The sequence below is a fragment of the Physella acuta genome, unplaced genomic scaffold, assembly GCF_028476545.2.
Source record: "Physella acuta isolate Inbredline_101_S28 unplaced genomic scaffold, ASM2847654v3 ptg000832l, whole genome shotgun sequence".
In the NCBI taxonomy this organism is placed as follows: domain Eukaryota; kingdom Metazoa; phylum Mollusca; class Gastropoda; family Physidae; genus Physella; species Physella acuta.
The window spans coordinates 158,152-286,301 of record NW_026732350.1 but is presented as its reverse complement, the minus strand read 5'-3'; the positions used below and the strand labels follow the sequence as shown (position 1 = coordinate 286,301).

The 128,150-nt window shown below is 36.5% G+C and overlaps 2 protein-coding genes across 2 annotated transcripts; both read right to left on the bottom strand.

The window, feature by feature from the left end:
- Positions 1–11,250: 11,250 nt before the first annotated feature.
- Positions 11,251–36,299, bottom strand: LOC131951848 (sortilin-related receptor-like). The gene is made up of 20 exons (XM_059314250.1): positions 36,221–36,299; positions 35,321–35,452; positions 34,685–34,771; positions 33,917–33,970; positions 32,889–32,906; positions 32,179–32,307; positions 30,561–30,654; positions 29,771–29,952; positions 28,680–28,801; positions 26,909–27,058; positions 25,823–26,084; positions 23,982–24,083; positions 23,782–23,873; positions 22,499–22,673; positions 21,767–21,876; positions 21,079–21,256; positions 19,524–19,624; positions 18,780–18,945; positions 17,495–17,713; positions 11,251–15,481 (listed from the first exon to the last, which is right to left on the bottom strand). The coding sequence occupies exons 1-20, from the start codon at positions 36,294–36,296 to the stop codon at positions 15,423–15,425; spliced, it is 2,508 nt and encodes an 835-aa protein (XP_059170233.1). The 5' UTR covers positions 36,297–36,299; the 3' UTR covers positions 11,251–15,422.
- Positions 36,300–36,563: 264 nt separating this feature from the next.
- LOC131951850 (sortilin-related receptor) lies at positions 36,564–68,031 on the bottom strand. The gene is made up of 28 exons (XM_059314252.1): positions 67,638–68,031; positions 64,012–64,131; positions 63,564–63,668; positions 62,506–62,670; positions 61,775–61,842; positions 59,984–60,164; positions 59,152–59,253; positions 57,992–58,158; positions 56,727–56,925; positions 56,018–56,111; positions 55,151–55,331; positions 53,504–53,688; positions 52,564–52,756; positions 51,037–51,183; positions 49,885–49,967; positions 48,656–48,828; positions 48,209–48,444; positions 47,003–47,276; positions 44,449–44,587; positions 43,687–43,893; positions 43,046–43,159; positions 41,981–42,103; positions 40,291–40,413; positions 39,790–39,918; positions 38,995–39,093; positions 37,686–37,829; positions 36,826–37,011; positions 36,564–36,718 (listed from the first exon to the last, which is right to left on the bottom strand). Exons 1-28 carry the CDS (start codon positions 67,896–67,898, stop codon positions 36,564–36,566), a joined length of 4,353 nt encoding a protein of 1,450 aa, XP_059170235.1. The 5' UTR covers positions 67,899–68,031.
- Between the last annotated feature and the right edge of the window lie 60,119 nt (positions 68,032–128,150).

Genomic DNA, 128,150 nt, shown 5'->3' with positions numbered 1-128,150 from the left:
AATTGTCTTGGGATTAGGGTAAGATTTAGCAAGAGTTAGGAATTGTGGTCTTATGAGTGTGATAGGATTACATAAGGATTGTGTAAGAATTAAGGTAGGATTATCTAAAAACGCTTTACAAGGATTAAGTTAGGATTGGGTTAGAAATATTTTTTTTCAGAAAAGCTAAACTATGTGGTTCGTTTGTTACCCTATAACGTTCGCTCCTTCCCCCATCCACCCCACTCCCCTCTTTAGTGTTACGTCATAGCGAAAAAACTTCCAGTCCCGAACAGCAACAATGTGTACCACCTCCCCCCCCCCCCCCCCCACTCCCACTCTAAACCCCAGAGCTGGAAACACTGCATTCAATAACATAAATCTCTCTCTCTCTTGCTCTCTTTCTTTCTCTCTCTCTCTCTCTCTCTATATATATATATTTATATATATATATATATATATATATATATATATATATATATATATATATATATATATATATATATATATATATATATATATATATACAGAGGTGTCGCGAGGCAGGGGCGAACCGCATCGGGTGACACCTTTTAGGGGGGTGACACAAAGACAAAAAGATTGCAGGATATATAGTATACATATGTTTTTGCCGGTTCAATGAATAGTTAATTAGAGTTAAAAAGTATTTAAAATACATAATGACCATCCGACACGAAGGGGGGGGGGGGGAAATACCAGGACTTAAACACGCAAACTATAGAGAAAGCAATGCTACATCCTGCTTTATTAACAACCGACTATAGATAAACATCACTAGTTATAAATGTGAACACTTTAAAGATTTTACCGGAGTGGGGGGAGGTGATACCAACTGCAAAGCTTACAGATAAAAAAGTGGGGGGGGGGGTGACACTATGAGGGTACCACACCGAGGGACACCCGACTAGCGACGCCAATTTATATATATATATATATATATATATATATATATATATATATATATATATATATATATATCACCTTTACACCATATACCTATTTCTACTCAATGCACTTCGCGATAAGATTGCCGCCCCCCCCCCCCCCCATCCCAGTACTTTCCGGGTCGTACTTAAATGACGTCCGGTTCTCTGATCTACTAAGATCCGCCCCTAGCATCAACACGACAATACATTTTACATCCCTAAACATGGCCACAACCCTACCCTCCTCCCCCCCTCATTCCCATCCTCATTATACTTAAATAACCACACAACCATATAATGTATATGCATTTATATATGTATATATATGCTTACATATATGTATACACACACATAAATATATTATATATATATATATATATATATATATATATATATATATATATATATATATATATATATATATATATATATATATATATATATTAACGTCTGCAAAATTTACGTCTAGATCAATTCAGAATTTATATCCCGCCCATACCCAAACCTCTCTTGATTTTCCTTCGATGGACGGGCCATTATTTAACCAACAAAAAAAAAACTTTGCTAAGATCTGTATCTTTATGATTATTTTATGTATTTTTTATTTATACTTGATACTAATTAAAAAACTACTAGTCCCATTCATAAAAAAAATAATAATAAAATAAATATTTCTAAAACAGTTTTTAAACGCGAACTGATATTATTATTTTTTTCTCAGAATTGTGTAGCATCCAAATTAAAGATCAATAATAATAATAATACAATATTTTATCATAACTTACGTGTGTAGGTAGATAACTGTGTCCTTGAGTTTGATTCCTAATTCCCGTTCAGATCCTGCTTGAAACTATACACATACACTTTTGTTTTACATCAATTTCATGTTTAAAAATAGTTTCTAAACCGTTCACTAATAAATCTCCGGTGAGACTTTTTTTGAAAGTAGCTCCAAGTTTTTAAACAACAAATAAACTATTCAAAAACCGAATAACAAATACTTGCCACTAACATAAAAAGAAAAATTGGAAGAACTCCGGACCCGTTTCATAGCGACGCTTAAAACCTACGTGGGTTTGAGGCTAAAGCAGTGTTGACGCGAGCTAGCTAACAGTCGGCTTGTTACACATGGATGGTGATAGCGGCGGGATAGGGGCACCGTAGGGGGTAAGGGAGGGGGGAGGGGGGGTGATTAACCTTCATTGTAAATTAGTTGCACTGCCATCGATGCGTTGGATATGGGCTACACGGAAATGTAATAACAAAGACAATTCAAAATAGGTTCAGTGTGTTGAGTTTTGCTTTATTAGGGTTGATATGTAGCCTATATGTTTTATAATGAGTTGTATGTAATTAAAAATCCTAATCATTATCCTTGATTAGTTGATTTGTCATACCGGTAAATTAGGTCATTTTATCCTAACCTTTGCCCGATTGTAATATCCGTAATCTTAATTCAAAAGTCCATAGTCTAATTTAAGCTATAATTAAAAGCATTTCAACTAGCTGAATTATAGTCGTAAAACTACTCCATTATTTTTTTTTTTACCTGACATAGCAGATGAAATGATTTTACAAAGTGTAAAGTAGTAAAGTTTCCCTTTTAAACATGACGGTCTATGGGGTAAGTGAAGTAGAGTTCACTTGTTTCTGTGACCTCGGAATATGAAGAGATAGTGTGGTCAGCACTATGCCCAGCCGCCTTTACTTTCCCTAACGTGAGTTAGGTACCCATCAGAGTTGGGTGGACTCAGGGACGGTCTACTGGCTTGTACCCGGATTCGAACTCGAGACTTACGGGTTAGAAGTCCAGCTCTCTACCGCTAGACCACTCCGTACAAAGTGTACATATACATTATTTAGTTCTACTAAAATATGAAAATGTTGTGGTCAAATATCCAAACCAACTTGATCAGTCCCTAATTGAAAACGGTATGTTTAGTATTGGGTAATGATTAAATGTTGGGTTGGGGTTGTAAGAACGAGAAATAAAACTGCTTTCTGTTATACGTTTTCTTGTTGTTGTATTCAAATGCACTAACCCGATCCTAATTAAAATTGCCATGTTTAATTAATAAATTATCCTTGAGTAATGATTAACTTTGGTGTTATGGTGAAGGGTTAGGTTGGGGTTGGGGTTGGGATTGTAAGAACCAGAGGCGTAGCGACCCTTCCCGGCGCCCGGGGACAAACTTTCGATTTGCACCCCCCTCAAACTTTCGATTTGCACCCCCCCCCCCCTTCAAACTTTCAATTTGTTTTTCCAACCCATTTTGGCGCCCCCTACGGTCGGCGCCCTAGTACATATTTCGTCCTCCCCCCCCCCCCTCGCTACGCCTCTGGTAAGAACAAGAAATAATACTGTTTTCTGTTTTACGTTATCTTGTTGTTGTATGTATATATTCAAATGCACTGGCCCGATCGTAATTAAAAATGCCATATTTAATTAATAAATTATTCTTATGTATTGATTAAATTTTTAGGGTAGAATAGGGCTAGAAGAATTAGCAATAGAATTGTTCTCATTGTTAAATTGTATCTTAGTGTTGTATTCAAATGTTCAAATCCACTAACCTGATCCTGAATAAAAATGGTATATTTCTTGTTGGGTAAAGTAATTCGTATGGTTATGGTTAGGCTGGATTTGAGGGTGGGGAAGGAGGACATGAAATAGAATTATTTTTGGCTACAAGTTAGCTTATTCTTGCTACTACGCCCATGCTACATGGTAAGGGTTTAGACGCTAAGCCTTCATAGAAATATGTAACCTGTATGGCATAGGGAATGAATTCACTGTAGGTTAGGTTAAAGGTTAAGATTGTTAGGTGTTTAGTGGCTATTGGTCGGCTTAGCTGATACACGTTGGATAAATTGGTCATGGTATGTTAATTACTTCACGCTTTAATTAATACTAATTGAGGTGAATTTATAGATAAGAGATAAAGCATGAGAGTTGTATGGTAATGGGTGGGGGAAAGGGGGAGGGGGGGACTGAAGGAAGAGTGAGGTTTGAGAAGGTTTTTATGGAGTTTTGGGAGAAAGCTTTCAAGGAGGACGGAAGTAGAATTAGGAGATAAAAGATGACAGGGAGAGAAAGGTTTAGGGAAGTCGACCCCCCCCCCCCCCAACTCAAAAGAAATGTCGTCATCGATACTCTATAATAAAATTACAGCCTAATTCATGCGTCTAATTTAAAAAGTTGTTTTTTTTGGGAGGGAGGTTGGGAGGGAGGGAGTTTTGTAGGGAGTTTGGGAGGGAGGTGGGCAGGGAGGTGGGGAGGGAGGTTTGTAGGGAGGTGGGGAGGGAGATTGGGAGAGAGGTTGGGAGGGAGGTTGGGAGGTTTTAGGGAGGTTTGGAGGGATGTTTGTAGGGAGGTGGGAGGGAGGTGGGTAGGGAGGTTTGGTATGCATGTAGAAGTGAGGGGGATATAAGAGAGAGGACAGAGAAAAAGTTGGAAGGGAGTTTTGGTTGGGAGGTTTTGGAGGGAGGCTTGGAGGGAGGTTGAGAAGGAGGTTGACGCAGAACTGAAGTAGATGAGGTGGTTGGGTAACATGGAGAACCAGGGGAGAAAAAAAATGGAGAGAGGCTGGGAAGTCTTGGAGGAAGGCGTCTGATGGGATATGGGAGAAATAAGAATGACAAAGACCATCGCATGGCCTCAGCAGGTCGTGTGGCAGTTTCTCGTGACGATCAGATCTAAACGTGAGCTATCAATAATTGATCTGTCTAGCAGGTCATGCGAGACGTACCTGTGTGCCGCCGAGGGTTGGGGGTGGGGGGGGGGGGGGCTGTGGGGATAATTACAACAGGCAGCGCGGTGTTGTGTACTTCTGACAAACTAGACTATACATTCAAAAGAAGCTAAGTCCTTAATGGTATAAGTGGATATTTCAAAAGAAATGTCTTTGAGTTTGACAAGATTATTTTGTATCAAAGAATTAATGGGGATTACTCCCTACTGTGTTCGTGTGAATGTAAACGATAAATGACTGAGTTTAAGAAATATTTCCGAAATTTTCACGACATATTTTTAAAACAAAAACATTATTTCATTATAGGCATACATGAATAAAGAACATATATCTAAAAACAATATTTAAGTTTATTTTATTTTATTTTTTTACTGATTTTTAAAATCTAACAAAACATTGATCGGTTTAATTAATAAAAACCATTTACTGGGTCGTTAAACACATGTGTTTGGACCCCTGATGCGGCGTACAGTGTTTCTTTGTTACGACAGCATAATTATATTAACCACTGGTTTAAATAAGTTAAACCTCATGTAGGCCCAGGGGCGTAGCGAGGGGGGGGTTCGGACCGCACCGGGTGACACCATTTAGGGGGGTGACACCAAGGCAAAAAATAGCAAAATATATAGAGAAAAACTTGAGGGGGGGGTGCAAATCGAAAACGTGAGGGGGGGGTGCAAATCGAAAGTTTGAGGGGGGGGGGGTGCAAATCGAAAATTTGAAAGTTTGTCCCCGGGAAGGGTCGCTACGCCTCTGGGGGGTGGGGGCGGGTGACACCATTAAGTGCCGCACCGGGTGACACCCGACCTCGCTACGTCACTGTGTAGGCCTATGCTGTTCGTGTGTTAGTAAAGGCAACTTTAGATGAATAGTATTCCGCTAGTGGGGGAGGGGACGTTTTTGGGCCTCGGGAGTTTGGTGAGGGGGGGGGGAGAATCAATTAAAATCTTTTTCTTAAAATAATTGTATACTGTAGGGTAAATTTACGATGCTTGTAGGCTATACATAGACAACATTTATTTTCGACACTCTACCACGTAAAGTGGTAATTTAATTAAAATCTTATGGTTAAAATAGTTTTACTCTGTAGGATAATTTTTAGTTGTCAGTAGGCTATACATAGAGTTAACTGCAGTTATTTTCCGTGGCTAAATTTCAAGTCAATATATTTCCCTTAACCGTTATTGCAGGCAACAAAGTTGGATGCCATATTTTGTTGACGTCACAAACTAAACCAACGTGAACTGAGCCAGCAAAGATTCTAAACTGCAGATTTATTCAGTATTCGAAAAAATGTTAATTAAATGTTCCCTTTTCAAATCTGAAAGTCCATGGAGCAAGTGAAGTAGAGTTCACCTGTTACTCTGACTTCTGTATATGAAGAGATAGTGTGATCAGCGCTAAGCCTTAACTTCCCCCAACGTGAGTAAGGTACCCACCCAAAACTGGGTGGACTCACGGTATTATAGTGACTTGAACTCGGAATCGAACTCGAGACTTTCGGGATAACATCTTAGCGTTCTACCACTAGGCCACGCCGTCGTATACTCAGTATTTGTGCAACAGATAAAACCGTCTGAAACTCAGTTCATAAACTACCTACAAAACCGGGTACAACTGCGCTGATTATTCTATTGCGCTATTGAAATCTTTGGCTTATCAAAGCCAGCGGACCGTGTGGGAGGTGTTGTTCAGGTGGGGGGGGGGGAGGGTTATGAAACAGCTGCGTTTTATGAACCAAACTCAAGGGGGCTCTTTTATTAAATATTAATTGATTACGGCGACGCTTTGGAATTTTTAAAGGGATTAAGTTTTTGGTTAATTAATAATTCAACTTTAATAATGAATCAGGATCGATAAAATACGTGTTAATTTATTGAAATATTGCCTGAATATGCACTTAACTGTGTTAATATGAAGACTTCACTATAATGATGTTTATATTTACATGTGTTGGTGTGTATATTTACCTACACTGGTGTGTACATCTCTACCGGTTGATGTGACGATTATGCAACATTAGGCCAGGAGCCGTCAACTATATCCTTTAATCTGGTTTTTGATACACCATCGATCTGTATCGCAAATCTTTGTGTAAGCAAAAGGTCATTTTAAAGTCACCCAGCTGTCGTCATAGTTCGGATCTCGACTGTTGACGTTTTCAGTGCATGACATTAAAGGATTACATTGCATGTCAAATTTTGGTTATGGATATAGGTATATATATATATATATATATATATATATATATATATATTTATATATATGTGTGTGTGTGTCTGTGTGTGTGTGCGTGCGTGTGTGTGTGTGTTTGTGTGTGTCTGAGTGTGTGTGTGTGTCTGAGTGTCTGTGTGTCTGCGTGTATGTGCGTGCGTGTGTGTGTGTCTATGTGTGTGTGTGTAAACAGTTATATCTTGACATACGAGCGCTTCGATATAATCGAGATTTTCGAGATACGAGAAGTCGGGAGAGGGATTTTTGTTTTCTTTTAGAAGCGAGCAAAATTTGAGAACTGAATCCGCGGGTTCTACAATGCATGGAAAAAGAATCACCCTGAAAAAGTTGCAACTGATCTTCATCGCAGCTACTTAATGCCATATGTCTAGCTATTTTCCATATCTATATATATAATTCTCTTCTTGGAGACCCTAGAAAACACCAAGCTGTAAGCGCGCCTAGCAGTCCCATCTCTTCCTCTCTAAAAGGTAGGAAGAAATATAGGTATTTCACGGTTTTTTTTAGTAGCCTTCCAAATTAAAGTAAGAAACGCAAGGCTAAGACGAGTGAAATGCAGAGAAGAGAAATTAAGAGAAAGTAAAAATAAATCGTTGAGTGGCATTTCAGCTGAAGTATTTTCATAGAATTTTATTGAATTTCCTTTAAGACAAGCGATTAAGTGTGGCAGTTTAGAGTGTAAAGAGCGGGAGAACATAAGTGACATAAAGATTAAGCATTAGCAATATAGTGAGTATGTGAACGAAAAAATTCACGTTTTTTTTTCACCAAGATATTATTTATGTAGATCTACCTTTATGTAGATTAATTATAATGAAACTTTCCAGTAGCTACTTCAGCATTGCTGTAATTTTGACCTTAATCTACTGATTTTTTATGAGCTTTATTTTTACTAATACTATGCATTGAATATTTTTGAAGCTGTGATGAAAAAAAAAAAAAAAAAAAAAAAAAAAAAAAAAAAAAAAAAGCGAGTGTGTACAGAGTTACTCTCGGGGAGGGGTAGTGTCTCAAAGAGCAAGTCCATTCCCACACCCTGACGAGTTTTAAAAAATAAATATATCATTTATATATATAAATTTATATATTTACCATTGTCCGTTCCTATCCGAAGTTTCAGGTGCCCCCGGAAGTAGAAAAAAAGTCCAATAGAACCCAAGGTGTTCAGCGAATGTGGGTATGCTGTGTTCAGTTCAAGCCCATACCTCACAAGTAGAGACCCATCTTGGATTTTCTGAAGCGTGACTTGCATTTAAAAAAAAACTCCTTGTGTCGACTCCAACGTCAATTATTAATAGTTGGCGTATCAAAGGAATCGCTAACAACGAGCCATCGATTTTAAAGTTTTGAGAAAAAGAATAGATAATTCTCTTCATTCAGTACGCAAACTAAAGAAACAAAAGCCGGTTTAAATAAAAAAAAACCTCAAGTCGAAATCTTTTAGAACAGCACATGATAGCGGTAAAAAAATATTATATTTTGTTACAATAGGCAAACGTTGTGTGACAAAATTGTTATAATAAGCACAGGCATATCCCATATAAAGTAACAACAGGCGCACCTCTATGATTTTTAAGTAACCATGCCCCCTTCTACAGCTTTAAAGTACTCACAGGTTACCTCTATAATATTAAAGTAACTACAAGCGCACGTCTATAGCTTAAAGTAACCTTAGGCACCCCTCTATAATTTTTAAGTAGCCAGGCGCCCCCTATAAATTTTAATTAAACACAGGCGCCCCTCTATAATTTTAAATAAAAAAACAGGCGTCTCTCTATAATTTTAAATAAAAAACAGGCGCCCCTCTATAATTTTAAATAAAAAACAGACGCCCCTCTATAATTTTAAATAAAAAACAGGCGCCCCTATATAATTTTAAATAAAAAACAGACGCCCCTCTATAATTTTTAATTAAACACAGGAACCCCTCTATACCCAGGCACCATTCTATAATTGTAAAGTAACCACTGGCGCCCATTTCTATAGTTACAATAACCACATGCGCGGTACATTGTACAAAGACGGTCCCTCTAAGGGTCAATGGGTGCCAAATATAATATTATAATAAAGTCTACCATTAAGTTCCCTCCCTCTCTCCCTCCCTCTTCTACCCTTACTTAACTACCAATGTTGTGGGGGTTAAATGGAAAATATAGGTCAAACTAAAGTCAAGAAAAAATATTTTGTTATCATGCGTCTTTTGGGTGTGTGTGTTGGGAGAAGGGGTGGGGGGGGGGGAGGGCAAAGCACGTCCATACCCCTTCCTTTAGACGAAAAGAAAAAAATGTATAATTTATATAGAGAATATTTACTTCTTTATAGGCCTATTTAAACATGTAACGGCACCACCGAAATTTATTTCAAATCTCGGTCCACGTTCTCCCCCCTCCCCCCCCCCCCACTTTGCCGAACGTTTCAAGATACCCCCACCCCGAGAAAAAGGTCCTATAGCCGGTGTCACAACGGGTTGAGCTAGTGGTTGACATACACAGGAGGGGGGGGGGGGGGGCGGCTTTCTGTGCATGTTTGGATTGGTGGTTTGGGAGGCATGGCTGTTTGTAGAGGGGTGGGTTGGTGTCTAAAGAGGCGTGGTTTGGTGAAGATTTGTGTAGGGGTGGATTGGTGATATTGTAAGAACATATCTTTGTGGAGGGGTGGGTTATACGGGAGTACACATCTTAGTAGAGGGGTGGGTGAGTAATATAGGAGGTGTAAGACAGGTGTGTTGGTGATATGGGAGATGCTCATTTTTGTAAAAGGGTTGGTTGGTGCCCTAACAAAAAATGCTTGACCGTATTGTGGTAGTATAGCTTTTTTGTGTGGACTTTTTGGTGCAACCTTTGATAAGTAAATAACCTAGCAATCCATTGGACAGATGAAGTAGAGTTCATGTGTTTCTTGACCTCGGCATATGAAGGGAAGGTGTGGCCAGCATTTTACACAGCTGCATTTACTTTCCCTAACATAAGTTAGGTACTCATCAGAGCTGTGTTGATTCAGCGACATTATACTGAGTTGGATCCGGATTTGAACTCAAGACTTTCGGGTTAGCAGCCTAGCACTCTACCACTTTGGTCAAACTGTCCCATGAAAACTTTGATGATGTACCTTTAATTATTGGCACCTTTTTTCTTTTGTTAAATATCCTACTGAGAGTGTCAGGGTGTGAAATAACTAATTAATAATCTACTGCAATTAAAATAATTACAAACAGAAACAAAAAGCAGAATAAAATATAAAAATCTTTAATCATATCAAGCAAAATGTATTAAATAAACTCAACATAATATAAACTTGTTAGTGTTAGTAAAGTCTAACATTTTTTACCTAGCCCTGATGCAAAAGATTTAATCTGGATAGTACAATTGTTGGTTGTCATAATTGTTATCTAATTTTATTCTTTTATAAGACATTACCCCTGCTATTAAATTAAAGACTTCTAACATTTTGATCCTACACTTAACAAATAATATTTTCTAGTATATAATAACCAAAAACATACCTTAAAACAAAAGTATGTATTAATTTAGAACATAAATTGTGGATACAATTAAAAAAGTACAATGTTAGTATCCTAATTTTGATTTATCCTGTTTAGAAAAAAATAACAGAAAACATTTTGGCAATGATTAAAAATAGTTTTAAAAATGGACAAATAAAGATACATAAAATTATATTAAACATGACAGAAGTATGTAGAGGCATCCAGTGACAGTAGTTTAAATTTGGAAGAAGGAAAGAAGATGTTACAAAGACATTTCTTCAAGACAAGTTGCCAAAAACATTTTTTCAAAAAAAAAAAAAGCAAATTTTTAAAAATGTGCTAGTTTATAAATTAAAAGTAAAATATTTTCTGCATTATGATTCAAGAATCATTTATTTCTAAATTTTATAAGTTAATAATTTGTAATTTAATGCCAAATTTTTCTAAACTACTCTTAGTAGGTAATTTTTATATTTTCTTTTTGGATAAATTTAGAACAAAATTTTAAAAAATCAGATTTTTGTGTTCTATTCTCTGTTTGATGGATTGCAATGGAAGACAAATAGAATAAAAGAAGAAAAAAAAACTAGAAACAGATTTAAAAAAAAACAACAACAAAGAATAAAAGAATCATAAAATAAACTGATATTTTTGATACCTCATTTAATCAAAACTAAGGGCAATAATCCAAACAAACTTGATGCAGGGGCTATCAATTTTTTTCCTTTAAAATATGTTCTGTATTTCTTATTGCAATTTACAATATATATATATATATATATATATATATATATATATATATATATATATATATATATATATATATATATATATATATATATATTTTTTTTTTTTTTTTTAATCTGACAATCCATAAATAACCCTGTATGAATTCTTTCCTTCAAAAAAAAATCTTTTTTGCAACTTACAACTAATAATTTACAACTGGTAAAATACCAACATACCTACAAGGCAGGTGAAAAGACTGTAAAGCCCATAGTCAACAGACAACTAAAGCCACAGAGACAGGACTGGATAAGAAAACATTAGAGCCTAGCCTAGGTCCCAAGCTACACAGGAAAATTATGCTAAATGTACACTAAATTTATAACATGTTTGATTAAGTGATTGGTAAGGATTATTTGATTACTTGCAAGAAATCCATGAATGGCTTCAATAGGACAGATAGACAAGTCCTAGGCCTACACATTTTGAGCTACTATGAAGATGGGCTAACATGGTGTAAATTGCTGCATTTAGAAAAGGGTAAATTGTGTTAAGGACTAAGCCCTTGTTCACGGCTAACTTGTACAAAGTGAAGATTATGTATTTTGTCAGGCCTAAAATGGTTCAAAAGTAATGCAACAGAACATAAACTTGTAAAATTGAATTTTAGAAAATAAAAAACCATGTGTCAATTCATACGGAAGTTTTACTTATGTTTAAAAAAACTGATAAGTGATCATATTAATGATTTTTTTTTAAATATTTATTTTACTAACCTGTCTCTATATTGTTTGCCAGTTCATGTAATTAATTAGGACTGATGATTACAATTTTGTATTTTAATTAGATTTCAAATCCCAATTTTATAGAGAAAAAGTGAAAATAAATGAGATTCAATATGTAGATCTGTAAAATAAAAAGTCAAAGTTATTGAGGGAAAAAGATCTAAAAATACCCATATAGAGTGTTGAAACAGAAATTGAGAAAAGGAAAAAAAAGTACATAATTCAGATTTTTCAAAGTTTATCTATTTGAAAACTAATAGCTAAAATGTTTTTTAAAAATTAATTTTTAATTTAACAATACACTGTCTTCACCGTTAAAAAATATCTTGAACATAATGTTACTGTTTAAGATGAAAATTAACTTTCTATTGATTGAAAATTAAAAAAGATACTTCTAAACAATATTTATTGCAAATATTAAAAAAATAAAATAATATCTTGATATTATTTGAAAATCATAGAAAATAACAAATATTATAATTTTTGTACATTTTAAAAAAATAATTATCATTGTGATGATTATAATCATTCCAATAAAATTTCAATATGAGATTTCACAAACGGCAGAAGGCATCGATACTACAACAATATTTTCCTTAAATATTTTTTTTTTTTTTACAAACAATAGATTCAAACTAGAGAATGTTTTTTTAACAAACCATATTTTTGTATAACAAAAAAATGTGTACAAATATTGAAAATGGTAAACCATTAAATTACAGTGTTCATAAGTTTGAACTATTTTTTTTAAATACACTAATGAACACTAAAGCTACTTCAGAAAAAAAAAAACAAGAAAAGAGAAACAGATCTTGAAAATGACTAAGAAAACTTTTTACTAAAAAGGATAAGAAATATAAATCAGGTTGGAGGCTATGAGCAAGCTTTGAGTGAGACAAACAGCTATGGAATGTTGCAGCAGGAATGATCTCACATCTATTAAATATAATCAAAGGGAGAAAAAACCCTGCAGCATCAATTACACTTCTAAATAAACACCTAAGGGAAGCAACTGTCAATTATATTTTAAAATAAATACTAAAGGGAAAGAACTGTCAACTGTATTTAAAAAAAAATACTTAAGGGGAAAAACTGTGTATATTATTTTTTAAAACAAAAAACTAAGAGCAATGATGAATTCTCAATTTCTACATTAATATAAGGACAATTCAATAGGGTCTAAACTGAGCATAAAAGTATAAGCAGGTAATTTGAAAATGAATATTTATGGTATCACAAAATTGTTTTTGAAATTTGTTTAAATGTATGAAATTCACAAATCATATCTGAATAGCCTACAAGCATAAAAAAGAAACCAAAAAAGAAACTACTAGTAAGATTTTTTAACATCAAATTAGCAATTTATATTTTTAAAAAATCACAATAAATTCAAAGTGAACTTAATGTACAAACTGCAGGCTTTATAAAATAATAACTGTGCTGAGATTCAAACTTGAAGTCATAGTTTTATAAATTATTGGTTAATCATGACCAAAATGGAGAAAAACAAAGATGAGAAAAACAAAGATATTGAAACCTTAAACTGTTATCAGAACAATACAAGAACTGTTTCACTAATTATAGCAAATTAGGGTTAAGTTTTAATACCTGATCCAAAAAAATGTGTTCACAATATATAAATGAAATTCCTGCACATAAATTTGTTATGTTACAAAAGTCACCCCAGCTAGAATTAGCAAGAAAAAAAAATAATTATACAGTACATCAATCATCATTGTCAAGTTATTAAGTATATCATTTCCAATTTTTCTTGATATGTTTAATGAGATAATATAAGAAATTCAATAACATCTATAATACAATTATATTACATAAGCCAACAGAGATATATATGTATGTATCAACAAAAAGCAACCTAAAGAAAAAAATTTGAAAATCCTGTTAACATACAAATAAAAAATATAGCTTACCTGCTATGGTGTATATAATTATATGTATGATATACAGTCAAGAGAGTAAAGGAATCGGTAACAGAAGGATCTTCAGCATGCTTAAACACATTTAAAAACTATCTTTAGCTATTTGATAGTATAGATGATATCAAGTGAAAAAAAAAATCCTTTCTTAGAAAATATAAATACAAAAAGCGTGTAAAAAGGCTGTAATTTTGACTTGTAGATAGCTTAATGCAGAAAATTTTATTTTTTTCTGCCTATTTTTCATCCGGTTCGGATAATAATTCATAAACTAGTATTCTACAGGGGTGGGGGTGGGTGGGGGGTGTAATAGTATAAAGTATAATTTATATTGCAATTAATTAGTTAATTAGTTAACACATTTTTAAAAAATCTTTTGATTGAATGTTAATTTTTTTGTTTTAATTTATCAACACATTCTCTACCCTGTTAAATTAAATTAATTGATTAATCTGCCAGGTTTTAAATAAAATAAAAACTCACAGCTTAGTGATGAAGACCCTACTGTTACCGTTACTTTCAAGCGTGGACATAAAGACAAAAAGCTAAGAGATAAATAAACCCCACAACCCATACAAGAAGATTACAGTCAAGATATTAATAGTAAAAAATAAAAAAAAGTAAAGCACAATTAACTTTGGAACAGTATGATTTTAAAGAAAAAAAAAAAAAAAAAACAACCTTATTAGTATTTTGGTAAGTTAAAATTATGGATTAACAACAGAGAGTAATACTTGCACAGAATGAAATGAAACAAACCTTGCTATATAAAAATTTATCACAAACCAGAGAACAGACTAGAGCTCTGCATATGTTCTCAATAACATCAGAACACATTTCATCTCCATTTTTGTAGTGTCAGTAGTTTTATAAGCCACTTTAAGATTACAATTTACACAATTTTCATTTACAAAATTCTCAGTGTCATCTATTATTTTATTGAAACTGCTGCATAAAATTATGCATTCAGAAAATATGCATGACAAGAAATATTTTTAAGTATTATTTTTAATCAATTTAAAATTAAATTTAAAGCTGATAAAAATAGTTACTAAATTTAAAAAATGTGAATAAAAGATGTCTAACTTATGTGGCAAGAGTGTTTGGTTAACAAAACAAGTTAAAGTACCCAGGGTTATTTTCTTTGTACAAATATATTTTTGTCAAGTACATGATCCATTAATTTACAGTAATTTTAAATCCATTATAAAAAATATGGATCTGTTTTTATATTAAAATAATTATTTTCTTCGGTATACTTTTTATTTATTTATCAAATTATTTCCCTTTTATTTTACTTTTAATCCCCCTTCAAATTTTAAACTTATACCCTCATTTTAATTACTTCCCCTGATTTTCAATTGGGTGAAAATATTGTGTAACTCTTGCAATATAAGTGTAGACTGGTCAAGATTTCACAAAATATTTAAAAATAATCAAATAAATATTTTTTTAAAAATAGAAATAAAAGATTACTTTTTTACCAACTGTAGCTTAACATTTAACAACATTTTTTTTTTTTTAAATGATGGATTAAAATAAATAAAAAATGTTTTTGATCAACTTGAAACAAGAATTTAAGCAATAACCAGAGGCTCATCATCAGAGAAACCTTGAATCATTGGCTCATCACCATCTGAAAGATCCAAGAATATGCCATTAATGACAGGTGTGTAAGAAATAAAGTAGTTAAAATGTAGTTTTATTTTAAATCATTTTATATCAATATGGAAACAAAACAAAAGTATTCTGTAATAAACTTTTTAAAAATTTTGTACATCATTGATCTCCACAGTATACATTTTAATTTCAAAGTTGAAATTGTAGACTGTAAAAATTCAAGAACATCAAAAAAACTTGATAGAACATAAAACTACGCTAAAAGCACAGCTGCTCATTAAGAAAATTTACAGGTCTGGTACATTTATTCCTTAATGTAAGAAATTCAACAAAGGAAGCAACCTGTTTTCAACACTTAGAATAAATCTCAAAATGACAACTCCCTTATTTTATAGAATGCTAAATAATGTTGCAGAGTGAGTAAACATTTCCAATGAGTATTTAAAAATTATTCTAGCTATTAACATCCAGTCCTTTTAGATTAATCAGAATTCATAGAACAAGGAACTATCACCAAAATAATCTGAACAGAATTCCTTGTGTGAGTAACTATCTGAATAGAATTCTTTGTGTAAGGAACTATCACTTACCAAGATCATTAGACAGAATTATAACAGGAACTATAACTTGTCAAGATCATCTGATCAAAATTCCTTGTGGGAGGAACAATTATCACTTAAAGATCAACTGATCAGAATTCCTTGTGTGAGGTAAAACTATCAATTACCAAGATCATCTGATTAGAATTATGTTAGGAACTATCACTAACCAAGATCATATGATCACATTTGTGTTAGGAACTATCACTTATCAAGACCATCTGATCAGAATTATGTTCGCGAACTATCACTTACCAAGATCAGAACTGTGTTAGGAACTATCACTTACCAAAAATAAAAAGAAAGTAAAGTTCCCTTTTCAAACCTGAAGGTCTATAGGGCAAGTGAAGTAGAGTTCACTTGTTTCTGTGACCTCGGCATATGTATGAAGAGATAGTGTGGTCAGCACTATGCCCAACTGCCTTTACTTTCCCTAATGTGAGTTAGGTACCCATCAGAGTTGGGTGGACTCAGGGATGGTCTACTGACTTGACCCGGATTTGAACTCGAGCCTTATTGGTTAGTAGTCAAGCTCTTTACCCCTAGACCACTCCATCCCATATTAAAGGATATAGTTGACGGCTCCTCGCCTAATGTTGCATAACCGTCACATCAGTGTAGACATCAGTGTAGGTAAATATACACACCAACACACGTAATTACACACAAAATTATAGTGAAGTATTCATTACCACTTAAGTAGCATTACCAAGATCATCAGATCAGAATTGTGCTAGGAACTATCACTTACCAAGATCATCTGATTAGAATTGTGTAAGGAACTATCACTTACCCAGATCATCAGATCAGAATTGTGCTAGGAAATATCACTTACCAAGATCATCTGATCAGAATTATGTTAAGAACTATCACTTACCCAGATCATCTGATCAGAATTGTGCTAGGAACTACCACTTACCATGATTATCTGATCAGAACTGTGTAAGGAACTACCACTTACCAAGATCATCTGATCAGAATTGTGCTAGGAAATATCACTTACCAAGATCATCTGATCAGAATTATGTTAAGAACTATCACTTACCCAGATCATCTGATCAGAATTGTGCTAGGAACTACCACTTACCATGATCATCTGATCAGAACTGTGTAAGGAACTACCACTTACCAAGATCATCTGATCAGAACTGTGTAAGGAACTACCACTTACCCAGATCATCTGACCAGAACTGTGTAAGGAACTATCACTTACCCAGATCATCTGACCAGAACTGTGTAAGGAACTATCACTTACCCAGATCATCTGACCAGAACTGTGTAAGGAACTACCACTTACCCAGATCATCTGATCAGAATTGTGCTAGGAACTACCACTTACCAAGATCATCTGATCAGAATTGTGCTAGGAACTACCACTTACCAAGATCATCTGATCAGAATACCTTGTGTGAGGTACAACTATCACTTACCCAGATCATCTGAAAATGTCGTGGTGCCAGACTGGATGTTGTAGTGACTGTTGGCAAAAGCCAGAAAGCTGCGCTGGAGCCGCCTGTGCCTGACGATGAAGAAGACCAGCCCAGCACTCAGGCCCACCACTACAACAGCCACGGGGACCAGGATGGCCACAAAGTTGGTTTGGCTAAGGGAGATCACCTTGTCATTTGTTGGGGCATCCACATTTTCAACTGAAAGGGGAGATAATCTACAGGTTAATTTTTCTAGCTACAAAATATGTTTTCATTTGACATCATTCTATTCAAGAAAAATATATGCTTAGTTGGTGGCAGATATATTTTTTTTTTTTATTAATGCAAATTTTATTTGACAATTTTTAAATGAGTTTCACTGAAACAAAAATACAATAGGTTAAAACAAGCAGTTTTAATCAAATTAATTTTGAATGGAAATATTGCTAAACACAAAAGACAATAATTTTAAAATCTTTTTAAAATCTGTTCTTATTTACAATGAAAATTCTTTAAATCGCTCATGCCTAAACTATTTCCCTAGAAATTCTAAAATAAGTGGGACAGCATGGTCAAGTGATAGAGCACTTTTGTTAGCCTGAAGGTCTGGAGTTCGGTTCTCAGTCCGGACTCGAGACTGAAGCATGTCCCTTAGCCCACCCAGCTCTGATGGGTATCTGACTGATGTTAGAGAAAGTTAAGGCAGCTGGATGTAGAGCTGGCCACACTGTCCCTCCATATGCTGAGGCCAAGAAACATATGAACACTACTCCACCTGCCCAAAAAATCATTAGGTCTTAACACAGTTTCAGTCAAGGAGGATGGATTGAAATGGGAAAAAGGTGTTTAAAAAATTTTTTAAATATTTTTTCTTGTCTAAATTATATTTTAGCCATAGAGGATTTTTTTCGTGTGAAGTTTTATTCAAACTGGGAAAAAGGTGTTTAAATAATTTTTAAAATAGTTTTTCTTGTCTAAATTATATTTTAGCCATAGAGGATTTTTTGTGTGAAGTTCTATTTAAACACTCCTAACATCTGCATCCAACATAGTAGGACAGTGGTGATATTCGTGGGTTCCAATCCAAGACAGACATCTGGATAATCAGTGAATTATAGACACAGTTTATTTTTTTTTAATTTTGGGTTCAGAAAAGGCTGGAACAGGCAGAGACTGTAAGTTTAGAAAATGTGTGCTTGACTGTTACATCAAAAAACACTATATCCTTATACCATTATAATAGGTTCCTAATGATTAATGAGAATAAAGGTTAACCATTACTTACATGAGAACTGCAGCTCTTGTGACATAGCAATGGTTTCTCCTTCTTTAGACATGGCATGAACTTTAAAAAAATATGTGCCGTCAGTAGGAAGGGACAGAAGTATTTCTTGTTTAGATGTATGATTTTTCATTGTTGTCTCCCCTTGTGAGCTGAACACCAAAAACTCCTAGAATATACAATAAAAAAAAAATTAAATTTACAATCACATTTAGAAAATTTATTCCCCTATGCAAAGATGCACATAAATAGCATTATATCTTTTAGAGAATCATTTCCCCAAAGCAAATCCTCAAACAAATAAAATTTGCAAAGATGCACATAAGTAAAACTATATCTTTGTTATAAATCTGATTCAGTCTTAAGCTATGAACCTAGAAATAGAACTTAATATGAGTATTCTGGATATTGTAATGGCAACAATTTTTTAAAATTCAAAAACAAAACAATACTGGTTAAAAAACAAGCACTATCAAGTATAGTTCCCATTTGCACCTGACAACCCAGATGAAGTAGAGTTCACCTGTTTCTGTGACCACTGCATATGTAGGTATAGTGTGGTCAGCACTATGCCCAGCCACCTTTACTTTCCCTAACCAATTCCAATACCTATCAGAGTTAGGTGGACTCATTTGTACCATGACTAGCCAGGGACCTACCTCGAGACTTTGGGTCAGAAGATGAATGCGCTACCATTCGACCCTATCATTATCAAAAAGGCTATATAAAAGTGTAATGAAGACCTACCCTGAAGTCTGGATCTGAAATAAAATCCCATGTCCACCTCAGGACCACTTGAAGTCCTCCGACATGCTCGGCCACAAAGTTCACAGGCCCAGCTAGGGAAGCTGGAAACATATGGGTACATATATAAGGTCATTTAGGTTTTTAATTCATAAATGTAGCATGATAGAAACATATACGGGTACATATATAAGGTCATTAGGTTTTTACTTTATAAATGTAGCATGATAGAAACATATGGGTACATATATAAGGTCATTTAGGTTTTTACTTCATAAATGTAGCATGATAGAAACATATACGGGTACATATATAAGGTCATTAGGTTTTTACTTTATAAATGTAGCATGATAGAAACATATATGGGTACATATATAAGGTCATTTAGGTCTTTAATTCATAAATGTAGCATAATAGAAACATATATATGGGTACATATATAAGGTCATTTAGGTTTTTAATTCATACATGTAGCATGATAGAAACATATATGGGTACATATCTAAGGTCATTAAGGTTTTTAATTCATACATGTAGCATGATAGAAACATATACGGGTACATATATAAGGTCATTTAGGTTTTTACTTCATAAATGTAGCATGACAGAAACATATATGGGTACATATATAAGGTCATTTAGGTTTTTACTTCATAAATGTAGCATGACAGAAACATATACGGGTACATATATAAGGTCATTTAGGTTTTTACTTCATAAATGTAGCATGATAGAAACATATACGGGTACATATATAAGGTCATTAGGTTTTTACTTTATAAATGTAGCATGATAGAAACATATATGGGTACATATATAAGGTCATTTAGGTCTTTAATTCATAAATGTAGCATAATAGAAACATATATATGGGTACATATATAAGGTCATTTAGGTTTTTAATTCATACATGTAGCATGATAGAAACATATATGGGTACATATCTAAGGTCATTAAGGTTTTTAATTCATACATGTAGCATGATAGAAACATATGGGTACATATATAAGGTCATTTAGGTTTTTACTTCATAAATGTAGCATGACAGAAACATATATGGGTATAAGTTATCATTCTGTTTAGGTTTTTACTTCATGTTTTTACTCTCAACTATATTTAATAATAAAAATTAGTTATTTGATAAATTTATTCAAAATTATGCTGAATCTGAGTCGTATTGCCACTATTGCTCAGGTAGAGACCCTAAATATAATCTGATACAAAAAATATTTTATAACTATATATATATATATATATATATTCATATTTTATAAAAATATAAAAAATCAAAATTTTAAAAATAACGACCACCTTCACATATATATATATATATATATATATATATATATATATATATATATATATATAATTATATAATTATATAGATATATATATCTGAAACTTTTGTTACTCAAATTTTGTGAAACCAGAAAGTGAATCAAAAAGATTACAAGGGGAATGTAGATGTTCATAGTTTAACACTGAGGTTACTTAACTGAACTGGGACACACCATAAACGGAAATACCCAAACCGTACGGGCACAAATCAGAAACTCACGTATTTTGACTTTCAACACCGGGCTGTTCTGTGAGCCAGGAACTAAAGTGCGGACACTGAAGGTGTATATCTGGTTGTCCTTCACAGATAGGGTGTGCTTGATTTTGGTGAGAGAAGTCTGCTGGACAGCTATTTCTGTGCTAGGGTTATCCCCATTTTGCACAGTAATGATGTAGCCCTATGTACAAAATAGTTAAAAGTTTTGATAATTTATATACAATTGAACAATATCATATTATAATGATGAAAGAAATTTATCTGAATCACATAGGGACCATATATTAGTATCACACATTATATGGAACAAACAATTTATGAATTATACATTTTATAGACCACAAATTTTGTTGACTAAATTTGTACTGGTCCACACTTTTGAAGGGTCACATTTTTTGTGGACTCACATTTAAGGGCAACAAATTATCACAGGTTTTTTGGGCAAACCTAGCTGTGGCCTTAACCACATATTTTATAAACTAGTAACATATTTAACATTCATTTAACCAACCACTTAAAAAAAACACCATAATGTGTAGGAAACAAAATAAACAGAAATGTTAGTGAATACATTACAAGGACAGTTAATCATACAGACCACATTATAAAAAGACCACAAGCTCTATGAACTAAATATTTCTAGGTTTATAAGGATAAAATGAAGAGAATCTATAAACAATCTGAAACTCACAATTTCCCTGGACTGTTTGTAGCAGGAGGCTGTCCATTTGAGAGTGACATTAAACTGGTAGGACTCATGAGTAAGTTCATATTCTAGGTCTTTTGGTGGTGCCTTATCATCTAGGGAATTAAATGTAATAGAAATTTGTCACAGATATTATAGGGTTAATTCAAACTAGATGTTTTCCCCTTTCTCTATTCATGGTGCCTTATCAGCTGGGAGAAACAGTGAAAGGGTTAGTTTGACTAGATTATTTCCCTTTAATTATCAATATAGCTCACTACCTATACCAATTCTAAAACATGTTTTCATAGTTTATATTTCAGAATTTTTTTAACTTCACTGCTTTCATAACCACTAAGACAACTAACGGAGCATAATGGAGCATAACGGAGCATAATGCATTAAATTTTCTGTATATATGGAAAAGTTCAAGTGGTGTATGTAAATATGAGCAGCTGTGTTTTACAGTGAAATGCTAAGTCCTCATATTCAAGAGAAGTGTTTCTTCCAGACTTTTTTATATTTTCGAGTGGGGCGGACAACATTTTCTGGAGGGAGGGGGGGGGGGGGGGGGGGCACTGGTAAAAGTATATGTTATATGTTTTCTAAATAAATTCTATTTCGTTTGGGGGGGGGGGGGGGGCAGGGGCAGAGCCGAAGAGATGCCTGGAAGAAACTCTGTTCAGTGTCTAAGCCACCATTGCATGTTAGGTAAATAAATAAAATCCCACTACTGACCTTCCTCTGTTATGAAGCTGGAGACACCAGAGGACGGACAGAAAGGTGACACAGGCCGGACCCAGACAAAGTAGTTCTCACAGGCGTACAGGCCTTTGATCTCGTAACTTGATTCCAGAGATGTCAGGTTCAAAGGTGAGGCGTGGTTGTCATGGGTGTAGTAGATGTGGAATTTCTGTGGGGATATAATTATTGCGTGATTTTTAAATTATTTCCCTATATGAATTTCTGTGGGAGTATTACCATTGTGACTTTTAAAAACTATTTCCCTCTAAGAAATTCTGTGGGAAGTTTTTAAAACTTTTTTTGCTCTATGAAATTCTGTATAAGAAAAGGTTTTGTGTTTTATTTCGGTAAGAATATAATCATTTTTTTTTGTTTCAGTGTTTATCTTATTTTACAGACCGAACAGCTAGAAAATTCTTATCAAATCACTGGTAACAGATTACCTCAGGTAAAATCTTTCATTGTCTCAGACATGTCCTACACTTGAATCATTATTTCAACTATTTAAGTCAATTCATAATTCACATTATTTAGACCAGGGGTCTCCAAACTACGGCCCACGGGCCGGATGCGGCCCGCGAAGTCCTCTCATCCGGCCTGCGGAGATCTTATTGTCCACGGAAAAAAAACATTTGTTAGTGATGACTAAGGAACTTTGCCCAGAAAAATCAAAGACATGCCTGGAAGAAACTGGCCCCCGAACTGAAATTTGATAGTTAATGCGGCCCTCGGACTGAAAAGTTTGGAGATCCCTGATTTAGACCAAAAGCTTGTCCTAATGCACCTAACTAAGATTTTACCTTTATGGATAGTTTCCCATAAATTTATAAACTTTAACACATGATGCAATAATAACTTTAAAAAATAAAAATAAAAATGTTATACAAGCATACACACTTAATTAACAAAACATTAAAATAGTTAAAAGTAGAGTTCCCCTTCCAAACTTGACGGTCTATGGGGCAAGTGAAGTACAGTTCACCTGTTTATGTGACCTTTGCATATAAAGGGATAGTGTGGTCAGCACTATCCTCAGCCACCTAATGTGAGTTAGAGCTGGGTGGACTCAGGGACGGTCAACTGACTTGAACCTGGATTCTAAATCGAGTCTTATGTGTTAGCTCTCTACCGCTAGGCCACTCCGTCCCAATTAAAATAGTTTACCAAAATAAAACTTAACCCGAAATTTACTTAGGTCCATTTAGACAAATATCATATTATTTGCTTAAAGAAGAACAACTAACACCAGGTAAGGGATGCTAGTGGAGAAAGCCTACCTTAGCTGAACCCTGGGTAACATTGAAGGACACCATGGCACTTGTGGGTCCAGTTTTCTCAACCTTAGCTATGCTGACCAGAGGCTGTGTGCCTGCAACATTCACAAATCTCATAAAAAGGCCAGGGTGTGTGATTTATTGAAAATAAATTTTAAACAAAGACTGATGCAGAAAAAAAAAAATCAACAGCCTGACATTACCTGTGGTAGTACTGAATGCCTTCCATGCTAGGCCCTTCACTTTATTGGCATACAAGGCTTGCACCAACACTTTAAAATCACTCTGTGGGCAAAGGTCAGCAACTGGAAAAACCATTGTAATAAATGTTATCCATAAATTAAGACTCAACAAATTCACATTCTATGTAGACCAGGGGTCTCCAAACTTTTCAGTCCGAGGGCCGAATTAACTATCAAATTTCAGTTCGGGGGCCAGTTTCTTCCAAGCTAAGTTCCACATCATCCCCAACAAACGATTTTTCCTTGGACAAAAGGATTTCCGCGGGCCGGATGAGAGGACTTCGCGGGCCGCATTCGCGGGCCGCATCCGGCCCGCGGGCCGTAGTTTGGAGACCCCTGATGTAGACAATAAAACACTTAGCATTTTGCTAATTTGAAATACATTAATCCAGCAGACGGTCCAGGAAACACAGTTTAAGCTAATTTGTCACAATACATCAAATAAGTATTTAATAAAAGTTAAAGTTTTCTATTTCAACTCCACTTGCAAGAAAATACATATCTTTAATAAATATGAACTATAAACAAAAAGTAATATAAGAATGTCTATTATGCATTACAAACATTGAACCCTATTTATAATTTAGTAACTATTAAATTTAACTTTATTGTAATGACTTTTTGGAATACAATTTCCGTTTGTTTCCCTTTATTATTTAAATAATTATTATGGGAAGTAACTAGCACATTTATATTCAACGTGCAAGATTTTATCTTTTTCAACATTGTAGTATATTGATTTTTAAATATCTAATTACATTTAAGTATATAAATACATTTTAAACTGATTTTTGTTATGGATGTAATTGTTTTAGCAAAAATATGTAATAGGTCATTCAATACTTTTAATAGTAAGCAACCAGATAATTAAAATTTAATTTTTTTAAAAAGGTGGGAGTGAGCTCCCCTAAGCTTACTTGTATCTTGTTATGCAACAGTAAGGGTTAGAATAGTATTCCAGTGGAATCCAGCAATAGTAGGAATGGTAAGTAAGTTAAGGACAGGACTAGTTTTTTTTTTTTAAAATATATAGGCAATAAGTTCCTAGAAGATGCTGCTTTATGAGAATATGTTGTAGAATTATCAAAGTCTGAAGTTTTTGAAAAAAGTTCCTAGAATATGCTTTATGAGAATGTTATACATTTTTAAATACTGAAGTTTTTGAGAAACTGGAAATAAAGTAAATATCACCTCATGTTACCGAAATTTGCACATAAGTTGTTAGGAACCTATATGTTGGATCTGATATACTTAAATTTTCGCCCACCTAACACTACAGGAACTGTACTCAAAGACACAGACACAAACAAACAAGATTACAAAACAGGGTTAATCTAACTCAGGCAGGTGTATTTCAAAATCTCGATTTGTTTTGCATACAAGAAAGAAAAAACATTAACCGAACAAACTTCTTCTTCTTCTTCGTTCTTAATTTTAGTGTTGAAGGGGATCGAGATTTATCTGCCAGTGGGTTTGAACTCGAGACTTTGTTCAAATTTATCAACCATGAGCTTTTTGCCGACTCGACCACGCCTCCAACACAATTAAGCGTTATGTGTCAATTGGTTATGCGCCATTGAGGCCATTGACTCCGATTTCAGCCTGCTTTTCTTTTTGGATTCGCTTCCATAGCCTTTGTCCAACCAAGAACAAACTACAAGGCAACAGTTGTTTGATTTTGGAGTTGTCTCTCCTAGATGAGTGGCTGTCCCCAGCTAACGAGCCTCATCTGCCCGAGACCGAACAAACAACATGGCTCTAATATACTTAATTAAACAATAAAAATTTGCAAGTTAATTTACCTAATAAGCTCGTCTCTGTTTTGCTGAGCTCTTTCTCAACATCTTTGATCTCCCCGGCTGGGAAAATAGGAGAGCTCTGCTTCAAAGAGATGACCGTGACCTTGTACCCAACAGCATTGGGGTCAGTGACCCACTTAACAGTAAACCCAGTGGCCGAAACATTGGCAACCGTCACCTTCAGGTCAAACTGGGGTATACTGTCCGTTGCGATGGTGACTTTTTTAGATGGAGTTCCTTCCCCTGCTGAGGTTACCGCTGTGACCTGTGGGTTAATTAATTATTAATGACGGGGCTACAGAAATAATGAAGTCAGATTTGATCAAGTGTTTTGTGTTGATATTTATGTCAAAGAATGTGTGTAGTATGGTCATAACGGCTAAGTATAATAGAGGCGTAGCGACCCTTCCCGGCGCCGGGGACAAACTTTCAATTTGCATCCCCCCCTCAAACTTTTGATTTGCACCCCACCTCAAACTTTCAATTTGGCGCCCCCCCTCGCTACGCCTCTGAAGTATAATTAAGAAAAAGTGTGTGCATAATTAAGACATAAAGGCTGAGTATATTCAAAATATATGTGTATAATTAAGTCATAATGGCTGAGTATAATCAAGAATATATGTGTATAATTAATTCATAATGACAGTGATCAAGTAGATCTGTGTGTGTAAAATTAAGTAGTAATGGCTGTATATAATTAGGAATATGGTTACAATTAAATCATAACAGCAGTGTATAGTCAACATTGTATGAGCACAAACAATCCTTAACAAAATAATAGCTGTGTAAAAATCAAGAATATGTGTGAATTTAAAAACAAAACTAAGTGGCCAAACTAAAAAACAAATACAGCAATCCCCTGTTATGTAATTTATAACAGGGGGTAGACAATGCTTTTGGGGCTAAAATAAAGGAAAGCTGTTTGTTCTTTAGGCATCCCTAAAGTTTCTTTAAATTAGAACAAAACTATCACATCATTATTTTCATCAAATTCAATCCCCAAAGTTAAAAGGATCAAACTGATCATTTATTTTTGTTAATGAAAGTAAAGAAACAAACTAAAAAAAAAAACACCCCACTAAAACTCACCCAAAAATCATAAGTCTTGCCCTTTTCAATCTGCTCCACTACGCTTGTCTGGTAGTCCACATTTTTCAACTGCTGGTATTGGCCTGTTATGGTTTTAGACAGGACTTCCCCTGCAGACACACCTTTGCTGTCCACTTGTTGGTAATAGACCTGAGAACACATTGTTTTCACATTTCAAATAGACATTAGGATACTGCGAGCAATACCTTTTTTAATTAATTTTACACTTTAAATAGACATTAAGATTCTGAGTTCAATACTTTTTAACTGTTTTCACACTTCAAATAGACATTAGGATTCTGGGTTCAATACATTTTATATGTTTTCACACTTCAAATAGACATTAGGATACTGCGATCAATACCTTTTTTAATTAATTTTTACACTTTAAATAGACATTAAGATTCTGAGTTCAATACTTTTTATGTTTTCGCACTTCAAATAGACATTAGGATTCTGGGTTCAATACATTTTATATGTTTTTACACTTCAAATAGACATTAGGATACTGCCATCAATACCTTTTTTAATTAATTTTTACACTTTAAATAGACATTAAGATTCTGAGTTCAATACTTTTTATATGTTTTCGCACTTCAAATAGACATTAGGATTCTGGGTTCAATACATTTTATATGTTTTCAACCTTCAACTAGACATTAGGATTGTGGGTTTGATCCATTTTATATGCTTTTACACTTCAAATTGACATTAGGATTCTGAGATTATTACTTTTTATCTCTACATCTGAAGACAAAAAATATTCAAATTAAATAAAAACTAAACAAACAGATAGTATTATATGAAAAAAATTAATATATAACATATATTTAATACACAGTCATACACATATAAAAATGACAAATAATAAATATAAAATATAGATTAAAGGAATGGTAAAATATAAAAATATCATGAGAAACAGCATAAGACAATTTTTTGGCACACCAAACAAGTTGATGTGGGATTGCGTGGTCAACTAGCAGAGCTTATGACTGCTACCCTAAAGACCCAAGTTTGGATCCTAGGCTTGAGTCAGTAGGATATTCCTGAGCCCACCCAGCTCTGATAGGTACCTGACTCACATCAGGGAAACAAAGCCGGCTGGGCATAGTGCTGACAACACAATCTCCTTGTATGCTGAAGTCATGCAACAGATGAACTCTACTTCATCTGCACCTTATGTTTTGGGCAGGAACGGGAAAACACTATGTGAACGGCCATAGCATTAAATTTTTAAAATACCAAAATATTCATAATCGCGAATTATTTAATCCAGCTAAAGACGTCCATTACATAGAACAAAATCATTCTACTATAAACAACACCCTATTTTCGCCTACACTTTTCTGAACCAAACTTTGATGTGTCATGAAATTAAATAATTATTTTGATTTTTTTTCCGAAAAAAAAACCAACTTCCAACTGTAATTTATTAATTAGATTGTTTTCATAAGAAAAAAAAATTAATTTATAACTAAAATATATCAAACAGATTGTGTTTCCATAATAAAAACACATTTACAACTATATCATATAGATAGTGTTCCCATTAGAAAAACTATCACCTATTCTGTAATTTTTGTTAATAGAAAAAAAACACTTCTCTATCATATTGTATATTTTCATCAGAAAGGTCTCGGTGTGGTCGAGTCGGTTAAGCTCATGGTTACCGAAAAGTTTCGAGTTCGAACCCTCGGGCAGATGAGTCTCGTTAGCTGGGGGACAGCCACTCTTCTAGGAGAGACAACTCCAAAATCAAACAACTTACCACATAGCTAATAATTTTCCCATTAGCTGCATCAGGTTTCTTCCACTGGACATCCACAATGTAAGTGACCGGGTAGTTCTCCAGTCGCAGGGCTGTCGTCACAGACTTGGGTTCAGATGGCACTGATGATAAACAGATATTTTAATTAAACCTGCTCGTTTGAGTCGACCCAGCTCTGATGGGTACCTGGCTCACATTAGGGAAATTAATTGTGGCTGGGCATAGAGCATATCCCTTCACATGCAGGGGCCACAGAAACAGGTGAAATCTACTTCAATTGCCACATGGACCATCAGGTTCAAAACGGTACTGTACTTGCTTGTTTATTCATCATAAGTGTTTGTTAAGGGGCAATCATGGCAAAATAGAATGTACTACAGTATTTAGACACAGGGAAAGATATTTGAGATTTTTTTTCTGGCTTAACAAAAAAAAAAGACTTTTTATACAAATGACCCACTATTTCCTCTTTTAAATGATTTAAAAGTGTCAAATAGCTATCTCAAAACGTGCATTTTTTTTTAAACAAACGATTAAACTGATTTTGTGTCTACTTCATTATTTAAATGGTTGAAGGGCTTAAATGGGTAACATGTTTAATTTGTGTTAAATGGAAACAGATGATGTTTAAATAATTACCAAATTCTCAACAGGTTTTCCAACAAATTCAAATAAAGACAATTTAAAAAGGTTTAAATTGTTTTTGTTTTCTTTTTAGATAGAAAAGCATGCTGACAATTTTTTTTTCAATTCCCATTTAGTTTTTGGGTTGTCTTGAAGAAAACAAGCAGTGATGGTAGAGAGAAAACCTAAACTCTGGTAATTTAACTCACACCTATTGTAAGTTGGCATTTTACTGGCCTCTTAAATTTTGTCTTAAAAGATTAAGAAACATGTAGCAATGAGAAAAATATAACACTCACAGCCATCTAAAGTGGGCATTTCACTGGTGTCTTAAATTTTGTCTTAAAAGAAACAGGTAGCAATGAGAAAAATATAAAACTCACAGCCGTCTAAAGTGGGCGTTTCACTGGCCTCTTAAATTTTGTCTTAAAAGAAACATGTAGCAATGAGAAAAATATAAAACTCACAACCATCTAAAGTGGACATTTCACTGGTGTCAACTGGGCAGAGTCTCTTGGAGGTGGTCTGGAAGAAAACAAAGACGTATGGTGTGGCTGGCTTCAGCCCGAGTATTGTGTCATCTGATCCAGAAATTCTTGAAAAGTTTTTCCAGGTCAAGTTGGCTTTAGGGAGATCAGGCACTTTTTCTCTGTTGGAAACAGTTTCACAAACAGTTTAAATACTCAGAAATCAATTTATACAAATGTAGAAGGGCGGCGTGGCCTAGCAGTAGAGAATCAGGGTGCAAACCCGAAAGTCTCGAGTTCGAATCTGGGTTCAAAACAGTAGAGCGTCTGAGTCCAACCAGCACTGATGGGTACCTAACTCACGTTAGGGAAAGTAAAGGCAGCTGGGCATGGTGTTGACCACATTATCCTTTTGTATGCCGAGGTCATTAAAACAGATTATTTTGCAGAAGTTTTTAATAGTAGTCTGGGTCATTGTATTTCTAGAGTTGGCATTTTTAGTTATGTTTTTTTTTCTTGTAGTTTTCCCATTCAGTTGATTTTGGATTTTATAGTGATTTTTTTTTGTAAAACAACTCAAAAAATAAAAGAATAAGAATGCATGTTAAATAATTGTTATCACTAATTTTCCTGACAGAGGCATATTTTTTCCTGAAAAAATTATTTATCTTTTCTTCTGTAAAACTGAGTAATTTTCTTTCTTCAATAAATAAGTTATTAGTCAAGTGAAACATGAAAATAGTTTAAGTGTTAAAGAGATAAGACTTGACTCTTGCTTAATGTTACTTACGCATAGGAGATTAAGTTGGCACCAAGGGAAACAAAATGCATGCTTGTATTTGTGGGAGTCAAGTAAACATGTTGTCGGCCAAGACTTTGGCAATCTGTAAATAGAATTGTATTTTTATTATATCTTTAATTTTTATTATATTTTCAATTGCATAAACATTTGTAAATTTGTATAATTATTCCGAAAACCAACAGGAATGACAAACATAATTTTTTGTTATAGCCAACAGGGCAAATCAGGTGGTTTCAACTTTGACATACAATAGGATGCATAGCCTCACCTCCCAGAAGTCTTTAATTTTCACAAAGTATGCTGGGTACTAAACAGTGCTAAGTTGACTCATGAACCTAGATCTATGCATTGTGTGATCATAACCATAACATAAAAACTAAGCTCCACACATCAAAAACAATCCCTCACAAGAAACAACACACACATTGAAGACCCTCCATTACAGCCTATAGCTTGATGTATACAAGAAACAACACAAGCAGTGAATGAAGACCCTCCATTACAGCCCGTAGCTTATACAACAAGCAACACAAGCAGTGAAGACCCTCCATTACAACCCATAGCTTATACAACAAGCAACACAAGCAGTGAAGACCTTCCATTACAGCACATAGCTTGATGTATACAAGAAACAACACAAGCAGTGAAGACCCTCCATTACAGTTATCCTCGTCCATACAACCCATAGCTTGATATATACCAGAAACAACACAAGCAGTGAAGAGCCTACATTACAGCCCATAGCTTATACCAGAAAACACAAGCAATTTTGAACCACCATTAGAAGCCTATAGCTTGTACAAGAAACAACACACACAGTGAAGACCCTCCATTACAGCCCATAGCTTGATGTATACAAGAAACAACACAAGCAATTTTGATCCACCATTACAGCCCAAAGCTTATACAAGAACAACACACACAGTGAAGACCCTCCATTACAGCACATAGCTTGATGTGTATCAGAAACAACACAAGCAGTGTAGACCTTCCATTACAGCCCATAGCTTGATGTATACAAGAAACAACACAAGCAGTGAAGACCCTCCATTACAGCACATAGCTTGATGTACAATAAACAACACAAGCAGTGAAGACCCTCCATTACATCCCATAGCTTGAAGTATACCAGAAACAACACAAGCAGTGAAGACCCTCCATTACAGTTATCCTCGTCCATACAACCCATAGCTTGATATATACAAGAAACAACACAAGCAGTGAAGACCCTGCAGTACAGCCCATAGCTTGTACATCAAACAACACAAGCAGTGCAGGCCTTCCATTACATCCCATAGCTTGAAGTATACCAGAAACAACACAAGCAGTGAAGACCCTCCATTACAGCCCATAGTTTGTTCATCAAACAACACAAACACAGTGAAGACCCTCATTACATCCCATAGCTTGAAGTATACCAGAAACAACACACACAGTGAAGACCCTCCATTACAGACCATAGCTTATACAAGAACAACACAAGCAGTGAAGACCCTCCATTACAGCCCATAGCTTGATATATACAAGAAACAACACACACAGTGAAGACCCTCCATTACAGCCCATAGTTTGTTCATCAAACAACACAAACACAGTGCTGACCCACCATAACAGTTATCCTCGTCCATGCTGTTACCCACACAGTCCTTCTGGTTGTCACACACCTGGACCCAGGAGATGCACGTCATCTTGGTGTTGTTGCACTTGACCTGTCCAGGCAGGCACTCGTAAGGTGCTAAAAAAATATAAGGTGCTGAAAACATTGGGTGCTAAACTCAAGGTGCTATGACCCTTACAGGTCATGTATTGATGCATGGTAGATGGCGTGGCCTAGCGGTAGAGCACTAGACTGCAAAGTGTCTCGAGTTCGAAACCGGGTTCCTGAGTCTGTGAGTCCACCCAGGTCTGATTGGCATCTAACTCACGTTAGAGAAACAAAGGAGGCTTGACATAGTGCTGACCGCGCTAACCCGCTGTATGTCAAGGTCATTGTAACAGATGAACTCTACTTCCTCTGCCACATGTGTCTTGGGCACAAACGAGAAAAGATGAAGATTGATGCATTGCCACAGAAAGACATCCAAACCCCACCCCTCTGCCTTTAAAATAAGTACTTAGATTAAAGGCAAATATGTTGTTTTGGGGTTGAGTGTATCATTAATATTACATTAAGAAACTTTGGCTAACAGCACATGACTATACTTAACATGGGAGGTAAGCAAGCGTTGACATAAATTGTGAGCATAAAAAAGGAAAATAAGTTATTTTTTAACAGATTTAATAAACCATAAAATAATTGAGCATCACAATATTCACCTGCTATGACTCCATCACCTAGATTAAAAAACAAAAACAAAAAATTACATTTATTTTTTGTGACCAATCAATAGAAAATATACATAAAATGTAGTTACTAGATTAAAAACAAAATCATTAGGTAAGGGTAATTTGTTGTTTCATATATGCTTTCTAATCTGGCAGGTAGTTAATTTCTGTTCATTTGCTTTTTTATAAAAGAGATTGCTCAAACTCCTCCTTTACAATAAAGTTGAATTAGCTTTAAAATTTAAAATTTACTTTCTCGTATATACGAAGTATAGAGAAAGTCTTGTAATCGTGCAAAAAAAAAATCGAGATTTTTACAAATTTCGACGTTTTACACCTCACTGATACGGAAAAACATAATTTTGCAATCTTGTCCGTATGTCTGTGTGTCTGTCTGTCTGTCTGTGTGTGTGTGTGTCCGTGTGTAAACACGATAACTTGAGTACCATTACAGCTAGGTTGATGAAATTTCATATATAAGTATTTTATCAAAATTGTAGATCCGTATCAACTTTTGAGCGATTTCCGATAACCGGAAGTGGTACTTTTCCTACTTTGAATTTTTCAAAAGCCTATAACTTGAGTACTATTTCAGATAGATGAATGAAATTTCACATGTAAGTAAAAGATCTAATTCTCTACCTTCTGTTAAATTTTGAGTAATTTCCGTTGACCGGAAGTAGTAATTTACGCTACTTCCAATTTCTCAAAAAACGAATGTAAATTTTAAAAGTACTAATAATATTGCGCACTATTATGCGCTTTTTTATTTGGCGTTCACTTGGTGTGCAATTAATTTGTCTACGAGATTTTATTCTATTTTTAAAACTTTAAGTATTTAAAATGGATTAAAAATCATGTCTATAGCCCGAGTTCCCATCCCCTGTTATTTTATATAAGAATATTCGAGAAAGTTTAGGGGAGATCACTGCCGGTTTATTTTAACCTCTGCATTGGAGTTGTAAAATTCCCAAAATTGTTTACCAAATAAAATGATCAAATTTGGTTAAAAAACTTACATCTGTTGCTCTGGCGATAGGTCGATGCATTAATGACACTGGTGCACCGGCCATCTGCAAATAAATGGTGAATTGTGTAATAAACAAAATATTACAATGATAAAATACTAAGACTAACAAATCAAAGTTAAATAAAAATCAATGTGAATTGGAGGAAACAGAAAAACAAATCAAAACATTAGTATAAAATAGTGCATGCTTTAAATAGATCTAATAAATATGGAACAAAGGCAAAATAAAATAATTTTTAAAATGTAGCCAAAAGAAAAAAAATAAATGAAAGTAAAATAAAGCCAACAAGCCTTAGTGTTTATAATTTATGTAAAGAAAATATTTATATCAATAGAAGATCTGTAAACACTGCGCAATTTGACGGCATAGATTTAAAAATCTTGAACTGCAGGTCAAGACCAGATGACAATGCAATGTGACATTAACTTTGACATAATTTGATGTGCAATAATAATTATTTTTTTAATCATTTATATATTGCTATAAAAAGTAAAAATCTTATGGTGCTTGTATACACAATTCGATGCTTACTTTTGAGTGAGCAAATTTTAAGTCAAGTAATCTGTTATATACTTACAGCAAAGGTGTATCATAAAATTAAATATTTTTAAAAAGAAATTTTTTTCTTCTTTTTAGTGCATAAAATTTACAAAAAAGCTTGTTATTTTAAACATTTTTGGATTAATATTTTTGTTGTATCTGGCCCATTAAACAACAGACCCCCTTGCCCTCCAAATAAAAACATAATTAACTTACATGGTGGGTTGGTGGCCGTGTAATAAACACCACAGGATGGCGTGTTGCAGCAGCCCTCTTTGTGGTCGTTGAAGATGGAACAGTCCGCTGTTGAACAAAAAATAAACAAAATACTTTTTATAAACACTATTGCTACTCTCTCTCCTTTGTGGTCATTGAAGATGGAACAGTCCGCTGTAAAATAAAAAATAAACAACATGTTTTTATAAACACTATTGCTACTCTCTCCCTTTCATGGTTCACCTAGTAAGCCAAAGGTCTGGAGATCAGATCCCAGTCCGAACTCACGAACTGTAGGACGCCCCTGAGTCAACCCAGCTATGATCGATACCTGACTATGGTTGGGGAAAGTAAAGATGGCTGGGCATGGTGCCTACTGAGGTCAAGAAACATATGAACTCCTCCACCGAGGAAGAAATGCCCCAACCTGAAGCATGCCTACAGCACCCCCCTCCCCTGGACTTATTAGTAATAGTATTAGAAGAAAATATATTTTATATAGAAATACACTTAAAACAGTTTAATTTGATTTTTTAGTTATCTAATTGAACAAGTCTTATAAACCACCACACAAAACTGTATCACAAAAAAAAAATCTTATTCCATGCAGCTAGACTCAAATAAAATGTATCTTACATGCCACAGTGCCGCACTGCAGCTCATCTGAGGAGTCCATACAGTCCACTTTATTGTTGCAGCGCTTGCTGAAGGGGATACAACCCCCATCTGTCACACACTGGAACTCTGATGGTGCACACCTAGTCACATCTGTACACAGATGTCAACAAAAATATTCTGTTATTTTTTGATAAACAAAATTTTTTTAAATAGTTTTTTTTTTTAATAAACATCTGTACAGAGATGTAATAGAAAATATTCAACAAAATTGTTTAAATAATTTTTATTTTTAATTAACAGAAAAATTCTACTTGTTTTTATTAAAAAATATTTTTAGAATTAGGTAAAGGTGTTATTTTTATTATTTATACTTTAAAACGTTTTTATAAATAAACAAAAAAATTGTTATCAATTTTATTTTTGCATTTTTAGATTACTTTTTTTTTAGAAATTAACAACAACAGTGTGCTCTGTATATTTATTACATTTTTGTAAAAAAAAAACCAATAAAATAAATACTGTCATTATTTTTTAAAATATCGATTTTTTTTTTTAAATAATCTTTCTCCTAATGATCAGAATTTTTTTTTTCAATTTTAATACAAATTTTTAATAGATTTGATATAGTAACAATATTGTTTAGAAGATGGGGGATATAAAGTTCAGCAACAGACAATAACCTTTGCCTAGAAACTTGAGTGAATAAAAGAAGTATATTTTTTTCTGCTATCAGATGAGAGTAATAACTTGGGATAGCTTTGCTGTTAACTTGGTCCAGTGTAAGTCATAACTAAGTACACATCACATATTAAACAGTCAGGCATGCCATCAGACGCACAACCTCCGGCCTGTTGACCTGAGAATGACCCCTAAAGTGACCCCTTGGAATGACCCCTAAAGTGACCCCTAGTGACTTACTTTGACAGTTCCTCTCATCATCCCCTTGTGGACAGTCTGGGGTGCCATCACAGACCCAAGACTTCCACACACACATCCTCCGGCCTGTTGACCTGAGATTGACCCCTAGAATGACCCCCTAGAATGACCCCTAAAGTGACCCCTATTGACTTACTTTGACAGTTCCTCTCATCATCCCCTTGTGGACAGTCTGGGGTGCCATCACAGACCCAAGACTTCCACACACACAACCTCCTGCCAGTTGACCTTTGAGTGACCCCCTAGAATGACCCCTAAAGTGACCCCTATTGACTTACTTTGACAGTTCCTCTCATCATCCCCTTGTGGACAGTCTGGGGTGCCATCACAGACCCAAGACTTCCACACGCACAACCTCCTGCCAGTTGACCTGAGATTGACCCCTAGAATGACCCTTAAAGTGACCCCCTAGAATGACCCCTAGAGTGACCCCTTGTGACTTACTTTGACAGTTCCTCTCATCATCCCCTTGTGGACAGTCTGGGGTGCCATCACAGACCCAAGACTTCCACACGCACAACCTCCTGCCTGTTGACCTTTGAGTGACCCCCTAGAATGACCCCTTAAAGTGACCCCTAGTGACTTACTTTGACAGTTCCTCTCATCATCCCCTTGTGGACAGTCTGGGGTGCCATCACAGACCCAAGATTTCCAGACACACAACCTCCTGCCAGTATACATCTGGGTGGCACCTTCGCACATATACTGTTCCGTGCTGCAGGTGTAGTAGGGTGAGGATGGTGGTGTTGTTTCTGTTGTGTGCTCTTCGTCACCTAGCCACATCAGTTAAAATTTGTAATTAAGATAGAATACATTTTTAAGTAAAAAATAATCTTTGAAAGTATGGGTCACTTTTCAATTCATACAACTAAAATAAAAAAATTTAAATTGAAAAAAAAAAAATGTGCTAATTTTTTCTTTGTATGAGGCATAGGGCTACTTGCCAAGTTGGCCGCCCAATTTTTAAAAAAATCTTTGTATTGTGTTTTTTTTTGTTTATTACAAATTATCTTCATATTAAGCAGCAATGCTTTTATAAAACAAAACATTTGGTTTAGAAACCAACATCAATATAATTATATCTGAGCATCTGAGATATTTCTTAGTCAATAAAAAACAATGAGCACATATTTAATCTAATTTAAATTTAGATAATCGCTGCAGTGAAAAAAAAACATAGTTCACAGTCTGAGATATTTCTGACTTAATGAAATACAATGAGCACATATTTAATTCAATTTTAATCTAGACAATCACCGCAGTGAAAAAAAATATAGTTCAGAGTCTGATATTTCCAACTTAACAAAACACAATGAGCACAAGTTTCTTTTAATTTTATTTTTACATAATCTCTGCAACGAAAAAAAAAAAAAAATTCAGTGATATTCCTGAGTCCAGGCAATGCATGAAGCCCTAATGAAAATATAAGGACTTAGGCAGAACTTACAACCAGCTTCATCAGATCCATCCCCACAGTCATCAATACCATTACAATAGTCCAACCAGCTGATACAGCCACCGTTGTCACACTTTAAGGTGAGGATGCCACATTTATCAGTTCCTGGAGGTGTTGATGGAGGTAGTTCAGTGGCTGGGGAAAGATTCGGATTAGACAGATTAGGATTGGCAGGTTAAGATAAGACATGATTAGACAGATTAGGACAGAAGACAAGAGAGAGCAACATGAGATAGGTTAAGACATGATGAGACAAGAAGGAGAGGATGGGACAAGATGGGGAAGATGGGACAAGATGGGGAGGATGGGGAGGATGGGACAAGATGGGGAGGATGGGACAAGATGGGGAGGATGGGGAGGATGGGACAAGATGGGGAGGATGGGGAGGATGGGACAAGATGGGGAGGATGGGACAAGATGGGGAGGATGGGGAGGATGGGACAAGATGGGGAGGATGGGACAAAATGGGGAGGATGGGACAACATGGGGAGGATGGGACAACATGGGGAGGATGGTTCAAGATGGGGAGGATGGGAGAAGATGGGGAGGATGGGAGAAGATGGGGAGGATGGTTCAAGATGGGAGAAGATGGGGAGGATGGGACAAGATGGGGAGAATGGGACAAGATGGGGAGGATGGGACAAGATGAAGAGGATGGGACAAGATGAAGAGGATGGGACAAGATGGGGAGGATGGGACAAGATGGGGAGGATGGGAGAAGATGGGGAGGATGGGACAATTTATTTGCCCTTATGCAATGAGCCAGACAAGTAAGCAGTTAGACCAGTAGACCTTCTGGTAAACAACTACCCCTCATAGTGCTAAAAAACATCCAGATAAATGTTCAAATGAACATAGGCTTCTTATGTACAACAACAGGCTGTTGTCACTTGTAAAGACAAAATATAGTCATCAAGTTGCCTCCTCAAATAATTAGTGGCAACAAGTTATGAAGGTGGTGGTAATAAGCCAGAAAAACAACAAATATAAATTACATAATAAAACACTGCAAGCATGTGTGGAAGCATTTAAAAAATGGCGACTTAGAATGTAAAAAGAAAATGTTAATTTTTTTTATCTACTAGTGAAATGTTATACCAAATTATAGGAAGCAGGCTCAATATGTCACATAATCGTCACAGCTCATCACCCCTACTGGTATGGGTATCCACCCAAAGACTTCCAGAGCCCTCAGTCCTGTAGTGCTATCTACTCAATGTGAAGCCCATCTTAGTGGTTTTAGCCTTAAGGTCCTGTCTCCAGAAGTATTTTATCTAACATATATCAAGATGTCACTTACTGCAGTTTATTTCATCAGCACTATTAGCACAGTCTGCATCACCATCACACCTGAAGCCCACGTAAGTACAGTTTCCATCACCACAGTAAAACTCATGTTCTGGTTGAAAGTGAAAAATATTATTTTATAAAGCACAGACATATTTTATATTTTTAACAAAAAATTATTATTACAAGTAGAAAATGTTGTTGAGTAATGTAAAGGGGTATGGCATGTTTGGGTGATAGAGCTAATGAATAATAAACCAAAAGTTTCAGGTTTGGACACCGGGCTCGAGTCTTTAGTATATGCCTGAGTCGACCCAGCTCTGATGGGTACCTGAGTTAGGGAAACAAAGACAGTTCTGCATGATGCTGACCACATTATTCACCTTCATGCCAAGGTCATTGATATAGATGAACTCTACTTTATCTGCTCAGTGGGTCTTGGGCACGAACAGGAAAAGATGATGACGAGTACAATAAAGAACTCAACCCATTCATTAAATGGGACCATAAAAACTGATTAACTCTCGCAAACAAGGATACAGCTAGCAACAACTGTGATGAACACTAATTTTTTTTTAAAATGAAGAATTTTTAACATCAATGAGATAATAAAGATTATTTCAGATACAACATATTAAGTTTTTTTTCTTAACTATAAAATAGCATACTCTATTTTTTTTTTACATATTTTACCTGAACAATTAGTATGCATTTTAACATCAACTAAGTAATAAAGATTATTCCAGATAAAATAAAGTTTGTTTTTTTAAACTATAAAATAGCATACTCTATTTTGTACATATTTTACCTGAACAATTAGTATGCATTGAACATCCTAATTCATCTAAGCCATCTGAACAGTCTAGGTGGCCATCACACAGTTTGGAGTTGTTGATACATTTTCCATTGTTGCACATGAATTCCTCTTTTTTGCAGGCTAAAATACATCAATATTCACTCATTTAGTTAACAATAATGTAAATTTAAATAATAAAGCTGTGGGTAAAATTTGATTTACATACATGAATATTCACTAATTTAGTTCTAGTTAACAATAATGTGAATTTTACTACAGCTGTAGGTAAAATTTGATTTACATACATGAATATTCACTAATTTAGTTCTAGTTAACAATAATGTTAATTTAACTAAAGCTGTGGGTGAAATTTGATTCATATACATAGGAGATTTCTCTGTCCACTAAATTAAGAAAAGTAAAAGTGCTGGGTAAGTGCTGACCAGGATATCCCTATATATCCCTATATATATCACATGTATAATGCAATATGTGTTAATACATTACACTTACAACTAAAACAGCCCTCCTCATCAGAGTTATCATGACAGTCATTGTCTAAATCACATTTCCAACTACTGTCAATACAGTAGCCATTTGAGCACTTGAACTGGTTGGATGAGCAGTTTTTATCTCCTGGTAGAAGAAAAATTCATTAAATGTCTCTGTACAAAAATAAATTGTTTTTTCAAATTTAGAAGTGTGGTGTGTGCAGTTTTAAAGATTTTTATTTCCCTTAGCAGAAGAATAATTTATTCAATATTTTTGTGTAAAAAAAATGTGTTTCCAAGTTAAAATGGTGGTGTATGCAGTTTTAAAGAGTTCCTTTAAGAAAAATAATTAATTCATTTAATGTTCCTGAGAAAAAAATACACTTTTCATCTTTCAAAATGAGATAAAAATAGCATAAATTATTAACCCATCAATCAATTTTGTAGCAAATATTTTTAATCAAATAATTCTAAACCAAAACTTAATACGTCCATTCCCTTTTTTCTAAAACATGATTCTATATGGACCAATAACTAAAACTAGATTACTTAGGCGACAGGAGAGCTAATAGAAAATCACTATGACCAAGGTTAAGGCAGCAAATGGAAATGCCTACTAATTTTTACTACCCTAGTCCACACAGCTGATTCCTACCAGGCATAAGAGAAAATAAAAAATGACCAGGTACTAATCCTAACCAAAACATTTGACCCCATGGGCCATCAGGTTCAAAAGGGTACTTAGGCATATAACTAACCAAACTTGCTAGTCGTAGAAACAGGAGAATTGTACTAAATCCAGAGTAATGACCATTATGTCTAAGGTTCTACACATTGTACTGACCACAGATAATGACCATCATGTCTATATCTTTACACATTGAACTGACCACAGATAATGACCATCATGTCTAAAGCTTCATACATTGTACTGACCACAGTTAATAACCATCATGTCTAAAGCTCTACACATTGTACTGACCAGATAATGACCATCATGTCTAAAGCTCTACACATTGTACTGACCACAGATAATGACCATCATGTCTAAAGCTTCACACATTGTCCTGACCACAGTTAATAACCATCATGTCTAAAGCTCTACACATTGTACTGACCAGATAATGACCATCATGTCTAAAGCTTCACACATTGTACTGACCACAGATAATGACCATCTTGTCTATATCTCTACACATTGTACTGACCACAGATAATGACCATCATGTCTAAAGCTCTACAAACTGTACTGATCACAGTTAATGACCAACATGTCTAAAGCTCTACACACTGTACTAACCACAGTTAATGACCAACATGTCTAAAGCTCTACACATTGTACTGACCAGATAATGACCATCATGTCTAAAGCTCTACACACTGTACTGACCACAGTTAATAACCATCATGTCTAAAGCTCTACACATTGTACTGACCACACATAATGACCATCATGTCTAAAGCTCTACACATTGTACTGACCACAGTTAATGACCAACATGTCTAAAGCTCTACACATTCTACTGACCACAGTTAATGACCATCATGTCTAAAGCTTCACACATTGTACTGACCACAGTTAATGACCATCATGTCTAAAGCTCTACACACTGTACTAACCACAGTTAATGACCATCATGTCTAAAGCTTCACACATTGTACTGACCACAGTTAATGACCATCATGTCTAAAGCTTCACACATTGTACTGACCACAGTTGAGCTCATCAGATGCCAGGCCATCCCTGCAGTCATCCTCCTTGTCACACCTCCACTGTGAAGGGATACACTTGCCGCTATGGCAGGTGAACGAGTCTTTGTTGCAGGTGGTGTATGCTGGAATGCAACAAGTATACGATGTAAAAATAGTAAAAAGTAATAAACTAAAACAAAAGTAAAAACAAATTTTGTATGGCTTTATAAACAGGTGTTTGGGATGGAGTGACTTAAGCGGTAGAGCACTAGGCTGCTAACCCGAAGATCTTGAGTTCAAACCCAGGTCCAAGTCAGTAGAACATCCCTGCATCTACCGAGCTGTGATAGGTACCTAAATCATGTTAAGGACAGTAAAGGTGACTGGGCAAAGTGTTGACCACACCTTTCCTTCATACACCGAGGTCAAGAAAAATGAACTCTAATTCATCTGCCAAATAGGTCTAAAGTGGATTCTTTACTTCTTTATAAAACAGGTGTAGGACAGGGTGGCTTGGGGGTAGAGACTGTTAGCCCTGAACTCTTGTTTTGGATAGCTAGTCAGTAGACCATCCCCATGTTCACATAGCTTTGTTGAGTATGTGATTTACATTAAAGAATGAAAGAACAACTGGGCATAGTGCTAACAAACTAATTCCTTCATTTGCTAAGGACACACAAAACAGGTGAACTTTACTTCGGCTGCCCCATGGACAGCCAGGTTTAGAAGGGTGACTTTTTTAAAAAACAAATATCATAATCTAGAGTCTAAACAGAGGGTCGGCGTGGTCAAGTCGGTAAAGTTCATGGTTGCCTTGTACAAAGGTTGGACAAAGACTATGGAAGCAAATCCAAAAAGAAAAGCAGGCAAAATTGGAGTCAACAGCCTATATGGTGCATAACAAGCTGACACATATACTTAATTGTGCTGGAGGGAATCTCTTCCTTCACTAATATTAAGAACGCAGAAGAAGAAGAAAGAAGTCTAAACAACACTTCAGCTGTAAGCTAAAATAAAACAATTTTACAATGGTCTACTCACAAGAAACAAGTAACGTCGTAATGAGGTATCTCAACAATACTTACGACAATCACTTTCATCAGTGCCATCACCACAGTCATCATCACCATCACACTTCCACATCAGCAGGATGCAGTGGCCATTCCGACAGGTCAGCTTATCAATGGCACATGATCCACCTAGCAAAAAATAAACATAACATTTTATGTTACATTATTTTCACCCAGTAAGTTTTATCATAGAGGCGGTGTGGTCAAGTGGTAGAGAGCATGACTGTTTGGTTCCAGGAATGAAGTACATAGGATGTCTTTCACCCAACATCTATCAAAAACAGTCTAAAGTAATCTTTTAAAATAAAAAGTCAGTTCTATTAGCTTGCACCGGAAAAGTCACAAGTTCGAATTCAGGTTCAAGACAGTAGAATGTCCCTTAGTCCACCCAGCTCTAATGGGTACCTAAGTAAGGTTAAGAAAAGTAAAGGTGGCTGACCACATTATTATATGCCAAGGTCAAGAAACATGTGAACTACTTCATCTGCCCAATGGATAACTAGGGTCTAAAGAGGAATCTTCACTTTACTTTATTAACCTGCACCGAAACATTAAAATAATTTTTTTTTCAATCTAACCCAGCCTAGCAGTATTAATAAATCTACCAGCTCCAATGTCTGCCATAACACAATATCTGCCATAACACAATGACTAACCTGGGCTGGCTGGCGTGCAAGTACCATTGGCTTGCATAATCTCCCCTTTCTCACACAGGCAGGACTCATCTGTGGAGCCGTTTTTTTTCTCCACCAGGTACCCATCCCCACAGAGACAGGTCCTGTTCTGGTTGTTGGTCCCCGGGGTGGGTCTGGGCATGCACAGCTGGGTGCAGCGTTTGTTGTAGGTACTGCAGGCACTCATAGCTGACCAAAGGGAAGTAACAAAATTAAGATTTATAACATTGTAAAGGGAAGCAACTTTAAAAAATGATAAGAGTATTGAAATGTAAAATATTTATTAAAAGAACATGTCTTTCTAAAATCGAAAATCTAATAAGGTATTAAACAGAACACTTTAAAAAAATGTATTGTCTTTCTACAAGCAAAAATCTAAAAAGGTATTAAACAAAAACACTTTTTTAGAGAATAATTTAATTTTAAGACACATTCATACTTCTCATAAAATTTTGAATTAAATGTGCTGTTTATTTTAACAGCTGCATTAGAAGTTAGATCCAAAATTATCCTTGACCTGTCTGGAAAGCAATCCTTTCAATTGTTGCAGTTGTGGAGCTACTAGTCCCCACCCCAATGTACAACCCTGATCCGTACCCACCCTCATCACCCCCCTCCCCAATGTACTCACCATGCTGTGAGGTGTTTGATACAACCACCATCCCCATCACACTGTTGCCCTAGGTCTCTCTCCACCCCTCCACCCCCCCACCTCCCACCACACCCCCACCCTAATGTACTTACCATGCTGTGAGGTGTTTGATACCACCACCATCCCCATCACACTGCTGTGTGCTCTAGCAAATGAGTGATACAGAGTGGGCCTGACATTGTCTTGTACAAAAATTAAAGGATTATGTTGAGACACCACATACACGGAGTTCTGCAATAAAAACAAATGTAAAGGGAAATAAAATAAAACATATTCAAATTTTTAAAAAAGAGTTATCTTCCTTTGCAAACTGTCCATTTTAAACTAGAGTTAACTCCATTTAGTACATTGACTAAGAAAATAAATTTTCTTAGATGAATAAAGTTAATGCCATTGCACCAATAATTTTTTTCTAAATATTTGATGACTATTGTTTTTAATTTGTATATTACAGCTGAAGAAAAGTGCTTAAGTCTTTTACAGATCCCTAAATTTAGAATATCCAATAAGGTCAACCTTTTAGGCACCTTATTGATCCTTACATTTAACATGTTGGAAAACTGTTATGTTACTGATAGAGCCATACAATAAATAAGAACCTAATTTTTGTGGGTACCTTTCTAGTAAAGGAAAACATTTACATCTTCTTACAGATCCCTTCAATTGCACATAAAGGTAAACTTTTGTTACCTGATAGATTGTTACATCATATATAAAGGTAAACATTTAGGCTACCTTATACAATTTTACATTAAATATAAAGGTAAGCATTTTACCGTATAAATCTTTACATTATTCATAAAGGTAAACTTTTAAGCTTATGGATCCCTAAACAATACATAAAGATAAACATCTAGGTGACCTTATTGATGGTAAACTTCCCTTTTCGAACCTGATGATACTTAGGGCAAGTGAAGTTGAGTTCACCTATTTCTGTGATTTAGGCATACGAAGCGATAGTGAAGTAAGCACTATGCCCAGCCGCCTTTACTTTCTCTAACATAAGTTAGGTACCTATCAGAGCTGGGTGGACTCAGGAACATTCTACTGACTTAAAACCCGTATTCTATTGATCCCTACACAACACATAAAAGTAAACATTTATCTTACCTTATAGATCCCTTTACTAGGTAAACATTAATCTTACCTTACGAGAAAAATGGCCCGTTGAGGAAGGATACAACGGGCGCTAGGCTGATAGTGCTGTCTCTTTTCTCTAAACTAAAACCACCCCACCCCCCCCACACACACCACCCCCCCACCCCCCACACACACCACCCCCCCCCACCCCCCACACACACCACCCCCCCCCCCCCCCAAAAAAAACATGTCTACCATCACATTAAACGAAATATAATTATATACTTTTTCCAGTGCCCGCCCCCTCCCCGAAAATTCTACCCCCGCCACCGAAAATTTCAAGTACCCCCACCCCTCTCCGGGGAGGAAAAAGTCTAAACTAAAACCACCCCACCCCCCACCCCCCACACACACCACCCCCCCACCCCCCACACACACCACCCCCCCCCAACACACACACACCACCCCCCCCACCCCCCCCCCCCCCCCCCAAAAAAAAAACATGTCTACCGTCCCATTCAACGAAATATAATTATATACTTTTTCCAGTGTCCGCCCCCTCCCCGAAAATTCTACCCCCGCCATCGAAAATTTCAAGTACCCCCCACCCCTCTCCGGGGAGGAAAAAGTCTAAACTAAAACCACCCCACCCCCCACACACACCACCCCCCCCACCCCCCACACACACCACCCCCCCAACACACACACACCACCCCCCCCCCCCACCCCCCCCCAAAAAAAAAACATGTCTACCGTGTCCCATTCAACGAAATATAATTATATACTTTTTCCAGTGTCCGCCCCCTCCCCGAAAATTCTACCCCCACTACCGAAAATTTCAAGTACCCCCACCCCTCTCCGGGGAGGAAAAAGTCTAAATTAAAACCACCCCACCCCCCCCCCCCACCCCCCTAAAAAAAACATGTCTACCGTCCCATTCAACGAAATATAATTATATACTTTTTCCAGTGTCCGCCCCCTCCCCGAAAATTCTACCCCCGCCCCCGAAAATTTCAAGTACCCTCACCCCTCTCCATGGAGGAAAAAGTCTGAAAGAAACACTGGTGTCGCGCATAGCCACTACGCGAAGAATTGCATTAAAGAAATTGCAAGAAAACCACTTTTTAGATTAGACACATTAATTAGGCGGTAATTTTATTATAGAGTATCGATGAGGAAATTTCTTTTGAGTTGGGGAGGGGGGGGGGGGGGGGGCTCAGACGTTCTTACGCGGGGGTGGGGCTTCGCCCCTACCCGAAGAATTGTATGAAAGAAACTCTTCACGCAAACTACTTAGATTAGACCAAATTGCCTTTGTATTGAATGTTTACTCGATAATCAATGACGTCATATTAATGTGTGCACTATCCGGCTTGAGATTATTTTCTACTCTGTGCTAAATGTGTCGACGTCATACTTCGTTTTTCGAATTACTATGCATGTTTTTATTTTGCTTGTGTTTTCTCTACAGCGTTCTTGTCAGATAGATAGATAGATAGACAGACAGCAAAACTATTAGTATTAATAGATCCCTACACTACACATAAAGGATAACATTTCTCTTACCTTATAGATCCCTACACCTGATATCCCAGACAGGTGAGCCACAGCCACAGACGTGACTGGCGCCCCAAAGATGGAGGAACTGTAGAGCATGGAGTTGCTAGGGTTGACCCACAGGAGACGCTCGGTCGCAATGTCCAGTGTCAGCAGGATACTGGACGTCACATAGGAGCTGTTGGCCACCATTGTCATGTTCTTGTCAGAGCCATCCATAACAGCACGGAATATGGAATACGTTGAGTTGGAATTGTCATTGGCACCAACATACAAGAGGTACCTGAAATAATATGGAATATGTTGCACCAACATACAAGAGGTACCTGAAATAATATGGAATATGTTGAGTTGGAATAGTCATTGGCACCAACATACAAGAGGTACCTGAAATAATATGGAATATGTTGAGTTGGAATTGTCATTGGCACCAACATACAAGAGGTACCTGAAATAATATGGAATATGTTGCACCAACATACAAGAGGTACCTGAAATCATATGGAATATGTTGCAAAGACATACAAGAGGTACCTGAAATAATATAGAATATGTTGAGTTGGAATTGTCATTGGCATCAACATACAAGAGGTACCTGAAATAATATGGAATATGTTGCACCAACATACAAGAGGTACCTGAAATAATATGGAATATGTTGAGTTGCAATTATCATTGGCACCAACATACAAGAGGTACCTGAAATAATATGGAATATGTTGAGTTGGAATTGTCATTGGCACCAACATACAAGAGGTACCTGAAATAATATGGAATATGTTGCACCAACATACAAGAGGTACCTGAAATAATATGGAATATGTTGAGTTGCAATTATCATTGGCACCAACATACAAGAGGTACCTGAAATAATATGGAATATGTTGAGTTGGAATTGTCATATTTATTTTGGCAGAGATAAAAAGTAAGTAAGGTAACCTTTTGAATCTGACAGTCCATGAAGAAGGTGAAACAGAATTCACCTATTTTAGTAACCTCAGCATATGAAGGAACAGTGTGGTTAGCACTATACCCAGCCACCTTTATTTCCCTAATGTAAGTAGGATACCCATCAGAGCTGGGTGGTCTGACACAAATCCGAGATTGGAACTTGAGATTTTCCAGCTAGCAGTCACGCGCTCTACCATCTAACCATGTTGGCAGAGACCCCCTCCAACGTTACAATTCAGGATGAAGAAGACCTAATGCACCTACCCATGGTGTGGATCAACAACAATGGCCCTCGGCCTGTACACTCCCTGAGCCTCGCCGTAGATGGTCTTCTGGTACCGGCCGTCCACGTTTACCACTCGGATGGTGTTACTCATGGGGTCAGTGAAGTAGATGTTCCTCCCTGTCCAGTCAAATGCCATGTGGGCCACTTCACTGTGGCCCTGGTGACCTTTGACCTCAGTCATCAGCACTGGTAGGTCAGAGCTGAGGCACTTTTTCTGGTGAAAGGAAATCATTGGCGTTAGACAGAGAAATGAGCAAGTGGTCTTTTACAAACAATCAATGGTGATAGCAACATAGGCAGTTTTAGGCATAACATTTAGTGAGAGGGTGAAATAAGCCACATCAGACATATAAATGAGCTAGGGGTATTTAAAAACAGTCAATGGTGATAGCAACATGGGCAGTTTTAGGCCTCCACCAACATACCTGGATAGCATAGCCTTCAACAACATACATGACACAGTTCATCTGGTAATCAAAGATGGCTGGAACACTGGACACCATGGAACTATCTGTAAACATCAGCACAGCTTCGCCTGAGCTTAGGTCCACCATAGACACGGCATTAAGTTCCGTTATCAAAAGAAATTCACTTCTCTCTGTAATAAAGAAAAAAATATTTAAAAGCAAGTGTACATATATATATATATATATATATATATATATATATATATATATATATATATATATATATATATATATATATATATATATATATATATATATATGCACAAACAAAAAATCATAAGTATGCAATGTATATGTAGAATCGTTTATAGACACAAGAGTATCAAAAACAAAAACATTCTTTTTTTTAACAATTAACAACCTCAATGACAATGACATTGTATACATCTGTTAACAAATTTAACCCCACTCTTCCCTGCCAAGAGTAAATCTATTTTTAAACCCTATAACACATGATGTTTCAGAATTCTGAATGTTTCCAGCTAGTAGCATCCACTGTATTCTTTACCGGACAAAATTGACTCACACTTCTTAATCAAATACAAATCCATTTTGTTACTAGCAATTTTTTTTTTTTAATTTGCACCTGTCATTTATTTCATGGACATGATCAAGAAAATAATTCAGGCTGTACATGAATATATATAACAACTGAAGTTTTTAAAATTCAACATTTTACTACTGGCAGTTGAATATCATAGACCACTGCCTTCCTGCTTTATACTGTATTTTTAAGTATTCCACTATTTTTTTTACAGTATTTCACTAAAGTGATTTACATTGCATAACAATTATAAAGATACTTTCAAGAATGTAGGTAATGTGTTTTCCAGCTATTTGTTTTTTCCAGTATTACTACCATTTCACACAACCTACGCTAACCCTATCCTTAGACCAGACCCTGAATTCTAACCCTGACCCTTTATTGATATCAGTAAAAAAACAACTATAATTCCATACTGTGTAAACCTTAAGGGTAACGCTATCCTTAGTCTAGGTAATTCTAACACTGACCTTTTATTGATATCAATCCTGTGTTAGCCTTCTAGTGTTCATACAAGAACCAAAACTAACCAGAAAATATTAGACTAATACCCTGGATGGGACAGGCATATACTAATAGAAAATATTAGACTAATACCTTGGATTAGGCAGGCATATGCTAACAGAAAATATTAGACTAATACCTTGGATTGGACAGGCATATTGAATAGGTCCATATCTGTGGTCTTGGCCGCCTTCACAAGTGTCCCCAGCAACTTTACGGTAACTGGAAAATTTTAACAGGCCATTAAATAAATAGTAAACAAGCTGAAATGGTTTCTAAATTTGAATATATATCAGAGTTGAATCTAAATGTAAATATTATAGAGTTTAATTTAAATATGAATACTATACTAGAGTTTAATCTAAATGTAAAAAAAAAAGAGTATGGTTAGAATATCTAATTGAAGAGTTTAATTTTTAAGGGGTTTAGTTCTGTTTTATTTGTTATCAGTTAAGTAAAAACAAAAACAATGTTTTAAAGGGTCTTGCATAAATGATGAGGTGGAAGGCTCAGAATTTTATCAGGCTCTGCAACATTGGGGGAGGAGGTTCTAAAAATTTGGTGTAGTGTTTATTTAGTATTTTTTGCAAAGGACAAAATTGATGATATACATGGACAATTTAATGAGTCGGATCCGTAGATATTAGAAACAAACTACCCCGCTTATTTGAGCCAAATTGTGGGATGAAACTGGGGTAGAAAGCAAAAGCTTAGGAAGTTTATAGGTCCTGCAACCAGCAAAGGGGTTCTAGAAATGCTTCTTCATACTAAGAATGACACCATCTAACAAGAGAAAATCCTGAATTCTTCACACTGTTTTATCTGAATAATGAGCATTCCTAGTCTGGTCATGACCATCTAACTAGAGGAAATGCTCAGTTTTTCATACAGTTTTAATCTGCCTGGCTAATGAGCATTCTTTATGCTGGTCATGAACATCTAACTCAGGGGTCTCCAAACTTTTCAGTCCGAGGGCCGCATTAACTATCAAATTTCAGTTCGGGGGCCAGTTTCTTCCAGGCATGTCTTTGATTTTTCTAAGCAAGGTTCCTCAGCCATCACCAACAAACGTTTTTTCCTTGGACAAAAAGATCTCCGCTGGCCGGATGAGAGGACTTCGAGGGCTGCATCCGGCCCGCTGGCCATAGTTTGGAGACCCCTGATCTAACTAGTGAGAGAGTAACCAAGTTAAAGATGAAACCCACCCTCTAGAGAAGCTGTAGAAAGTTCCTAGAGCAGGTCATGACCATCTAACTAGTGAGAGAGTAACCAACTTAAACAAGAAACCCACCCTCTAGAGAAGCTGTAGAAAGTTCCAGGAGGACAGTGACTAGGTATGGCGTTGATGCTGGAAAAATTAGAATGCTGCCTGCAAACTGTCTCCGACTCTGTTGCTCGGTACTCCAGTTCTAAGGTGTTCTCCTCAAACCCAAAGTCACTGAAAAGAAGTTTTAAAACCAGTGAACAAAATAATTTTTTTAACTGGTCATTAGACTTACAAAACCAATGCTCTTGAAATCATGTAACAATAATTCACATCAATTTAAAAGTTCTGATTTCAAGGTTTATAGGGTAGGTGAACATAAGTAAATATGTATGACAATGAATGCCAGCAAGTTAAACTATTTGGTCAGAAGCTATTAATTTCACTAAACCAAATGCCTGAATAAGTTCCTATGGGAGTAGGTATGGAGATTTGAGCATAAGCTTATCTTGTACAGGTTACCCATAGTGGTTTATATTGTGTAGCGGTCACAGTTGCTTGTACCCCCCCCCCCCCCTCCCCACTACCACAGCAAATTAGTTTTTACAGGTATGGGGATTGAGGCAGAGGTTACAACTGTGCACATGACTTGGTCTATTTATATACTGTACACATCACTGTGTGTTGTCATTGACCCACCCCACCCCTCCCCTACCACCACCATTAACAAACCAATTGACCACAATTTGAATTCACAACCATCATTTTGCTGTCTAGCCAAAATGTAATCAAGTTCAGTCTACCAGCATTACCATCATCTAACCTAAATGTAATCAAGTCAACCAGCATTACCACCATCTAACCTAACTATAATCAAATCAAGTCAACCAGCATTACCACCATCTAACCTCAATATAATCAAGTCAACCAGCATTACCATCATCTAACCAAAATGCATCAAGTCAACCAGCATTATCATCATCTAACCTAACTATAATCAAGTCAACCAGCATTACCATCATCTAACCTAACTATAATCAAGTCAACCAGCATTACCATCATCTAACCAAACTATAATCAAGTCAACCAGCATTACCACCATCTAACCTAACTATAATCAAATCAAGACAACCAGCATTACCACCATCTAACCTCACTATAATCAAGTCAACCAGCATTACCATCATCTAACCAAAATGCATCAAGTCAACCAACATTACCATCATCTAACCTAAATGTAATCAAGTCAACCAGCATTACCAACATCTAACCTAACTATAATCAAGTCTTCCAGCATTACCATCATCTAACCTAAATGTAATCAAGTCAACCAGCATTACCAACATCTAACCTAAATGTAATCAAGTCAACCAGCATTACCAACATCTAACCTAAATGTAATCAAGTCAACCAGCATTACCATCATCTAACCTAACTATAATCAAGTCAACCAGCATTACCATCATCTAACCATTACCATCATCTAACCATTATCATCATCTAACCTAACTATAATCAAGTCTACCAGCATTACCATCATCTAACCTAACTATAATCAAGTCAACCAGCATTACCATCATCTAACTTAACTATAATCAATTCAACCAGCATTACCATTCAAAATCTTCTCTAGTACATGCACAGTTTCTGACTTCGGATTTCCTGACAAAGTCTTCACCGTTGTAGCACACCCTGCGCTCCAGACGCCGCTGGTACTGGGTGATGTGACCCAGCAGACACCCATCATCTCCTGGCAGGTCATCGTCTATGGACCACATTTTGTAATCGGACGCGTTGCATTTGCGGCCTGGAATTTACAATCATTGTAATTATAATGCTGGGATATTTAATTTAGACATGATGAGATGATTAAATATCCTCATCAAAACTGATAAAAAGCAGATTTAAGACACCACCTTAGATTTTACAACCTATCCTTAAAGAGATAAAAACTAATTCTAAAAAGCCCAACATGACACTAAGCTGATCTGAAAAACCTCACCTACTGTTAAGTATAAAAAGCCGAAACTACCACTTAAAAATAAATAGCCCAACCTACCTCAAATAAGCTCTATATACTACTAAGAAGGTATAAAAAGTCCAATCTATCAGCAAAGACAGGTATAAAAAGCCCAATGTACCATTAAACATAAAAAAACCTCATATTACTGGTAAATAGGTATAAAAAGCCGAACCTATCACTAAGCAGGTATAAAAAGCCCAACCTATCACTAAGCAGGTATAAAAAGCCCAACCTATCACTAAGCAGGTACAAAAAGCCCAACCTATCACTAAGCAGGTACAAAAAGCCCAACCTATCACTAAGCATATATACAAAGCCCAACCTACCATTAAACATAAAAACCCCATATACTACTAAGCAGGTACAAAAAGCTCAACCTATCACCAAGCAGATATCAAAAGCCCAACCTATCACTAAGCAGGTATCAAAAGCCCAACCTATCACCAAGCAGGTATCAGAAGCCCAACCTATCACCAAGCAGATATCAAAAGCCCAACCTATCCCCAAGCAGGTATCAAAAGGCCAACCTACCATTGAACAGGGAGGTAAAGTTGACCTGCAGCACCACCCAACTGTGGCCGTGGCCTGTTGCCAGGGAACCAAACAAGGAGAAGACGGTAGTGTTCTCCCCTGGCTCAGTCAGCAGCCCATAGATCTTGATCATGTCTGAGGAAATCCTGTAGCTGCTCCAAGTCTCCCCCTCATCCATGGAGTATCTGCAGATTGTCAGAGAAAAATTAAATTTGTTTTTTTTTAAATAAAATACACGCATTTTAACAAAAACATGTTTTAATGTTGAGAATCATCTTTTATTTCAAAGATGTATGTCTAAAAGATTGTGGCACTTTGTAAAAAAATAAATTAAAATTTGAATTTTTTGCATCACTTTTATATGCTTGAAGAAATGAATATCTTTAAAGTCAAAACCTTTCTATGTTTTAACGTATGATTTGTGTTAACAAACGACTATCATGAATGTTTTACAAAGAGATGTACAAAATATTGTTGTCAATGTTTTCCAATAGGTTTCTGAACAACAGCTCGTTTTATGTGTTAGGTTTATTACTGCCCCTTCCTTTCCTCATTTATAGAAATTTAATATACTTTATGCTAAATTTTACATAGACAAACATTCTTTAAAGACCTAAGTCCTTTAGATATTCTACAGTCCAACCAGCTCTGATGGGGGTATCCTGACCAGTAGCGTAGCAAGGGGGGGGGGGGGGGACATATGTCCCCGGGCGCCGAGCTTAGGGGGTGCCAAAATGGGTTGGAAAAATAAACTGAAAGGTTGAGGGGGGTGCAAATTGAAAGTTTGGGGGGGGGTGCAAATCAAAATCTCGAGGGGGGGTGCAAATCGAAAGTTTGAGGTGGGGTGCAAATCAAAATCTCGAGGGGGGGGTTGCAAATCAAAAGTTTGAGGGGGGGTGCAAATCGAAAAGTTTGTCCCCGAGCGCCGGGAAGGGTCGCTACGCCTCTGATCCTGACTCAAACATGTAAAATAAATAATACTAATGATAAATAAGTCGTTGTGCTGACCACACAATCTCCTCATATTAAGAGGAAAAAAAAAATAACGTGTACGCCCTGCTTTATCAGCCCAAATATAAAATCTTCTATAATTTAAAGCAAGGATTATGGAGTGGGATCAGTATAAAGATCAGTTCTGACTGGGTACTACACATCTAACTTGGAGTAAATTTTGACTATCAGCTCATTAGATCAGCTGAGACAAGGGAGATATGGGTGTCAATATCAAAAACATTGGCTGACTGTTGACAGGCAATGTAAATGCCAGGTACACCAATGATTTTGGTCAAGCAACTCATCTAGCAGAGCAATCCAAAATCAAATAAGTACTGCATTGCTGATTGTTCATGAGTGAACAAATGCTATGGAAACAAATCCAGAAAGAAAAGCAGGCTGAAGTCAGAGTCAAGGGTCAATATAGCACATAACATGTTGACACTCAATACTAAATTATAATTTGAGATGGATTTCCACCAACACCAATTAAGTAATGGTAAAAGTAAGTTTTCTATATAAATTCCATTTCCCCCAAAAATGTGCCTGGAAGAAACTCTGATTTAGCTGCCATTGAGAGAAAGTGTTCTGAAAAAAATAAAGTGTTTTGAAAGAGAAAAACAGTTTTGAAAGAGAATGTGTTTTGACACTTACAAAATCTCATCCACTGCCATGGCTTGTCTCACTGCCACTAGTATTCCACCATGATCTGCCGCCATATACAGGTAGTTGCCAGTCAGAATCTGGTGCCATGTGATGCCAGCATTTCTGGACAGGTAAACATCAGGGTTTCCTTTGATGCTTTGACCAATGATACCAGAGGCAATCACCAGACCTGAAGGATTTTAAAAGATTGTGTTTGTTTTAAAACAACCTTATTAAATTTGTTTAAAGCATGTCACATTTTAAGTTTTGTTCTGGATCATCAAATCCTTGTTTTTATATGACTGTATAAAATATGATTCAGAAGTGAGTAAAGAATTGTGATTTTGAGATTCTCTTATTACTACTTCCAAGTGTTTTGCATAATTTTTATTTTTGGTTTAAAAAATAATCATCAAATGAATTTTTAATGAATTTCATTTTTAAAAATTCTTAAAATAGATAGCCTATACCACATTTATACAGTGTTGCCATTAAAATCATAAAAAAGTGGTAGTTAAACAGGGTAAAGGAATCCCTTACAAACACTAGAATTAAGTACGAAGATGAAGAAGCAGGATAAAATGCCTCGAACAGTGAGGGGAGTCACAAAACATCATGTAATTCAATTTTTATTATCTTTTTAAGATTTGGGTATACAAGGGAAGAGACCAGGTCTAACTGTTGCTTCCATTATAGATTGTAGAGCTATGGTGTGACCCAGGGGTGTAGCCAAGAGGGGGTTGTTAGAGAACCACCACACCCCCATGACAATCATGACAACACCACTGTTATGACCAATAAATGATCTGGCGTTACGATTCATCTTACTGTATTCTAGTTGAGTAACTGACTTAACAAATTCAAGAAAAATCTAACCTGGAGCAGAGTCTTGAGTTAATATAGACTGGGCACTGATGTCACGATTCATCTTACTGTATTCTTGGGTCAGGTGAAGAGAACAGTTGTTTGACTGAAGAAAAAAGATTAATCACATCACTAGTTTAAACAATACTTCATCCCTACATTGGCCATTAGGGCTGTTTTATTTACAGTATTTGTAAAGTGTTGGCTACAATGAGTAAACATCCAGTGGATACACGCCAAAATCCAAAACCCAGATGAAACATCACTTTGGTTCTAGTTTCAACCTACTATACAAGGCTTAAATGCACGTTGTGTCTCTGTGGGGGACATGCATTTAGAAAAAAACTCAACTTGATCACCACTGCATAATTTTTTTAAAGTGTTTATTTTTTTAAATTATAAGCAAAATTGATGATTTTATTGATCATTTTCAAACTCAATTTTCATTTTACAACTTATCATTTTGATTGGCATAATGTGCAAAGAACAAAATTCCAATTTTGATTGAAAAAAGTATAAAATTAGGTCTATTTGTACCAAATACTTCCTTTGATATATGACTTACTATTTTTTTGCCTTGCTGCAAAGAAATAGTTTATTTTTAACCCTTTACCAGTGAACAGATTCTGACTTATAGTTTAATTTTAACCCTTTACCAGTCAACAGATTCTGACTTTTAGTTTAATTTCAACCCTTTACCAGTGAACAGACTCTGACTCACCAGTGAACAGTTGTTGAACCTATGACCAATGGTGTAGTTGGGGGCCTGAATGCGCTGCCACTGCCCACCCTTGTCAAAGGAGATCAGGGTGATCTGGGCGTCAATATCAAAGACATTGGTTGACTGTTGGGAGGCGATGTAGATGCCAGGTATCCCATTGACTTTGGTCAAGTCGACAAAAGCGTCTTTTGGAAACAATCTGAAAAAAAATATTATAAATAAGTATAAGAGGAGAACAACGAACATATAAGAAAATGTATATGTAGATTATGATGGTGTTGAATAGTCTTATAAGCAGACCCGGATCAAACTGATTTAATTTCAATTTATAAAAACAGTTTAGGTTGAAAAGAATGAAATGATGCCTATTCATTTATTTATTCAATAACGATAAAGCCAAGATTGAGAGGGACAAAGGGGTCAGAGTGGTCGAGTCAGTAAAGCTCATGGTTGTTAAACCGAAAAGTCTCGAGTTCGAACCCTCGGGCAGATGAGGCTCGTTAGCTGGGGACAGCCACTCTTCTAGGAGAGACAACTCCAAAATCAAACAACTGCTGCCTTGTAGTTTATTCTTGGTTGGACAAAGGCTATGGAAGCAAATCCAAAAAAGAAAAGCAGGCTGAAATCGGAGTCAATGGCCTCAATGGCGCATAACCAGTTGACACGTATCCTTAATTGTGATGGAGGCGTGGTCGAGTCGGCTAAAGCTCATGGTTGTTTAAAAATTAAAAATAAAAAAGTCTCGAGTTCAAACCCTCTGGCAGATAAGGCTCGATCTCTTCCAACATTAAAATTAAGAACGAAGAAGAAGAAGAGAGGGACAAAATCAAGGATGTGCTACAGAACAAATTAAAACCCAGACCTGGACTAAACAAGCTATTCAGGAAAACCTTAATATAATGATAATTGTTTTTCTTAAGTTTATTAGATCATGCAGTTTTAAAATACGTTATATAAGTTGCAATCATAGTTTGCCATGCGTTGAACAAGATAAGGTTTATTTAATAGTTTTCATTATTATGTATTTTTGTTTCCATTAAAAATAAAATATTTTTTATGAAAATAAGATTAACAAAAATTGTTTTACAACATTTGACACCTGTCTTAAGAAAATATAAACTGTCAAAGACTTAAATTTAAAATTAAAGTTATTTTAAAAAGTTTTTTTTTTTTTTTTTTTTTTTTTTTTTTTTTTGCTGTCAAGACCCTATATACCTAAAGAAGAAATCAATTTTTCAATCAAATGAGAAACACAACCCACATACCTGAGCCAGTTGAGGTTGTTGATTGTCTTAGGGTTGAAGTATACAACCCTCTCCAGTGAGAGGGAGAACCTGTAGCCTTCACTGTCAGATATGTACAGGTTGGTTGTTTCATTGACGGTAGCACACACCATCATCTGGCCCTCTGACGTGTCCGCAACAAAAAAGTCCTAGAAAGTTTTCAACAACATATAATAGAGTTTAGGTCAGTATAAATATGTTAATTCTACCAACTATTATCATCCCAAATACGGCTGCTTAGCATTAATAAGTTTACAACGATATATGGAGTTTGAGTAAGAATAAATATCTTAATATCTCTATACTCTATTAATTCCTATCCTCCCCCCTCCCCCGGTGCAAAAAAATGTTTTAAAAAGTATAACTAAGGTCTTGGACAAAAGTCCATCAAGACTTTCTATCAGATTATTAGAGACTGAATTTAGTAATAAAATAGTCTTGACACCGTTCCTCTCACATAGTACTGACAAGTTGTTTGTGCCGTTTATTTTTAACCAAGTTATTCCAAAAGTTTCAAAAATACTTTATTACATCCTATTTAAAAACTCCATTAGCCAATGAATTCAAGCATCACTCTGAATTGTGAAAAACTGCTAAAGCTGATACCTCAGCCCAAACACAACTCTAATATTTCAATGAAAAATATAAATCTTGATATAAACTGTTGCTGATTTAAAAAATTTGTGGATACAGCTAATCAGTGGGAGCCACTAGCCGCAGGCATTTGTCCCATTTGGGCATTTGACATTTTCGGGCAAGTGTTCATTCGGGCAAACAGTGCTCAGAAATTAATCATAGACCCTTAAATCGGTAATTAAAAAATTAATATTATTTTAAAATTATGAATTTAGGTTTTACTGAATAGTAGTTAATACTTTGCTATTATATAAATCCACTTGTCCACCTTTACATAAATTTGTTTCCCTTGAACAATCTCTCAATTCATTTTCTTTCTATGCTTTTACATAAATCTAATTGTCTCCCTTATTTAAGGTTCTTTCCTATAAATATTGAAAATTTAAACAAGTTTATTTTTTGCTTTGATAAAATTCACCTGCCTTGGTTGAAGATTGTAAACCTCTTACAAAAAAGGGAAAACAAACAAAAAATTAAAAATCAGGACCTTGGAATCCTTAACTTACTGTGATGTTTCCTTGTACAGGGAACTCAGCTTTCATAAAATGACCCCTGTTGTATGACACCCACAGTTGGAGTTGGGGGTTGTACTTCGCTCCCAGAAGTCTCTGAAAATGTACAGTAAAAACTTGTAAAGCTGGTACAAATAACCTAAATTATGAACAAAAAATTGTAAGGTGTTCTTCATAAACAAAGTTAATAAAAATGTATATAGCTTCTTACTTTACAATTTATGCCAATGTGCTGACTGGGGGAAGGGAGTTTTAACATGGTAGTTCTTTAAAAAATTTGAAAACAAAAATAAAACTTGTATCCTGCATGTAAACAGTAAAATTAAGACGACAGTGCTCATGGGTTTTTTTTTAAAAAACATCCCAATGTGTAAATAAAGCACTGGATTTATACAACCACTGAGATGATCTATATCATAAGCGATTTTTATCATGATTTTTAACCTCCCCTCCCTATTCACCACCCAGCTTTAATATTAGCCAGGACCTACATGACCTTACAATTCAGCCTTTCTCACCTCTCGTAAATGTAATTTAAAAAAAACAGCAGCTTTTTTCTAAAATATTTACTGAGATAAACAATGCTGAGCAGGCTTAAATAGAATTTAATTGAAATTTTAAAAAATACCTACGGAAAAGAACGGCTTAAATTCAAGTTCTAACATTATTGGAAAAGGGCGTCATCACATTTTCTGAAACCCTCCTCCCGCCTCTCTGGAGTGTGACGTCTAGAGTTGCCCAGTCTATTCAACTAATCCAATCACTAGAGTAGCCCACTGTATTCAACTGACCACATCACTAGAGTTGCCCAGTCTATTGAACTCACCACAGACTTGGTGGCAAACATGTATTCATCCCTCATCTCAAAGCTAATGACCTCCGACAGCATGAGGTCATTCTGCTGGCTGGACGTGAACAAGTTCTTAGAGCGGATGATCTGTGCCTTGCCCGTGGCCTGGACCTTTTCTATGTAGATGGTAGAAGAGTCATCATAAGGCAGCACACCCCTGGGAAAAAAATTATAGAAGAGTCATCATAAGGCAGCACACCCCTGGGAAAAAAATTATAGAAGAGTCATCATAAGGCAGCACACCCCTGGGAAAAAAATTATAGAAGAGTCATCATAAGGCAGCACACCCCTGGGAAAAAAATTATAGAAGAGTCATCATAAGGCAGCACACCCCTGGGAAAAAATTATAGAAGAGTCATCATAAGGCAGCACACCCCTGGGAAAAAAATTATAGAAGTCATCATAAGGCAGCACACCCCTGGGAAAAAATTTATAGAAGAGTCATCATAAGGCAGCACACCCCTGGGAAAAAAATTATAGAAGAGTCATCATAAGGCAGCACACCCCTGGGAAAAAAATTATAGAAGAGTCATCATAAGGCAGCACACCCCTGGGAAAAAAATTATAGAAGAGTCATCATAAGGCAGCACACCCCTGGGAAAAAAATTATAGAAGAGTCATCATAAGGCAGCACACCCCTGGGAAAAAAATTATAGAAGAGTCATCATAAGGCAGCACACCCCTGGGAAAAAAATTATAGAAGAGTCATCATAAGGCAGCACACCCCTGGGAAAAAAATTATAGAAGAGTCATCATAAGGCAGCACACCCCTGGGAAAAAAATTATAGAAGAGTCATCATAAGGCAGCACACCCCTGGGAAAAAATTATAGAAGAGTCATCATAAGGCAGCACACCCCTGGGAAAAAAATTATAGAAGAGTCATCATAAGGCAGCACACCCCTGGGAAAAAAATTATAGAAGAGTCATCATAAGGCAGCACACCCCTGGGAAAAAAATTATAGAAGAGTCATCATAAGGCAGCACACCCCTGGGAAAAAATTATAGAAGAGTCATCATAAGGCAGCACACCCCTGGGAAAAAAATTATAGAAGAGTCATCATAAGGCAGCACACCCCTGGGAAAAAAATTATAGAAGAGTCATCATAAGGCAGCACACCCCTGGGAAAAAAATTATAGAAGAGTCATCATAAGGCAGCACACCCCTGGGAAAAAAATTATAGAAGAGTCATCATAAGGCAGCACACCCCTGGGAAAAAAGTTAACACAATGGTTGATATTAACCTTGATTTTTAAAAATTATAAATAATTGATCATTTTTCTTGGGAAACCTTTTCTAACTATAACTTAGAATATTTTAGGATAGTGAAAATAAAATGTTTTCAACCAATTTCAGTTTGTATGATTTTCAATTTGTGGTACTAATTCTAATAATGGAATCTGTTAGATCAATGATAGGGCACTTTATGGTTATAGAATCTAACCCAAAACCGAACCGTGTGAAAAAAGCATTTTCACGCCACCTCTACCACCTTACAGGAAATAAAGGACCCTTTCAGGCACTGCAGTCTACAGGGCAGACCCAAGCAGAGTTATTTGTTTTTTAATCTCTGCTACGTCCCATCATCACAACATTACAAACACTTTTTATATTTATTGATTTACATCAAACTGCTAGAAGCATATTACATTCAAAACAATTAATCTGTTTTATACAGATAATCACCTTTGCAAGCCCTTAATGTAACACATACCTGCAACAGGACTAAACATTGATAACTATTAGCCTTATTAAATGAAGCACTTACCAGTAAAAGGATTTAACACTGCTGAACACAGGCCTCCAGGTCTGACAAAAGTCTTCAGAGTAATACAACTGCAAGTAACAAAACAGGAGAATAAAACTATGTTTCAAAGGGGAGGTAAACAATGTGTATATAACCTAAACATGGCTAACTGTAACAGCAATATCACATTTCTGAATAAAAATTCTGACAAAAGATCATTAGAAAACAAAACCCAAAATTGTTGGATATATTTAAAACAGTGTTACTTTAAAAGTTAAAAATATTAAAAAATGAATGTATCAGCCCAATCATAATTCAGTTAAAATATGAACAGCAATTTTATCTCCAGTCATGTGCATCTAATCACATGCAAAACTTGTATTCACTACACATTTAAACTTAAAGCAGTTAGCACTAAAACTGACTGCTATTCACAAAAGAACAACAGGTTGTGCATTGTACTTGTACTCAAAAAGATATCACAGCATGTTTAAAATGCTGGCTGGCAAAAATAATTTAACAAAAATGTAATTGATAACTAATGTTTATATAAGTACATGTCATAGAAAATTGCTATATTTTTTTAAATTATAGGGTTTGAACTAATTAAAACTAATAAATCTGTGAGTAATAGATCAATAGCGTAAGGCTTTAAGGCAAATTTCCAGAATTATTTTGAGGGTATTATGATGGATTAAATCTGCAACATTAATGAGGGCATTATAATGGATTAAATCCGCAATATTAATCACCTGTTTTGCTGGATCATCATCGTCCATGCCAAGTACCATGGAAGGGTTGATGCTGTTCTGGCTCAGCTTCTTAGGCCTAAATGGTAGATTACAGTACGAGTTGAAGTTGTGCCCAGCATCATCGGTTGTGAAGACACACTTGTGGACTACATCTGTAAAGATGTACTGAAACATATTCAAAAAAAAAATGTTAAGCACACAAATGTATGTCATGTTAATTAATATAGTAAAGTTCCTCTTCAGATCTAGCCAACCCTTGGGCACATGAAGTAGAGCTTGTTTCTTGACCTCGGCATATGAAGAGAAGGTGTGGTCAGCACTTTGTCCAGCCGCCTTTACTTTCCCTAACAGGAGTTATGTATCCACCAAAGCTAGGTGGACTCAGTGTTATGATGTATGTTTTAGTAGATATGGACTTGAGTGCAGTTTGGTGCGAAAACCATAGTGAACGCATTAGTATGATGACACATTGAAAGTTAGTGACATAATTGTATAGAGATTTGGTTGCTATGAGTTTGGGTGTGAGTCTAATCTCGATCGTAGGTGTGAAAGGATGTGTGCTGGTTGGCATGACTCAAGTTGAGAGATAGGTTCTATGAATATAGATAAGTGAATACAGTAATAAAGATTCGTACAAGAAGTATTTAGTTCATCTTATTTTGAAACGTCGTTGATTTGTCTGAACGTAAGACAACCTTATTGGTTCTCAAGGTTTAGAACTCTCTCCCTGGTATTGGAGATAAGTTAAATGGTAGTTGGCTGAGTCAAGTGACTCAAACCCTCTCACACTGCACAGCATAAGCGTAACACTCAGGTTAGCAGCAAAGCGCTCTACCTCCTAGGCCACGCCATTCAATTGTTAATTAATATAGGCTAATTATAACTTTGTTTAAACAGAATTATTATTAAACTGATGAAATTTTTTGTTAAAATGCGCAAATTATTTGTTGAGATATTGTACAAAAATAAACTGCATATATATATATATATATATACAAAAAAAAAATGTTATACTACAGGCAATGTTCAAATCAATACTTTGAAACAATGAGACTTACATGATTTATAAATCCTTTCAGGCTGTAGAATGTATTGAGAACAGCTTGTCTACCATCAGAAGTATTCAGCAATTTACTTACATCTGTGTACGTACGGCCATAGTTCTGTTGGTGGAATTATAACATTATGTGTAATGCAGAAATGTATCCCAGTAAATGATTGCTTGCATCTTAAAAGACTTTGGATCAATTAAAAAATGTAGTACAAAATCAAATGAAAAGTCATCAGTGGAAAATAAAATGAGATTTACAAAAGGGGCATAACTCTGTCACAACCATCATGTGGTGTTATAAAATAGTTAACAAAGAAATAACTACATTTTTAGTTAGTTAAAACATACCTGTTAAAATCTCAAATGGACAAGTAATATTTATAATTGTAAAATGATATGTCTTTTAAAAAAAGTCAATTATTTTCGAAGCCAAATTCATATTTAAAAAATGTTACCCATGACAGAAACAAGGAACTGCTACTCCCACTGGGTGACTTTGCAAGGGCAACAAGCAAGTCACTTGATTCTCCTGCCCAGTGAATAACAAGAGTTGGGTGTGAATCATTCAACTTGGCCTGCGAATAAAATAATAAACAATTTTTAAGTGGTTTTTTTTTAATCACTTTTATCACATTATTATTTAACTGAAAAGCAAATACTTTTTTGCATAGATAAACGTAAACTCAACATTTTTAAACTGCAGGAAGATGCACCATTAATAGTTTTGGTTTGGTTAAGAGTTTTGAAGTTTGGCTGTTTAAATTTTTTGGATATTCAAAAAATACTCATACAATTAAAAATTAATGTAAATGTAATGCTTTATTAGAGCTACCCGCCTATAATATCTAGACCATGCTAAAAAAAATATTTTTGTGTACGCTTACTTATCACCACTGATTTGGAGTCTAAATACTAGTAGATTAATTGAGTATTATTTTAAAATAAGACTTCTTTATCGACTTTCTCCCTTGCTAGATTAACAATGTGAATAACGATTAATCATAGAATGTAAAATTACTGGTATTGGTGACGATAGTATTAATAATATTTTCAGAATTAACCCATATTCTGCTAGCGTCCCACTTATGGGACGCTTGTAAAAGAAATTGCTAAAATTTATTAAAAACTAGTTAAAACACAAATTATGTTTCATTGTATTTGAAAATGGCTAGACTATTGAATGTGTGTGTGTTTTTTGAAAAAAATTAATTTAGAAAAATGTTATAGTGCCGGATTTGCAGGACTTGTCAAAATGGCGGAAAAAAGAAAACATGCGCACAGGAAAATGCATATCTTCTAAAATATTAACATTTTAAGTGCAACATACATTTGAAACTTGTAGCAGTACCATATTTCTATCTGATAAAAATTTAAGAATAAAAATTTTTTTCTACTACTTCGTTATATCAAGTGTACAACAAGCGTCCCATAAGTGGGACGCTAGCAACGAATGGCCCCATGTAGATTGTTACACAAACGTCACATTTATTGGACACTAGCGTGAAACACATATGCAAATGTTTATGTTAAATGGTTATTTATGGTGAAAGATCTGTTGACTTTGTTAACTGCTGACTTTGGGGTGTTAAGTAGTATTTATAGATATTTAATTATGACCTTGACCTATATTTATGCAGATTGTTACACACACGTCACATTTATTGGACACTAGCGAGAAACACAGATGCAAATATTTATGTTAAATGTTTATTTATGGTGAAACAATTGTTGACTTTGTTAACTGTTGACTTTGGGGTGTTAAGTAGTATTTATAGATATTTAAGTATGACCTTGAGCTATATTTTCTTATATATTATTGTATTAAAAAATTGCAAATATTGAAAAACTTACATTTTATTTTTAAGTTTTCAGAATTACACTTACTGAAGTATTAAATACCATTGCATACAAACTAATTTAGTATTGCTGTAAATTTACTAGCGCGTGATATTAAAATTATAACAAACCAGAATAATAACAATTTCCATGATTGAGGTGAAATGATTCAGTCATGGGGGTTGGTTAACTCTCTTCATATCAGAGAGCTTAAGCTACATATAGCAGAAATGTGAATTAGCTGTGTACAGTTGTCATGCCCCAATAATATTCTCCTCCAAAGGTTCCCAGTACCAGTTTTACTTTGTTAACTTTTTAAGGAGATTCCTGGTGTTAGATTGGGAGCTGTTCGCATAGTGAGGTGTATACATGGATGAGAGCCATGAACACTCAATACAAGCCCCCAGAGACTGATCTGTGCCCTAGAAATAAGATGTCTGATGTCCTAATGTACGCCTGTGAGGGGTGGGGGGGGGGGGGGGTGGTGAAATAGCGAGGGTAACAAAAGAGAAGATGGCTAGATGACATCTGGGACTGGACCGGATCATCTTTTGCAAATTCACTGAGGGCACAGAGTTTCTTTCAGGCATCATTTCGGAGGAGAGAGAGGGGGGGCTCTGCCCCCAGAACAAAATGGAATTTATATACAAAACATACTTTTACCAATGTCCACCCTTCCCCTGAAATTTAAGTCCCCACCCCTGAAAATTTCAAGTACGCCCACCAAAAAATCAATTATTTATATTTAATTATATTACATTTTCGATGAATAATAACAATATTTGTGATCATGTGTGTCTAATTAGATGTACTAGTCACAGCTTTACTTATTTCCAAGTGTTATTCAATTTGATGGATGCTAGATTGAAAAAAAACTAGACTTTTGAACATAATTTCTGCATTTTAGACCATGGTATGGCTAACCCAATTGATCATTATCAGTATTTTTAGCTGTCCTAAACAATGTAATCATTGGTCTAACAATACAAAATCAGTATACAGTTTAATTTTCGCGTAAATAGCCATATTTCGTGATAAATGATTTTATTTTTCAATAAATGTACATGGGGCCGTTCATTGCTAGCGTCCCATTTATGGGACGTTTTTAAAAAAATCGATATTTAAAAAAGTATTGATTTTTTTAAAAAATCCATAGTCATTCCTTCATTCAGTGCCCAAAAGCTAAACCATATCAAAAAATTATAAAAATTTGAGACCTTGGGATAATATGGGTTAAAATAACACCTATTTTTTATATTTGTTAACTTAATAATCTACTCAAATCGATTCCATAACAAATAAATTTAAACAGATTTAACAAATATTTTAGTTTTAATTTTTTGTTTTGAGGGAAGGTAAAATATGTAAATTTAATGTCTGTAAAGAAATTAAAATTAATTTTCTCTACAATATAAACAACTGTCTAATTATTTGTAAGCAACATAGTCACACCTAGATCTACACTTAACTTGCATTGCCCTAACTCAGGCTTTCAAGCTAAGGGTTGACTTTATTTATTATTAAGAATCTCCAAATTTTAAATGTAACTTATTTAGCCTATAAGCATTTTTTCAAAGAGTAAGAGCTAAATGTTGTGTTCACAGAATATGAAATTGAAATGTATGTGTCTAGTATTCTATAGTAATAGTATTGTTTGCGAGCCTAAATTAATCTCAGATTTAGTGGGAAAACCTATAGTTAGTAATACCAAAAAAGTAAAAATAATCTATAGTATATATTATCATAATATATACTATAGATTATGGTATATTGATAGTGAAGAGTACAAGTCTAATCTGTATAGGCCTATGCCGTCCTTTCCCTATTGTTCGGGTAAAATTGCAGTAAAAAATTTAAAAAAACAGAAAAACAATGACTTACACTTTTAGGCCTACACACCATAATTTATTTGGTGCAAGTCATTTTTGTATAGGTCTAGAGTGTTTTAAAAATTTGGATCGATTAATCATGGTATGGTAAAAATAAATAGAATCTACCATTTTGCTAATAATATTTTTTATTTCTAGCCTACTGATTTTAGTTAGTGTTTTAATCTGTTTTTGCTAATGATTGCTGCTAGAATTTCTGCTAAACATTGTTCTAGACAATTTTACAATTTTATCAATAATTTTTTTACTAGATCTAGATCTAATTGTTGCAAATCTGTTACTTATGCAAGTTTTTATTTCTGTATTCCTAAAAAAAACAGGCCAGAATTACTAAACTACATGTTCAAAAAACTTACCATCGTAACTATATTTTTTGGATCAACACCATCCTGATCATTAGCTGCACGTTTCAGCCTTGATGTTGGTTTGGAACCGGACAAATGATCATACTTTGAGATGTCAATTATTTTATATCCATTCCCTAGCTTTTCACTGATGGCTTCAAGGGTTGAAGAAGGAAGAGTTCTTGTTTCACTTCTGTCATCTGTTGCTTCTGTAACTAACACTAACAACAACAGAAACAAAGCAGCACTCCTAACATTTAAAAAGACCTGCATTCCGCTAAAGTGCTGTTTACACTTGAAGTAATGGGGAAAATGTTAACGAAAACATCAAATCTATTTCTAGCTTAATAAACAACTTCCTAGTTCCTTAGCTTGTTTGCTAAGTAACATCGGCTACCATTACTTTTGTAGTAAGAAATCACTAAATATCCGGTTCAAGAAAAATAGAACGGAAGGTACAAATCTTTATGGTCCATTAGCACCTGCTAGCCTCGTAAAATATAATGCTTTAGTTTAGACAATACGTACTTTTCTAATATTAATGCCTTTGTAAAATTAAAAATAAATTAATTAAATGATCAATACATAGCAGTGTCTTCTTTTGACGAATAATCTCTTTAATATTCAGAAATTTAAAAAAAAAACAACTCACTTTATTTTTTCACGAGGTCATTTTGTAAATCGAATTTTGTCTCCCCCCCCCCTTCCGCATCGTCACACATCGTCGTTTAATATCAGACTCAGAGGCGTAGCGAGGGGGGGGGGGCGGGGGGGACATATGTCCCCGGGCGCCGACCTTAGGGGGGCGCCAAATTGAAAGTTTGAGGGGGGGGTGCAAATGAAATGTTCGAGGGGGTGCAAATCGAAAGTTTGAGGGGGGGGGGGTAAATGAAAAGTTCGAGGGGGGGGCGCAAATCGAAAGTTTGTCCCCGGGCGCCGGGAGGGGTCGCTACGCCTCTGATCAGACTCCCACCCTAACAATGACATTCCTACACAGAAGCTTGCCACCTCTCTAATTTTTTTTTTAAACAGTGAAATCAGTGTATGATATTGACTGAGCTCTGCATGCATTAGGCATAATGTTTCATTTTTCATTTTCTCGTATATACGAAGTATAAAGAAAATCCGTAATCGTGCAAAAAAAAAACAGATTTTTGCAAATCTCGACGTTTTACAGCTCCCTGAGTCGGAAAAACAATATTGTCTGTATGTCTGTGTGTGTGTGTGTGTGTGTATGTGTGTGTCTGTGTGTCTGTAAACACGATAACTTGATTACCGTTACAGCTAGGTTGATGAAATTTCGTATATAAGTATTATAGCAAATCGTAGATCCGTATCAACTTTTTAGCGATTTCCGATAACCGGAAGTGGAACTTTTTCTACTTTGAAATTTTCAAAAGCCTATAACTTGAGTACTATTTCAGATAAATAAATAAAATTTCACATGTAAGTAAAAGATCTAATTGTCTGTCTTCTGTTAAATTTTGAGTAATTTCCGTTGACTGGAAGTAGTATATTTTGCTGTTTCCGATTTCTCAATAAACGCATGTTAATTTGTAAAGTACAAATAATGTTGCGCACTATTATGCACATTTTATTTGGCGTTCACTTGAGGTGCAATTCTTTTTTTTTGTACTAGATTTTATTCTATTTTAAAAAGTTTAAGTATTTAAAATGGATTAAAAATCATGTCTATATCCCGAGTTGCCATCCCATGTTTTTTCATAAAAGAATATTCGAGAAAGTTTAGCGGAGATCACTCCCGGTTTATTTTCATTACAATGTAAAAAAAATTAATACAAGTTGTACGAATGCGAAATAGTCCCTGAACAGAGGTGTAGCGACCCTTCCCGGCGCCCGGGGACAAACTTTCGATTTGCACCCTCCCCTCGAACTTTTCATTTGCACCCCCACCCTCAAACTTTCGATTTGCACCCCCCCCCCTCGAACTTTTCATTTGCACCCCCCCCCCCCTAAGGTCGGGTTGGAAAAATAAATTAAAAGGTTGAGGGGGGTGCAAATCGAAAGTTTGAGGAGGGGTGCAAATGGAAATCTCAAGGGGGGGTGCAAATCAAAATCTTGAGGGGGGTGCAAATCGAAAAGTTTGTCCCCGGGCGCCGGGAAGGGTCGCTACGCCTCTGATTCGTGCCTACTAATCAGTTATCCTGAAAGTCGTCTCTATGTTGTTGGTTGCTCTAGCCAATCTTTGCATTGTTTTATGAAAGACTATAGCCGACAAAAGCATGGGTTTGCTACTATCCAGGAAGAAAAATTAGGCATACATTAGGGGACCAAATAATAAGGGTTAGAAACGAATTGGTGATCTTATAATTTGTTATTTATTATCTCCCAGGTTAGCATGAAAATGCAAACCAGGGGACACAACTTCAAATTCAATTTCACAAATCAGCGAGTCTATCCTCAATCAATGACGTCATTCTACTATATATATATATATATATATATATATATATATATATATATATATATATATATATATATATACATATGTAAGTATTTGTATATATTTGTTTATATATACATGTATATGTATATATATATGCTTATATATATATACATACACACACACACACACAAACATATATATATATATATATATATATATATATATATATATATATATATATATATATATATGTAACGAGTCTATTTGCTTGTAGTGCCAAATGTTAACGAGTGTATTTACTCATTCTACACAACATCGACCACAATATAGATACTCGAAGATGCAGGTTTACCATTGATCCTTTTATTACATGAATCAAAAGAAATGCTTCACAATAATAGAATGAATCAACTGACCCCCAACCGTCCTCACTAGTCTTCACATAACCGAATGCACATGTCTATCGTCCCTATTAACACAATACGTCTACAACGTTCAGTAACCAACTTGATACTGCCACACTTCTACTCAACACGTCTCTACAGTTCGGCTTTCCCTTCTCAACTGTCGCCTTCCTATATATCCCTCCTCGTATTCGTACTCGTACTCGTACTCGTATTCATACTCGATTCTAATCGTTGCATCAGAATATTAATTGCGCAGCTTCTGTCATACAATCCGATTAATAAACCATCTGCACTGTTACGTCAGCCTGTGAACTGCGCAGCGGCTTTGTCGTATCGCTTCCCAAGCTACGCCTTGGCTTTGTGATCGTTATCAGCCCAACATCTGCACTATTGCATCAGACTGTAATACGTTGTTAACCATAATATGGTAACTACCCTAGTTACATCCACCCCCGCCTTTTTTTGTGTGTTTTCAACCACAAACAACGCTTGGCAGGTGCACTCCTTCAATGTCAAAAGCACCGCCGTAAAAAAAAAAAAATTATTGTTCCACTCACTGTCAATGTCGTCACATTCGTAAAAGATTGACAGTTATCACTATTTCACATGTCAAATGTGTCTTCATCATATTCCTCAGACACAACGCAGTTCTAGAATTCACATCCACCTTTTTTCGTTTGGTGCCTTCACCAGTTCACTTTTATAACTTTTTGAACAGTCTGTTCTCATACCAGCGCGACCATGAAAGAATTGATGGTTGCTGACGAAAAATTTCGTATTCTTTCTGTTTCTCAAACTTCTCCGCGGACCACTTATCTGATGGTCTACTGTCTCTCTGCTTTTGGGAGAAACGGGATCCTCTTTGTTGCCGTTATCCTCCACATGTGTATCGCTGTTGTGCTGTTGATGGTGACATATTTCCGGGATGGGTATGAGAATTTCCGTTGTAGTTTCCGGTTCCCTAGTTGTCTTCGGTTTCTTTGTATGTAAATGCTCTTCTTGACTATGCCAATATTTCTTTAATTGAGCAATATTCGCCCACCGATCCGGTTTGATGTGATTGGTGGGTCTTATCTTAAAGGGGCCACCTGCTACTTTAGGCATCTCCACGACTTGCCATATCTCCTGTCCCCAGAGGTCGTGGATTTTGTTTCTGCCTAATGGGTGGCTACGCAGTAATACTTTGTCGTTCAGTTGGAGTGGCGGGTCTTTTGTCTGTACCCGCGGTTCTCTTCGCCGTGCTTCATGTTCTAGTCTTCCTTGTACTACCCTGTACATTTCTCTTATTCGTCTCATATGTTCATTCACATATTCCAGTGCGGTGTATGAGCCAGTCATACTTTCCTTTTTTCCTAGGAACAAGTCAAGAGGGAGTCGAGCCTCCCGTCCGAACAGTAACATGTGTGGCGAAAAGCCGGTTGTGGCATGGGGGGTGCAGTTGTATAGATATACCAACTCTGGGAGAAAATCAGGCCAACGTTTTTTCTGTTCAGGTTCTAGAGTACGCAGCAAATCATGCATGCTGCGGTTGAACCGCTCGCACTGTCCGTTTCCTTTCGGATTAAATGTGGTTGTTCTAGATTTGTTGATCCCGTAGTGGCTGCACAGTTGGTTAATTACTTCTGACTCGAAGGCCCTTCCTTGGTCAGAGTGTAATTGTCTTGGTATGCCATATTTGATGAACCAATGTTCTATTAAGACCTTTGCCACTGTTTTGGCCGTCTGATCTCGTGTGGGCACCGCAACAGTCCATTTGGTGAATACATCAGTCATTACCAACACATGTTCCGTCCCATCCGATGATTGCTCCAACGACGTAAAGTCCATAGCCACAATCTCTAGTGGTTTTGTCGCCAGTAAGTGTCCTGGTGGCTGTCTTATTTTAACAACTGGCATTTTCGCATGCTGACACCTCACACAAGCCTCACAATGGCGTTTGACCTCCATCTCCATATTGGGCCAGTAACACCGCCGTCGTAATATTTTGTGCGTCCTGTCCTGACCCTGGTGTCCTGCCCTGTCATGTGCCAACTTTAGCACTTCTTCTCGTAATTGTCCAGGCACCACCACCTGGTGTATTGTCCCATCAATTTGGTCATGAATTCTCCGCATGAGAACACCATCCTTTATACTGAGACGGTCCCACTGACTCAGTAGTTTCTTTGTTTCTCGACCAAACTGTTCTCTTTCCCTTCTTCTTGGGAATTTTTGTTCCTGGACGTATTTCAATAGCGGCTGTAAGCCACTATCCGTTCTCTGGGCATCTCTTATCTCTTTGTGATTAAGGCAGTTAAAATCACTGATGTCCATATGACGGGGCTCTGTGGATATGTGCTCCACCACAGTCTGCCCGTTTTGCATCACTTGCACCCCGTGAGGGATATCTGTTGACGCTCTGACCTCACATATTCCTGTCAGCGTTTCTTCCTCATCGCCCGGTCTCTCGTAAGGATTCCTTGATAAGGCGTCCGCATTGCCATTGGACCGCCCCGGGCGATATTTTATCTCCAGGTCAAAGAGTGCCAATTCTGCTGCCCATCGCTGTTCGATGGATCCCAACTTTGCTGTCTGTAGGTGACTGATGGGGTTATTGTCAGTGTATACCACACATTTAGCACCTAATAAATAGTCCCTGAATTTTTCAGTCACAGCCCATTTTAATGTCAAAAGTTCTAGTTTCATGGCGCTGTAATTTGTCATGTTCTTCTCTGATCCCTTCAGAGCTCGACTGGCATACGCAATAACCCTGAAACCTTGCTTTTGTTGTTGTGATAGTACAGCTCCCAGACCTTTAGAGCTGGCGTCAATTTCTAGCCGAAATGGTTTGTCAAAGTCTGCGTATCCTAATATCGGCGCCTCTGTCAAAGCCTTTTTCAGTAGCTTAAACGATTTCAGGCATTCCTCAGTCCATAATTCACCTATCAGTTGTGTTTTGCCTTTCTTTTTCTCCTTACTGTGTTTCTTTGTCATTTTGTTTACCAAGTCATGCAACGGTGCGGCAATTTTTGCAAAACCAGGTACAAATTTTCTATAATAGGAAGCAAAGCCCAAGAATGATCTGACCTCTACTGTAGTTGTTGGCTGTTTCCATTCTTTAACAGCTGCAATTTTATCTGGGTCAGTGGCGATGCCATCCGACGAAATCACATAACCCAAAAAACGTACCAATTTCAGACCGAAGCCGCATTTGTCTGGGTTCAGCTTTACTCCTATCTCTCTAAGACGGAGAAACACTTGTTCTAATCTTTCTAGATGGTCCTCCCAAGTTTTTGAGTAAACTAGTATATCATCCAAGTACACCAACATTATTTGAAATAGAAAGTCACTCATAGCACTCTGCATTACTCGCTGGAATGTAGCAGGCGCATTAGTTAGACCAAACGGCATACGGGTCCACTCGTACAGTCCCAGTGGAGAAATAAATGCAGTCTTATGTTGATCGTTGGGGTGCATGGCCACTTGGTGGTAGCCACTAGCCAAATCCAAGGTAGAAAAAAATCTTGCTCCCCCCAACGCATCAAGACATTCATCAATCCGGGGCAAGGGGAATGCATCCCTTCTTGTGATATTGTTCAATTTCCGGTAATCACAACACAGTCTTATCTCCCCTGACTTCTTTTTTACCACTACTATCGGTGCCGCATACTGGCTTGTGCTGGTTGTAATAATTCCCTTTTTTAGTAGATCGTTCAGGTGTGCTTTCACCGCAGAGTAGTGACTTGGTGGTAATCTTCGATAAGGTTGCGCCACAGGCTTGTCTTGTAGTAAGGGTATGTGGTGTTTTATTACTTCCGTGTACCCCAAATCACCCTCGTACGAGGCAAATATATCCCTGTACTTATTCAGTAATTCATTTAATTTTGGGTCCTCGGTTTCCGGGAATGTATATGATCGGCCATCCTCTTTCTTCACCTCGGCCGTCACATTGACCGACCTAATTGTTACTTCATTACTGCTGGTATTGATCAGTTCGATGCACCGTGCCGACCTTTGTACCTCGACGTTCTGTGGTACTCCTACCAGAGTGTTAGGCGGTATAAAAATTTCCTCATCCAATACATTTGCCACTAATCCTTGAACCAGTCCATTTTCCGCAGATGTGTATGTCCTCAGTAACACGACGCCTGCCCTCAGTGCGGCGCCACATGGTTCTATCATCACATCACCATTCACACTTCTATCACCAATTTGTAATGTGATTGCCTTGACCGTGTTTGCCGGGACTGATGTCCTTCCTCTGGTCTTGGCAAACCTGGCCAACTTTGATCCCCGACTTGGTGTGGGCGATCCGACAATATTTGTAAGAAATTCTGGCAACTGGCCAAGGATATTCATGCCCAACAGGCAAGGTATATTTGACACATTTGTCTCTAGGTTGTGTTTCGTAACGAACACCCCAACCTGCTTCAACTTATGTCCTGCCACCACGACATCCGCCAGAAAATAACCACAGTATGGAATGGTTAGTCCATTAGCTGCCGTCAGGCGCATGCATGTGTCAGACCTTAAACTATGGTCTTTTCCTTTCATCCACTTGGTGTAAAATTGTTCCGTAATTGTCGTCACCTGGGAGCCTGTATCCACAATTGCCTTCACCGCGATGTCCCCGATCGTAATCATCATTTCGGGACAGACTCCCATCATTTTGTTTCTTGGGCCATAACCTCGCCCCTCTGTAGCCTGACCCTGCCTTACAGAAGGCGATCGTTTCCCCTGACAGTACCGTGCCATATGTCCGGGTTGTGAGCAGGACAGGCAGATTGGTCTACCGTCAGCTGTCCACTGGAGTGATGGCTTGGCAGGTCGCGGCCGTCTAACCTGTCTATGTTTTGTCCCGTTTTTGTCCTGATTCTCTGCTGTTGGCCTGCTTTCTAACCTCTCCAATCGTTGGTCAACCTTATCCAGGTGGGCCAACAGTTGAGCCATCATGGTTTCCATCGTGCCGGTCCCTGTGGGTGGGGATTGTTTCTGTTCCGGCACAGAGACTTTGTCTACCGAACAGTTCGATTGGTCCTCATCCTCGGACCTGCGGATCGCTGAGTTCCTGACCTGAAGGAAGGTCAACTGTGGGTCTTTGTAGACCTCTTCTTTCAACTCTCTCCTTAAGATCGGGGTTGCTAGCCCCTCGATGAAATGGTCCCTCAGTAGGCGCACATCAATGTCAGGTGTTTTGCCCTTTACCAAATCAAAGGCCCTGTTCATTCGGTGTGAATACTCCATCACACTCTCCGCCATTCTCTGCTTTAAGCCTACGAACCCCGATAGCAGTTGCGATCCCGACCGTCTCTCCCCAAAGGTCTCCATAATTAGATCCAGCACCTTATCTGGATCTGATTGGATGGTTTTATCGTGGCATTTGGCCTCTGCCCTAACCGTCTCTCCTATACTGCCCATCAGCAGTCTTAATCTTTCCTCTGGTGACATGTATCTCGAGGCCCAGGCCGCTTTGACCTCTTCACTGAACCTGTTGGTTAAAGTTGGATCACCGTCCCCGTAAAATTTGTTAATGTGGGACTCTCTGGGCAGGACCACAATATGGGTCTGCTTCTCGTCCAGAGTAGACATTCTAATTTTTATTCCTTGAGTAAAAAAAAAAGACCTTTCCTACCGTGTATGTATGAATAATTTTCCTCGTTCCTCAATTTTCACTGTTCCTGAATGTCCGAATTCACACACACGAAACACAGTTATGAACTGGATCTAGGTTGATAGTGGGTGCCTAAAGCGGCTGGTCTAGTTGAATCATCCTGCTCGACAACGCCAAATGTAACGAGTCTATTTGCTTGTAGTGCCAAATGTTAACGAGTGTATTTACTCATTCTACACAACATCGACCACAATATAGATACTCGAAGATGCAGGTTTACCATTGATCCTTTTATTACATGAATCAAAAGAAATGCTTCACAATAATAGAATGAATCAACTGACCCCCAACCGTCCTCACTAGTCTTCACATAACCGAATGCACATGTCTATCGTCCCTATTAACACAATACGTCTACAACGTTCAGTAACCAACTTGATACTGCCACACTTCTACTCAACACGTCTCTACAGTTCGGCTTTCCCTTCTCAACTGTCGCCTTCCTATATATCCCTCCTCGTATTCGTACTCGTACTCGTACTCGTATTCATACTCGATTCTAATCGTTGCATCAGAATATTAATTGCGCAGCTTCTGTCATACAATCCGATTAATAAACCATCTGCACTGTTACGTCAGCCTGTGAACTGCGCAGCGGCTTTGTCGTATCGCTTCCCAAGCTACGCCTTGGCTTTGTGATCGTTATCAGCCCAACATCTGCACTATTGCATCAGACTGTAATACGTTGTTAACCATAATATGGTAACTACCCTAGTTACATATATATATATATATATATATATATACATATATATATATATACATATATACATATATATATATATATACATATATATATATATACATATATATATATATATATATATATATGTTACGATCATCTGGCAACTCAAGGTGCTAAGATGCTTAAAACATCAAATACAAAATTAAAAGATGCGGATGTGGGTCACATTGTTCGCATCCGTGTTCCAGATGTTGACAGAGGTCGCGGTGATCCCCGAAGCGTGATTGCAGTTGTCATGAGCGTCGAGGGCGGTTTCTACAAATTAGAAACGGAACATGGTGTTCTAAAACAACTATATGCTAGAAGTGAGTTTTCAATTCTTCACGAACAACTGCTCTTATTGTCGTCAGTTGGCACTGAGGAAAAATCACTACGAACCATCGCATCTTCACAATCATTGACTGGGTGCCAAGGCTACACTCGCTTCAATTGCACAACCAAGTGCACAACAAATCGGTGCAAGTGTAAAAATAACAAGCTACTATGTAATTCTAAATGCCATAAAAGCTCAACTTGTTGCAATAAATGATAATATTGATTAATTGAGACTATAGTACAATAAAAATTTTGAACGTTTCTGTCATTTAATTAATAATCAATAAAAACTTAATTTCATGATCCTTACGGCATAAAAATAAAACCAAAATCTGCTCATGATCTTCTAATTCGGACTTTGGCCGGTCGTCCCTAGCCAGATGATCTAATTAAGACTTTGGCGGGTCCACCATGGCCAGTCCGCGGATTGGCCGGCCAAAGGCCGAAATCAAGCAAAGTTTCGGCCAATCCGTGCATTTGTCGACTTCGGGCTTTGACCGTAACATATATATATATATTTTCAAAAATTAGAGGCCCTTCTTTTCCATATATAAAATTATGTATGTATATATATATATATATATATATATATATATATATATATATATATATATATATATATATATATATATATATATATATATATATATATATATATATATACATAATTTTATATATGGAAAAGAAGGGCCTCTAATTTTTGAAAATTTACTCTAGTTTTTCCCAGCTGTTTCCCAGCACAGGTTTTACAACACGCAAGCTGGCCCCATTCAGTTTTCGAAGTGAAAAACACGCTGTTTCCGATTTCTCTAAAAATGCATATGAATTTATAAAGTACTAATATTCCACACTATTATACACACATTGCTGTTCACTTGGTGCGCAATGCCCTTTTTTACGAGGTTCTATTCTATTTCTAATAAACCGGGAGTGATCTCCCCTAAACTTTCTCGAATATTCTTATATAACTTGGAATATTGACATGATTTTAAATTACTTAAACTTTTAAAAATAGAATAGAATCTCATAGAAAAAAGAATTGAGCACCAAGCGAACGTCAAAACAAAATGTGCATAATAGTGCACAATATTATTAATATTTTATAAATTTACATGCGTTTTTTGAGAAATCGGAAATAGCGTAAATTAGTACTTCCGGTCAACGGAAATTACTCAAAATTTAACAGAAGGTAGAGAATTAGATCTTTTACTTACATGTTAAATTTCATTTATCTATCTGAAATAGTACTCAAGTTATAGGTTTTTGAAAAATTCAATGTAGAAAAAGTACCCTTTCCGGTTATTTGAAATCGCTCAAAACTTGAACACGATCTACGATTTTGATAAAATACTTATATATGAAATTTCATCTACCTAGCTGTAACGGTACTCAAGTTATCGTGTTTACACACACACACACACACACACACACACACACACACACACACACACACACACACACACACACACACACACACACACACACACACACACACACACACACACACACACACACACACACACACACACACACACACACACACACACACACACACACACACACACACACACACACACACACACACACACACACACACACACACACACACACACACACACACACACACACACACACACACACACACACACACACACACACACACACACACACACACACACACACACACACACACACACACACACACACACACACACACACACACACACACACACACACACACACACACACACACACACACACACACACACACACACACACAGACATACGGACAAGATTGCAAAATTATTTTTTTCCGTATCAGTGAGGTGTAAAACGTCGAGATTTGTAAAAATCTCGAATTTTTTTTGCACGATTACAAGACTTTCTCTATACTTCGTATATACGAGAAAGTAAAAAGTTCAAGTAATTAAAAATAGATTAAAAAGCATGTCTATATCTCGAGTTTTTATACCCCGAAGTGTAATATAAGAATATTCTAGAAAGTATAAGTGGAGATCACTCCCGCTTTATTTAACTTCATATTATTAATTATGAATTGATTCAATTTATGGCTACATTATTAATTTTGTATGCTTTACTTAAATAAACATTTAAGAGAAGAAATTGTTTTTAATGTGCTTAATACAAACGTATCATGGTAAAAATAACAATCACAACGATAACATCGGCAGATTAAAAATATAATTTTTTAAAGCGTAAGTTGTCTTAAAACTGGCTAATTTAGTTTTAAAAATGATCAAAATGGAGCCAGCACTTTACTTGGAGACATTCCTCCAGAATATTTTTATTTTAATACACAACTCTCGAAATATGCCTCTCTGACTATTTAAATGAATTTTATTGACCCCAATTTGTTTCGTCCCCATTTGTTTTGTCTGTCTGTGTGTCCGACCGTCTGCCTGTCAGTGAGTCAGTGAGTCAGTGAGTCAGTGAGTCAGTGAGTCAGTCAGTCAGTGAGTCAGTGAGTCAGTGAGTCAGTGAGTGAGTCAATGAGTCAGTGAGTCAGTGAGTCAGTGAGTCAGTGAGTCAGTCAGTCAGTCTGTCTGTCTGTCTGTCTGTCTGTCTGTCTGTCTGTCTGTCTGTCTGTCTGTCTGTCTGTCTGTCTGTCTGTCTGTCTGTCTGTCTGTCTGTCTGTCTGTCTGTCTGTCTGTCTGTCTGTCTGTCTGTCTGTCTGTCTGTCTGTCTGTCTGTCTGTCTGTCTGTCTGTCTGTCTGTCTGTCTTTGGTGTGTTTGTGTGATGCGGCAAATCCTGTAACTCAATTTTGAATGCAGTGATTCCGTTCTAACAAAAAATCTTCGTCAAAACATACTTTTAAATGCATTGGAAATAAAACAAAAATAACAAACTTCCTTTCTTTATCGATAGGTTTGGTCGCTCAGGAGGTATCGCTAACATATTTTAACGACACAAAGGCCGATAGAGAGAGTGGTGTTTGTGTGAGACCTGGACACAGAGGCTGAAAGAGTGAATTATATTTATTGGTTAATCAAGCCTGATCTGATCTGACTGCTGGGATATTTGTGGGGACAACTAGACATATCGGGCCATTTTATCGATTGCTTTGTTCTTCTCAAGACAGGGATTGATTCCTGCTCACGTCCAATGTTGGAATAAAACCAACAATTTATCCACATCCAATGTTGAAATAAAACCACCAATTTATCCAACAAACTAAGTACATGGCTCATAGAAATTTAAACCTTATTAAATTGTAAATCAGCAGACATTTTACAGTTTAATTGTTGGAATTTTTTTTTTTTTTTGTTTAAGGATATTATCTTGTGACTTGAGACAACTTGATTTCATTACTCTCTTGATCTCAATTTATTTGATTTACATTTGGTTTTTTAGACAGTCTAACCACAATACGAATAACTCAACAAAATTAAGTAAAAAACATCCACTATTATCATTACACCATCGATAAGCATGATTTATTAAAACAATAATTTAACCTATATAAACAGCTTACTAAACACAGATTATTATTTTAAGAGAAACTCTAAGTTGTTGCTTGTGATCACTAGAATGGGAAAACTCAAAGTTTGGCTGTTTGAGTGGGAGAAGAGTTTCTGGTACACCTTAACCTTTTGAACCTCGCCACCACAGAGGTCACAGGTCAACCTAGATCAGTGTACTTATGGCCCGTCTAGATCAGTGTACTTATGGCCCGTCTAGATAAGTGTACTTTTGGCCCGCCTAGATCAGTGTACTTTTGGCCCGCCTAGATCAGTGTACTTTTGGCCCGCCTAGATCAGTGTACTTTTGGCCCGCCTAGATCAGTGTACTTTTGGCCCGTCTAGTTCAGTGTACTTTTTGCCCGCCAAAAAAAAAGGAAATCGTAGTCAGATCTTGGCTGGTTGTAAGTTTACGCCACTAGGCTACTTAAACTAGGCTAATTGAATAATAATAACTAATTAAGTGAAATTATTTTTATTATTGTTTTATTTCTGTTGTTGTAGTAATTTGTTATTACTGGATTCAACACAACATACAACTAAAAACATAAGATTTAAAAACCCAATCAGTAACTTGAGATCTCTAATAAACAGTGATCTTAATCGAGGCCGAATCTAACTCAAGAAACTAAGATTTAACCAATCAATATTTAGCTGACAGTTAATTTGTCTGTTGCCATATTACCTAATTTCTGATGGTTTTAGGCCAACGAATTCGCAGGATCTTTCTGAGGCATGCGTTTATAAATGATAGTATTTTCTTCTTATTTGTGGTAGTTATTCTCCATGTCTCAATTCCATAGAGTAAAACCGGTTTCCCTAGTGTGTTGAAGATCCGGATTTTTATTCCAAGGGTTAAATCTCCAGAATCCAAACATTTTTTAGTTGGTTGAAGACTGCTCTTGCCTTGCCCATTCTTATTTTTATGTCTGCTTGTGTCCCGCCCTGCTTATCAACAATACTCCCAACTCCCAAGGTAGGTGAATCTATTTACTACTTCTAGGGCTTCTTCTGCCAATGTTACAGGGGTGCTGCATGATGCATTGACTTTGAGAACTTTAATTTTCCCTCTGTGGATGTTCAGGCCCAGGCTTGTAGAAAAATTAGCAACACTGTTGGTTTTATCTTGCGTTTGCTGTTGTGTGTGAGAAAGAAGGGCCAGGTCGTCAGCAAAGTCCAGGTCATCCAGCTGGCTCCACGGTGTCCACTGTATACCGTTTCGCGTTTTCTCTTTTACATCTTCATAATCCAGTCTATGGCCAGCAGGAACAGGAATGGTGAAAGTAGGCAACCCTACCTTACTCCAGTCCGTACTGGGAAGGCCTCCGAAGTCTGTTGGCCATGCATTACTCTACATCTCAGACCTTCATATGAAGAAATAATAATGTTGACTATTTTCTGTGGCACCCAATAGTGTGTGAACTAAATAAAAGATTATAAAAAAAAGTGAACTTGACATTGGCATCAACAATTTTGTTCATCTCTAAACAACCAAACCATATTTCAATCCAAGGTCACGATTATATTGGTACAAAGTAAATATTTTCACTGCTGGCGTATGGTCTATCATCAATATTTGTGGTTTGACTTTGACACAGATTTGTGTAGTGACGTGTGGTACAGCAAGCTGGTGCGTCACGTCTGTCATCCAACATCAGACACCGTGATACAGCATCTGATGATTCTATTGTACGATCTGCAGCGCTATGTTGAGGAGAGGAAACTCCAGCATTGACGTAATCGTCGTGTGTATCATCTATTGTGCTGTAGACGTTCTCATCCAGTCTCGTCTCTAGCTTGCTAAGGTCACCTGTGTCCAGCTGGTCAGTGGGTGGCTGGTCCAGGCTCTGTGTGTCTGGTACATGACCCCCAACACAATCACGTGACATCAGATAGCCATCACCATCCACAGCAAACCTCTGGATCACGTTACATTGCTGGGGCAGGACTTCAGGTTTCACAATGCCGGCTAGAAGTAGGTGGACAAATATCTTATTTAACAATGTAGGTCGTTAAATTTATGTTAGGGCATAAACTCAAGTTCTTAAGGTGAGAAACATAATGATAAGAGTGACAGTAACAGAGCTTGTAACATTAGTTTTGTATGATTCATAATGGGTAGGTTAATAAAAACCCATCGAGTGAAAAACGAAAACTAAATTGTGAGATGCATGTAATAAAAACCTCAAAAATCTAACCACAGTAAGTTGTTGGCTAGATACATTACAAACTTGGTACAGTTGTTAGCTAAATACATTAAACAGCTTGGTATAGAACTACAATCTCCACTCTCTACCTGAATGTTAACGGCCATTACCTTTGTCATCAGATGTTTCTCTTTTTCTCCACATCATCACAGAAAGCACGACAATAATCAACAGCAAAACGAAGACGATGGGGCAGACGATGGCAGCAATAGTCATCGATCCAAGCTTGCTCCCTTCTGAAAGGTTTTGTGATTAAGATTGATCTAAGTGTCTAAGTACATTTATTATGGCACTCACCGATCCAAGATTGCTCCCTTCTGATTGTTTTGTATTTGAAATTATTCTAAGTGTTTAAGTACATTTATTATGGCACTCTAAACTCTAGTTTTATTACCTGGTTTGATCAGCTTGAAGTACATGCTAGAGAACCTTCCCACGTCATACTCAATGGTCAAGTTGACCTCCCCGAGCTGGTGATCTGGTCCAGAAAACATGGTCAGGTTTACAATCGTCTGCCTCATGTCTCGGGATACGATGGTCACGTGGTGATCTAGTCGTCTGCTCTCTACACTGTTGTCGGCTGAAACTTCAGGTTGAAAGAAAGGTTTTGCTTCCAACATCACATGTTAAATACTGAGCAATATTTAAGAGACACCAACAAACCTTGGCGTAGCTCCGACCCCAGGGGATGTCTGGGCCAGTATAGGAAACACAGGCTGATGGAGTTTTGATTGACAGGAACCTGGGAGACTGGTCTAGACGTCTGACCACTGCAGAGCTCTGGAGGACCTAGAGTGGTGGCCAACAGGAAAATTTTATTCTAACTATTTTAAATGTAAATTACAGTTTACACACGATTCCTTTTTAATGAACACGAGCCGACCCGCGGCGTATCATATGCCGCTATTTAGTTGTTTTATTTTCTACTTTTCAGTAATTCATAATATGTGAATTCGACAGTACCAACACTGCCACTGAAAATATTTGCTTTAAAACACTATCAGTAGCTCGTTAAGAACGATAACCCCCCTACCCCCCCCCCCTGAAAGTAAACTCCTCTTAGTTACCTCCCCTAAAATCAAAATCGTTTCAAACTAAATTATCTGCCCCTAATAGCCGTCACTAAACCCGGCTCTACGATTGTAAACATTTAGCATGAACCACTGCTCACCAGACCATGTAGGGGCGTGGGTGTTAGGGAGCGCGCTTACAGCTTGGTGTTTTCTATCGTCTCCAAGAAGAGAATTATATATATAGATGTTTGAAATTTGGTGGATGATGGGTGGAGAGCGGTAAGGTTAATGGGAGAGGGTAGATTGATGGATGTGGGGGAGGTTTGATATTGACTCCATAACTAGATGCCGAGTTGAAAATAACAAAACAGACACACGGTTTAAAAAAATGTCAAGTTCTTTTTATTCCTATCTCAGATCCGCAAATGTAAGGATAAAAATGTCATTGTATTATCATCACAACACAGAACTCATCACAAAGTTCTAGTGACTTTCTATACAGACACAACTCATCACAACGTTCTAGTGACTTTCTATACCGACACAACTCATCACAAAGTTCTAGTGACTTTCTATACCGACACAACTCATCGCAAAGTTCTAGTGACTTTCTATACCGACACAACTCATCACAACGTTCTAGTGACTTTCTATACCGACACAACTCATCACAAAGTTCTAGTGACTTTCTATACCGACACAACTCATCACAAAGTTCTAGTGACTTTCTATACCGACACAACTCATCACAAAGTTCTAGTGACTTTCTATACCGACACAACTCATCACAAAGTTCTAGTGACTTTCTATACCGACACAACTCATCACAAAGTTCTAGTGACTTTCTATACCGACACAACTCATCACAAAGTTCTAGTGACTTTCTATACCGACACAACTCATCACAAAGTTCTAGTGACTTTCTATACCGACACAACTCATCACAAAGTTCTAGTGACTTTCTATACCGACACAACTCATCACAAAGTTCTAGTGACTTTCTATACCGACACAACTCATCACAAAGTTCTAGTGACTTTCTATACCGACTCATCAGAACTCACATTTGATCCACAGGTCCGTGTGCTTGCTATCTTTAGAGAACTTGTTTTCAGCCTCACAGACGTACCTGCCGGCCCTGTTACATTCTGCAGGCGTCTGGTATTCCAACTGTCTGGTTGTACTCTGGGATTAAGTTAAAATTAATATAGTCTCATTTGTTCAAAGAATGATTTGGTGCTACATAATGTACAGCTTTAAACCATATAGAACAGCAAACTACCTGATATACTAAAGTTTTCTCTTTTTCTGTAACAAAATAAAGTCTTGCAGTTGGTTCGGGATTTCCCGATGTTTTACACACGATGACAACTATCACATCCTCTGGTACTTCATTGACGTCACTTGTTTTTACATTGTTCAGAATGTTTAGTGACGCGACTTTTGTAGAATCTAAAGACATACAGACCTAAATCTTGATTGAAGTTAGTTTATATTTACATACATTTTTATACTATACAAAAATTATCAGTAATCACAATCATGCGTTATTTAAATGGTTTTATTTACAAGATATAAACATTCGTCTTAAAATATTTTTGTAATTGATGCTCAAGTAAAAAAAAATGAATTCCGTTTTATTACACCATATAGAAACCAATAAAGATCTTGATTTTCTAATATAATTCTATTCCAACCTACAAGTGATATGAAATGTAGAGATACTCTCTACAGTTGTCTGTGTGTTCAGTAACGTTGCGGCACACGTACAATGTTGTCCATCCATCTTCCTATCAGCTCTAAACTCAACTCGTATAGCCGTACCACGTCCAATTTGTGTAGAGTTGATGATGTTATGAGGACAATCAAGAGTTATCTTCCCTTTATTGAGTGCTGTCCAGTTAGACGAGGCGCACACAATGTTTATAGGATCGCCTTCACTGGCCACAACGTTTGTGTTGTTGGACCCGTTCGTTTCTAGAACTATCGGCTCGCTGGACATGGCCACTGTGACAAAGAAAATAATAACACAAAGCATTATAAATGTTCACTGATACTTTACATAGCGTTCAAAGTCAAATACACAATGGTTACATGTTTCTCTATGGTAAACTGTTTCTCTATGGTAAACTGTTTCTCTATGGTAAACTGTTTCTCTATGGTAAACTGTTTCTCTATGGTAAACTGTTTCTCTATGGTAAACTGTTTCTCTATGGTAAACTGTTTCTCTATGGTAAACTGTTTCTCTATGGTAAACTGTTTCTCTATGGTAAACTGTTTCTCTATGGTAAACTGTTTATTAATGCTAAACTGTTTATTAATGCTAAACTGGATGCCAGATATTATTTTGTTTTATTAAACATTTCACCAATCAACTTGTTTTCACTGCAGTCTAGAATAACTTCAAAGTGTTTTTTACTTTCTCGTATATACAAAGTATAGAGAAAGTCTTGTAATCGTGCAAAAAAAAAATCGAGATTTTTACAAATCTCGACATTTTACACCTCACTGATACGGAAAAACATAATTTTGCAATCTTGTCCGTATGCTATCTTGTGTATATAAAACATATTTTCGTATTATGCAATATTTTAGACCAAACATTTGAACACGTTGTATATGGTAGTGTTTCAAATACTGCTATATAAAAACATGCTGTTGTATGTTATATGAGATAATTGATTTAGTTAACACGAATGTTGATAGAAAATCATAACAGTCATTGCTTTTAAATTCAGTCACGCTTAATGCAGAACTGAAACTTTAATAGATCTAGAATAAATACATTATAATTGTACAAATCAATGCGGAAATTGGTACCTACCAATGGCTTGAAATAGTAAAAGAAACAGCGTAAGAAAATACCCATGGTATTTATTACCCCCCGATATTGCGTACAAGTTCCGACAGTAGAACATATTTTCTAACGTTTACACTAGACAATGTGTGGAGAGAAATAAAATCAACACGTCCACAAGACTATTGGCTCCTTAGCTTGATTAACTAAGCTGATCATTAGTCTAAAAACTGTTCCCAATGGCGAGTATTTTAAGTGTGTTGCACACAGATTTATCCATGCTTCCCATTGGGTAAATCGTTATTTCCTAGCTTATTAGCTTGATTCAGCGGATCTTTAGTCTACAAACTGATCCAAATGGCGAGTATTTTAAGTGTGTTACACACAGATTTATCCATGCTTCCCATTGGGTGAATCGTTATTTCCAACCAAAATATTTGAACGAAATTGCCATTAAATCATCATAAAGAAAACGATGTTAGGTTTAAGATTTTGCTCTACCAGTTAACTACTCCCTACACGTAAATCAAACTGGAAAATCAGATTTTGATGCAGTGAATCAAAATGACGTCACACTCATTTGGGGGGGGGGGGGGGGAGGGGTTCCGTAATTTTGTGACGGTGTGTGATGAGGGGGAGTGGGGGAAGGGTTCAGATGGTGTAATTTCACACTTTGGCATTATAAAAAAGCAAGGTTAGAAAACGAATTTTAGCTGTTATTTCGTTTTAGAAAACTGTTTTAATAAATTGTAATAAGAATTGATTAAAATACTCTATGTTGACAGAGTTCAGACAAGATTTTTGAAACATATCAATGTTTTAAGAAACATTCAGTTGCAATTTTGAGGGGAGTAGTAGGCTGAGGCGTGACGTCATTGAGGGGGGGGGGCTTTGACTTTTTGTGACGATGTGTGACGGAGGGGAGGGGGGAGGTAAAAATCATCAAAAAAGCGTGACGTCATTTATGAATGACCCCCAATAAGATCACGTGACATTAACATGATGGACGTCTAATTAGTTCTGATTGATGTAATGAGAAAGTGACGGCTGTTTTAGTTTATCGGTTGGTCACTGTGCTGGTTTGGGGGGGGGGGGGGAAGATACACTCTCACAAATAAAACTAGGCTACAAAAATAGTTTATAGCAAAATATTACATTCTGAATACTTAATAAAAATGAAACTCTAATTAAATATTAATCTTGAATTACCACGTAAGGCAACTTTGAGCTTATACTCTTGAACTTTCATCTTTCAAGCTGTGAAAAAAAAAACACTTGACAGAAATAAGTGGCGAAACGAAACAAAGGAATGAAGTTAAAATTAGACTGAAATACAGGAAGGTATATCTTTTGGGTCGCCATGTCAGATTGGAGTTATTTAACACGGGAAGATACTTTTCTAATCTCAGCCTGGGTAGGCCTCCGTGTGTATGACTTCATATTGTAACGCGTCAAGCAATATTTGCGTCGTGTTTTCACGCATTGCTACACACTCTGAGCGCGAGAAAAAAATGTGAGAGTTTGCCCTGTCAATTAGCAATGTCCTCATCATCCCGGGACTAAGATGCTGCTGTCACATGAAAAACACGGTGACGTCAATACAACTGTGAGCACACCCCACCCTATCTCCCCCCAACGCCTCAATGAGCGATGATAATTCATTTCATACTTGGAGTTTGTAGTGTCTAGGTTTTGTATAGACAACTTTAGCATTCAGTAGGAGTTAAAACAACAGTTTTGTGTCTAGATTATAATTAGGCGCATCTAATTAAACAAAACAGGGAAGGAAAGATTATTTTTGATATAATTAATTAGAAATTAGAAGGAAAGATTATTTTTGATATAATTAATTAGAAATTAATTAAAGCTTTTAGAATAAATTGAACGTCGTGTACCAGATGGAAAAAAACTCGAGTAAATAAAAAAAATTAAGAGCGACCTTCTTTTCCATATATATATACTAGCCGTCCCGGCCAGGCCCTGCTCTGGCCTCTGTGAAAAACCTATCTGTAAAGGACCATGACATGTCTGTTTTGTAATCAGCATATATCCGGCATTGCACACCTTAACCACAACCAACCAAAACACAAATAAAGAAAGGAAACATAACATAAACGCAAAAACTAATACAAACGATAACACAAAACCCAAACCCAACCACAAACACAAAACCAACCACAAACACAAATACAAACACAAACCCAAAGAAAAAAAAAAAACGAAAACGAAAAAGAAAGAACGAAAATGAACAAAATCAAAACGCAAACCCAACCTAAACACAAAGAAAACACAAACGCGAACATAAACGCAAAGTGCTCACAGTCTAGCCCGGGGCGCCAAATCGCACCATGCTGAGGCGCCGGCGGAATCGCCTGTTTCAGCTTAATAAACGACTATAATACCCCAACTTATTCATAGTCTTTTGCACTCACTTAAACGAACGTAGGCGCCAAACGGAACACGGGAGGCCCGGGGCCCCAAGTAGCACCCTGCTTGGGCGCCAGAGGACAATTATAATACTCCAAGCTTATCCGTAAACGGAAAGAAATAAACATATAGGACATGTAGGACCTGGCTTATTAACTGTTATTGATTTAAAAAATAATTAGTAAACAGTAAGTTTAGTGTATAGAATAGATAAAAGACAGTATTAAAAATACATACAACATTTGCACTTGATCAATCCCCGCTAATTATGTAATTATTTTTTTCCCAACACCAAAACAAAGTAATAAAAAGTAAATTCTTTTCCACTAATGCAATGTTTCATAAAGGGAAGTAATTGTGTTTTCCTAATTTATCAAATAGTACTCGACTCCCGTCCTCCCCTCGCTAAGTATGTGCTGTTATTTACCAAATACGATCAGAAACTAGGAGTAAAATATTGTTTCTGTGAGAGATTTTCGTTCAGGAATCTCTTTAGGGTGGAGGGGGCAGGAGGCACTCCCCCTTCCCCCCCCCCCCCCTCCCCACTCGAACGAGGGGGAGCGTATGTAAATATATATATATACCTCAACCAGTGTCCGCACCCCCTTGGAAAATTTAAGCCCGCCCCTCACTGAAAGTTTCAAGTGCTACCCCTCACCTGAGGCGTAGCGACCCTTCCCGGCGCCCGGGGACAAACTTTCAATTTGCACCATCCCCCCCCCCCCCCCCTCAAACTTTCGATTTACACCCCCATTCAGACTTTCAATTTGTTTTTCCAACCCATTTTGGCGCCCCATAAGGTCGGCGCCCGTGGACATATGTCCCCCGCCCCCCCCCCCCTCGCTACGCCTCTGCCCCCCACCCATGTCTTTGTAGAAAGTGTCCACATCAAAAATAACTCACTGTTCTTCATCTGAATTTACAGTTAGTCAACTGTTCATACAGCAGTCACTTAAGGAAAATAACTGTTTCTTTAACTCATGAGATCTTTTACATATATCAGCGACCAATGCTTTTATGAAAGAACGCAAAATAGTTGTATCGGCTTAGTTTCAGTTCATTTAAAAGTTTGTTGCTATAAAGGTTTTTTTTTTTAATTTGTTTTATTTTCCTTTTTTTTTTTAGAAATTATTCCTAATTTATGAACTCGAAACGACTAAAAATATGTGCATTAATACACCATCGGTAGCTCGCGATAGCTATAAGACAATTATCTGCCACGAGAAAAGCAGCCGTCGCTGACCACAATTTACATACAACAGAAATCCGATCAAGCGAAGGAGAATTAGCTACCTCCGCTTGTTTCCAAATATTTTAAAAACTATATTTTCTGCCCTTATTAGCATTCACTAATTCGACCCGACATTCGGAGTAAACCACGGCGCAGCTGATTGGCCGGATGATAGCGTCTAAGTAGTCATCTCCCCTTCCGTTATTGAATACTGTTATCTATCGAGTGATTTAATTTTTGTTATCTCCCCTTAGTTTAGAACCCGTTTAATAACTAGTTAAACATCTAATGAAATTTAAAAAAAATAGATTTATAATGTCATCGAAGTGGAACGTATCTGGAAAATTTGAACGAAATCGCTGCTTTAGAAGTTGGTCAAAAGTGAGTTACTAGATTTGCCACAAACCCACAAACAAATAAACAAACAGACTTTGTGAATAAAAATAATAGCTTATAAAAAGAGATTTTATTAAAATTTATTTTTAAACCCTATAAATTATACAGTTGGCGTTTTTAAACAGTGTTTGTTTTAAAAATAAAACTCTTATTAAGCGTAATAAAAATAATTAGTTAACCTTTGATAATTAATATTCCCAAACCAGTTCACTTACTATCATTTTTACTTTCTCGTATATACGAAGTATAGAGAAAGTCTTGTAATCGTGCAAAAAAAAAATCGAGATTTTTACAAATCTCGACGTTTTACACCTCACTGATACGGAAAAACATAATTTTGCATTCTTGTCCGTATGTCTGTGTGTCTCTGTGTGTGTGTGTGTCTGTCCGTGTGTAACACGATAAGTTGAGTACCGTTACAGCCAGGTTGATGAAATTTCATATATAAGTATTTTATCAAAATCGTAGATCCGTATCAACTTTTAGGCGATTTCCGGTAACCGGAAGTGGTATTTTTCTACTTTGAATTTTTCAAAAGCCTATGATTTGAGTACTATTTCAGATAGATAAATGAAATTTCACATGTAAGTAAAAGATCTAATTCTCTACCTTCTGTCGAATTTTGAGTAATTTCCGTTGATCAGAAGTACTAATTTACGCTATTTCCGATTTCTCAAAAAAACGCATGTAAATTTATAAAGTACTAATAATATTGCGCACTATTATGTACATTTTGTTTTGGCGTTCGCTTGGTGCGCAATTCTTTTTTCTACTAGATTTTATTTTATCTTTAGAAGTTTAAGTAAACAAAAATCATGTCTATATTTCGAGTTGCCATCCCACATAATGTTATATTAGAATATTCGAGAAAGTTTAGTGGAGATCACTCCCGGTTTATTTCAAATTCATGTCGCTTCCCCTAGCGGGAAAATCTGACTAAGTTCCTGAAATAATAGAGCTTGCAGGTCACCAACGTCTCGAAATTCGTACCTGCCAATTAGTGTTATTCAAACCAAATGTGAATATAGGTAAAACAAAAATGATTTCTTTATTGGAAATCGTAAACAATGATAATGACAGGCTACAAGATATTGCATTGCTTAAAGAAAAGTAGAGCCTACCTTAAGTTGTGTTGTTTTCTTTTTAGATACAGTTTTTTTTTATTATTGATTCCCCGAAAATCTAACAAGTTATCCTAAACGTAGAATGTACACTATTACAATATTAATGGCTAAGGCATATTCGTACTTAATTCAATTACTTTATTATTAACATTTTTATAGTTGTTGCATTTTTTTTTTATATTTTAAAATCTTGAAGCGATTCCTAGAAACACAAGCTCACAGCGGTTAATTTAGTTCGAAAATGTTTATCTATCCCTGGCTAGCGTGATTTCCAATCGAGAGTTACCAAGATTTACAAGCCCATTGTTCCCTCATAAAATCAAGATTGTCAAGCCGATTGTTTGTCGCTATCTCTAATATCTCCCAGTTAAAGTTATGGAGTAAAGTTTTAATGTTTTTGAATATAATTTGAGCAGGTTCATTGCCATTTATTTCCATACACAAATGCGAAGTTGAAAAGCTTTAGAAAAGTTGGAACTCATTTTGACGTAGATGACAAAGTTCACTGAGGCAGTTACCTGATGTAAGATGTGGGTGATCTCTATTATTTGTGACGACACCCGGAACTTCATCTTGTAGATGCTGTAGACTATGGTGACTGGACTTACGGTGATTACAAACACTAGACACACGACCATCAACATTTTGACCCCTTTCATGTTCCTTGAGGTCCGGCTTCTTACAAATCTGGAGCGGTCATTCCACTTGCGTGACGTAACGATGAGTTTGGACACAGTGACAGACGTACATACAAAAAACACAAGTTCACAGCGGTTAATTTAGTTCGAAAATGTTTATCTATCCCCGGCTAGCCTCCAACACAATTAAGCGTTACGTGTCAACTGGTTGTGCGCCATTGAGGCCATTGACTCCGATTTTAGCCTGCTTTTCTTTTTGGATTTGCTTCCATAGCCTTTGTCCAACCAAGAACAAACTACAAGGCAGCAGTTGTTTAATTTTGGAGTTGTCTCTCCTAGAAGAGTGGCTGTCTCAGCTAACGAGCCTCATCTGCCCGAGGGTTCGAACTCGAGACTTTTCGGTTTAGCAACCTTGAGCTTTACCGACTCGACCAAGTTTGAATGTTTTTGAATATAATTTGAGCATGTCAATTGCCATTTATTTCCACACACAAATGCGAAGTTGAAAAGCTTTCGAAAAGTTGGAACTCATTTTGACATAGATGATGAAGTTCACTGAGGCAGTTACCTGATGTAAGATGTGGGTGATCTCTATTATTTGTGACAACACCCGGAACTTCATCTTGTAGATGCTGTAGACTAAGGTGAAGGGAGTCACAGTGATCACAAACACTAGACACACGACCACCATCATTTTGACCCCTTTCATGTTCCTTAAGGTCCGGCTTCTTACAATTCCTGTTCATGAGATGGCCATGATGAAAACTTTTATTTATGAATCAGCTGTCCAAATTCTAATATAACATCTCATTCATTTACACTATTCTAATTGACAATTAAGTATAGTTAAACATATTTCATATTAGATAATTACTCAAATTACTTAATTTAACTACGGCTGTTTCTCTTTCACATAAAACGGCATTAAAGTGAATCAGCTATGGATAGTTATTTTAATTTTGGTGAATTCAAGATAGATAATTATTTATATTACTCTGATATTATAGTTGCAATTGTACAAGAGTTGACACATTTCAAAATCCACGATGAAGATGAATACCGAGAGACATTAAAGTAGTAGGGGGAGTTTTGTTAACACTTAAGGAGGGACAAATGGACACACACACACAGACAAACCAAGAACAAGCCTATCGCGAACTAAATGTGTTAGTATTGAGCTATTCAACTAATATGGACATTTACCATCATGTGCCGTAAAAATTAATTTGATGTCCTAACACCATTGCCAACACAGAACTGTGGAGACGAAAAACAAAATCCGTGGTGAGGTCAACTGGAATAGCCACACACAGACATGAAACTGACAACAGACTGGAACTCTACTAAAATCTGCGAGGACAATGCAACAGAGGCTGGCAAAGAAATATTTAGGGACATTCGGAGAAACTAGCACAAGAGCGATTAGTTACTACTGGGAGTACATTAGAAACAAGTCTTAATATGTGAGGCTACCAACGGGAATAGTGGAGAATAATGGTAGAGGTGGGGACAGATGGAGAACCCATCTCTTGATGATGCCTGTCTGTTATGGGTATACTAGGCATGCTGCCCAGCTTCGCTTAGGCTTTCGAAAACATTGAGAATTTGAATGCTTAATTAATTCGCCCGAAGGTCGGTCTACGACCTCAAGAGTTATGAAGAGGTTCCTCCGTGGACATTTTTTTCGATTTATAGCTCATATAAGGTACCGGTCAGTCGAGGTCAGTTTTGACCCCCACATCGTAGACTTTTCGGCCAACCGGCCCCCGTGTTCTGTCGCACCAAGGCAAGATCATGCCAAATTTGAAGCGCCTGCGGCTCCGGGAAATGCCCTATCGGACACCCGACAATCTAGATCTAGATCTAGATTCCTAAAAGAATTTTTTTTTTTAAGTTTAGCCCGAGCATAATAAAAAAGAATACATTAACCAAGTTGACTTGCTGTGTCTCGAACCCGCACCACCTGCGTGGTTTAATGTACACTAACATCTCCGCTATTTAGGCACCTTATAAAATAGGGAGAATGAAACACGTATTTTAAAATCTTAACTTACGCGAATATGCCTATTCTTTCAAATTAATTTTTTATCCCAAATTAGCCAGTTCCAAACAAAGATTTTGTATAAAATAAATAAGTCTTGAAATAGTTTAGTCCTAATATAGAAATTTATTTTTGGAATTGATTTTAGAGAAGTTAGAGTCTAAATCTAGATCTTAGTAGCGTCTACGTCTAGATCTAGTTATTGCGTAGATTTAGATTTAGATTTAGTCTAGATCTAGAATCTCTAGATCTAGAATCCAAATACATAAAATAAATTTTATGAGTTTAGGCCGGAAAAATTGTATTGTATACATTTCATAGTGTACGTAGATCTAAATCAAATTTGAATGAAATAGGCCTAGTTCATTTCTTTTCATTCTAAACACGGCAGATGACGTCATTAGTTAATGTATAAGCAATAGTGACGTCACAGTTTTATGCGTTCTTTTTCACATATATTAATGCTTTTCCGGTTGCATAAATAATACTGTTTCTCTACATTCGAATACGCCTTTAATTTTTATTTTTATTCTTTAACTAAAATTGTGATTATACATTTAAAACATCTAACATATTATTTTCAACAAAAGTCCGTAAAAAGTTCTTCATATATCGCTGCCGATTCTGACGTGATGTCCGGCGAAAATATTTTGCGGACAGACAGAGAGAGAGAGAGAGAGATGTGCGAACTTGGGGATTTATATATTAGGATATATATTAGGATGTCGACAGTGGGACAGCAAATACTAACTACTATTGTTAGGGGTAATATTTAAATGTAAGGGCGATTACAGTTTGGTACAACGATTGTAGAAAAGATTAGAGTCAAAATATGCGTCAGAACATAGAAAAAAAGAAACAAAATAGTAACATCGCTCAGTTTACTAAAAGCGACGTCTGAAACTGGATTTGAATGTGATGTAAATTACGAAATCAACAGAAGCGCTGAGTTGGTAAAGTATTGACGTTATGATACACAGCATCAGGTCGATTTGGTTCAGAGACCAGCGCATGCCGTAGAACTCTTCCAGAAGTTTCGAGGGGACCAGGATGACGACAAAAACCACGCAGACGGTGACACACATTCGAATCACTTTCAGATCTTTCGCTTTCCTGGAAAATAAAACTGTATTTTTAAATTTCCTCTCATGTCTAGTAGACGCGGTCATCCGAAATAAAATTGTGACCGTGCAAATAACGATGACGACAAAAGGAACCGATGACAAGATTGTGAATCTGTTTAAGTTGAAATAACTGGAGATCGAATCGAAGCTTTGCATTTTAACTGTTAGATTTAGACTTGTAAACAATTCACTCAAATACGCAACTATGTATTGGTTCTCGGAAATAGTGATAACCATTGAATACATCACAATTACAGTTAGAACGATCTTCCTGCGTGCGACTTTCACCCACTGAGCGTACCGTGTAGGCCAGTAATGGAATACAAGTCTTTCCAACGCTATCATTGCCACTTGATGAAAACTTGCCAGAATTGCGAATCTGTTTAAAATGATTACGATATTAAAATATTCGACTCTGATGCTGGTAATAAAAGAATAATTGAAATAGACCAGTATAACTGCCGCATTGTTTAGAACCCCAATGAGTGAAAACAAAAGATGTGTAACTGCTAGAGTGACCATTGCGACGTCAGTTGCGTTCTTCAACTTTTGATGTGTCCCTTCCACCAGCGTCAAAATGTTTCCCAGTATCCATAAAACACTCAGTGAGTTCATTAAAGCAACATTAACAAAGAACAGAAGGTACTGAGAAGCCGGATAGTTTAAATTCAAACTAGTTAGCTCTGAAGTAAAATTTTCGTTTAAAAGTGGTCTGTTGTATTTTCGAAACAAATAATCATTCAAAAGTTCCATAAGGAATGCGACAAGCTTTTCTCTAATGAAAGCTGTTTTAAAAGTCTTCAGTATAAAACAGCGTACTAAGAATGTCGATTATAAAACTACGGTTTAATAAAGTTGAATTTAAAAATGTTATCGATTGTGTAATAGCTTGTCAAGCAGTTCGAATATAAAACTATGCACTAAGAAACTGGGATAGGTTGAGTTAACTGACTAGTACAGCCTGCTTTGGTAGACGTGGAAAGCGTGACTCAAGTCTCTAAAATCTTACAGTAAGAGTTATTACGAGACGCAACAACAGTTTTTGTGCAATCAATTTGGCTGTATCATAGTGAAACTATATTTCGTTCGTTCAGTATGGCCCACCTTCCACTCGATTCTTCCCAGACGTCCGTACACAACTCGGCTGTTCTAACAAGTGTACAAACAACTCTGTAGTTTTATCCGTATCAAGTCTAAACACAAGATCACATAAGAGTTTATTTTCTTTCCTTACGTTTACAAATCGATAAAACATAAAAACAAACCGTGGGTGATAAAAAGGAAGCTGGTACCTTCCAGAATGTTCATTTTACACGTTCAAACATTAAAAATGCAATAACGGAGGCATTATGGTCAAGGATGATATTCAAAAGTTAGGAAAATGCGACAAAGTAAAGTTGAAGTTCGGCGTTAAAGGAACCATTCGAGCTAAAATTCAAGTTATTGTTTTAGTTATTGTTCTTCTAGGAAAATAAATGCCTTTGGTGAAGTTTTTTTTTAAATAATAAAAGAACTGGAAATTCCAAACATTTAATAATATTGAAATTTAGTATTATTAACTGCCTTCCCTGATCGTAAAATTTGGATAGAATTCCTATACGATTTAAACACTCCAATATATCTGAAATCTGATCAAATCTACATTCTAGACACCTGTCAACGTTATAATAAAGACATATTTTCAACTCTACAATAAAGACATCTCGCTAACATTCATGAGATATCGTCAACACTACGCTCAAGACAGTTCGTTAACGCTCAACTCAAGACATCCTGTTAACACTATACTCGAGACATCTCGTTAACACTCTACTCAAGACATCTTGTTAACACTACACTCGAGACACCTCGTTAACATTGCACTCGATACATCTCGTCAACATTACACTCAAGACATCTCGTTAACACTACACACCATACATCTCGTCAACATTACACTCAAGACATCTCGTTAACACTACACACCATACATCTCGTCAACACACCACTTAAGTCTGCGACATACTACAATAAAAGTTATCTCGTCAACACTACAATCAAGATATCTCGTCAAAACTACAATAAAGACATCTGGTCAAAACTACACTCACAGCTTCTCGTCAACATTACACAAAAGAAAATGGAATGTGTTTTTTGTTTACATTTCTTGGCCATTAAACATATCTCTGATGCAACAGCGTAGGAGATGTTAAGTTCATTTAAGTGGTAAGTGTAATTGCGTGAGAGATCAGATGTAATGAAGTGGTAAGTAAAACGGTGTTGAAGATCAGATTTCTATGAGTGTAAAGTTCCCTTTTAAACTTGACGGTCTATACGGCAAGTGAAGTAGAGTTCACTTGTTTCTGTGACCTCGGTATATGATGAGATAGTGTGGCATCACATTCATGACTTATTTCCCTTTTTTACATAGTCAAATAGGAGTGCTCATGAGTCATAAGCTCCTTTTAATAATAATTGGTTCTAAACAATTAAAAAGCAATTACTTCTCTTAATTAATTTTTTTTAAATGCATCCTAAAAAAGAACATAGTATAAAAAGCAAATGTGTTTAAAATTAATGATATAAATACAAAAAGACATAAAAGTAAACACAACATGAGAAACCATTACATATAGTCTACAAAGCTTTGATATTTTATATTCTTTTGACTGTCTTCAGGTTAAGAAATATTATGGCCGACATAAAATAAAACAAATTTTCAAAAACACTAATGCACTAACGCACATGAGATGCTGTTGTAATTTGTTTTAATTCAAAAAGAAAACAAAGACATTTGTTTTCAAAACCCGATCAGGCCTGAAATGAGTATCCTATGTTCATGTTTTTGTATATATATATATATATATATATATATATATATATATATATATATATATATATATATATATATATATATGTATATATGTATATATGTATATATATATATATATATATATATATATATATATATATATATATATATATATATATGTATATATATATATATATATATATATATATATATATATATATATATATATACATATATATATATATATATACATATATATATATATATACATATATATATATATATATATATATATATATATATATATATATATATATATATGTATATATATATATATATATATATATATATATATATATATATATATATATATATATATATATATATATATATATATATATATATATATATATGGTGGAGGGGAAAATATTTTTTTTCGGGGTGGCCCTTTTTTTTAGTTCCGCCACTGATTTTGACGGAAATGTATGAGAACATATATAAATGAGAGTATGTGGGTTTGTTGGTTTGTTTGTCCTTTATGCATTACTACACCTTACGTCAGATCGGCATGCAGTGTTGGGAAGTTGTTGAGAGTACACCCGGGGAGATTACTGAGAGAAAATAAAATTTTCCGTGAGCACTATGGCGCCTACCTTCGGTTTAAAGAATGCGATATACTGTGGATACTATGTACTTCTATAATCATTCACTAAATCCAATTCTGGGCTTAATTTGGCGCTCCGGGCTTACCCGTGAGCACTAAAGCCTTTATATTCGTTATAAGAGTGCGATACACTATGGGTTCGATGTGCTACTATAATTGTTGACCAAATCAACTTTTAATACTACTGGAGAAAAATAAGCTAATCCGATTATATTTGCTTTGATGGTAACAATTCCTGCGTGTAAAACTTTGGTGTTACACAGTTTTATTCAGGTAACCATTACATATGCTATTGTTTGTTACGTTACATTTGTCATGTTATTGTATATGTTCAATTTTTTAATATTACAGACCCGCTACCATTCATCGTATTTGTTCTAATTATACGCAATTTATTTCATTAGTAGTGCATTTATTAGTGCCCGTTCTAAACCGTTGTAACTTTTTGGGCCTTTGCTGGGAATTGGGCTGTGGTCGTCGTGGGACTGTCGCTTTACTGTATTGCAGTGTATTTAAAATACGTTTCTATGTTGTTCTGTTGTAAATCGGATGCGTACGCAGTTACTCTAGTGGCCCCGTTTAAAGCGGATTAACTATTCAAATTTGTATAGACATTTGTTTCCTATCATAATGTTTGTGCACGGCACCAAGCTTGAAGAAAACTAATATTGGTTCGATTAAGTCGTCTAACTTATTAGCCCACAGTGCCCTAGTGTAGGTTGTTCATTAAAAATGACATAGGTGCCATAATGCTAATTTAGTATTCGGGGGCGCGCAGGGACACATGACCGTAGGGTCGCCGGTGATCGAAACGGCATCAAATTAGTAAACGTTTATAGTAATACACAGCATCCATATTGTAATGCACTTTTCAAAACAAGGTTATACGTAATATTGGTCTTGTTAACTCGGGAGGGGGACAAAGGGTCATGCGACCGCCGGCGCGACAGAGGAGGCCAATTGTTTGCTTGAGTCATCAGTTTTAGTAGCCCAACGTATCCATACTGTATGGCGCTATTTAGCAGCGGATGCGCCTGGTGAAGTTTCACCGTTAAATCAAGTTGGATCCCTGAGCCCCATGCAGGACGACCATTCAACGTATTCTCAGCTGCAAAGATAGTAGATGGGGAACTCTGGGAGCAAAACAGCACATTATTGTAAGAAATATATATATATATATATATATATATATATATATATATATATATATATATATATATATATATATATATATATATATATATATATATATATATATATATATATATATATATATAATGCATATAATGCATATGTATTAAATATATTTAGAGACAGAGAGAGAGAGAGAGAGAGAGAGAGAGAGAGAGAGAGAGAGAGAGAGGAAGGAAAGTGTAACCAATATGGTATCAGGATAGTTTCACATTTTGGCCAAGTAAAATCACTTGTGTCTATGCAAGAAAGAAACAACAAAAAAAAACCCTCTGATCTATATAGCTAAAACTGTGTTGAAAAAAACGCCCTCATTTTTCACACAAATACGCAATCTATAATCTATAATTCTATAATATAAGCGGGCTGGTAGTGTGTCAGTCCGTCATCGCTATAGATTTTGGAATAATAAAAGAAAACACATCACATGTAGTTCTTTTCTACTTGCACCGCAGTGTCTTATTATAAGTAATAGTGTAGGGTTTGTTTATATACCGACTTAAATTTATTTTATAGTTGCCACTGTTTTTATTCTTTCGCATAACGTAAAGAAAATATTAAATACACGCACATTGCGAAAACATATTAAAAGTATCAATGTCAAATATTATTTTCGTTTAGATTCCTAGAAAAGGTGTGTGGATACATTTTAATAATAATAGGGTCGAAAAAATGAATTAATTAAACTGTTTTGTAATTTTCCAGGGGAGGTAATTTTAAAATAAATTCAACTCACGGTAATAAAAAAAAATGTGAATGCAAAATCTACGGACCTCCAAGCCGCAATTATTGTTGCAATAATATAATTAGCAAAATGTGAATGTAAATTTATGAGAGTTGTCTTTTGTGTTTGTGTGTTGCGTTTGTGTTTTTGATGGTGTATGCATTGTATTTGTTTGCATAGTGTTTATGTTTTCTTATTTGTTTGTGTTTTGTTTGTTTTTTGTCTTGTTTTGTGTTTGTGTTGTGTTGTATTTGTGTTTTATTTTGTGTTTGTTTTTTATTTGTGTTTGTTTAGTGTTTGTGTTGTGTTTGTGTTGTGTTGTGTTGTGTTTGTGTTGTGTTTGTGTTGTGTTTGTGTTGTGTTTGTGCTGTGTTTGTGTTGCGTTTGTGTTGCGTTCGTGTTGCGTTTGTCTTGCGTTTGTGCTGCGTTTGTGTTGTGTTTGATGTTGTTCTGTTCCCAAGTTGGTATATTTAATAAAGATTTACCATAGCGGAGCATGGGTATGCAGCTAGTGTTTATATAAGGAAATACAGCCTATGGTCACTTATAACAGCTTTCCGCGGTTTACCTGAAAGGTACGCCGTTTTTTTTTTCGTTTCTTTCTACGAAATAAGGAAATATCAAGAAGTTTTGACGAGGATATTTTTTTTTAAATATATAGTTCGTAAAAGGCCATGGTCGGTCGTGGTCCGTTTTTGTTGATGTTTTTGCCGAACGGCATTTTCCTCCGTGTTCTATTCACATGACGCGGCGCCAATGTCAAATATGAGCACCTGCACATCGGCAAGTGCCCCAACCAGCTGTGGATCGCTTTGCTTTAAATATATAGATACATAACGGATGTAGTATGTAGAACAAGATATTGATTAACTTACAACCCAGTAGATAAATTAAAGCCAGGTGCAAGAGAATAAGCTTCAAGTTATTTAACAGAAAGTACACAGCTTGCAATAGGAAAGCGTATGACTAGATTCAACCGAACCTTGTCGATGATTGCAACTCTCATACCATTGAGGCAGGCCCATTCTTTTTATTTAAATACTTTTTATTTATTAATATTATTAGAATTGGCTAAATAAGTTTTGCGTAGTCATGTAGTCTTATATCGCTTCAGAAATTATTGTTTAGCTGTAAGGGTCATACATAAATTTATGAGATACAAATCACATTGTTTATAATTATGTAATTTGTTGTGAATTTCGGTTGTTTTAAGGTTTTCAAAATATTTTAGGTTCCGGGAAAGGACTAGTTGAGACTACTTGCCCCTCCTCAAGATCCGTCCATGGCAATAAGGAAAAAGAAAGAAAAAGAGCATTTTAATTTTTGCTTAGCCCCCGTGTATTATAAATACACGTAAGTTATAAAAATTCTCAATCAAACTCATTTACATTAGTTACATACAAGTCAGGCATACAGCAATAGGACAGAAACTTGTCAACGTGAACAGGAGCTGAGGAACATAACATCAGGACAACGGGAACAACTCATCAGGGTATTGGGAACAGCGAGTTCAACATTTTCCCGACAATCGGTCCACAGCCCTCTAAAGTGCCATACGCCCTCTCATATAACGTCTCTAACATCTAATGCATCTCTAATCCGCATTCACACGTCTTTCATACAAACATTTCACCTTTGTAAGCAAATACACATCAACCCTGGGCACATTCAAACACTCATAAGACCTGTGATTCTAAATTGAAAAAAAACAAAAACACAAACATCCCACACCCGAAAATTGGTGGTGAACTGTAAATACAGACAAAACCAACAAACAATAAACACGACCTAATGTAAAGACATGACTCATATTTTATTTTCAGAAATAAATTGACACCAAATAACGTAAACAATCAAACTATGTGTTACAGATCGAGGCTTTTAAAACTGTTCAAAACAAGAAAAGCTAAATAAAAAACAATTAGTTCTGTTTGATACATTATATTCCCAGATAGGTGTCATATTACTTTTCAAATTGAAAGCAATAGACTTTTTAAACACCTATCGCTTCCTTCTACCAGGAAAGTTCAATTGTCGCTGAAATAATATTGTTCTTCCATATAAACTGCAACAAGTATGTTCAAAAAATCGTTTGCCTTTAACGTTTTAGAGGTACCGAACTCCACCATTCACCCAACCCTTCTTAATAGTTCTATCTTTTTCACCGACAACACCCGATTGTTGATTATATGTGTATCACGACCTCCGCCAAACCCCAGCAACATGGAACCACTGCTCTTTAACATGTGTTTCTATATTTCGTCATCTTATAAGAAAATGGTTGCTGTTGTTCAACAAAATCTGCTCGGATACATTGTAGTTGTATTTGGCTGGTGGGAGCTAGGTGAACAATTAATTTATAGTAAATTTTATTATAATCATTTTTAAACTATTTCGGTTTTTGTATAAGAACTGGAAGTTCATTTCTTCTTCTTCTTCTTCGTTCTTAATTATTAGTGTTGAAGAGGATCGAGATTTATCTGCCAGTGGGTTTGAACTCGAGACTTTGTTCGAATTAATCAACCATGAGCTTTTTTGCCGACTCGACCACGCCTCCAACACAATTAAGCGTTACGTGTCAACTGGTTATGCGCCATTGAGGCCATTGACTCCGATTTCAGCCTGCTTTTCTTTTTGGATTTGCTTCCATAGCCTTTGTCCAACCAAGAACAAACTACAAGGCAGCAGTTGTTTAATTTTGGAGTTGTCTCTCCTAGAAGAGTGGCTGTCCCCAGCTAACGAGCCTCATCTGCCCGAGGGTTTGAACTCGAGACTTTTCGGTTTAGCAACCATGAGCTTTACCGACTCGACCACGCCGAACCCTGAAGTTCATTTAATTTTTACAAGCTTTTATTTAACTCCCTTTCTCTGTCGTCAGTCGTCAGTCTGTCGTCAATCTGTCTAGATCGAAACGCCCGGGCGAAATTGCAGGCACTTCTAACTGACAGGTACGGTTCGTACTTGGTACGTGAGTTATGACATGAAGATAATGCAACATGACATTAAATTTGACTTAATTGGATGCCTAATTATTTTTTTATGAATTAATTAAAACTTTGTCCAAATAAATAGCCTGTCTCATCAAACTATTCCGCGCTATTCCGCGTCATCACGTTCAATAGGGCGTCATCACGTTCATGGTATTTAGTCATGTAACTCTAGTGTAAATAAAACATGTACTAAACATTTTTAAAATAAAAAGCGTTTTAATAACAAGCTTTTATGTAATAATGCACTAAAAAGGAGAAAATAAATTATAGACTACTATTTAAATAACTATAAAGAAAAGCGTGTGTCTCTTCCTAAATATTAGTGTAAGCCCTGCTAGGGGGGGATACCTAAAATCTACCCTTCTAGGCTTAACTAACTAATCTGTCCGGTCAGTGCAACCGTGGTAGAACCCACAGTGGTTAAACCCTAACCTTAGTCTAAATAATAAGCTACTAAAATAAAACAAAAACTTTTACAGTTAATAAAATTTATTTAACAAAATAATAAATATGGAACCAAAAGTTATTATAAAAAAACCAGAATCTAGATCTAGACAAAACACTCAAGACATAGATCTACAAAACAAACAGAACTCAACGAAACAAAACACCCAATTTCGGACCACCGTCGTTACCATACACCATATAAAGGTGTCACAGAAACTCTTTAACACACAGGCCTCGACATTCCAGCAGAACGTCCCTCCCTGTCGACACCCCACATTCACGAACAAAGAAAACAATACTACGAACAAAGAAACCAATGCTACGCACAAGAAAATAGTCCCTAATACAATAATAAGTAACATTCAGGACATAAAGCAAAGTGGAGCAACAATCCGAAACAAAGTTTGCATAAATAATAACATTAAAATATAAACAAGACACAATAACCAGGCTACAAACCATTGTAAAATCAAAATCATATCAGCGCCATAATAGCGGACTACTTAACTAAAAACCACAACAATCCTAAAAGGAACACAAAAAGTGACATTCGCCTTCTTAGTTACAAATAATTATAATAACAGATAAACACACTCCAGCCGCTCACATTAGTAAAGGTATCCAATAGATACTAAAGTGACCCATGCTTTTCTTTATAGTAATTTAAATAGTAGTTTATAATTTATCTTCTCCTTTTTAGTACATTATTACATATAAGCTTGTTATTGGAACGTTTTTTTATGAAAAAACTTATAAGTGTAGTTTTTACTGCCGTTTACTTTCTCAAGCAAATGCGAAGTTGAAAAGCTTTCGAAAAGTTGGAACTCATTTTGACATAGATGATGAAGTTGACCGAGGCAGTTATCTGATGAAGAATAAAGGTCATCTCCATTATTAGTGACGACAGCCGGAACTTCATCTTGTAGATACTGTAGACTATGGTGACTGGACTCACAGTGATCAAAAACACAAGACACACGACCACCAGCATTTTGACACCTTTCATGTTCCTTGAGGTCCGGCTTCTTACAATTCTGGAGCGGTCATTCCACTTGCGTGACGTTACGATGAGTTTGGACACAGTGATAGACGTACATACAAGAACGATGACCAATGGCACCGTGGTGGCCATAGAGTCCCTGTAGACGTCAAAGGTCTGCTCAATGGTCATCGAACTGGCTACAGTCTTCATAGATAATTGATTGGACGTAATTAACGCATTTAAATAAAAAGTCGTTAGTCTGTTATTTAAAGAGTTGATTAGGATAACATGCATGAGGATTAGTAACAGCAAAGATTTCATTCGTCTAGGTGTGCTTAATTTAGAAACACTCAAAGGTAAAGACACAGCCAGAAGCCTTTCCACCGAGATGATGGCGACAACGTGATAGCTAAATGTTAAGGTCAGCATGTAGCAGAGGTCGACGATAGAGTCTAGCGGGTTATTCTCGATGTCTGCCAAAATATCGCCCGTCCCCTCCGGGCTAAGAAAAAAATGCTGCAGGCCATTGCAAAAGGAAAAAGCCAAATCCGACACGGAGAGTACAAACAAGAAGATATTCGTGCTTGTGTGTAGACCGTGCCGGCAGACAATCACAACCGTGACACTGTTCCCAACGATACCAAAACTACAGATCAAGTAAAAGATAAAGTACAATGAATTGTTGAATAAATCGAGCACTGAATTTTTTTCGCAAAACATTTGGCCAGAGGATTCGGTTCCATTGGAGGCTCTGGAGTCGAATGGTCGTACACCGACTACATCTGAACTACGGTTTAAGAACATTTTACCTCTTCGCGTTTCTGAAACAGGAAAAAAGAAATAAGCAAACAATCGAGAATTTAAGGAAAATATTTATTTTCTTTCGTCTCGATGTTGAAAAACTGTCTGTGTATGTGTGTGAATGTGTGTGTTATTTAGCCTATTATACAGCCAGAACGGTAGTGTGTATAATTTTTAGCCTATTGCACAACTCGCATGTGTGCTAGACATAGGCACAACGAACAGTATTAGAAATACAGGTCAGCAATTTTCTCAAAGCTCATTGTCAAATCAGTGGTTAATATTTATAAAATATAAAAGTACTTATATCAATACCGCTGTTTCTCTTGCACGTAAAACTTCATAAATATTAATCACCATGGATACTAATTAGAAGACATTTGTGAATTCCGTTTAGATAATAATTTTTTTTTACTCTTTCTGTAGTTTCAACTGTTTAAATTTTTCTAATATAAATTAAATAGAAATAAAAATATATTTTACAAAGCAGAAACAATTTAGCCTCTGTCTGCAACGTCGGGTTTATAAATCAGTGGGAGATTTGACTGATGTGAATGGGAGAGATGACTAGCCATATATATATATATATATATATATATACATATATATATATATACATATATATATATATATATATATATATATATATATATATATATATATATATATATATATATATATATATATATAATTATATATATATATATATATATAAATAAATAAATAAATATATATATATATATATATATATATATATATTGAGAGAGAGAGAGAGGAAGAGAGGGTGAAAGAGGGGGGAAAGAGAGAGAGGGGTAGAGATGTAGAGCAAGAAAGAAAGAAAACCCACACTACTTTCTGCAACTCAGTTTAATCAAACAAAGTACATGAATTCTAAGAGATCCTGAAACCTTCCGAGGAGAATAACCAGATAGACTCGAGACATACAAAGAAGGACATATACAATTATTTTCAGAAAGAAAAAATTTAAAAAGGGAGCCGGTTGTTTTTCCAAAAGACACTTGCTCGAATGCCGTTAACCCGAAGACCCTGTTCCTGAATGGGATAAATGCCCGAATGGACACTTGCCGGAATGGGACAAATGACCGAAAGCCAATTGCCCCAAAGCCATGCCCAGCAGGCCTTTAAAATATGGAATCGTGAAGGGGAAACGAAAAACAGACTGTCCAAAAAAAGCTGGGAATATTTGGAGAATGTAACTTTGAAAGATAGGAGGCAACGGGCGACATTTTGGAAGAAAAATAGCTGATGATAGATTTGGGGACAGTTGGAGAAATTTACTCATAATGCTTTCTCTTAATGGTATGTATCGAAAGTGGGATGACAAGTAATAGCTACTATTTTTGGGATTAAAAGTGTATGTAAATTAGGTTATCGTTTACAACAATTAAGATTATGTCGAGAATTAGATTAAGTCTAGGTCAATGCAAGGTTTAAGCCTTAGTTTATATCTACGCGTAACATTTAAGAACATAGGAAACCATAAAGTAACACAAAGTTCAGTTTATTAAAACAGGCGTTTGAAATTGGATTTGAATGTAATGGAGATTACAAAATCAACGGAGGCGCTAAGCTGGTACAGTATTGACGTAATGATACACAGCATCAGGTCGATTTGGTTCAGTGACCAACGCACGCCGTAGAACTCTTCCAGAAGTTTCGAGGGGACCAGGATGACGACAAAAACCACGCAGACGGTAACACACATTCGAATCACTTTCAGATCTTTCGCTTTTCTCGAGACACGAACTGCTTTCTTTACTTTACTCTTCTGTTTAGTAGACGCGATCGTCTGAAATAAAACTGTGACCGTGCAAATAACGATGATGGCAAATGGAACCGCTGAAGTAATGGTGAATCTGTTTAAGTTAAAATAACTAGAGATCGTGTCGAAGCTTTTTATTTTGACCGTTAGATTTAGACTAGTGAATATTTGGCTCGAATTTGCAAGAATATATTGGTTCTCAGATAAAGCCATAACTGTTGAATACATCACAATTACAGTTAGAACGACCTTCCTGCGTGCGACCGTTACCCACTGAGCGTACAGTGTAGGCCAATAATGGAATACAACTCTTTCCAACGCCATCATTGCCACTTGGTGAAAACTTGCCAGAATTGCGAATCGATTTAAAACGATTACGATATTAAAATATTCGACTCTGATGTTTGTAATAAAAGAATAGTTGAAATTGACGAGTACGATTACGGTATTGTTGAGAACGCCAATGAGAGAAAACAAAAGATGTGTAACTGCGAGAGAGACCATTGCGATGTGCGTCGAGTCCTTCAACTGTCTCCGCGTCATTTCCACCAGTGACGTCATGTTTCCCAGAATCCCACAAACACTCTGTGAGTTCATCAAAACCACATTAAGAAAGAACAGGAAGTACTGAGGAAATGGAAATTTTATATTCAAACCAATTAGGTCTAATGTAGCGGTCTCGTTCAAACGTGGTCTGTTGAATTTTCGAGACAAATAATTTCTCACAAGCTCCATAAGGAATGCAGTGATTTTCTTATTTAAAAATCTTGTCTTAAAGTATTAATTTCAAAACTGTGTAAAATAAGATTGTCAAGTTTGAAGCAGCGAATTTTAAAAAAATGATAATAAACCCGCGCACTAAGAAAATCGTTAGTCGAATTTAAAACTATTCAGAAAAAAAGTAGGATAATCTGAGTTAACTGACTTATTATACAGCCTGTTTATGAAACGAGAATAGTGTGACTCAAGTCTCTAGAAGCTGACTGTAAAAATATAACGAAACGTAACTATAGTTTTTGTGTTTTCAGTTTGGTTTTATCATAACGAAACTTTAGCGCGGACCACCTACCACTCGGGTCTTCTAGGACTTCCGTACACAGCTCGGCTGTTCTAACAAGTGTGCAAACAACTCGGTAGCTTTATGCGTATCAAGTCTATACATAAAGACAACATAGGAGTTTATTTTCTTTGCTTATCTTACAAATCGATGAAGCATAAAATTTATTGCAGGCGATAAAAAAGAAGATGGTTCCTTCTAGAATATTCGTTGTACACGCGCGAAGATTAAAAATGCTATAACGAAAACGTTAAAGTTCTGTGATGATATAAGAAAGTTATGAAAATGTGACTAGGCTAAGATGCAGTTTGGTGTTAAAGAAAATATAACGACACACAATTTAAAAGTTATTGTTATGGATATGGTCTTCGGAAAACAGCAAATGTTTTTTTTGAAGATTACAGGATTTAAAATAATTTAATATAATTTGAAATTTGAATACACATAACACTGGTAATGTTGCGAGAATATTAACTGTTATACCAAAGTGTAAAATTAAGGGCAAATATAACCACGTTGTTACATGTATTTAACACCGTGGTTAAAGTTGGGTGAATATTAACTGTTATAGCAAAGTGTAAAGTTATGATCAAAGTCTGGTGTTCTGTTTGTATTATGTTTCAACAATACATTAGCACAGAACTTTTCGCCTATACACTATAGGCGTCTCTTCGATGCTACTACACTCTAGACATTTTGTCAATGCTACTACACTCTAGACTCTAGACATCTTGTCAACGTTACTACACTCTAGACATCTTGCCTATGCTACTACATTTTAGACATTTTGTCAACGTTACTACACTCTAGACATCTTGTCAACGCTACTACACTCTAGACATCTTGTCAACGCTACTACACTCTAGACATCTTGTCAACGTTACTACACTCTAGATATTTTATCAACGCAACTACACTCCCAACATCATGTCAACATTACACTCCCACAACTCACATACGTAGTGATATTTTAGGTAAACTTATACATGGGCTGGGCATAGTGCTGACCACACTATCTCTTCATATGCCGAGGTCACAGAAACAAGTGAACTCTACTTCACTTGCCCCATAGACCGGAGGCGTAGCGACCCTTCCCGGCGCCCTGGGACAAACTTTCAATTTGGCGCCCCCGTCGGGAGCAAATTTTCAATTTGCACCCCCCCCCCCCCTCAAACTTTCGATTTGCATCCCCCCTCACACTGCAAAAAATGCAGCTAAAATGACATTTTAATTTGTTTTTACAACCCAATGTTTTTACAACCCCTCCTCCATCGCTACGCCTCTGCCATAGACCGTCAGGTTTGAAAGGGAAGCTTACTTCTTTTTATCTTATAACCTATTTTATAAAATTTCAAATTTTCCTTTTCCTCATGAATGTAATAGCAGACATTAGGCTTAAAAAAATAAAGTTCTCTTCTCGAACCTGACGATCAATGAAGCAAGTGAAGAAGAGTTCGCCTGTTTCTGTAACGCTACTACATTCTAGACATCTTGTCAACGCTACTACTCTTTATACATCTTGTCAAAGCTACTACACTCTAGACATCTTGTCGACGCTACTATACTGTAGACATCTTTTCAACGCTACTACACTCTAGGCATATCTTCAACTCTACTTCATTCTAGACATCTTGTCTACGCTACTACACTCTAGATTCAAAACATATTTTCAACGCTACTACACTCCAAAGATCTTGTCAACAATACAATCCCACAACTCACATATATAGTGATATTTTAGTTAAACTTATCTTATAACCTATTTTATAAAATTTCCATTTTTTTTTCTTCCTCATGAATGTAAAAAACAGACGTTAAACGGTCCATGAGGCAAGTAAAGTAGAGTTCACCTGTTTCTGTGACCTCGGCATATGCAAGGATAGTGTGGTCGGCAATCTGCCCAGCCGTCTTTATTTTTACCTAACATGAGTTAGGTACCAATCAAACCTGGGAGGATTCTACTGACTTGAACCCGGAGTCGAACTTGAGATTTTTAGGTTAGTAGTCTAGCACTCTACCACTACACCACGCCACCCCACTAGGTTATACTAAAATGACGGTAAAATAAAAACAGATATTGTTAATTACTGTTACACAGAGTTTCTTCCAGGCATCTCTTTAGGGGGGGGGGGCACTTGAAATTTTCGGGGGGGTGGGCGGACACTGTTAAAATTATATATTTTCTATATAAATTATATAAATTTCATTTCGTTCGGGGGTGGGGGGGGGGGCGGTAACTGGAAGAAACTCTGGGGGGGGGGGGGGGGGCTCCGCCTTTACATGGCCTCAATGGCGCATAACCAGTTGACACGTACACTTAATTGTGTTGAAGGCGTGGTCGAGTCGCAAAGCTCATGGTTGTTAAAATTCGAAAAAGTCTCGAGTTCAAACCCCCTGACAGATAAGGCTCGATCCCTTCGAACACTAAAAATTAAGGACGAAGAAGAATATATTCCCTAAGCAGTGGCGTAGCGAGGTCGGGTGTTACCCGGTGCGGCACTTAATTAATGGTGTCACCCCCAGAGGCGTAGCGACCCGGGGACAAACTTTCAAATTTTCGATTTGCACCCCCCCCCTCAAGTTTTTCTCTATATATTTTGCTATTTTTTGCCTTGGTGTCACCCCCTAAATGGTGTCACCCGGTGCGGTCCGCACCCCCCCTCGCTACGCCCCTGTCCCTAAGACACAAACCATTGGATAAATCAGTCACAAAACCTTGTCAAGGACCTACCCATACCCATCCCATTCTTATGTGAACAGAGCAAACCCGGACAACACCGTTCACTGACGACGTCTTTACATGTGGCCCTTTTTTTTGTTGCAACAACTGTTTGATTCAATAGAAAAGTGTATATATATATATATATATATATATATATATATATATATATATATATATATATATATATATATATATATATATATATATTTATATATACATTTTTCCTTTAATGGGTGGGAGGGGGATAGTGACCCCATGTGTTACCGCACCGGGTGACACCCCACCTAGCGACGCCAATTGTTTGGTTGTCAATCTTTAGCAAGCTTTTTATGGAAGATTTATATTGGTTGATTTTAACAAGTACTGTCTAACCCGCCATCTTAAATCGAGCTCAAGATAATCGAACAATGTAGTCTATTTGTCTTTTAATTAATGAATTTATTGGTTGCGGGCGGATTAGTTGTGAGATATACTTACATGTAGTTGAGGTAGTTATTGTAGACAGGTGATGTAGGTAGTGAGCGAATAGCCCAGGACAGAGGTGCCTGGAAAGCTCTTGTCATCTGCCTAAGTCCCAGGAGGGGTGACAGGCAAACCTTACTTAACGTAACGTAGGTAATAAAACTATATACAGAGTGTAGTTGATAGACAGGTGATGTAGGTGATACTACCATAGATCGATTGTAGGTGATACTAGTAGACAGGTAGTGTAGGTGATAGACAGGTAGTGTAGGTGATACTAGTAGACAGGTAGTGTAGGTGATACTAGTAGACAGGTAGTGTATTTGATACTAGTAGACAGGTAGTGTAGGTGAAACTAGTAGACAGGTAGTGTAGGTAATACAAGTAGACAGGTAGTGTATTTGATACTAGTAGACAGGTAGTGTAGGTGAAACTAGTAGACAGGTAGTGTAGGTGATACTAGTAGACAGGTAGTGTAGGTGATCCTAGCAGACAGGTAGTATAGGTGATACTAGCAGACAGGTAGTGTAGGTGATACTAGTAGACAGGTAGTGTAGGTGATACTAGTAGACAGGTAGTGTAGGTGATACTAGTAGACAGGTAGTGTAGGTGATACTAGCAGACAGGTAGTGTAGGTGATCCTAGCAGACAGGTAGTATAGGTGATACTAGCAGACAGGTAGTGTAGGTGATACTAGTAGACAGGTAGTGTAGGTGATACTAGTAGACAGGTAGTGTAGGTGATACTAGTAGACAGGTAGTGTAGGTGATACTAGTAGACAAGTGAATCCCTTTCTACATTACAATTAATTACTGCATAATTTCCTTTTCAACAAAAACACCATCACCGCATTAAAATTAGATATAAATACTTACTATATAGCAAGAGTTTAGATTTATACACAATGGAGGGGGGGGAAGCATATCGCTTCGGCGGCTGTATACAATCAGTGTTTCTTCCAGACTTTTTTCTCCGGGGGGGGGGGGCACTTAAAATTTTCGGGGGGGGGGGGGGGGGGCGGTAGACTTTCTTAGGGGGGGGAGGAGGGCGGACTGTTAAAAGTATATATTTTCTATATAAACTAAATAAATTTCATTTCGTTCCGGGGGTGGGGGGGGGGGGTTAAGAGATGCCTAGAAGAAAATTCATTAAACAATTACTTGCTTGCTTTATGAACATTTATTATTCCATCAACGTATTTTAACCGACGAAGGCATTTTGGCGAAGCTGTTTGCATTTCTCTTTAACTTAATTAAGACGATTTGTACGGCATAACCTCTTTTAACTATTCAATAGGTGTTTTAAATAACTTTGCAATGTGCTGTTTACAAGTAAACAGAACGAGAAAATGTACAATCTTGGTACAATAAGGACGCATTGTTCAAGACAGAGCACTGTTTACTTGACCGTGAAGTAAGTATTGATTATTGAACATTGTCAAATCTATTAAAATAACCCTTTAATCTAAATTTTAAAGGGATTTTTCCTTTATTAAAATGTATTATTTTTCTAGTTTAATTTTGCTTCGTGGAATGAAAGTAAGGGGTCGTCCATAAATGACGTCACACTCACGGGGGGAGGGGGGGTCCGTAAGTTTGTGACGGTGTGTGGCGAAAGGGAGGGGAGGGGGGGGGGGGGGTTCAGATGGTGCGACGTCACACTTTTGCATTATAAAAAAAGCAATGTTAAAAAACGAATTTTAGACGTTATTTTGCGTTTTAGAAAACTTTTTTAATAAATTGCAATAGGAATTGATTAAAACACTCTATTTTGACAGAGTTCAGACAAGATTTTGGAAAAATATCAATGTTTTAAGAAAAATTTAACTGCAATTTTGAAGGGGGTTGTAGGCTGAGGTGTGACGTCATTTTAGGGGGGGGGGTCTGGCTTTTTGTGACGATGTGTGACGGAGGAGAGGGGGGAGGTAAAAATCGTCAAAAAAGCGTGACGTCACATTTATGGATGACCCCTAAAGAAGAAATTAAAACAGTGGTTCTTAGCATGGGTTCGAGCATATATATATATATATATATATATATATATATATATATATATATATATATATATATATATATATATATATATATATATATATATACCTAATTATGTGACGGGGGATGGGGGAATAAATACATGGCTTCGGACGTTGGAATGGTGCGCCCATTCTAATTGCTGGTTGTGTTATTTATGGACGGCTACCAAAAGCACTTGCGTCATTGCGTTTTATATGAAGTAGTTTCAAGATAAGTAAAGAGAGAATGGCCTTTAATAGACATAATTTTATTAGATGAAGGCTATTGATAATAAATTGTTATTATTATTGCTTTGATGGATTTCTTATGATCAAAAGATATGCTTTCATTCATCTTTATCAAAGTTATTGAGAAAATAAAATAAAAGCTTTTGTTTAAAGTCGATCTGTGAAATCTATTTTTCAAAACAATGCTTATTGTTTGACTACAGAAACTTTGAGGAAATCCCTACCGAGTGTAGCGCGAGGGTCAAGGGAATCCCCAGTTCAGCAAGAAAAAATAACTTTCGCGCATGCGCAGCGTAGTGCCGCTAAAGTGGAACACCATTCAAGCAAGAAGAAGAAAAAAGATATGAATAGAACCTAAGGTGTTACTTTGTTGATTCTGTTGGATTATCATGTGTTTCAGTGATGCCGCTTGTTTTAAAAACAGTTCATGAAAATAAACATACACACACTCGGGTAAGTACAACCGTGGCTTTATCGACTTTAAAACATGAATCTAGAGCTGGTTTGGTTTGTTTGAAAAAAAGTTTCAAAACTTTATAAACTTTGAGTTGGCCTCAACGGGGTCAACTGATGCTCGGTGTACACACTCAAAGGTAGAGCTTCTATGCTGTAAATAGACATGCAACATGGCCGCCGTGTTTGAGCTTTATTCGTGTCGTGTTTTCTTTATCGTTTTTCCCCCTCGTACACGTCTCGTTTCTTTAAGGTTTCCAACATGCATCATCTAGAAACAGAAACGAATAATTGAAAATAAACAAAGGGACATTATTACACCTTCCTATCAATTTTAGTATAATTAAACTAAAGTCAAAATCTGGCAAAATCAGGCCAATTTAAGAATTTTAGTAGAGAATCTTTTTCTAAAATAAAGTTTTGACTATGCAACATAAACTTTTGTAATCCATACTTATTACTTAAGAAGACAGATAGATCAAAGCACAATCTAGACTTTAGTGAATAATAATCACATTCATTCATATAGGCTTTCTCATCAACTTTAAACATAAATCAGCAAAATGTCAACTAGGCCTAACTAAACTGCAGCTAGACTACCAGTTGAGTTGTAGATCTAGATTCTAGATCTAGATCTAGATTCTATATTTAATTTATGTGTTACAATCTAATCTGTAGATCTAGATAAAGTAGAAATCTAGATTTTAGATCTAATCTAGATACAAGGAGTTAATGAGAGTGTCACTGGAGTGCCAACTCTCACGACATAATAGAATAGGCCACATTACATTTCATTACAGTAAATTACATACACATACAATAAGGAATAGTTGACAATGTAAAGTAGTATTAGTATAGTGTAGTCAGTATACTTGAGTATCAATATAATGTTTTTAAGTTTAAGTTCCTGGTACTCAGATGCTGGATAGTAGATTTAGGCTATATGCAGTTTTCTATAGACTATAGACTACTAATAATTAAGCTACTGCTATATACAGCTGAATGGACTCTCAATAGCAGGCTGTTTTTTTTTTTTAGTTTTAGGCCTATTGCAATGTCAATCTAGATCTAGATGTAGGCCTACCAAAAAATGCCTTGTTAAAAATAAATTTGGTTTAAGAATCCTGTTTTGGCCCTACAAATACCTACATAATAGAAATGCATGTTAAAAGTGTAGATCCTGCTAGAAAATGGACCAGTTTTAATCAGAAGTTTAAAACCAGAATATATTGCCAGTCTTTCTGTGCATGCTGTATTAAGTTAATCATATTGATAAAGTAATCGATTTGATCTTTATGTTATTGGATATAGGCCCTACATATAATAAAATCATATTGGCGTTTTGCTGAGTTTAGGCATAATAGGTTACAATATCACCAAACTGGTATTTGTTGCATGTTGGTGATGAATCTTTATACAATCATATCTAATCTACAATGTTGAAGTTTCCATAGCAAAGCTCTTTTTTTAAAAGATGGGGTTGCTAGTTCTAAGCTAATCCTCCTCCATCATCAATTGGCATTGATTGAGAGATGATGAATCTACAATGGAAGAGCATAAATACTTTAATAATTTTTTTTTGTTCTTTGTCAGGTACTATAATTGTTTTCTTTTATTAGAAAAGAGAGTGATACAATTATAAACACTTATTACTCAATGTAAATGTAAGCCTGTTTTTAAGCATAACCCTTCATCTACTTTATTGTTAAGTGCTCTTGTTTAAGTATTTGAGTCAACCTATTTTAAATCAGATAGTATGAGCATGATAAGGAACAATGTAATTGTAGAAATTAAGTGTTGCTCTGCTGTTATAATCTGGTCCACGCACTGTAAAAACCGTTCGCTCTGGATCTGGTGGTCAGTAGGGTGTCCAATTTGTTTTCTATCCAAGCTTTATGTAGGAAGGTTGTATCTAAAGCACCCACCATTATTACCTCCCCTAACTCTCAGTAAACAATCTTTGGGTCAATTACCTAAATGGTGATTACAAGATGGTGTTAATTTGATTAAGACCAGGTGTGTCTAATTATCTCTAATAATGAAACAATCACTCCAATAAAATAGAATTATTCTGATCTTTACAAAATCTCATGTCAGCGCTGTATTGTAAAGGGCTTAAACTTATTAATGAAATGTTACATAAAGTACAATAGTTATTTAATTTTTTGCAATTTTTTAGGTTATTATATCTTTCTATTAAACTTGGCAATTTTTTTTTTATGTAAGTAACTAAAAATAACCAAAAAAAAAGAAATATTTCAAGTTTAGTAATAAAGCTAACTTGAAAATAAAAAATATTCCACTAAAAAAACTTAAAATTTTGTTTAAGTGCCTAGAATTAAACCATTATTTTGTTTCAACATTGGAAATAATATAATCATATTGCTAAAGTTAATGTAAATTAAGTGAACATTTTGCTTCAAGGCATGTAAAAATGTAATCTGATTGAAAAGGCACTCATAATTAGTGAATCAAATGCTGTTGTTAAAGTGAACCCAGTTGCTGTTGTTAAAGTGAACCCAAATACTGTTGTTAAAGTGAACCCAGATACTGTTGTTAAAGTGAACCAGATACTGTTGTTAAAGTGAACCCAGATATTGTTGTTAAAGTGAACCCAGATATTGTTGTTAAAGTGAACCCAGATACTGTTGTTAAAGTGAACCCAGATACTGTTATTAAAGTGAACCCAGATACTGTTGTTAAAGTGAACCAGATACTGTTGTTAAAGTGAACCCAGATACTGTTGACTGTTGTTAAAGTGAACCCAGATACTGTTGTTAAAGTGAACCCAGATACTGTTGACTGTTGTTAAAGTGAACCCAGATACTGTTGTAAAAGTGAACCCAGATACTGTTGTAAAAGTGAACCCAGATACTGTTGTTAAAGTGAACCCAGATACTGTTGTTAAAGTGAACCCAGATACTGTTGTTAAAGTGAACCCAGATACTGTTGTCACAGTGAACCCAGATACTGTTGTGAAAGTTAACCCAGATACTGTTGTTAAAGTGAACCCAGATACTGTTGTGAAAGTGAACCCAGATACTGTTGTAAAAGTGAACCCAGATACTGTTGTTAAAGTGAACCCAGATACTGTTGTTAAAGTGAACCCAGATACTGTTGTTAAAGTGAACCCAGATACTGTTGTTAAAGTGAACCCAGATACTGTTGTTAAAGTGAACCCAGATACTGTTGTCAAAGTGAACCCAGATACTGTTGTTAAAGTGAACCCAGATACTGTTGTGAAAGTGAACCCAGATACTGTTGTCACAGTGAACCCAGATACTGTTGTTAAAGTGAAGCCAGATACTGTTGTTAAAGTGAACCCAGATACTGTTGTTAAAGTGAACCAGATACTGTTATTAAAGTGAACTCAGATACTGTTGTTACAGTGAACAAGGATGAGTGAACTTTCTAACCCCTGGTGACAAGAGTATCAGTTGTGGTACTTGACATTCATCAAAGCATTGATCTCCCCTTAAGTACTTAATACATTAAGATAACAAGGGTTGTTGGGACAGTGAGATGAAAAGCTAGTTGCTGCCCTTGACTCAATTGTGTCAATACTTGTTGCACTCACAGAGGTTCTAATCTTCTCTTACCGGTAGCCCCTTCCTCCTTGTATGCTGTGCTTTTCCTGTTTGAATTGTGCCTTCTATTACTTCTAAGTGTTTTTAAAATTGTGATATGTTCATTATACTATACAGCTTACAACTTTAGTGAATTTGTAAACAGTTCATATCAAATGCGCATAGGGGCATACCTTTGATTGTTTGAGAACCCCTGTCTTATCTGATATGTGTTATCACTTTGGTCAACAGTTTTATGATAGCTGTGGTTTCAATGCAAACATCCACTTTATTTAATCTGTTTGCCTGGAGGCTACATGCTGTTTGTGTGTTTGGTCTGTCTGTGATGATAGTGGGTGGATTACTGCAGAGTTTTCAATGTAAGTGACCTGTTACAAAGAATTTAGTTTTAATATTCAAAATATTTTTGTCAGCTTTCTGAATACACTAGTCCTAAATAGGAACAAGGAAATTAGTTAACATAAAAAAAAATATTCCCTTCACATGTTTTTGGTAAATTAATCTTAACTTTCAGTTATAAAAGTTTAATTAATATTCAGAAAAAATACATTATTCAACATTTTAATTTAAACTAGATTTACCAAGTAACAATTTAGTTAATTTTAAAAAGCATTTTCTGTAAAATATTTTCTAACAAATATTTGGGTAAAAAATATTCAATAATAACTCCAAATAGTTCCCTTCAAAATCTTAATACATTTAAATAGACTTGCCCAGTAAAACAGATTTAGAATATTAAAACATTTCCATTAAATCATTTTAGATCTATTTAAAATTAAAAAATAGAATGAACACTGGGGATAAACGTTAGTGGTGATTTATAATAACAAGAATGTATAGTGGTAGGCTACATTAGACAATACAACACTAACTGGACCTCCTGTATTCAAGTATTATTGTGCATAAACTAAAGCCAGGGTGTTCAAGTTAATCACAATGAGCATTTTATCTTTTAACCAGTCGTCAATCCATAAAGGAAGTGCCGTTATTTTAAGTTGTTTGTGCCACGTCTTCCTTTTGATCAAACGTCACATCCTACTCCCTCAAAACACTTTCCCAACATTGAAAAATGATGTCGCACAGCACAGTCAACGCCATCACCGCAAACCACCATCCTCCAACCACAAGTCCAGACTGCCATAGTTTTAACGTAAATGAAATGGTGTTTGGTCATTTTTGTTGATCAAAAATACACATTTCATTAAGCTAGGTTAACATTTTACCTTCCTCTCCCCCCTCTTTCTCTGAAATGTCGTCAGATAACCAGTCTAAACCCCCTATGTGCCACAAGGCAGTTATGTACATACAGGGTTTCATTGTTCAATCAGTTTCCTCCGTTAAAGGGAGGGGGGAAGAGAGCACACGTAAAATTTTCAGGGGAGTGGCGGGCACTGATTTAAGTATATATTTTCTATATAAATTATATATTTTCTATTTTGACCTCCCGTGGTGGGGTATGGGGCGGGGGTTTGGCTGCGGACGTGGTCCAGCAGTAACCCCCCTGCCCCCCCCCCCCTCCCTGAGATGTCTGAGAGGAACTGCACAAACACCGGTTTACGTCGCGTTTTAGGGGGGAAGGGGGGGGGGACTAAATTTTCCGGGTTGGCGGACACTGTTAAAAGTATATATTTTCTATATAAATTCCATATCGTTCGAGCGGTAGGCCCGCTTCATGGGAGGGGAGTACCCCCCCCCCCCCAAAGAGATGCAAGGAAGAAACAATGTGGTTTCACTACTAAGTGTAGTACGGTGGGGAATAAAGCATTTGATGGGATAATGGTAGGATGATTTATTTTTGATGGAGGCATTTTGAACAAGAAAGTTAGGATACGGCTGCCATATAGGCCTACTCGAGATTGGTTGTCTGAAGTTGCCTCTAGACTATTTTTGGGTCTTGTCCAGATAAGCCTCGCAACTAATGCAAAAAGTGCACGCTCGAAAGGTTAACCCCCGCCACTTTATGCCAGCTTCACTTAAATGCACGTTGCTTGAGGGTTAGGGTTAAAGGTACAGAAATACAGACCTTTGCATGCAAAGTATTTATGACATGTCCCCTATTTCCATGATTAGCATTACTTTTTTTTTTTTTTTTTTTTTTTTTTTTTTTTTTTTTCATGATTAATGACAACAATAACAGAACTTACCCTTTATAATATTCTTATTTTTTAAAAAATAGTATTTAATGTATTTAGGCCTAATGGTTAATGGTTTTCTATTTAGACATATTAAAAGAAAAAAAAATAATAAGAATAAAACACATTGTCATTGAGACCGTTTAATAGGTACAAAAATTCCAAAGTAAAATCATATCTCTCGTTGGTATGTATTTTATATTTTAAGTTCACGGCATATAAATGACATTTGATGACATCAATTAAAGTTGTTTCCCTTACTCGCATTTTATTAGCAAATGGTAAGCAACTCAATCAGTTAACTCAGCGTCTTAGGCCTAACTGCGCTTGTCCTGAAACAAAATATATCACCTTGTTTGTTTTTAAATTAAATTGTACATTTGTACCCGAATGTTTGTGTATGATCATAATCCTTATCGGTCTAAACCAGTGGTTCGGCTTTTTTTTGGAGGTCCGAACCCCCACCAGTTTCATAAGCGCATTCACCGAACCCCTTGTATTAGTTCTTTTGCCCTTGCTGACAAAATCCGATCGTGTACCCCAGGTGTGTGTCTTGACCACCGCCGAACCCCGAGACTGACTCACCGAACCCCTAGGGTTCGATCGAACCTAGGTCTTCATGTTAAATGATCGAACTGCTGGTTTTGGAACAACTTTTATACTGAGAAAGGAAACAATTCCCGATAACAGGACAGCCGATACACTACAACAAACGTCACTTTGAACTGTGTCTCATAAATAAGGCAGAGTTTTATTCTTCCGATCATAGTTTTTATTTATTTATAGCTATATACGTAAACACAAAGGTCACAGAAACAAGTGAACTCTACTTCACTTGCTTCATAGGCCGTCGGGTTTGAAAGGGAACGTTACTTTACTTTTACGTAAACACACTTGTAGGATATTACTCAAATATTTCGTCAAGTTTGTCTAGTAATAAATGCTAATGTAACTCTAGACTCTAGACCAAGGATCAAAATAAATTCCAAGTCTATTTAGTAACATGTTACAACCAGCAGCTTCCAAATTGTAGGGTCGGAGAAGTCTTTGTGGAACCGTGAAAAATTTCAGAAACGTACGCAATCTATATTTTTAAAATGCCGCTTTAATTATGTAAATCATCATCTTTTTCCCCCGTTCGTGCCCAAGACACATGGGGCAGATGAAGTAGATTTCATCTAGTTCAGAGAAATACCTACATCATAGTTCATGCTCAGTCAATGAAGACACAGTTTAGAGATACATTTTGCAATAAATCGGTTACAAAAAATAATCCCTTTGTTGAATCTTATTTCGTATCTTCGTTTTAAAAAACCGTGTAACCTAGGACGGTTTGCTTCTTTAAAAGTGTAGACCAGTGAAAGTTAAGGTTATACGAATAACTAATTTGGAGGGATGGATGATTGGGTTATACGTACAGACGTCCAGATAGACATGTCATGAACATGCGTAGATTTTTTTTCGAGGAAAAATAAAAATTACAGCCTAAATTATTATTGCATCGAGAACGTTATTAAATGTAACGTTTTACTTGGCTATTAATTAAGTATTTACCATAGCTTACAGTTTTTTTATTTAGACTTTAGCTAAATTATAAATCAACTTGTTTTAAAATATGTAAAACGAAGGCAAGCATTTATGTGCAGTTTTAAGATAAAGTTTACTGAAATAATAAACACTAACGTTTTTTTATTACCTTTGAATTTTATAGCATATTAACAACTTATACTAACATTGTTTAGGGTTAATTCCCTTACATATTTTGTCTTTTGAAATGGGAGGTAATTGACACAACTTAATACTGCAATTTTCAAAGTTTTTGTAACCGCGCCTTGGAAAAAAAAAGGCTATACTCTTGGCACCTTTTAGGCGAATATTTGTAGTCTTTCGTCTAACCACACCAATACTGGTCGAAACGTCAAATTGACGAATTCTCTGTGTTCGAACCTTCTTATAAACTCAAAAACCAAACAACTTCTGAAGGTAGGAAATCAAATACATTACAACGATTTAAACAGTTTTATATAATTAAAAAATGTATAGATGGGGCGGGTCTATGAAACGATTATCGCTTATCCTAGCATTAGTCTTGAATAAGTCGACACTTCTTTAAGGGGCTAACCTTTTGGTTTGAAAACCATTGCATTTGATCAAGGAAACAATTTGCTAAGTTGATCTATTAACATAACCATATCTCTAGACCCACAATCTAAAACAATACACTTCTTGCTAGTTAGTCTAGCATTAAGAAAAAAACTATATGGGGCGCCGGCAGATCTGGAGACCCAATTCATCCACGAAGTTAGGGGTCCGCGTGGTCGAGTCGGTAAAGCTCATGGTTGGTAAACCGAAAAGTCTCGAGTGCGAACTCTCGGGCAGATGAGGCTCGTTAGCTGGGGACAGCCACTCTTCTAGGAGAGACAACTCCAAAATCAAACAACTGCTGCCTTGTAGTTTGTTCTTGGTTGGACAAAGGCTATGGAAGCAAATCCAAAAAGAAAAGCAGGTTGAAATCGGAGTCAATGGCCTCAATGGCGCATAACCAGTTGACACGTAATCCTTAATTGTGATGGAAGCATGGTCGAGTCGGCAAAGCCCATGGTTGATAAATTCGAAAAAAAGTCTCGAGTTCAAACCCTCTGGCAGATAAGGCTCGATCCCTCCCAACACTAAAGATGAAGAACGAAGAAGAAGAAGATCCACGAAGTTGGGCTTGTTGTTTAAATCCTCGGTCATAAATTCAATTAAACATCGAAGAAAAAGTAGTCTAGAATACATCATAGTAAGAAGATGAGCTTAAGTCATTAATGCAAATCGTGACGGATACATTCATTGAAACTGCCTTGTAGCTTGTACTTGGCTGGACAAAGGCTATGGAAATATGGAAGCAAATCCAAAAAGAAAAGCAGGCTGAAATTGGAGTCAATGGCGCATAACCAGATGACACGAATACTTACTTGTGTTGGAGGGGATCCCTTCCAACACTAAAATTATGAACGAAGAAGAAGAAACAATTTTACAACCCAAACAGAAATATTTTTTTTCTGTATTTGTGGCACAAACTTAGTTAGAAACAAGGGGATTTTAAACACTTTCCAAATGTATTCACAATACGAAAACAAGATAAGGAATGGATAATGCACTATTCCAAGCTGTGTTAGTTGAAGCCACAGCCTAAACTTTTCCGACTTCGTCTTTCTTCTTCTTCGTTCTTAATTTTTAGTGTTGGAAGGGATCGAGCCTTATCTGCCAGAGGGTTTGAACTCGAGACTTTTTCGAATATATCAACCAAGAACTTTTTGCCGACTCGACCACGCCTCCATCACAATTAAGGATACGTGTCAACTGGTTATGCGCCATTGAGGCCATTGACTCCAATTTCAGCCTGCTTTTCTTTTTGGATTTGCTTCCATAGCCTTTGTCCAACCAAGAACAAACTACAAGGCAACAGTTGTTTGATTTTGGAGTTGTCTCTCCTAGAAGAGTGGCTGTCCCCAGCTAACGAGCCTAATCTTTACCGACTCGACCACACCAACTTCGTCTAATCCTTTAGTACTAACAATAGTTATTGTGACGCTCTCCGATTTTACTTTTCTCTGCAATAATTTAGAGATTGGGGGGGGGGGGGGGGCATATGTTTGTATATATAAGGCAAACACGCGGAGTAAATTGGGATATGGTTAGTACTTGTGGCGAAACGGGGAGGGGGAGGGTTTAAGAAAGTGCGACAGCTCAGTTTTTGGAATGTGAAATTGTATTGTTTTGAACTTTATTCTGATGTGTTTTGTGAATTGTAGATACTAGTAATTAATCCAGGTATCGAATATTGATATGTATTGGCTAAAACATGTATTGTAGAGTGTTTTGTGTTGTTTTCGGCAAAATCAGCCTAGCTTCTGAACGGTAATTTGTTTTAAAATCCCGATGCTCAATTTTAAACGTTAATTTCAGTCAGGTCTAAACTTTTGTTCAGAACATCCATACGTAAGAAATCAATCAGTTGAAATCAATAAGTTTGTCAGGATGACGCTAATTTCCAGTTTGGTCTCATCAAATACCCTAGTCAGTCTTGTAATGAAACCGATTTTTAAGTTACAAATTTTTTTATTGTTGACAAAAATCCACCTTTAATTTATACAACTTTTCGATCGTTATAAAGAGCTATAATTCCTTTTGTTGCTGCCTCTCCTTTTCAAGCCTTGCTTCGGTCTCTAAAACTAATTACACGTTTGAAAAATTCCTGAATGTGTTTAGTGTGTACCTTGAATTATTTTTTTCTATTTATTTTTCGCTATTTAAATTAAACCACTGTACCGGCTCACTCCGAATTAAAATAACAGATAAAAATTGGCCAGACGCTCCTCTAGGTGAAACCTGAGTAGTTTGCCCTTTGGGTATGATTTATCTCCCTTATATACAGCCAACACTGAGAGCACGAACACTCAGCATTCTTTACCTCGTTTTATCATAACCGTTTTTTTTTTAAACTTCAGCAACCAGGTGTGTTATGATATAAATCCTCATCACTTAATGGGCTAAATTTGTAATTGGCAAGCACCCCGAGTGCCGTGTTGCCTTAATTACACACAGGAGGTTAATTATAGCCATATGGAGGTCGGAGATTGTATGAGCCTAAGTGTGATAAACTCTTGTGTTGAAATCGAATTGTTATTTACAATTATTGATAAATACATAGAATAATACTTTGTGAATTTGATGAAAACATAAAGTGAAATTGGTACATTTTAATATGAAATGAAGATCGTATCATGCCCCCCCCCCCACATGATACACACCAAGTCATCCCACATCGTACACAGAAAGCCATCCCACACCGTACACAGAAAGCCATCCCACATCGTACACAGCAAGTCATCCCACATCCTACATAGCAAGCCATCCCACATACACACCAAGTCATCACACATCATATACACACCACGTCATCCCGCATCATACACACCAAGTCATCCGACTTCATACACACCAATTCACCCCCCTCCCCTCCCCCCACACACACACTTATTTAATGTAACTTTTTCGAAAAAGAACATTTCATTTAGAAGAGGAAAAAAAATCTTTTTCTTCGAGGTTTAAATTGTGCTTTCTAAATGGTCTATTGGGGCAGGCTAAAGTAACAGACTGAAATCAAGGCTTGACAGGACAATTAATTTGTTTATGAGTTGTCGCTGATTAATCTTAATAATTGCACTCTACTTGAAATTTTAACATCCACCTCACCTCACCCGACCACCCATCCCTCCCACCCCGCCCCTACCACGTTTATTAGTTTATGACCATTGAAGTTCCGTAATTGCTCCATTTCGCGACGGACACCCAAATTTGGTGTTATATGTGTGTAAATGAATATATATGTATATATATATATAAATATGCATGTGCATATATATATATATATGTGCATGTAAACATAGAGTGAGAGAGAAAGAGATTAAGTTTGCCCCTCCACCCCCCCCCCCTTCGAAGTAAGTCTCCCGCGAAGTAAGTCTACCCCCCCCCATACACACCGAACGAAATGGAATGTATATTGAAGAAAATATATACTTATAACAGTATCCGTCCGTGTGGAGCGGGGTAGAACCCCCCCCCCCCCCCCTATCGTAAGTAGAATCTTGTATCTCCTTCCCCCTATCCCAAGTCGATTCTTGTATCTCTCCCCCCATTCCAAGTAGATTCTTGTATCACCCCCCCCCCCCTCCACGCTATCTCGAGTAGATTCTTTCATCTCCCCCTATCCCAAGTAGACTTTTGTATCTCCCCCCCCTATCCCAAGTAGATTCTTGTATCTCTCCCCTCTATCCCAAGTAGATTCTTGTATCTCTTCAGTCCCTATCCCGAGTAGATTCTTGTATCCCTCCCCCGCCTCCTATCCCAAGTATATTCTTGTATCACTCCCCCCTATCCCAAGTTGATTCTTGCATCTCCCCCTATCCCAAGTAGATTCTTGTATATCACCCCCCCCCTATCCCGAGTAGATTCTTGTATCTCCCCCAATCCCAAGTAGATTCTTGTATCGCTCCCCCCCTATCCCAAGTATATTCTTTTATCTCTCCCCCCTATCCCATGCAGATTCTTGTATCACTCCCCCTATCCCAAGTAGATTTTTGTATCTGCCCCCTTTCGCTAATAGATTCTTGTATCTCTCTAGTCGCGCCGTGTGGAGTGGGTTAGATCCCCCCTATCCCAAGTAGATTCTTGTATCTCCCCCCTATCCCAAGTAGATTCTTGTATCACCCCCCCCCCTATCCCGAGTAGATTCTTGTATCACCCCCCCCCCCCCCCCATCCCAAGTAGATTCTTGTATCACCCCCCCCTATCCCGAGTAGATTCTTGTATCACCCCCCCCCCCCCCTATCCCGAGTAGATTCTTGTATCTCTGGAGTCTCGCCGTGTAACATTAAACATTACACACAATCCTTGTTGATTTACGCCGTGCCCACCCCCGCGCCACGCGCCAACGGAAACACAACGGAAAGAGCAAGAGGTACCACGAAAACAGGTGCTAAACGTTAACAGGGAAAGGAGGGGGGGGGGGGGATTGGTGGGGGGGGGTAGACGAAGATGAGCAGTGGTTAACCTGGTTTTAAGTTTAAATCTAGTCCATATCTAAAGTAATTCAAAAAGTGGTTCCTTGCGTAGAATATTGCCTCTATCGTTGTCTTTACGGGAATTAACGTTTGGAGGATGTTGTAGTGTGTAAATAGTTAAATTTAAAATCAACAGTTGATTTTACATAACATGTTTATCAGTATACTTTTCGTGTGTATGGGGGGGGGGGGGGGTACAGGAGGCTGTTACATGTCTGATAACAAACTTAAATAATGGACATCAACCAATTTACGAGAATCCTACCATCACCATTGTTGACATGGATAAAAATCGTGTCTTTATCAATTTTTCCTTTATAGTGGCCGAAGAAGAAAAAAAAAAAAAAAACTTGCACTTGAAAAAAAAACAGGTTTTTATAACCGTATTTATTTTAATGACATCGCACATGGTTTTAAAAAATATTTAATGGGCCTTTTGAATAGTTTCGAGACTAATCTCGATCAGTGTTTCTTCCAGACATCTCTACCGCCCCCGAAAGAAATGGAATTTATATAGAAAATATATACTTTTAACTGTGTCCGCCCCTCCGGAAATTTTAATCCACCCCCGAAAATTTCAAATTCCCCCCCCCCCCCCCTCCCACACCCGAGGAAAAGTCTGGAAGAAACACTGATCTCTATTTGTCCATTCCCAAAGCGAATAGTTTCAAAGAATAGCCCAAACTATACGTTTAAAGAAAATATAGCTATAATTAGAGGGGGGGGGGCGGACACTAGTAAAAGTGTATGTTTACTATATAAATTCCATCTCGTACAGGGTGAGGGGGGTGCGGTAGACTTTTTTCGGGGGTGCGGAGCCCCCCCCCCCCCCAAGGGATGCCTGGAAGAAACTCTGCAAATAAGTTTTATAC

Excerpts from the sequence above, each read along its gene's own strand:
- LOC131951850 (XM_059314252.1), bottom strand. The coding sequence starts at position 67,898 with ATGCAGGTCTTTTTAAATGTTAGGAGTGCTGCTTTGTTTCTGTTGTTG. Across the intron at positions 60,165-61,774 it reads AGTGTTAAATCCTTTTACTG|GGGTGTGCTGCCTTATGATG; the intron begins GTAAGTGCTTCA and ends TTTTTTTCCCAG. Across the intron at positions 39,919-40,290 it reads TGAGGAGGGCTGTTTTAGTT|CCTGCAAAAAAGAGGAATTC; the intron begins GTAAGTGTAATG and ends GATGTATTTTAG.
- LOC131951848 (XM_059314250.1), bottom strand. The coding sequence starts at position 36,296 with ATGTGTGTGTGGAAGTCTTGGGTCTGTGATGGCACCCCAGACTGTCCA. Across the intron at positions 21,257-21,766 it reads ACAAACAGTCCAGGGAAATT|GGCTACATCATTACTGTGCA; the intron begins GTGAGTTTCAGA and ends TTTTGTACATAG. Across the intron at positions 18,946-19,523 it reads TTTCAGATCCAGACTTCAGG|GAGTTTTTGGTGTTCAGCTC; the intron begins GTAGGTCTTCAT and ends TGTATATTCTAG.